The 144,179-nt window shown below is 39.8% G+C and overlaps 1 protein-coding gene and 1 long non-coding RNA gene across 4 annotated transcripts; one reads left to right on the forward strand and one right to left on the reverse strand.

The window, feature by feature from the left end:
• Positions 1 to 33,305: 33,305 nt before the first annotated feature.
• LOC129561585 (uncharacterized) lies at positions 33,306 to 45,855 on the reverse strand. Of its 3 annotated transcripts, XR_008687041.2 has the most exons (5): positions 45,601 to 45,855; positions 43,924 to 43,982; positions 38,721 to 38,911; positions 35,644 to 36,743; positions 33,306 to 34,360 (listed from the first exon to the last, which is right to left on the reverse strand). It is a non-coding gene; the product is annotated as an uncharacterized LOC129561585 (long non-coding RNA). The 3 variants fall into 3 exon arrangements; XR_008687042.2 differs by lacking the exon at positions 43,924 to 43,982; XR_008687043.2 differs by lacking the exons at positions 38,721 to 38,911; positions 43,924 to 43,982.
• Positions 45,856 to 51,889: 6,034 nt separating this feature from the next.
• TNIP3 (TNFAIP3 interacting protein 3) lies at positions 51,890 to 99,261 on the forward strand. Its single transcript, XM_055434280.2, has 12 exons — positions 51,890 to 51,908; positions 63,394 to 63,480; positions 67,213 to 67,290; positions 68,974 to 69,039; positions 70,788 to 70,919; positions 74,689 to 74,817; positions 79,537 to 79,653; positions 82,598 to 82,723; positions 93,172 to 93,222; positions 94,098 to 94,196; positions 97,489 to 97,549; positions 98,143 to 99,261. Exons 2-12 carry the CDS (start codon positions 63,445 to 63,447, stop codon positions 98,310 to 98,312), a joined length of 1,065 nt encoding a protein of 354 aa, XP_055290255.2. The 5' UTR covers positions 51,890 to 51,908; positions 63,394 to 63,444; the 3' UTR covers positions 98,313 to 99,261.
• The last annotated feature ends 44,918 nt before the right edge of the window (positions 99,262 to 144,179 follow it).

Consider the following 144,179-nt stretch of genomic DNA (forward strand, 5'->3'; position numbering starts at 1 on the left):
TATGGTATTAATGTATTATTCTTCATGAGTCTCAGTTTTAACCAAGTTTTTGATCCACTGAGTACCTATAAGTCTCTTATGTGATGATGAGAAAGCAGTTATGTATATTAGACTAAAATATATCATTTCTTTTAAAATCAATATAACTGATTTAATATATGTAAGGATGAGTGCATATGTGTATATGTATGCTTTTCAGCATATATTTATCACATATAGATATAAAGATAATAATTTTCATGATGGTTTAGTACGTGCCTAGGACATTTCATCCTAAATGTATTGAACCTGGTTAACATTTCATTTAGAATTTAGTTAAGGTGGCCTCTGGAATGAAACAGATTTTCTGGGAAAGTATTATGAGTTCTAAATTGTATACCCCAGAGGGCAGAGCATTTTATGTTGATAAAAATCATTTGTCAGCTTCAGATTCTGTTTTAAGTAAAACTTTCATGCCTTTAATTGCACATTTATTTTGACACATTTCAATGCTATAGCATAGTCTTGATCAACAAAACAAACTTATACAATGGTAGAATTCTTTGACAATTTTTTAATGTGATATTTTCAAGGTCTGTAAAACCTGTTTCTGCATTTTGACTGTGACTAGTAATCCTCACATCCTAGTCCTTGATCCTGACTTTGAAAAAGCCAAGTGTATTAAAAGCTATCACCACAAATGGCAAAACATTCATAAAACTTGGCTTATTTCCAAAAGTAAGTTTATCCTCTAAAGTTGGGTTATTTTGGAACTGTGAATTCTGTAAACTTCTGCTTAAACAATCAAACAGTTTATGATCTTCACTGAGGTACTGAAATCCATCCAAGAATCCAAGACACCTTTTGGTTTAGTTAAACAGAAAGCAACAGCTGTTTCTTGGGCAGTAAGAAACTCCTTGAAAAGAGGAAAAACTGGTAGAGGAAGAGAAGAGGAAGAAAAAAATTAACCAAATGATGTAAACAAATGTTTTTGGTTTTAGCCAAGAGGATGCTGTCGACCAGTTAGGTACTCTAACTTCCATGGTCTTTAATTTTAAATCTTTTGGTTTCCAGAAATTACACGTGCCTTATACTAATTTTCCCCTAGGAAAACAAAAGTATAAAACAAAAGTATAAAACAACTTTAAGTAAAAATTTTGTTTTCAAATTTCTTTCATGCAAATGGTAAAAATAAATACAAATAATCCACCAAAAATATCTGAGCAACTGCTGTTGGCCACAGTAAAACCTATTATCCTCAAACTTTTACTTGTCAATATCAGTTATTTTTTATTTTTACATCTCTCTCACATTTTCACATTTCATACATCTTTTATACAATTAGGTATCCTTCTTAATTCTACTGCTAAAATATTTGATCCTAACTGTGAGTACCAGGTAGGATCCTGGGCATATGAAAATAAGAAACACCTAGATTTGGGCCTCTAAGATTTAGCATCGTATTTCCTCAACAGGATGATGAATTCTTTGAAAGCAAACACCTATTTACTTGGAATCTTAGAAGAGAAAATCTTAGAGTCAAAATGAACCTTAGAAGATATCATCTATACCAATCCCCATACCCCAAGCTCTCCCAATATGAAATCCTTCCAGCCACCATGAGTCAAGGTGGTAAAATGATCACAATTATTTGCCTCCTTCCTTCTGAGACTCCATTACAATGGCACCCATAAACAAGTATAGTGTGCTAGCTACACACCAGGCACTGCTGTATAAATATTATATGTATCAACATAGTTCAGCCTCATTACAGCCCTAATGAGGCAGATACTATTATTATCCCCGCCTTACCTAAGAGGAAACAGAGACATACAAAGGTTGTAACATCTCGGTCAACTAGTCATCAGAGGGGAAAGGATTGCATTTGGGCAGTCTTGTTTCCGAGTCTGCTCTTAATCATTATGCTATACTCTGCTCCTGTAGATGCCAAAAAAAAAAAAAAATTGTAAAATTTTAAAAAAAAAGTTTACAAACTATTATTTTTTACCCTATATATTTAAACCACTGATATTACTTAGCTTTACTGTCTTCACCTTATTTACCAAACTTTAAAAGGCCAAAATAATTTAGACCTTTTCCAAAAATTTCCAAAAGAATGTGCCATGTATTCTAGAAGTAATTTCAGAAGAGAGGTCTTAGTATTTAATGCATAGCAGCTTTGTTGGCAAGGAGCAGTCATATTATGGTTACACTTCTCATCAAAAATGATAGTAAGGTTCTGTGTCCCACGGAACACATACGTCAACATATCTGGGAGAAACCATGGCTTCACAGATGTCCCTGCAGAGTAGAGACAAATGTCACAGTATGAAAGAAAGGAAAGATCTGTTAATTTCTACCTGAAAATTAACAGAAATGAGAGTATAGCAAGCAGGTATCAAAATCAGCAGTGTAAACTTGACTGGCTTTTATTTTAAGTACTTCAGGACAAGCTATCTGAGAAATTCACCTTGAATGGGCCAAGACCAAGGTTAAGAGGCATCCTATCTTTTCTTTATCTTTTCAGTTTGATAGGTACAATTCTCTTTAATAAAACTCACCAGGCTCTATGTCTGATTTAGTTATCCCAGTGAGGATCTGCCTCAAATATTGAACATGTTTAGCAAAGCAAAAAGTTTGAGTTACACATTTTACAGGGAATGAATGAACCTCAGTTGAGCTGCAGGAGGATAAGGTGTGCTGGTCTCGAACAGGGAATTCTGAAGACAGTGTCTCCTCGTTCCATGTAACAGATACCTTGTTCCTGCCGGTTCTCATGTCTCCACATTAGCCAGTTCAAATCCAGGAAGTCCGTGCCCTTCCTTCCAGGCTGATTTTGTGAAAAATTAAAGGAGCAAGAACTTCAGTAGCACTCCTTATCTTATGGTTTAACGCCACTGTAACTTGTAATTAGTAAAGTGCAGAGAGGCACACACATGTTTGCTAAGTCTTCTGAGACTTCTCAAGTGGTTCATTTTCTCTACAACTGAAAAAATGTGAGGCACAGATAGAGAAAGACCCTGTGTCTTCAGGGTTGACTTGGCTAATTTGTTTCCACTTGAAAGAGAATCCATTCAATTGCTGAGTTTCTTTCTCTGATTGTCCGTTTTTGTTCCAATGGAAAAATACCCTCCATGGGAGAAATGGATAAATGATTGGAAATTATGATTATTCCCATAATATTGACTTTTCTGATTATCACTCTTTGATATTTGGTTTCCTGGGTAGAAGCATAAGAAGTGTAAAATTCCAGCCTATGAAAAGACTCTTTAGAAGAAAATAGTGTTCAGTAAATTACACATTTGAGACTATTTCATCTGTTCTAGTGCCTTGGAGGTATCATCTGTGAGTTTTAAACTATAACATTTTTAAGTCTGGAAATTGCCTTTCCACAGGCTGTTTTGGGGTTTTCTTTTTTTACTGCCAGAGTTCAAATAATGCAATGTCCTTGCCTAAGAAATGTTTTTTTTTAACGAAGTTTCATTTAAATATTACTTTTTAAATATTTTAACATTAACACTATATCTCACCTATTTCAAACTTAAATTACATGTGGCTTATACCTGTATAGTGTTCAGTTGTGGGACAACAATAGAAATTCAGGGACTAGCGGTTGAATGGTTTAACATCTAATCCTAGGTCAGTCATTAATTAGCCAAATCATTTGTCCTCTTTGAGCTTCTGTTTCCTCTGTAAAAATGATAGTGTCATAATTCTCAGTATTCGCCAATGTCTCAAATTCTATGATTCTCTAAAACTCGGACTCCATGTGCCATTTCAGGTCTGCTGGGAAATTAACATTTTTTAAAAAGTAATTTTAGGAATAATGAAACCATTGAGGATATTTTTTAAAAACTTTAGTTCATTGTAATTTATTAACGAATTAACTTTTAAAAACCTCATCTTCCGGAAATTACAGAGTTCACCCTTATTGCAAGTCATGCTTTGTCAGATAGCATATCACTTGCATGCCTTTTCAAGCATTTGCAGAATTGTATGGTATTTCCAGAATGCCACATGAAGAAACGGAGCAATTTCGCAATTTTATATAGATAAAAGATAGCTGTACTAGTTGGTGGCCTGATTCCTGCAGCAGTCCTGAAAGGCATTTGCTTTCATCTAGTAATGTTCTTGCCTGGAGAATCCCAGGGACGGGGGAGCCTGGTGGGCTGCCGTCAATGGGGTCACACAGAGTCGGACACGACTGAAGTGACTTAGCAGTAACTGACTACCATGGTGGTAATGAATGACTTTTAAACAGCTGTCACAAGCTGAAAACAAAACAAAATTCAAAGCCACCCTCCCACGCTACGTAAAGACAGCTTGCCAATACCTAAAACAAATCCTTCTTGGAGCATTTTAACAGACAAACTTTTTTTTGGTTGTTGTTACACTTAAATAGAAACTCATAAAACTCAAACAAAGGGGCTTCATATTTCCCACAGACCTGAACTGCGTAACTTTTCTAGTGGGATCACAACAATTAGTGGTTTCCAGATGCATTTCAAATGTGTTAAGAGCCTGCAGGAATTGGCTTTTAAAACATACACAAATCTTCCAGTGCTTCAGTCTCAAGAATCTACTTTAAACCCCACAAGGGACTATGATGTCTGTATAATGTTTGGCCACAGTTTGGTGCTTAAGTTATAATTAATATTAAATAAGAAAAAAAGTGGAAAATGGAAAAAACTTTGTCTTTCATACATCTCTAAATTTCCTACTTCTTTTTTAATAATCACATTACTAGTTCTTTGTACCCTGAAAATCATGGAAATAATCACTAACTCCTATGGGAGAAAACATTGGAATGAATGTGGTTCTGAGAAGAAGGCTCTTGGTGTCATTGGGTCATTAGGCTCTCCTGGAAAACTCATTCATAGACTGTGGCTAATTGAACTACAAACATGTCAGTCTGACAACATTAACAGTTTATGACTTGTGCATTGGAATGTCCAGCTTTCACTTGTTCCTGGACAATTTCTCCCTGTCATGAGATTCTTCCTTAACTGGAAGACTGGTTCCTTATGTTTACATCTAGTATTTTACCTCTGATGGAAACTAGACAGAAGGCAAGTTCACAGTCTGTCTTCTCATAACTGGCAGTGCTGAAAACAAGACTTGAGAATAAAAACATGGCTTTTGGGAAATATGTGTTTAATAGGTGGTTTCTCCTCCACTGACAGATATATTTATCTTCCCTTGAGATATGGCCGAGTCTCAAGTCCTTCACTTTTTTTTCTTTTAGATTCCATGTGGACCACTCTTAAATAAAAACAAGAAACACAAAGAAAAACTGGTCATGTTCACCAATCAGTCAGACGATTCTGAAAGGTAATTGCAGATACTTTATTTAGAGAATGTATGCCTCTAATAGAAATATTCTAATTGGAGCACTTCAGCTTTCAAACAAAAGGTTTGAGTCTATTAAGAGTAGATGAGAACTTATCTGGTGTTAGTCACTCAGTCATGTCCAACTCTTTGCGACCCCCATGGACTTTAGACTGCCAGGCTCCTCTGTCTGTGGACTTTCCCAGGCAAGAACACTGGAGTGGGTTTGCCATTCCCTTCTCCAGGGGATTTTCCCAACCAAGGTATCGAACTGGGGTCTCTTGCATTGCAGGCAGATTCTTTACCATCTGAGCCACCAAGGAAGCCTTGGAACTTATCTGGATACAGATATCCAGATACAGGTCTCAACTCTTTAGCTGATAAGAAAGCTGAAACTGTGGATAACAGCATGGAGCATTTGAACAGATTTGATATTTTTTTAACATGTTTGGTAAATTTCCCTTGACAAGTTTGGATCTTAAGATAATTTCTCTTGAAGAGCACACATTTTCTCCTAGGAAGCAACCTATTTCATCAATAAGATGAAGAGTAGCTATATCTTCTCTCCTGAGTTATTAAATCCTTAGCTCAGGTATAGGGTGAGAAATTTACAAAGCCCCTTATCAAACAAACTCCTTTTTCAGTCACTTGCTATGTTCTATGGTCGTTTCTGGCTTTTCTCAAGCTTCACTCTGTTCATTGACTCATATAGTTATTTCTTCGACTTCTTATTTGGCACAAGATGTTGTGCCAGCCGCTTCTAGATGGTGAATCGGATTCAGTCCTTTTCCTCTAGCTGTTTGCAGTTTAGAAGTAAAAAACCACACGTACGCACACACCCCTAAGTATAATGTATGTCGAATGTTTTGTCTCATAGAAGAGGCACAGATAATCTGCCCTGAGATATGAGAGGAAGGTAAGAATCCTATTAATGAGCATTAAGATATGTGTGAAGGATTTATTTGCCCTAATTTCTGACAAAAACAAATAGGGGGATAGATGGAAAAAGAGAAAAATGAAAGAATATTCCAGGCTGAAGGCAGAAAGTATACAAAAAAGTCGTGTAGGTAAATTGAGGACTTGTATTGGACCAGTGAGTAGTTCAATTTGACTTCCACATCCAGTATGGAATACAAACTACGTCTTGAGTGAGAGACTAAATAGCTGAGGGTTAATTATACAGGCCAATGTTTTTCTGTCTATGAAGACAACTTCTTTCAAGTGAAGGGTAATTTAAAGAAATAATTACCCTCAGGTTCTCAACTCAGGGGCACTCAAACTTGGATTCTCATAACCTGTGGATCTGGAGACATAGTCTCAGGATTCTTAGATTATGAAATTTTTTCATTAAAAGAAGCTCATGTGTACTTCCACTATGAAAATCACAACTGTGAACAAGGGAAGCCATTAAGATTTCTGAACAAGTGTTCACGATCAGCTAATCTGGTCACAGTGTCTGAAATTGGCGGGGGGATGACCAGAAGTTTGAATATATGTAGAAATGCTGATTTCTCCCATTTCTCTCTACCAGTTGTATTCAGTATCAATAGCAATCATTTTAGCCTTTAATTATATAAAAAACATTTTACTATGTGCTAGTCTTTATTATTCTATAATTTGTGCTGTATGTATAAGTCTTGTCTTCTTAATAAGATGTTATCTATCTCAAGGAAAAGAAATTGGCATACAACAATCTAACCCACTTTAGCAGTAGGTCTACAATAAGCATTGATCAATTTCATATAAATCGTTATAAAATGTGTAAGTAAAATAGGAATTCACTTCACAGGAGTAGTTTGAAGATTAACTGATTTTATTGACAACCTCTAAGATACTGTTGGAGAAGACTCTTGAGAGTCCCTTGGACTGCAAGGAGATCCAACCAGTCCATTCTAGAGGAGATCAATCCTGGGTGTTCATTGCAAGGACTGATGCTAAAGCTGAAACTCCAATACTTTGGCCACCTCATGCGAAGAGTTGACTCACTGGAAAAGACTCTGATGCTGGGAGGGATTGGGGGCAGGAGAAGAAGGGGACGACAGAGAATGAGATGGCTGGATGGCATCACTGACTTGATGGACATGAATTTGAGTGAACTCCGGGAGCTGGTGATGGACAGGGAGGCCTGGCATGCTGTGATTCATGGGTCACAGAGTTGGACACGACTGAGTGACTGAACTGAACTGAACTGAAGATACTGTAGATATTACAGAAGCGTAAAAGGCAAAATATGACATTGAATGATTTCTAGGAAAGATGATACCCCATTCTCCTTTGGTAGCAAAGGTCAATATTTGGCAAATTTTACCAGTTTAAAATGAAATGAGTGAAAGAAAGGAGAGGAAAAAAGGAAGGAAGGCAGACAAATCTATTGTTTCTGTGTTTCGAAGATACATATACCCTACGTATCTTTATATAACCTACGAAGCTTTTCCTTCTGTGTAACCATGATGCAAAAAGGTAGGGATCTCCTTTTTGGGGATCCCCTCTCCCTCTCTCCCCCCCACACACCATTTTCTTCCATGTGGAGAATTTTAAAGACTGTAAGCTCCTGAGTCCCATTCTATTGCCTCCTCTCCTCAGCAACCCAAATTAATGTTTAGATTCTCTCCATTTACCTATGATGAAAATTACTCAGAATTTAGTAGTTAGCATAGTTTTTTCTACAGTAGTAAAATTTTTGTTTTTCTAAGAGAATGAGAGAGATAGGTCCTTTGACAGTGATTTAAAATGCTCAGGAGATGGTTTCCAGGTTAATGATTTTAGTGTATATGACTTGGGGTCCAGAAGAAGAATAGGTGAATGAAGGCTGCAGCCCACGCCTTCATCTCAGGGGAGGTGAGAAAGACAGAAGAAAGGAGGGCTATGAGAGACCACAGGGTGAAAACTGAATAGTGAGTACTGGTCATCTTCCCCTACTTCTCTCCTAAACCAACTCCTTTCTACTTGAACCATTTTAGGTTCTGCAAGGATAAAATTTGCCACCTCGTGAAGGTAATACACTAGTATCATGGTTGTCATACCAAACTTCATTTTAAAGTAAAGGAGTGGAGGAAACAACTTTGATCCCAGTGAGACACTATCACAGTAAATTAATATTTTATGGTTTTTATATTTCCTGTTAACAGAACCTCAAGTCACATTATTTAAAAAGCAACCCGGGGGGGCTTCCCTGGTGGTCCGGTAGTTAAGACTTCATCTTCCAATTTAAGGAGTACAGGTTTGATCCCTGGTCAGAGAACTAAGGTCCCACATGCCTCAAGGAGGAAAAACTACAACATAAATCAGAAACAGTACTGTACCAAATTCAGTAAAAACTTGGAAAGAAGTGGTCCATATCAAAAAAAAGGAAAAAAAAATGCCACTCAATGTATGATGATCCTGGGGTCGTCCTGGCTTTGATGTTCTCTTACAAGACCAGCTCCTGTTTGAATTTTTCTAAAGCAGATTTTTTTCCCTTGTTCTAATGTTCAAGAAGTGTAAGTTTTTTTTAAAATAATGTATTCAGAAAATCATAATTATTACCTAGCAAGGAAAACTATTATGATTCATTATAGACTCAAGTAGAGGTAATCTCAGTAGAGTAAAATGAATGTTAAACTCCCATGACGTACGCCCTTTAACTGGCATCAAACCCATTCACGTTAGCATTTGTTCATCCTATGTATTGAACATGGTCGACTACAATCTCTGTTATTCATTGTCTTCTGGGAACAATATGCTGGTTTTGAACAATATACTGGTTAAGGACCTCCTGTGTCTTTCCCCATGTTCGAAGCATTTAAATGTCTTTATGTAAAACACTGGTGGGCTTAAAGAAAACTAAACAACAATAGGCTTTTTTGCCACATGAATAGTATATTCCCCTCCAGATGTAGTATTTGGCAGCCAAACAGCTGCTGACTATTAAAGGTCCCTAAAAAGCTTCATTTTTTGCTTATAAAGGGAAGAGCAGTATAGGGACGTTTATGGGGTGACAGGCAGATGTTTTGGTTAGAGCAAGACTATGTGGTAAGCAAGAGCTAACACGATCATTTTTATGATATTATCAGCATTTTTACAATTCTTTTGGCCTCTGCTTTTAACCTACTTCTTACCTGACTAAATTAAACTGTTTGGAAGGGCAGAATAAAAGCCCAGTTATACAGTTACTATCCACATGGTGAAGAGAGAAGTTAATGGTACTTGCTCAGACAGACATATTTTCTATCCATTCAATTGGTTCGTCAGATAAAAGAGAAATTGATTTTGAAGTGCTGAATAAGTATTTTAAAGACTCACTGAACCTCACAGATCACCATCTATTTTTTTCTCATAAATTTTGCTAACTCTTAGTCATGCTTTAAATAGTTTCAGTATTAAAATTCATGAGACAAATCTGTCGGTTTTTCAGAAATTATAATTCTTCAGACTAATAAACATCAAAGTTACATTGGACTTCTAGACAACAGTCTAATTAAATCTCTTCTCTTTCCAAAATAAGAAAGTAGCATCTTGAGCATGTGTTTATGTGTACTATATTGCATAAAATTAACTTTTATTGGATGGATACATTCAGGGAGACTTAAGACAGGGAGTATTTAGAAAACTTTTGTTCTCAGCCAGACTCCATAAAGCACATTCCGGAAAAGTTTTTTTTTTTTCCATGCAAACAGCACCCATGGGATGAACTAGACTTTCCATTTACTGAGGCCTAGCTTAAACAAAGCCACTCCAGTGCTCTTGCCTGGAGAATCCCATGGATGGAGGAGCCTGGTGGGCTGCAGTTTGTGGGGTCGCTAAGGGTCGGACACGACTGAGCAACTTCACTTTCACTTTTCACTTTCACACATTGGAGAAGGAAATGGCAACCCACTCCAGTGTTCTTGCCTGGAGAATCCCAGGGACGGGGGAGCCTGGTGGGCTTCCGTCTGTGGGGTCACACAGAGTTGGACACGACTGAAGTGACTTAGCAGCAGCAGCAGCTTAAATAAAATGCCCAAGAAGATATCCACTGTATATCTTTTGTTCTGAATGTTTTTAAATACTTTATGCCTATATAACTTTTTGTTTGATTCAATACAGCAATCATTCCTAAAGTTTCTGCTATAGGCTAGGAGGTGTTTGAGGAAATACTGTTGGAAAAAATACCAAGTTAGAATTCTCCAAAGGAGCTACTTGTCAGTTATCTAGGAAGAACTGATACTACCTCTCAGCATGAAATTTTTTCTCTGGAGATTGAATCTGCCAGAATTTACCTCAGTGGAAACATTTTTGGTATTAATTGTGGAGTCTGTACTTTATGTGTGTGGCAGCTCTTAAGAGTTGCCCTTTTTTTGCAGAAGCCTTCAAATTTTAAGCTAATGGCTTGTCCTCCGATGTGGTTATTAAATACCTGGACCCTTCTAAGGCAGTACATTTATTTTTCATGGCTTGAATATGACACAGTTCAAAGGCAAGCAACAGGATGGAAGATATGCATTAGCAAAATTCCAGTTTTCAGGGCAATTTAGAAGTAATGAATTGACAACTCTCTTTATGCTGCCTTGACAGGAAGTTGTATCAAAACACTGTGAGGAAAGAACACAGAAAAATGAAGAGACTTGAGTTTGGAAAGTCCGATTTGGTTTTGGTTTGGGTCTTTCTCTTTAATTCCTTCATATAAATGAAAATTTAAGTTTAATGAAATGAAAGTCGCTCAGTCATGTCCGACTCTCTGCAATCCCAGGGACTGGAACCCACCAGGTTCCTCTGTCCATTAAGTTTAATACCCTTGGTGAATTGGGTTTTTTCATTGCTGGTAGGCCTCTATTAATATTTCAAATACTACATACATCTCTGTTCCAACCGAGGTTTACTTTAGAAAGTAGGGAAGTTATGTTCAGAATGTTTGAAATAAAATTTTTTTCCCTGCTCTTAGGCATTTATGTCATTTGCTAATTTTTATATTGAAATGCTGTGCTCACTTTATATTCTGAATATATTGCTTTGTTAAGGAAGGATTGTAATTACTAAAGTTGCATCACCTCACTTGCCAAGGCAACTGCAGTATAGAATCAGTTTTCCGTTTTACATCTAGGATATATTTCTAAGTTGGAGGTATCTGCTTTCCAAACCCAATTACTTATATTGTTCTAACCATGTAAGTTCCATTGTTTTCCTTAGATTACCAGCTCAGTGTTTTCAATTATTGCAGAAAATATTATAGTGAAATAAAATTTAAGACTCCAATCGCTTGGATGATTTGTCTTTTAAAAATTTTATATTTTACTCTGTACACTTTATTTTGGAATATAAACAGGAAAGGAAATGTAAATAATAGCAACAAAACTTAGATGAATTTCCCACTCTACACTGTCCTTGTTATCAATATTTGAATGTGACACTCTTGGGGTGCCCTTGTTCATAATCAGATTTATACTACTTAGTATTTTATGCAGCTTGGATAGTCCTTTCACTCTTATATCTAAATTTAAAGTAGATTACAAGCTACACAGAAATATTAACATCAGCATGATTCTTGGTTATTTCCAATAGCTTCTGTCTTACCTCCCTAAAGGTTAGTTGCTTTTTATAGGAAAAGATCTGATCACAGTGAGTAAATGTGGTAAATGCCCTGAAATATTTATTGAATGACTGAGTGAGTAGAGACTAATTTAGCCTGAAAGATTACTCCTCTGCTAAGCAGAAAATTTCTCTGATCATTAGAAATTAACCTGCTGCCATGCCATCTTCTTATTCTTCTTGTTTCTCTTTCTTTTTCAAAATAGTTTCTATTTTCTAATTATAACATTAAAACATGAGTTATAAATCAGTTCTTTCTGTGTGTGTCAACTTTAAAATTTGCTGCAATTATGCAGACGGCTTTAGTGTTTGCAAATACAGATGAAAAGAAAGAAAAGAAAACTCAAGCTTAGTACTAATTCTCGAAATGTCTACTAATTGAAGTTTTCAGATCTCTCTCTACTTCTTTTTTTATCCTTTTTCCATAAAAATGAGACTATAGAGAAAAAGTTGCTTATGAAAAATTTTAAGTAGGTATATCTTCCTGAGTAAATATTCATCTCTACAGTATCCAGTTATTAAGCCACATGACTACCGATTTAACTGATTTCCTATTTGAGACATTCCGGTTGTATTTAAATTTTTACTATTAGGAACAGCGCTGCAACAGACAGGCTTATACTTAAATCTTTGTACACATTCACTTCTATATTCTTAGGGTAAATAGCTAAAAGTGGAATATTGAGTGAAAGTACAGAAAACTTTTGATATGCACTCAAGCAAAATAACACTTTCCCTCCAGAAATAGAGTAATTTTTCTACATTGTTATTATTGCTCCAGATATTATTCACTGTTGAACCAAGTAATTCACTCCAGTCAAAATGTCTTTCCTAAGAATACTGTCCCTTACTGGAGTTAAAGTTGCTCTGCCACTTCAGTCGACCGTCTTTCTAGAAGCCCTTCTCACGAACTGAGAAAATCTACCCATAGAAGGCTTTCTGCTCTACAGTCAACGCCATCAGTTACTTTTCACCTAACGTCCTCACTTCTTGAGTTCTCTGTCCTTCTCTCCAATCTGGATTGTTACTCTTTGGCCAACCATACAGTCTTTTTCCTAGAACCTTCTTTACTACCTCAGAACTTCTAATCATTTGGTCTTTTCTGGCTGTTCAGTTTTTCTAGTAAGTGTTTTTCCAACTAGCAGTCTTGAGATGAACGAATGGTTGTACTATTAAGAGCAAAAGGAAGGCAACAGCTCTCAGACTATTTACAGTTTATTTACTATGTAGATTTTCAGACCCTTTGCCCCCACCCCAGACTTCTCTGCCTCTTGTCCCTGAATCCAGAGACTTTGGGTTTCATCTTCCCAAAAGAAGCAGCCTCTGGCCACGCTTGGGTATTAAGATAGTTGCCTGGCTGCCCAGATTCTCCTGAAAACAGACCTCAGGGATTCAAATGCTCCAAAACCAGAGAGCAAATCAGTTCCCTTGTTTCAACACTTTTTTCACTCCTTTCAAATGCTCAGCCTCTCAGAGATTCTATGGCAGCAAATTGGTCTCACTTCTTGGCAGCGTCTCTGTCTAAAGATGTGGGTTTTAACTTCCCCTGCTCCAGTTGTTCAGTTACAACTTGCTTTTCTTTTTCCAAAAACTGATGGAAAAAACTTTATCTAAGTTGTCTTCTCTCTCAATTCTCTGTGTTCTTGTGGATTAATGATGGTTTAAAGAGTTTGTTTCTTGGTATTTTAACAGGGATTTAAGGAAAGAAAGTGAAATTCATATGTGCTATATACCTGATGGAATATCTGCCCATTACTGAAACAGAGTAAGTCAAGATCAATTTTGAGAATAATTCCATAAGTGAGACTTGGTGTTTAGATACTGAGGCTTAACGTTTTCTGACATTTTCAGTTCAATACCCACAGACTTGGTATTTCTATCCAGTTAACTTCACAAAGTATTAGCTTGTCTCCTTTAATGATTGGCACCCGAATTCTACCTTGCTGAAATCAACCCCAGCAATCCTACTGGTGTTTTCATTTGTCTCTTAGCCCAAACCCTTACTGTGACCCTGTCAGGATCATTTGGTTTTGGAGTGTCTTTTCTACTCAGCACAGAGATGGGTTTTGCTTTGTAAGCCATGATCAAAATCTTGTTCGTGAAACAGCCGAGTTAAACCCATTTACATTGGTCGATATGATCAGTATGTCTGTTCTCAGTTCTGTTTTATTACTTAATATTAACTTTAGATTTACTGTGTTTCTTTCCCCACTTGATTTGTCTTCTTTGCTTATTTTTAGTACTACTTTTGCATTTAGAAAAGCTTGTATTTTTATTCTAGTAGGTGCCTAACTCTTTGCTAATAACTCTTAAAATTCCCTTGATCTCTTTTCCCCCTTAGTTAGGTTTCTCCTCCCTGGTTTGTTAGATTTAAATGATACTCTTTGACTCCTATCTATAGTCTATGCAGCAATGAACTTATTCTAATTCATACCTTTTTCCTTCTCCTATAACTTTTAAAATTACTTTTATTTTGTCAGAACCCATGTTTAGATAATACTTTCCCACACTTGTTCTCACTTTTGTTTTAGTCTTGAGTATATTCTTAGATATATTATTTTAATATTCATCAGCAGTCCTTTTACCAAATTTTCCTTTAGTTTTGATACATGTAAAACACCTTAGTTGGATATAAGATTCTTTACTCATATTTTCCTTATTGTTTTTTAAATGCTGTGTCATTTTTGTCTTGATTCTTGTGTTTCAGTCAAGAAACTAGTTTCTTGGTATTTCCTTTTTCCCCCAGAGGACTGATTCTTAAAAACTGAATAGTCTTACTACTCTATCTTGTAATCTCAAAGGTACATGGTGGCAGGAGGAACCTTTCAACAATAAGATTGAGACTTCATTTTTTTACTTTGATTATAGTTTTAATGCTAGTTATATTTCATTGTTTTATTTTCTTGTTCAGAAAAATCAAATATGTACTGAATTTTTCACTGTTCTATATCGAGTACTTTCTTTTGGATACTAATTCAGTTCAGCTCAGTTCAGTCGCTCAGTCGTGTCCGACTCTTTGTGACCCCATGAATCACAGCACGCCAGGCCTCCCTGTCCATCACCAACTCCCAGAGTTCACTCAAACTCATGTCCATCGAGCTGGTGATGCCATCCAGCCATCTCATTCTCTGTCATCCCTTTCTCCTCCTGCCCCCAATCCCTCCCAGCATCAGAATCTTTCCCAGTGAGTCAACTCTTCGCATGAGGTGGCCAGATTATTGGAGTTTCAGCTTTAGCATCAGTCCTTCCAATGAACACCCAGGATTGATCTCCTCTAGAATGAACTGGTTGGATCTCCTTGCAGTACAAGGGACTCTCAAGAGTCTTCTCCAACACCACAGTTCAAAAGCATCAATTCTTCGACAATCAGCTTTCTTCACAGTCCAACTCTCACATCCATACATGACTACTGGAAAAACCATAGCCTTGACTAGATGGACCTTTGTTGGCAAAGTAATGTCTCTGCTTTTTAATATGCTGTCTAGGTTGGTCATTGCTTTTCTCCCAAAGAGCAAACATCTTTTAATTTCATGGCTGCAGTTACCATCTGCAGTGATTTTGGAGACAGAAGATAAAGTCTGCCACTGTTTCCACTGTTTCCCCATCTATTTGCCATGAGGTGATGGGACCAGATGCCATGACTTAGTTTTCTGAATGCTGAGTTTTAATACAACTTCTCCACTCTCCTCTTTCACTTTCATCAAGAGGCTTTTTAGTTCCTCTTCACTTTCTGCCATAAGGGTGGTATCATCTGCATCTCTGAGGTTATTGATATTTCTCCCAGCAATCTTGAGTCCAGCTTGTGCTTCATCCAGCCCAGTATTTCTCATAATGTACTCTGCATGTAAGTTAAATAAGCAGGGTGACAATATACAGCCTTGACATACTCCTTTCCAAATTTAGAACCATTCTGTTGTTCCATTTCCAGTTCTAACTGTTGTTTTTTGACCTGCATACAGATTTCTCAGGAGGCAGGTCAGGTGGTCTGGTATTCCCATGTCTTTAAGAATTTTCCACAGTTTGTTGTGATCCACACAGTCAAAGGCTTTGGCATAGTCAATAAAGCAAAAATAGATGTTTTTCTGGAACTCTCTTGCTTTTTCCATGATCCAACGGATGTTGGCAACTTGACCTCTGGTTCCTTTGCCTTTTCTAAATCCAGCTTGAACATCTGGAAGTTCACGGTTTACGTACTGTTGAAGCCTGGCTTGGACAATTTTGAGCATTACTTTGCTAGCGTGTGAGATGAGTGCAATTGTGCAGTAGTTTGAGCATTCCTTGGCATTGCCTTTCTTTGGGATTGGAATGAAAACTGACCTTTTCTAGTCTTGTGGCCACTGCTGAGTTTTCCAAATTTTCTGACATATTGAGTGTAGCACTTTCACAGCATCATCTTTCAGGATTTGAAATAGTTCAACTGGAATTCCATCACCTCCACTAGCTTTGTTTGTAGTGATCCTTCCTAAGGTCCACTTGAATTCACATTCCAGAATGTCTGGCTCTAAGTAAGTGATCACACCATAGTGGTTATCTGGGTCATTGAGATCTTTTTTGTACAGTTTTCCTGTGTATTCTTGCCACCTCTTCTTAATATCTTCCGCTTCTGTTAGGTCCATACCATTTCTGTCCTTTATTGAGCCCATCTTTGCATGAAATGTTCCCTTGGTATCTCTAATTTTCTTGAAGAGATCTCTAGTCTTTCCCATTCTGTTGTTTTCCTCTATTTCTTTGCATTGATCGCTGAGGAAGGCTTTCTTATCGCTCCTTGCTATTCTTTGGAATTCTGCATTCAAATGGGTATTTAACAATATTAACAACTCCTTAACATCACAAAATATCCAATGGTAAGATTTTTCCCAATTAACTTGTTTCTCCTTACAGTTTATTGAACTAGGATCAAATATTTGATTTTATAGCTCTTATTTATCTTTTGGTCTATAGCTTCCTCTATCTTGCTCTTCTTTAATTTTTCTTGCAGTTTTGTTGTTTAGTTTTACTGTTGTTGACTCTTGAAGGAGCTGGGTAATTTGTACAGTTTGCCAGTAGCAATCATGTTGATGGTATAATAGATGTTCCTCTGTCCACTGTATTTACTATAAATTGTTCCCTAGATCTAAAGGCTTAGTCAGAATCAGATTTATTTATTCATTTGACTTGGGTTCAGTCCCTGAGTTGGGAAGATCCCCTGGAGTAGGGAATGGCAGCCCACTCCAATATTCTTGCCTGAAAAATCCCATTGACAGAGGGGCCTCGTGGGTTACAGTCCATGAGGTTGCAAAGAGTCAGACATGAGTGAGCAACTAACAATTCCATTTCACAAGATTTCTTGTGACATCACACACTTCTACCAGAAAAGATGCTTGCTCATCTCTTGTTTGGATTACTGTCAACCTCTGATACTTGTCTAGATCCATTCATTTATCATTATGATTTTAAAATAGCCATAGAACATTCTACTGTTTCTTCTTTATTTTGTAGAATAATTCTATTTAAAAGTTTCCCCCAAAACTGCATGACTATTCTGAGATACAGATCATATAGGAGAGGCAATATAAACCAGTTGATTCTGTCATGTACTTGCTTTTTAAATAATGAGGACTTTCTTCCTTGGGAAGATTTTATTGACATTCATCACCACTAGACCCCAGTGCTCCTCTTTTCAGCGCATCCTTCACCAGATCCCGTTCTGGCATGGTTCCCAAACCTAGCTCTGTTTGTTTGAGGTTAAAATTTGTAGTGTTCTCTGACCCCTATTGCTGTGAACTGAACTGTGTTTTCCCCAAGTTCCTATGTTGAATCCCTAAACCAGTGTGACTGTATTTGGAGATAGGGCCCTTAGGGAATAATTAAGCTTAAATAAAGTCATAAGGGGCTTCCCAGGTGCCTGCCGAAGCAGGAGATGTAAAAGATGCAGGTTGGATCCCGGGTTGGGAAGACCCCCTGGAGGAGGGCATGGCAACCCACTCCAGTATTCTTGCCTAGAGAATTCCATGGACAGAGGAGCCTGGTGGGCTATAGTCCATAGGGACGCAAAGAGTCAGACACAGCCAAAGTGACTTAGCACACAGCACACACAAAGTCATAAGGGTGGAGCACTAGTGCAATAGGATTAGTGTCCTTATGGGAAGAGACATCAGAGAGATGGCTTGAGCTCTGTCTCTCTCCACACACACACACACAAAGGAGAGACCGAGTGAGCGAGCACCCAGCAATATGACACAATCTGCAAGTCAAGAGAAGAGGCCTCAGAATTAAACTTACTTCACTGGCACCTTGAGTTTGAACTTTCCAAACTCCAGAACTGTGAGAAATACATTTCTGTTGTTGAAGCCACCTCATCTGTGGCATTTTGTTAGTAAAGTTCGAGCGGGCTGAGACACTTATTTATGCTACAGATACCAATTACGGGTTTTATTTGCTGTTCTTGTTGATCAGTGAGAACTTTGGAGGATGCATGAAAGAATTTGGATTGGGCAACTGCTAAAATATAACAGGAAGCTAGAATTACAGGCAATGTATTAACAAATATTGCCCTAAAGAAACACATGGACTTTTATCATCAAAAATATAATTACCAAACCTCGTTCAATTTAAGACTATTAGAAATATTCTAGAGTACAAGGATTTAGTTACTCTCTATATAGTGGCGATCTTTTTAAATTAATGTTTTAATTGGAGGATAATTGCTTGACAGTGTTGTTTAGTTTCTGCTGCACAGCAACATGAATAAGACATAAGGATACATATATCCCCTGTCTCTTGAGCCTCCCTCTCACCGCCCCCCGCCCCACATCTCACCTCTCTAGGCCATCACAGAGCACTCAATTGAGCTCCCTGTGCTATACCGCAGATCCCCATAAGCCATCTGTTTCACGCATGGTACTGCCAATGTGTAAATACCACTGTCTCAGCTTGCCCCACACTCTGCATGCAGTAGTGATCCTTCTTTATCGTATGGTGTAATTTATTAGAGGATGATGAGACACCTCATCGATGGCTCAGGGAAACTCCTACCTATCCTTTTGAGCTCAGCTGGTAGAAATTCTTATTTATTGACAAGTAAAGAGGATCCACTATCTCACCAACACCTTTTAAAGGCAGGTTTGTGGTTAAGAGTGTGGTTTCTTGAGTTACACTGCTTGAGTTCAAATCACATTTCTTAGGTAAGTTACTTATCTCTCTAAAAATCTTCATTTTCTCATCTTTCTGATCAGTTTAATAACTGTTGTGAGGATTAAATAATACATATAGAGCTTCTGACACGTTGTAAGCATTCAGTTATCCTTCAGATGTATTTAAACAACCAACTGAGGTATGTTACATAAAATGTTTTGCTTTAAAAATATTTTAAATGTCAATAGTTTTCTCTATTCTTAGAAGCAGTCATGTAAAATTAGGTATAAGTCTATCTAATACTCCCAAACGTGTCACTGACTTTTTTCTTACAATAAGAAATATAAGAAGCATTGAGGACAGTACTTGGCCTATCATAAGTTTCAATAAGTATTTGTTGAGTGAGTGAATTAAAATCACATAATAAATTATGTAAGTGATCTTTATCTCACCCCATTTGGGATCAAAGTACAGAGGACCTTGATTCTCCTGCAACTATTTTATAGAGCTTCAGAGCCACATATGAGTACAGGTGAGACTTTCCATGCTTTCCTTTCCCCAGTGACTCACTGGGGAAAGAATCTGCCTGCAGTACAGGAGACGAAGGAGACACGAGTTCGAACGCTGGGTCAGGAGGATCCCCTGGAGGAGGAAATGGGAACCCACTCCTGTATTCTTTCCTGAAAAATCTCAGGGACAGAGGAGCTTGGCGGGCTGCAGTCCAAAGGGTCACAGAGTCAAACACGACTGAACATGAGCACGCTCCATAACTTTCCTGATCTGAACTCACAAGGTTAATTTGAAGCTTTGCTATTTTCTCTGGGTTTCCGTATTCCTTCTGTGTGTGACACTGCTTGTGTTCATACTAAGCATCACTTATGCCCATGTAGTAACACTTTCTTCTGACACCAAATGAGTGACTTTTTCCATAACCAAATCTCCAACACCAACTGAGTGTTCAGCAATTCAAATCAATCTGACCCTAGATACCTGGAGTTGGAATTGACCTCATAGGTTAAGGGCTCTGTCTCAAAAGGCTGGTCTCACTTTGAATTCCAGTCACAAGGGCCAGCTGTACTCCTGACTGACTGGTTTTCAATTTGGGTGGGGAGGGGGTGTCCGATAACCCTCTCCTTCGGTTCTGTAATTTGCTAGAATATTGAAATTTTAACTCAGTGTTAGAGCAGTTAAATAGAACATTTAAAAATAACTAGACTTTTGAAGTAGGGTAGAGAGATTTAAAGAAATATAGCATCTACATAGAATTAGTTGCTTAATTAATTGAGATTTAATAAATCATGTACAGAGGTCTCCAACTTATGATGATTTAATTTCTAATTTACTTAATTTATGATGATGCAAGAGCAATGTTCACTCAGTAGAAACTGTACATTGAATTTTGAGTTTTGATCTTTTTCTTGGCTAACAATATGTGGTGGAGAAGGCAATGGCACCCCACTCCAGTACCCTTGCCTGGAAAATCCCATGGACGGAGGAGCCTGGTAGGCTGTAGTCCATGGGGTCCCTACAAGTTGGACACGACTGAGTGACTTTACTTTCACTTTTCACTCTCATGCATTGGAGAAGGAAATGGCAACCCACTCCAGTGTTCTTGCCTGGAGAATCCCAGGGACAGGGGAGCCTGGTGGGCTGCCATCTATGGCGTCGCACAGAGTCGGACACGACTGAAGTGACTTAGCAGCAGCAGCAGCAACAATATGTGGTACCACACCGTCTTGTGAGACTGGGTAGTGGCATTAAGTGGCAGCTCCCAGTCAGCAATGAGATCATGAGGATAAACAACCAATACACCTATAACCATTCCATCCCCATACAATCATGATGTGTTTCACTTTAAGTACTCACTAAAATAAGCTTTGTGTTAGATATTTGATGATTTGATTTAACTCTAGTGTAATACATGTGTTCTGAGCACCTTTAAGGTAGGCAGTTTGGTATTTTCAACACTTTTTTATGAAGGGTTTATTGACATGCAGTCCCACTGTAAATCAAGGCAGGTCTGTATTAGTATACACTAATTGGTTTCTACAAACTTGAATAGATTTAATGTTAACAAAATATTTTATTTTCCTGAGACTTGTAAATTAATTTGCTTTGTGATTTAGAAGTTCCTGCTGTCAGAGCTGAATGTCTCCTTTATGTTCTCAGTCATATACCACTGATTTTTTTTTTTTTTTTTTTTACTAATCTTAAGGATGTTTTACTCTGTTCTTATGAATAATTCTGAGATTCCATGATCTCTCCATCTTTTCAGTTGTGGGTATTTAATAACACCAACAAACAAACAGCAAAAAAACTAAAACAAAACAAAACTCCAGTCTCACTAATGTGGCTCTCCAGTTTTCCAGTGAGAAGATTTTCCTCTACCTAACCATCTTTTTCTGCTCTTCGCTCTTTGCCCTTTGGAGTCAATGCTTAAATTCATTTCTATTTTGAAATAAAATGTTAAGAAGCAACCCTCATATATATGAAATTGTTAGCTCTGTACCCTAAGGGGCTTCAGTTCAGTTCAGTCTCTCAGTCATGTCCGACTCTTTGCGACCGCATGGACTGCAGCATGCCAGACTTCCCTGTCCATCATCAGCTCCCAGAGTTTACTCAAACTCATGTCCATTGAGTCGGTGATGCCATCCAACCACCTTATCCTCTATCGTCCCCTTCTCCTCCTCCCGTCTTCAATCTTTCCCAGCATCAGGGTCCTTTCTAGTGAGTCAGTTCTTTGCATCAGGTGGCCGAAGTATTGGAGCTTCAGCTTCAGCATTAGTCCTTCCAATGAATATTCAGGACTGATTTCCTTTAGGATAGACTGGTTGGATCTCCTTGCAGTCCAAGGGACTCTCAAGAGTCTTCTCCAACACCAGAGTTCAAAAGCATAAATTCTTCGGTGCTCAGCTTTCTTTATAGTCCAATTCAGGGGCTTAGTGCAAGAAAAAAATCCAGATCATATCCAAGTCTAACATTTCAACACCTTTAAGTAAATTTGTATTTATACACTCAGAACTCTAAGTCATGTGAGTATGATATAGTGCCTCTGACAATAATGAATAATTTGTAGACTTCTCATTTCTCAGACTACCCATATTTGCTCCTCTGTCAGTCTTCTGTCTCGGTAAAGAGGAACTGTTAATACTGTCTCTGCTAGATTGCTGACTAGCTTTCTTAGTCTCCATGCATTTATCCTTGCCTCTCTGCTGCTGCTGCTGCTGCTAAGTCGTGTCAGTCGTGTCTGACTCTGTGCGACGACCGCATAGACGGCCACCTACCAGGCTCCCCCTTCCCTGGGATTCTCCAGGCAAGAACACTGGAGTGGGTTGCCATTTCCTTCTCCAATGCATGAAAGTGAAAGTGAAGTCACTCAGTCGTGTCAGACTCTCAGCAACCCCATGGACTGCAGCCTACCAGGCTCCTCCATCCATGGGAATTTCCAGGCAAGAATACTGGAGTGGGTTGCCAGTGCCTTCTGCAGGCAACTCTAAGCCCAGCAACCAGTGATCTTTCCAAAATATAAGTCACATCCTATTACTCCTTTGCTCAAAGTCCTCATATCCTTGGAGTAAAAGTCAAGGTTTTGTTCATACCCAAAGACCTCCATGAGCTGGGTCTCTTTTACCACTAGTATTATTGACTGCCACCCTCTCTTCAAGCTCCCTCTACTCTAGGCATGCCTTCCTCCTTGGTGTTCATTGTACACCCAGGCAAGCTCTGACTTCAGAGTTTTGGCACTAGTTACCTCAATAGAGAATGAAATATTGTTTCCCAAGTAAACCACATCATGTCTCACTCTTATACTTCCTGCAAGGCTTGCTCAAATGTCACCTTCTCAATAAATCCTGCCTTTGATCACTCTATATAAAGTTGCAATTCCTACATCCCCAGGCCAACACTCCATAGTTCTGACCCCACTTACCTTGATTTGTATTATTTTCTATAACACCTCTTGCTGTTAGATACTAGACAAATACTTCAAGTGAGAAAGTGAAAAGATACCCACAAAGAAAAGTCAGTCAAGTACCAAGACTAACAATTAAGAAGAGAACAAGCAAATAAAAACAAATATATTGAAATATGATCAACATCATTGGTAATTAGGAAAATACAAATTAAAATAACAATGGAACACTCATTGTTGGCAAAGATATTAATATTTCTAGAGCCAATGTCAGTAGTAGGAAAATAAGAATTCTTATATATAGCTGATAGAAATGAAAATTGCTGTAACCAATTTGGAAAGTAATCTAGAAGCATTATTAGAAGTTTAAACTTTTATACCCTTTGACTCAACAACCTAACTTTGATAAGTCTATTCTGTGTAAATAAAGTACCAGTGTATAAGAATATATCTAGACAAGTATTTCTTTTACTGCACTGATTATTGTGACACTTAAAAGAGAAAACCATTAGAAACAACTTGATATTCCATCATAGAGAAATAAATAAATTTGGCCAATTTATAATTTTTAATATTATTTGGCTATAAAATATGTATGAACCTGGAGAAATGTTCAGAAAAATATAAAATAACCAAATAATTGACAGAGTAGTAATATCTGATTATGTTTTTATTTTTTTAAAAAAGTGAAAGAAATATCATTATCATTATGTATAATTATAATTAGTAAATAATTAAATTAATCAAATATAATTAAATATATTAGCAGCATACACATATTTACATGTACACAGAGAAAAATGTGAAATATTGGTGCTAATACTAATTATCACAGTAAAGTAGAACTAAGGGAAGAGTAAGATTATTATTTTTTGATCTTCTCTGTTGTTGGCTTGTTAAAGTGAATAAACTTTTACAGTGTGAAAATATCCAATAAAGAAAAAATAAAATAGGTTATTATTTGAAAATACATAAGCTAATACTTTGATAAATGCAGAATAAGTGTATGTACCATAACAGAGGACCTAGATTTTTATCACAGTTCTCCCAAAAAGGTGACATTTAAAATTAACTATATGATCCCAATGCTGAATTGATCTAGGGTAATTCCTTTAATTTACATATGAAGAAAATGAGATTATCATGCACAAGGTAGGGTCACAGTATAAGACCACCGAATAAATGAGTGGATGCGTTAATCACTAGACAAAGCACGAGCTAAGTACTGGCCTGAATCGCAGCTAGTTAGTGGCAGAGGTACATCTAGACTACAGATCTCCAGATTCCAGTTGCAGGGCTCTTTCCCTTGGGACATAGACTTGGGAAAGCAACTCGGAGAAAGATGTGTGTGTATTGCCTAAGGCAGTGATAAACTGGCTCTAAATTTGCCTTAGGCAAAAATCACGATGCACACAGTAGGTCCATGACTATCTTTTCCTCTTAGAAAGCTTATTACTCTTTGTTTCGGGCTTTTTGTTTCTACTTTTGTGTTTTGCTCTTTGAAGCATATGAACAATGCTTTAGAAACTCATTTTAAACACAGGAGACACAAAACAACGCCTGACAGCCAGCTGTCGTGCTCTGGGGCCTGCCGCTCTGTGAGAAGCAGGCCAGCAGAAAGGCCTCACGGTTTCTGTGTTGAGTCCTCCTCTGATCCCTCCAAGCACTAAATAAAGCATCAGTGCAGCTACCCAGTTGTTCCCTTTTGTGGAATATTTAATAGCGTGTTTTCTGGACTTTCCTCACACCCCAAAACTTCCTCTCTTGCCCTCTATTCATTCAAGCTCGTCGGAAGTGTCCACTGACGTAGCTTAGAGTCCATTCATAAATCTACCCTAGTTATTGCAGCCACCAAATTTCCCCCTTGACCTTCAACTCCTACTCTTTTCCCCAACACATAGTTCTGCTTTTACTAACATTCAGAGCCTCTTACCAAAAAGTGACCTTTACTTTCACTCTCACCTAGCAGATCCAAAGAACTAGTTTCACTTTGTATTACTTCCCTCTGGGTTTGGTTCCACCTAAAGGTATGTTATCTTCCAGTACAGTTTTGTTCTGTTTTGTTTTATTTCTCTAAATGGAGTCTAAGCAGAGGTCTTAAAATGGCCAACTGGGCAGGGGGTTCCAGAAATCTGCTGGCTGAAAAGGAAGAAAAGGCTCTCCGAGGGAATGAAAACAAAAACAAACAAATACAAATCTGTTGAGAGAAAAAAAGAGAGACAACCGGCTCATTCACTGGCAGTAATTCCCTGATCATTAAATCAACCACACTGTCAGTGTCAGCCACAGCTGTCTTTGAACTGGATTGTTCAGTCATAGGAAAAGGATGTTTTTTAATCAGCAGTTGATGGTGGTTACTACAGCACCACAGGAGCTGGGAGCCTGCTGGTCAGGGCATGTGTGTTCAGGGATCCCCTTTGGCATCCAGAGACTGCTGGTGATCCAATAGCTGCCAACTGCCAGAACTTTATGTAAAGATGAAAAACATTGCTCAGAAGTCTGGAAACCCCCCTGAGCCTAGCAGTTCTAACTAGGTACAGTTTTGAGATATTGGGTCTAAATAAAGACAGTTGAGGCCCCTAAGTGAGGTTTTTGAGAAATCTTGGACTCTAAAGGGTCCTCTTCTTAATTTGAGTTTATGCAAAGGGAATTCATAATTTGTATAGTGTCCCCTTCATCAAAACCCTTTTCTGCAGTTGTCCCAGTAAACCAATTGTTTAATACTCTCAGGTGTGGTTCTTATTGCTGTCGTTGTTCAGTGGCTCAGCTGTGTTCAATTCTTTGCCAGCCCGTGGACTGCAGCACGCCAGGCTTCCCTGTCCTTCACTATCTCCTGGAGTTTGCGCAAACTCATGTCCATTGAGTCGGTGATGCCATCCAACCATCTCATCCTCTGTCATCCTCTCCTCCTGCCCTCAATCTTTCCCAGCATCACAGCCTTTTCCAGTGAGTCAGTTCTTCACATCAGGTGGCCAAAGGACTGGAGCTTCAGCTTCAGCATCAGTGCTTCCGATGAAGATTCGGGGTTGATTTCCTTTAGGATGGGCTGATGTGATCTCCTTGCTGTCCAAGGTGTCACCTATTTGGGTGAGAACAAGGGCAAGAGTGTGCCTGTCCATTTGGGGGCAGTAAAGGAACCAAGTGGTTGCCATGTCTCAGCACACAGACAGAAGAAATGCCAAACGCCACCCCAACTGCCAGGTTAAGGGCTTGGCCTGTGACGATGGTTTAAGAGAAGACAGGCTTAGCAGGGCACCGCTAGCCTGGAGACTGCCTCTGTGTGACTGAGAAACAGGGGCTCGCTCTTCTGGGCGTGTGCAGCCCCACACAGGGGTGCCCAGCTTGGCAGGAGGAGGATGGGTCCTCACCCCAGCCCGCTCAGCGCCTGCCAGCTGCCCCGACCCAGCCGCCCAGCTGCCCTGCAAGGTACCTGCTCTATCACCTCAAAAGAGTGAAGCAAGCTTCCTGTCTTATCTGAGGGTGCAGAAGGATGTTTCCACTCCAGACACTGTGACTTGGGGTTGACATGATCCGTTCCTCTACCCCAGCCACTGCAGCTTGGTACACACAAGGAGTTCCCGTTCAGCGCAGGGGAATTTGGTAGATAAAAATCAGTTCAGTTATTAGTTCAGTCTCACATCTCTCAGCTTGTCATGGTTGAGATCTTCAATCAGTGGTTCCCAGTTGCCACTTCCTTTTCTAATCCACTGACCTTGACTTGTGGCCAGGGCACCTGGAGTCCTTGTTTTCTTTGACCGCTTACTTCTACCAGGCAGGGGTATTTCCAAGCTACACAGATAGCACGACTCCTTTCTTGTAGGCCCTAGCCTGACTTACTTTACTTTTCATTGAAAACTGCTGTCAAAGTAACAGTGAGCTTCATCTATGTATCTTTGAGCTCAGTATCCTACCGGCGTTACAAATATTTTACTAAACTTTTCCTGGCTTTTGTGTTCATCACTTACTGGGTCCTTAAGTTTGTGCCAATGTCCATCTCCCTGATTGCGCCTCGGGTTTCCTTTTCTCTGGATTGCCTCTAGATTTTCTTCTCCTTTTTGTTGTTTTGAGTTTGAACTATCTCCCCTTCCTGGTCCTTGCACAGTACTCTCAACTGGGCCTGTGTGTGGCGTCTGGGTTCCCTCAAGATTTTTATTTGTTTTCCAGTTTCACTGAACTTTCTAATTTTTTTCCAACTTTGTATCTCTAGCCATCATAGAAGATCTATACCCTTTTCAAAAGACCTCTTTAAAAATATTACATGGTAAAGATAATCTCTTTCTTAGTATACTCCATAATTCTTTTTTTTTTTTTAATTTCAATACCTCAGATCTGTATGAGTTCTTTTATGAGGAAAAAACTCTAGGATCACAGAGCTAATATCACTTCTGAGAGGATGGGTTCTTCTTATAATATAGTCCATGATTTTGTTAACACTCTCTCTGGACCTAATCATATTTTTTAAGCAGATATGGTGGTTTAGTAGTGGTTTAGTCACTAAGTCGTGTCTGACTCTTGCGAGCCCATGGACTGTAGCCCACCAGACTCCTTTGTCCGTGGGATTTTCTAGGCAAGAATACTGGAGTGGGTTGCCATTTCCTTCTCCAAGGGATCCTCCCAATCCAGAGATCTAACCTCAGTCTCCTTCATGCAGGCAGATTCTTTACCAACTGAGGTACCAGGGAGGTCCTAAAAACTCATGTTTTTTAAGAAGGTATACTGAACTCTTGATAATCTTAAGGCAATTAATCTTCCTGACCAGCATATTTAGCCCTCACTGGGTCTTCTAAGCCATGTTTATTAATGAACTTGACAATTCTCTACAGTTTGTTTGGAGGCAGGAAAAGTTGCTATTTTAAAGAAATCCTAGAATGTAAGCTCCACAAGTGTGGGAATTTTTTTTTCTCTTCTCTCCTTTATATCCTGTGCCAACCACTAGAAAGACTGTCTGGCCAATAACAGATGTTCAATAGTTATTTGCTGAATGGATAAATGATAAAATCAGGTCATTTTTTATTTCACTTTTTTACCTCTGTAGCACTGTGAGGATGATTTCATAGGCAAAAATTCTTCAATGCTTTTGATGCCATGTAAACCTCTTTGTAACTAAAAATTTAGGCCGCAGATATAAAATTCTCAAGGCTCCCCTGGTGGCTCAGATGGTAAGGACTCTTTCTGCAATGCAGGAGACCCGGGTTCTGTCCCTGGGTTGGGAAGATACCCTGGAGAAGGGAATGGTTACCCACTCTAATATTCTTGCCTGGAAAATCCCATGGACAGTGGAGCCTGGCGGGCTACAGTCCATTGGGTCACAAAGAGTCGAACACGACTGAGTGACTAACACACATACACATCAAATTCCTATGTTTTGGGTTACAGTTTCTCTGACTGTGATTCTCTGCAGTGAAGGTGATGTACTACTTTTCAGCCTATTCCCTTAAATTTATGTATCTTTTCCCATAGTCCATTCCTTTTGTTTTAGCATTTTGGTTTGAAAAGGTTCCTGTACTGTCATTGTTATTATTTATCTTTTCTTTCCTGTAGTTTACAAGAAAACCAAAATGAAATCTTTCCTAGCCCAGATACTAAGAGAAACCAGATCCCTATGCTCACCCAGAATGTCTATAATCTTACATCCTTTAGTTCTTTTCTATAATCTATTTTTTAAAACATGACAAAACATTTTTACATGTACTCAATTTTTAAAATTGCCTTTGCATGTAATCTTAGTGAAGAGATTTTATGTGTGTATTTAACCAATCAAGCAAGATCTGTCCTTACAGAAACTTTTCTTTCCACAGCTTGTTACTTTCATGTTATTAAAACTATATTAGAAATTATACTACTCACTGACAAGGACTTTGAAATTCTTATATGGCTATTCTTATTAATTAAAATAGTATTAGCAATCCTTGTGTCTCTGGTGGCTAACATATATTGAGGGAAAATCCTAAATTTGTCCCATATTCCTTCAGAATTCTTGGGTGAGTCCCACTATCATAGCTAAGCTTAAAATAGATCCTATGTGTACTTAAACTTGGACCTAGATGTTAAGGAAGACTCAAAACCTTTAACAGTTAAGTCAAAATTCTTAACTCTGAACAGCCAACTGCTTGATGAGTACAACTTTCACTCTCATCATACATCAGTACAATGTCCTGATAGCCCCACTGCTTTCTGTTTTATTCCAGTCTTTGATGTCCTTAAATGCATTGTATTTTATTAAAGCTTATTAAACCTAATACTTTGAGCCAAGTTTGTTCATGTTTGTTCTTGAATGTTTTACACTGAATTTCTATTCTACCCATGGATCTCTTACTAAAGGAAAGGGCTTTAATATTCTGACTAGAAAAAATAAAATTCTTTATATATTCCTAGTCCCAATTTACAAAAATATATATGTGCATATAAAGGAAAAGGGTAAATTTACTGAGATTTTATCCTAAATTTTCTATATTAAAGCTGTATTAGTATTATAATAATTATAAAAATACTTATTGCAGAAAATTTTCCTAGATATGCATACTTATATTTGATATCAATGAATATTTAAGCAATTATTAATTACTAATTTTAATACTATTAATTATTAATTTTTCCATTTTCAGAACTAAATACTGGCTATTTATAATTCCATTTTTAAAAAATACGTTTTTCAAATTTCACTGGCATTCTGAATTTAATTGTGTTATGATCTCCATTACACTGTCAAGCACACACAATTACTTCCTGAACTAGTTCCTAATTTTTGGCTTTTAAAAACTGAACATTGTTCATGGCCCTTTATCTCTCACTTTTTTTAAAAAGTCCTTATTAAAGAAAAAAAGAACTACTTATTAAAAAGATCTGTCTCTTCCAGTATTAGAACAGTTGATATGTTCTGATTCTTTACTTTTGGCAATCTACACAAAAGCTCTGCTCAAAGAAATTCAATGAGAAGAACTTGCCTTGAGCAAGTTACCTCATCTCTGTGAACCTCAGTTTTCTCACTGGAAAGACAGCAGAAGCAGTTCCTAACTCAAGGAAGCTTTCTATGAGGTGAATGGAATCAAGCATCTGCTGTGCTTGGTGCAGTGCTGGGCTCAGTAGATACTGCCATCATTCAGGGGACTGCGTGCTTGTACAGATTTCAACAAGTCAGCTGAGCAAGGGTGAATGTCATTTTATAGTAGCATGCCCCTGTTTCCATCTATTCTGTCATCACTCCTAAGAACAATGTCACCTCACCCACCTGCTGGTCTTGTTTTCACTACACAATGCTACCTGGCCTTTAGAGATTTTTTTTTTTTTTTTGTCACTTGATCTTGGAAATGCCAGTTAAATGTGAGATTTGCTTCTTCTATCAGATATTCCAACTTACCCAGTTTTAGGAATTCCTCCTCTAGTCTTTGTATAGTTGCATTTATACAAGAACCTGAGTTATTGTTATGTCAATCCTGTAAAGACTTTTGAAGAACAAAAAACAATTTTATACCAAATAACTGTTTCACTTTCCTGGTTTCTCACATTATCATGACCCTTCATAATTTCCACTGAATACAATGGTTTGATGTTTTGTAACAAAGAGAAGCCAGTGTTTCTTTTTCCATTTCACTCAAGGATAAATGATCCATTCTCTATGATCAGAAATAGACAAGGTCAACAGTAGTTTTATTTTATAGCTTTTTTTTATAGCTTTTGTATCTAAAAATAATGCTGTGATAAAAATCCATTTTAAATCCCTGTGACATTCTTCAATGCTCAAAGTCATATCATTGTGTTTTAAAAAGGTAATTAATAAAAGAATAAAAATCTTTTATGCACATTTCTTTCTTTTGGAATCTCATTCAAAATCATGAGGACACAGGCTTTTGAAAGTTAATGGTCATCATTACATAAAGAAATTTTAAAGACATATTTGTTGGCTTAAATGAGAAAAAAGCCTTTCTGAGTTTGGGCTTTTGTTCTATTGTACATAGTGTGTGTGCATGTTCAGTCGTGTCCAACTCTTTGCAGCCCTATGGACTGTAGCCCACCAGACTCCTCTGTCCATGGGATTTCCCAGGCAAGAATACTGGAGCAGGTTGGCATTTCCTCCTCTAGGGGATCACCCCGACCCAGGGACTGAACTGCATCTCCTGCATTGGCAGGTGGATTCTTTATCACTGAACCACCTGGTAGTCAATTTTAGCACTAACCTACGTCTCCAAAAGCAGTCTTCTACAATCTGAGTATTTGAACAATTTTCGAAAAGTTTACTATGAGAAGTTCACAGGGATATGAAATGTCAGATATTACAGAGTAAAGATGAAGACATTCAAGATTTGGGAGTTCTGTTAGTTTATGTTGTGTATTTTCCTATCTGGGCTTTAAATATTATGGTGAAAACAGCTCATTTAATTTTTGGAATCCTTGGATTCACACAAACGCTCTTCCACATTATTTTAGAAAAGCAAAGCAAAACACGAAATCATCTTTGCTCTGTTCTGGTTCACACTAATTTAGCAAATCTCAGAGAAGACTTATTGGCCTGTGTCTTAGTTTCTGTACCATAATGAAATGCTAATTTCATTTTCATAAGATGATTTCTGTATCAAATATAAGATAATTTGTGTCAAATCAGATTTTTAGGTTTAATATTTATGTATTTTTACTTTATTTTTTTTTCAATTTATTTTATTGGAGGCAAATTACCTTACATTAATATATTGGTTGGTTTTGCCATACATTGACATGAATCCACCCCGGGTGTACATGTGTTCTCTTTCTTGAACCCCCCTCCCACCTCCCTCTTCCCCATATCCTCCCTCCATGTCATCCCCGTGCACCAGCCCCAAGCATCCTGTATCATGCGTCGAACCTGGACTGGTCACTTATGATAATATACATGCTACAATGCCATTCTCCCCAATCATCCCACCTTCACCCTCTCCCACAGAGTCCCAAAGACTGTTCTATATGCCTATGTCTCTTTTGCAGTCTTGTATACAGGGTTCAGGTTACCATCTTTCTAAATTCCATATATATGCGTTAGTATACTGTATTGATGTTTTTCTTTCTGGCTGACTTCACTCTGTATAATTGGCTCCAATTTCATCCACCTCATTAAAACTGATTCAAATGCATTCTTTTTGATGGCTGAAAAATACTCCATTGTGTATATGTACCAAAGCTTTCTTATCCATTCATCTGCAGATGGACATCTAAGTTGCTTCCATGTCCTGGCTATTATAAACAGTGCTGCAGTGAACATTGGAGTACATGTGTCTCTTTCAATTCTGGTTTCCTCAGTGTGTATGCCCAGGAGTGCGATTGCTGGATCGTATGGCAGTTCTATTTCCAGTTTTTTGAGGAATCTCCACACTGTTCTCCATAGTGGTTGTACTAGTTTGCATTCCCACCAACAGTGTAAGAGGGTTTCCTTTTCTCCACACCCTCTCCAGCATTTATTGCATGTAGACTTTTGGATGGCAGCCATTCTGACTGGTGTGAAGTGGTATCTCATTGTGGTTTTGATTTGCATTTCTCTGATTATGAGGGATGTTGAACATTTTTTCATGTGTTTATTAGCCATCTTTATGTCTTCTTTGGAGAAATGTCTGTTCTTTGGCCCATTTTTTGATTGGGTCACTTAGTTTTCTGGAATTGAGCTGCAGGAGCTGCTTGTTTATTTTGGAGATTAATCCTTTATCAGTTGCTTCATTTGCTATTATTTTCTCCCATTCTGAAGGCTGTCTTTTCACCTTGCTTAGAGTTTCCTTTGCTGTGCAGAAGCTTTTGATTTTAATTAGGTCCCATTTGTTTATTCAAAAATATTTATTTCCAATATTCTGGGAGGTGGGTCATGGAGGATCCTGCTGTGATTTATGTCGGAGAGTGTTTTGCCTACGTTCTCCTCTAGGAATTTTATAGTATCTGGTCTTACATTTAGCTCTCTAATCCATTTTGAGTTTATTTTGGTGTATGGTGTTAGGAAGTGTTCTAGTTTCATTCTTTTACAAGTGGCTGACCAGTTTTCCCAGCACCACTTGTTAAAGAGACTGTCTTTTGTCCATTTTATATTCTTGCCTCCTTTGTCGAAGATAAGGTGTCCATAGGTGCGTGGGTTTATCTCTGGGCTTTCTATTTTGTTCCATTGATCTATATTTCTGTCTTTATGCCAGTACCATACTGTCTTGATGACTGTGGCTTTGTAGTAGAGCCTGAAGTCTATGTATTTTTACTTTAAAGTAATTTCAAACTCTCAAGAATTTCTAAGTATAACAACATTTTATATTTTTACTGAATTACTTAGAAATAAACTACTACTAGATTGTTTAGTGTGCATCTCCTACAACCAAGGATATTCTCCCATGTAAGCACAAGAAAGAAAAAACTGTCTTTACCCTCTCAAGTTCGGTGTCAGGGGGCCTGCTAATTTAGCTGACAAAGACTGATTAACAGAAGAAAAGGAATACACACTTATTAATATTTTTATTTGCATGGGAGTTCACAGAAAAGAAATTCAAAGAAACAAACTCAGGAAGTCCTGTACCTTTCTTAGTAAATAACATAAGGTTTGGCTTCAGGGGGCAATAAGTTGTAAGGCAGTAATTAGGAGATGGATGGAGTATTTTATACAAGGTTTATTTTTGCAGACTCATTGTGCCTGCTGGTGCTTCATCTCCAGAGACGAGTTGTTCTTCTCATCCTGGTTCAGAAAAAGGACCAAATTTATGCTACCTTCACAAAAGGAAATTGATTGCTTTCAGGAGATCATAACAATCCTCGTATCAAAGTAGCATATTTTTAGAGTGGTGTATTCTGATCCCCTTCACATCAAAATAAAAAAAATGAACACTGCTAAAATACTACCATCTAATACTTGGTCATTCAATTTTTTGCCAATTGTTCTGTTCGTCTCCTTCCTAGAAAAAAGAAGGATCCAACCCAGGATCAGAGACTGCATGTAGTCTTTCATGATTTTTAGCCTCTTTCAATCTGGAATAGCTCCCCAGTCTTTGCCTAATTTTCTTGACCTGACAGTTTACACATTTTCAGCAGGAATGCCACAGATGTGAAGCTGTGTTGTTGAAGGCATCTTATCAGATGTCTGGATTTTTCTCACTACAGGTGATTTTAATCTTGATCATTTCATTAAGGTGGAATTCTCCAAGATTCTCCAAAGTAAAGTTATTCTTCAGTATTTCTTTTAGTATTCACTAAATACTGGGGGGGAGAAGGCAATGGCACCCCACTCCAGTCCTCTTGCCTGGAAAATCCCATGGACAGAGGAGCCTGGTGGGCTGCAGTCCATGGGGTCACTGAGGGTCGGACACGACTAAGCGACTTCATTTTCACTTTTCACTTTCACGCATTGGAGAAGGAAATGGCAACCCACTCCAGTGTTCTTGCCTGGAGAATCCCAGGGATGGAGGAGCCTGGTGGGCTGCCGTCTATGGGGTCGCACAGAGTCGGACACAACTGAAGCGACTTAGCAGCAGCAGCAGCAAGTACTGGGGGAGGGAGATCCTGTGAAATTAAGTAAAGATCCCATTACTCATCAAAATTTCAGGCACGAGTTTTAGCATCAATTGAGATTTCTATTTAAATTATTACTGTTCTGGCTGCCAAATAGTGATTTTCTAATACCATAATTTCTTCTACATTTATTAGTCACTATTCTAATGTAAAGAAAAGATTTCTTCTGTCCCTGTTTATATTTCTAAATTTTTATCAGTATACATTAACCAATCCTATTTTATTTAATGAGTTACATTTTATTATTACTTACTTTGATGCTGAAATTGTCCCATATCTAACCAGTTCTTTGAGTATTTCCTAATTCTGGCACAAAAAGAAATTCTAGGCTCATCATTTTCACCTGCATATGAACATTGTGAAAGAAAGAAAGAAATACAGGAAGGAAGGAACAATGGCCATTGCAATCTTTAACAAAATTTATGTACCACTATAGGAGGAAAGCTATTTGGTGTAAGTCTATTATATAAATGTTAAACAATGACTGCAAAGTTTAAAAACATATTAAAAATAATTTAAAATTATTTTTAAATTTTAAATTCAGTAAAAAAAAAGGAAGCGAACTACAATTAGTACAAATGTGCACACTCTCTCCTGAACTCAAAATTCAAAGTCAATATCAACAGAAAATGTGAGCAACATCAGAAAACTCTAGTTTCTACCTGAACTGAATGCAGACTGCCCTCTAGAGGCACCATTTAATCAATGCAAGCCAATGTTCCCAGCTGCTAGTGATCCTATTTGTATCTCCGTGTAAAGTTTTCAGAAGCAGTTCTCTTTAAATATGTACAGGCTTTACTCTACACACGACCTTCCCTGGTGGCTCAGTGGTAAAGAACTCACCTGCCAATGCAGGAGATGTGGGTTCAATCTGTGGGTCGGGAAGATCCCCTGGAGAAGGAAATGGCAACCCCCTCCAGTAATCTTGCCTGGGAAATCTCATGGACAGAGGACCCTGGCAGACTGGAGTTCAGAGTCGCAAAGGAATCAGACACAACTTAGCCACTAAACAACTGTACACATACTAATAACTCATCATGATTTCCATGTATTGTGTGCCACCTCTAACAATACTAATGCAAGTGATCCAACAAAAAAAGTGGCTTCCATTTTATCAGCTAGACAAAAGAATTGAGACATGTGATCACAAGATAAGACATCAAAGTGTCATATGTTACTTTGTGACTTTTGGTAAAGCTGTTAGCAAATTCAAAATCTCCCCAAAATTTCATGCAGAAGAAATGTCTCCATAATTCATTCCATTATTTGCTCACCATCTATAGATGAGTCCAGTGTGGATTCAGTTTGGAAACTGCCTCACTGGGCGGTCTTCACTAGGCTCTGAACCTTCATATGTGCTGCTGCAAACTTCAAAACTGCTGGTGAATTAAAATCAAGAACTGTAGTCACGTCTTGAAACTCCAACACAGGTGTAAAAAATCCACATTTAAACTGATAAGAGTTTAAATAAATATTACTTAATGAACAATTAAACAGAAAGGTAAACTATTTCTCCTATCATAAAAATTTTATATAGCTCTCAAGAATATGGCGTCTAAATTTTTCAGTACTTCAGATACAGTTATTAGAAGTATCACTTTCTCACCTCCTTTGCAATAATTTAAAATAATTTGAATAAAATTATTTTGCCAATGGCTGTTCCTTAAGAAAAAAGTCCTTTCAAATATTTGTCCCAGTGAAGTTCAACTTTAACAATATAGATTTAAGAGAATAATTTTAAGATCATATTGTTTTATTTGATGATATTTTTACCTAAATCCACACAGTCAATATTAAATAGCAATGAGATACTGGGGAAAATATTATATAATTATTGGACATGACTTAAAATTTAGTCTTCCAATCTTCCTAGAGAATGTCATAACTTGGTATTATGTAGAGATCTCAGCAATACATTTTGATAAATTAAAGGAAAACTATAGTTGACACCAAAATGCGGTTATATTCATATGAATATAACCTGATCTAATTTTCTACTTTGCTTTTTTGATATAGACACAATTATAAAATATATAATGTTCCTGTTGAAATGCTTATTTCCAAGAACAGTGTAGAGGAGGAAAATTTTTGTCTGGGCTCTGTAACAAAAAACAACTTAATAAGAGACAAGCTCACAAATTTTTTGTGACAAGGGAGAAGTGGCAAAACCTAATTACTTTTGTACTAAACTGATCAGAGAAAGACAATTGTGGAAAAATAACTGTAACAAATGATGAGGCTAAAGGAAGATAAGAATTATTTTAACAAAGTCTGTTCATATGGATTCCTCTTCTTAATTTCCCATCCTTGATAATAAAAATGCTTCTTTCTTCCTAGTATAAGGAGGGCATCTTTCACAAGCGAATTGTATCTCCTGTTTGCAGGAAGAAAGAGGGGAGATCAGAATGATTTTTTGTATCTGCTGTTTTTCAAGTATCTTTTGTTCAAAATAATCCTTATGCTGAAGTGACATATTTTGGGGTGGCATACTTTGCCATTGTTCCACATTCACAATAAAATTTATAATTTTGCACTTCATGTTCAATTTTGTTTTCAGTAAATCAATATGAGCATATTTCCTCTGCAGACAGTGTGCAAAAGCATTAACCACATGATACAAATGTTAGGGTAAGTGCAAAGGTTTTCTTCACATAAAAACAGAGATTTAACTTATTTATAATGCTGGTTGAGAACTATGTTTCCTATCACCTGAATCTTTAAGAGTATTCACTTTTCATACTCTCTGCTTCTTCAAAAGAATGAAATTTTATGTAAATAAAAAACAACCTTGATGGTAGTATGCCATATTAAAACAATGATAATAACAAAAACACCAAGGAATCTACTCCTATTGACCCATAAAATTCTCCAGCTATGTCCTTCCTGTAGCCCTGTTAGAGGGTATTATTTTGTGTATTTTCAACCCTGTAATAAATGGTAGTGTAGCAATGTTTGGATGACTTCTTTGCTCTTCTGCTGTCCCTATAGAGAAACTCACATCGTAACAAACCCTGGTATTCCAATTCAGCCTATCCAGCAGGTCTAAGATCTAAAAACAGGGTCATTTTTCTGTTAAAAACTCAGAGCTTGTTAGGAGAGGAGAGAATCATGCTTACTACTTGCTCTTGGGCAAGACTTTATCCTTATTTATACTTGTCAAGCATCTACCTGACTACAGGTTTGATTCCAGGGATTGGGAAGGACCCCTCAACTCTGAAATCCCTCCAGGAGCCTGCTTGCTGGGGGCTTCCCAGGTGGCACTGTGTGTGCATTAGTCACTCAGTCATGCCCCACGCTGTGCAACCCCACAGACTGTAGCCCTCCAGGCTCCTCTGTCTATGGGATTCTCCAGACAAGAATACTGGAGTGGGTTGTCATTCCCTTCTTCAGGGGATGTTCTCAACCCAGGGATCAAAGCAGAGTCTCCCTCTTTGCAAGTGACTTTACCATCTGAGCCACCAGGGGAGCCAAAAAGAACCCTCCTGCTGGTGCAAGAGACGTAAGACATGGGTTTGATCCCTGGGTTGGAAAGATCCCCTGGAGGAGGGCATGGCAACCCACTCCAGTATTCTTGCCTGGAGAATCCCATGGACAGAGGAGCCTGGCGGGCTACAGTCCATGGGGTGGCAAAGAGCTGAACATGACTGAAGCATGTTAGCATGCATGCACCCTGCTTGCGGATGCCTCGAGCTCTATGGCTTGCAGCAGAAAGGTCTCTTACAGTCTTCATAGCCGTTAGGACGTCCTCAGCTCCTTCTCCCACAGGTAGAGGTACTGAGATGAGGAGGGAAGAAGTCCCACGGACTCCGTGGAGAGAGGCATCTGGAGAGAACTGATGAGCGGCCTGCCCTGACGCTGCACTCCAAGCGTCCCCACCTTCAGGACTCCCTGGCGTCCTTGTTGACCTCCGTCCTAGTTGTTCCTGACTACTTGTTCTCTTGTCAAACATTTAATGATCATTGTGAGGCTCAGCAAGCTGCCTTCAGGGGATTCTAGTCTAAAAGAGCAAACTCGCAATTATAATCAAGTGTAATTAGCAGCCCAATATAGCAAATGCAGGTTGCTATGGAAATACATAGTTGGAACATTTTATGTCACCCTCCCATACTTAAGGTGAGAACTGCACGACGGCTAACATTTAGTCAGAAAAAAAAAGGCCAAGGTTTGCATGTATCACAGTGTCTCTTATGGAAAGAGTATATTCATTGACACTGTATGCTGTCTCAACCTGTCACTCTGCCCTTGTGAACAAGAATGTTTCACTAGCTCAGAGCAGTCCCAGTAAGGAGGCCAAACCTCATCGCTGCAGGATAGTTGTAAGAGGATGTGGTTTCTACAGAACTGTGCTCACCTGTAATGTTTCGCAGTCTGAACAGCACCTGCAGCCGCACTTTATCTCTGGTCCAATCTGGCTCCCCTGCCCACATGTTTCCCCGAGCACTGCCACAAGAGTTTTGGCAGAGGGCTGTGGCATCAGTTCAGCGACTTGGCACATCACAAAAACAGTGGTGCAATAGACAGGTATCCAGCCAAGAATGCAGACTGAGGGCAGTCACAGAGTTCATGAGTATAAGCAATATCGCCATTCTCTAGGCTCTCTTTTCAGACATGCAAAGACCACATTTAGACACTTTTTAAAATTATTAAGCCACATAGTCTTGGGTTAAACTCTTGAAATATTCATTCTTGCCCAAGGCCAATGCTACCTTGAAAATTTTCTCTTCTATTACCTCCTTAAGCCACAACTGTTAGAGCTCCCAAATACTAAAATAACTCATGCCTCATGGATCTAAAACACATTTACACAGAGTAATTTCTTTATTGAGTAATTTGTTTCTCCCACAAATAGCCAGGAGCACACTCAGGCTACTAATCACAGAAACAAAAAGAAGAACCTAAAAGTCACTGCCTGATTGCAGTATTTCAGACAACGTTGCTCCTTCTGTGTCTCCAGAGGTTGCAGTCCTGGTCTTTGAACATCTGGAAACTTTTCCATTATAGAAGAACATGTTATTGATTTATCCTTGTCTTATATTTGAAAATATGCTTTGTTCTCCAGAATCTTCCCTAAAAAGACTTGACTTATGATTTAAGATCAAAGCATAACATGCAAGCTTGGTGGCAAGCTGGGAGGAAATGTGGACATTTGAGGAAGGAAGAACACTAGTGTCCTTAATTCTTGCCTTGGCATTGCTATCTGCCAGTGAACCCCTCTGAGTCTCATTTCTCTGTCTTCCAAATGCAAAAAGAAATTAAATGATCTTCAGGTTATTCCCAAGATTGTGGCTTCTGTTTTCTCTGTTGAGTGTAATTGTTTTCCTTAGGAGTTTATACTTCTCGTGAGCACTAATGAGGCAACTATAGCATGTAACCATAAAAGCCAAGTCTGGGGCTTTGGGTTTGTGTGCTCACCAGAAGTCACTTTCGGTGACTGGAAATCCCATGGTTTAAAATATAGATATCCAGCGCTGCTAATGTACAAGGCACAAAGAGTTAAAAGCACGACTGTTCTACAAATATAAAATGAACATATGTCCACAGTTTTAATTCTACTCATTAATGAGGTTTCCATTCAAAGAACACTTGAAGAGTTGGATATTTACAGACAATTTAATAAAAGAATGTTAGAGTAAGATGCTAGACTAGATACAAAAATGCTAATACCCTAAGAGCAGTAAGCCATAAACTTTGAGATTCTTTTCTACCAGAGAGGATTCTACAAATTAACAATGTCTTGGCTGTAATCAAATAGTAGAATTTAGATAATTAAATAATCCTTGAATGAGCCTGTTAAACAATGGCATAAAAAGACTTCATTTTATCGGGCAATTATTTTTGGAGGCGTTTGCACTGAAGACCCTTGAATGTGTAAAAAAGTCTGAGGGCTCCAAATATACTTTCTCTGATCCACCTCTTTCTCTGATCCCTCCAATTGCTGGGTTACTGGGCAGATTGTTACCTCTCAATGGTAGTCTAGGGGAAAAAAAGTTCAGATATCACACATAATTTAGGGAAAACTATTTGTAAAATAAGCTTCATAGTCACATTGGCCTAACCTACTATCCTATTGGTAAAATATAATTCATATTAATATCATTTCTATTAACTTTCTAGGCTGATTTATTCTTTGAGTGAAGGGTAGGAAGGAGCAACAGTAACACAGGAAGTATATATCCATGTAAGTTTAAAGCAAGCAATGAGTAATCCAAGGATCTAACAGGGATTTACTAGACTTCTTTGTCACCATCAACTTGGAAAACTCTTAGCCCAAGAATACTGCCTCTATAATTCTCTGTTCACTTGAAATGTCACAAGGAGGCCACCTCAAATAAAGATTTACTTAATAGTATTTAATTCAAGGAGTCATCTTTTTAAATTTTCATAGTTTTTCCATGGTAAAAATAATACATTTTTTAAATCAAAGTGTACTCTTAGACAAAGAAAACCACAGTAAGATTTGAATTTAAAGTGGCCGCTCATGGCGATAACTTAAAATGGGTCAGTGATTATTACCTTTTTCAGTTCAGTTCAGTTTAGTCACTCAGTTGTGTCTGACTCTGCGACCCCATGAACCGCAGCATGCCAGGCCTCCCTGTCCATCATCAACTCCCGGAGTTTACTCAAACTCATGTCCATTGAGTCGGTGATGCCATACAACCATCTCACCCTCTGTCGTCCCCTTCTCCCCCTGCCCTCAATCTTTCCCAGCATTAGGGTCTTTTCAAATGAGTCAGCTCTTCACATCAGGTGGCCAAAGTATTGGAGTTTCAGCTTCAACATCAGTCCTTCCAATGAACACCCAGGACTAATCTCCTTTAGGATGGATTGGTTGGATCTTCTTGTAGTCCAACGAACTCTCAAGAGTCTTCTCCAACACCACAGTTCAAAAGCATCAATTCTTTGGTGCTAAGCTTTCTTTGTAGTCCAGCTCTCACATCCATACATGACTACTGGAAAAACCATAGCCTTGACTAGATGGACCTTTGTTGACAAAGTGATGTCTCTGCTTTTTAATATGCTGTCTAGGTTGGTCATAGCTGTTCCTCCAAGGAGCAAGAGTCTTTTAATTTCACAGCTGCAGTCACCATCTGCAGTGATTTTGAAGCCCCCAAAACTAAAGTCTGCCACTGTTTCCACTGTTTCCCCATCTATTTGCCATGACGTGATGGGACTAGATGCCATGATCTTAGTTTTCTGAATGTTGAGTTTTAAGACAACTTTTTCATTCTCCTCTTTCATGTTCATCAAGAGGTTCTTTAGTTCTTCTTCATTTTCTGCCATAAGGGTGGTGTCATCTGCATATCTGAGGTTATTGATATTTCTCCCAGCAATCTTGATTCCAGCTTGTGCTTCTTCCAGTCAAGCGTTTCTCATGATGTACTCTGCATATAAGTTAAATAAGCAGGGTGACAATATACAGCCTTGACATACTCCTTTCCCAATTTGGATCCAGTCTGTTGTTCCATGTCAAGTTCTAACTGTTGCTTTTGACCTACATACAGATTTCTCAGGAATCAAGTCAGGTGGTTTGGTATCCCCGTTTCTTGAAGAATTTTCCACAATTTGTTGTGATCTCACAGTCAAAGGATTTGGCTTAGTCAATAAACCAGAAATAGATGTTTATCTGGAGTTCTCTTGCTTTGTCTATGATCCAACGGATGCTGGCAATTTGATCTCTGGTTCCTCTGCCTTTTCAAAATCCAGCTTGAACATCTGGAAGTTCACTGTTCACGTATTGCTGAAGCCTGGCTTGGAGAATTTTAAGCATGACTTTACTAGCGTGTGAGATGAGTGCAATTGTGCAGTAGTTTGAGCATTCTTTGACCTTTTTAGGAAGGTCAAAAAGATTTTGACCCTTTCTTCAGAAAGAGACATTGAACATATAACAGATGTAATATAGTTTTGTACTTAATTTGACTTGGGGTGACTCATGGACCCCCTGCATCTCGTCCTGGATCCTGATCTATAATTCCCAACTGAGAAAAACAAGAAGCCACCTAAAAGGCCATCGGTGAAATACATAGTCCTCATAGCTTGTCTCCCAAGCCTCTCCTGATATCCGACTCTATATGTCAGCTAACTTTCAGTGCAGGCAATGATAGGTTGTTTTCTTTGGAACTGAAGCAGAAATGCCCCTCACGGTGGAAAATCTGAGCCCAATTATTTGGGAATAACACAGTCCTCTATGGTCTGCTGTAGTGACAATTCACTAGCAACTCAAAGGTAGATTAAAAAGTCACGGATTTCAGAACACATTCTTATCCTGCCCCTTATAAGTCAAGTGACCTTAAGAAAAGGTATTTAACTTCACTAAGGCTCAAGTTTAATTGAAAAATCAGGATGATTTAGGGGTAGGGCCCTGAGCAAAGACATTTGGAGCCATACCCCTGACCTAATCAGCTAAGTATTACAGAATCAGTGAACAGATCCCGGGTGAGGATAATACATACCCAGTAAAACAAATGCAAGGTATTGAAGGCTTTGTTCTGTTTGTGTTTAAAAGCGGGGTAGAGCATTTTTCTTCTTTTTACTCTACTCCATACCTTGAGTCATAATGTCATATTAAGACTATAACTTTGTTGCATGCAATTATTTAGTGATCTATAGAGGAATGCACAGTTTTAAAGCTGCTACTAATGCTCCTTTTGTGTCCCAACTTTATCAGTTCTTTGAGTTTGAGGTTATTTGCATACATTTTAAATAAGCATCTAATTTACCATTAGATTTGAGTTAATGTTTTGAATTAAACTTCATCACACAGTCATATTTATTCAACAACTATTTATGGAGGGAGATCATACTATGTGCCAAGAAACAGGGCAGCAAATAAAAGCAGAAAAATGCCCTTCTTTCATGGGACATATATTAAGCCTGTATGGGGGCTGGGGAGAACAGTAAACAAATAATAAATCAAGACCATAAAAAATTCTAAGGAGAAAATTATAATTAAAAGCCAGTAGTGATGGGTATGAGAAAGCCTTTTTAAATAAGTTCATCAGCAGAGGTTTTCTTAATAAAGTAGCATTTGAGACAGACTCTGAAGGGCATGGGGGAAGCAAGACGTGTGGAAGAAGGTGTAGACACCAAGCTCCTGTGTAGGAAGCACACTGGCGTGTTCTGTGATGGGCTGTGTGCCTGAAAGGCAAGGAGGAGGGGAGTGGATGACACGAGCCCAGGAGCAGAGCACAGGAGCCGGGTCATTCGGGGTCTTGGAGGTAGCAGAGGGTCATATCAAAATGATCCCCTCTGGGGTTTGGGCTCAATAACATTCTTGTCACAAAGGAATGTAACACCAGAAAGTATTGTGACCTCTTGGCAGGCAAGTCTGGTTCAAAATAGGTCAGGAAAGCTGCCTCAGAGGCTTAACATTCAGTCTAGTCCAATTCCATTGGACTAATTAATTAATTGGTAATCTCATTAACCTGAAGGATTTGGGGCACTTATTAAAGGAATTTTGAGACTCTTCTCAGAGGATTGCAGGAAACCTTGGGGATCGGCTAACAAACTTGATACTACACATGTATAAGCTTTGGGCCACGAAGGGCTTACTTTACCCCAGTATTTGCATATGGTGATGTCACACGTGGGCCATGAGGCACAGATATTCCACAGCCTAAGGAAAGTATAAATAGAAATATGAGGGTTGAGGTGTATTATTCAGAGATTTTTTCCACTACAAATAACAGACACCAAAAAGCTAGCTTAAGAAAAGACAGAGATAATTCATTATAAAATATATGGGGTAATTAGCAGAATACAAAGGTAGGAAGGCAGTCATGCCTTAGGGTCGATTCAAGACTGGAAAACTGCGAAGACTCTCCATCTCACAGCTCTGCATTTCCCTACCCAGCTGCTTCATTCTTAGCTCCCTCTGCACACAGAAGAGAATCTCACTGGCCAAGCTGGGATCAGTTGTTTACTCTTGGTCCAATTAGCTATAACCAGGGAAATGAGGTCAAGGAGAAGGCAATGGCACCCCACTCCAGTACTCTTGCCTGGAAAATCCCATGGACAAAGGAGCCTGGTAGGCTGCAGTCCATGGGATCGCGAAGAGTTGGACACGACTGAGCAACTTCACTTTCACTTTTCACTTTCATGCATCGGAGAAGGAAATGGCAACCCACTCCAGTGTTCTTGCCTGGAGAATCCCAGGGACGGGGGAGCCTGGTGGGCTGCTGTCTATGGGGTCGCACAGAGTCAGACACGGCTGAAGTGACTTAGCAGCAGCAGTAGCAGCAGTATCAACAAGCATGGCTGTCAGAGCCTCTGCTTGGGACCCACTCTCAAAGAAGGTAGAGGGTTGGACAGACAGCCCAAGTAACCTCTGCCACATCATGTGATTAGATCATCCACCTATTTATTTTACTTGGAGACAACTTTGAGAAGTATTCCTGAAAAAAATTCCTACTCCATTCATGGGGTTGTTTTCAGGGGATGAAAAATGATGAGGAAGACAAAACAAATGTAAAGAAAAATAACAGAATGAATACATTTTTCTCTTGAATTATGTTTTTAATGAGAAAATTTCTCCATTATATCAGCATGATACAACTGAAAGAAAAATGGACTAGAGTCAGAAATCTGATTTAAATTTTTACATTATCAGTTAATAGTCATGGGAATGTAAGCAATTCATTTTGGTTCTCAGATAAATGATGCAGGTTGGACTAGCTTCTTTTTAAGGTAACTTCCAGATACCCTTTGACTGTGATATGATATTTCTATTTGGTGGCAAATAATCCGAGGGATTTGTTGTCAGTTCACTGAAGACATAGAGCAAAAATGGCCAAGAGACGGGCTATAGAATCCTACACATCTGAGTGAGTGTGATCTTGGCCTTGCCACTGTTTTGGAGTTTGACTTCACATAAATCAGTAAGTTAGTTACTAAATCCAAGTTTGCTCATCAGTAAAATGCAGGTAAATGTTGCCTACTGTAATGAAGTGTACCCACTGAATAAGAAAATGAATGTAAAACTCCTGGCTTACAGGGAGTCTTTAGTTCTGGTCATTGTTATCAGCCTGCGAAAAATCCCTCAACTTGTTTGTATCTTACTAGATTACTTAGAACAAATGTGCAGGTAAGTGAAAATTAAACTCCAGTACTCTTTAAAGTTCTCTAAGGCAGCAACTAATGAATATGAGATTAGAGACCTGGAAATTCTAGGGGTGGGGGTATCATACATAAATAACACCTCCATGTCATTCACGAACATAATAATTTTTAATTACCTTTGTAAAATGTGGCTTTCCCATGTCCCCGGGGGGCAGGTGTGAAAGCATGGAGCTGGATAATAAAATCCTCGGTCTGATTGAGAGGAATACTTCCGATCCCAGAGGAGTCAGCCTGGGGGCCACGTCGAGTCACAGAAGTCCCTGTTCCGTGAAGGTAAGGAAAACCTGCTTTTTCTCAACACACCCTTCAGCAGCATGGTCACTGAGAAGAACGCACGGGGCGAGTCCCCGAATCGTTTCCAGTAAGGCACTTCCTTGACGGCCGAGGGAACAAAGTGAACCCGTGCAAACTTCTCTTACACAGTCACTTCCTGTTACTAAAAAAACCCTCCACAGAAGCTTCTTCCAGTTTAAAGTGTGATATCAGGGGACCGTCATTACAGGAAAGGGAGGTGGAGCTCAAGCCATTAGAAAGAGCGCTTAAGGCAGCAACAACTCTTTTATTGGGAGGCGCTAACTGAGTCGGACACAACTGAGCGACTGAACTGAACCTAAGGCAATGGCAGCCCACTCCAGTACTCCCGCCTGGAAAATCCCATGGGCGGAGGAGCCTGGTGGGCTGCAGTCCATGGGGTTCCTACGGGTGGGACACGAATGAGCGACTTCACTTTCACTTTTCACTTTCATGCATTGGAGAAGGAAATGGCAACCCACTCCAGTGTTCTTATCTGGAGAATCCCAGGGACATCGGAGCCTGGTGGGCTGCCGTCTATGGGGTCGCACAGAGTCAGACACGGCTGGAGCGACTTAGCAGCAGCAGCAGCAACCTAATGTATGTAAACTCACTTACATTGGGTTACTAAAATCCACACAATTCATGCCCATTTTTTAAAGGAAAAAACAAGATTTTCCTGATTAGATAAGTTCTTTGAATTTTCTGTTTCAGGATATTTATCTATGGTGCTTTATGTAACAAATATAATTCAAGGGTAAGCTCAAGCTAGGAATTTTGCAGATACCTTTCTAGAAATACATTATAAATGACATCACAAGCTCTTAAGCTCTGCAGTCCTTCTAATTAGAAACCATCTCTAATGATCATTTCAAAATAAATCTAATTAAGTAAATTAGAGAATGTGGCTGACCTTAAAAATATTTACATAACTTCTGCTTTGGCTTCTTAGTTCTAAAATGATCCAGGCTCATTGTGGAAAAGCTACACTAAGCATAGAGAAAACTATAGAAATCATGTATAGAGAGATTTATTGTGGAGCTAATGGAGTTTGGAGTCCCCTAAACAAGTATTTTCTTTCATAACTAATTCGTGAGGTTCTGGAATTGTATAAGCCTCTGCTGCTGTTGCTGCTGCTGCTAAGTCGCTTCAGTCGTGTCTGACTCTGTGCGACCCCACAGGCCTCACCAAATATGGATCAGCCGCTGAAACCCACTCCATGCCTACTGCTCCTAGAGAGTCTTGCTTAGCATTGAGATCTGTGTGTCTCTTTCTGGCCCTCTCTCTCTCTCTGACACACACACACACACTCACATTCATACTCTCTCTGACACACATACACACATACACTCACACATTCACACTGACACACATACTCTCTCACACACACTCACATTCACACTCTCTCTGACACACATACTCATACACACCGTTCTGTCAATTTTTTCACTTAGTAATTTGTTGTGGATCTTCCTGTACCTCTTTCATTCACTTAATGAACAAATAGTATGGTATACGTTCTTTCCACTTCTCCATGAAAAAGAAGCATTTGTTTTCAAAATGAGAAATGCCTCTCTGCTAATGATGAGGGGCCAAAAAGACTTTTCTCTCCACTTCCTTCCTTCATTTTTCATCCCCACCCCCACACTCATACACATACCTCTAACTCCCAGTTAAGACTTGCTTCCTTCATGAAAATGTGTGCTTTCTTGTAGTGGCCATCTAGTTTAATCCCAAAAGGAAATTTAATGATGAGAATTTGAATCCCCTCCAGTAGTAGCCTGATCCTCGTATTCTCGGCTTATCAACCCCCTAAGACCCATTTGCTCATGACTGACTTCCCTGCCCATTCTGCTATCTTGTTTTCTGAATCCCTCTTTATATGGTGAAAACCTCACAGCCCTATTGACACCCTCTTGGTAACTAGTTCCCTCTCTTCTGGGTACTTAACTGGAACTTCTCTGTCTCTTTAAGATATTGTTTCCCCTATCTCTTCCTTGATGAAATTTGCTCATCTTCCTATACATTTCCAGGCAAAGGAGAGCAGGCCTCTGGCTGATTTTTGCTTTGTTTTGTTTGCTTTGTGAAATGTAAGGTAAAGACATCTACAGACAATGAGAGAGTAAAGTGAAGTCCAGTGTTTAAAATAGGGGAAGATACCCAGGTGGCTCTAGTAGTAGAGAATCTGCCTGCAATTCAGGAGACCTGGGTTCGATCCCTTGGGTGGGAAGATCCATTGGCGAAGGAAATGGCAACCCACTCCAGTATTCTTGCCTGGAAAAGTTCTGTGAGCAGAGGAGCCTGGCAGGCTACAGTCCATGGGGTCACAGAGAGTCAGACACAACTGCGTGACTGAGCACACACACAGGAAATGGCCGCTGAGAGACAGAGTTGGGAGAGAGGGGCAAAACTAAAGAGAGTTGCTGGGGAGCAGTGAGGACCCCTTTATAAGACCAGTCACTAACAAGTGTGTGGGCTCCTAAATCTTCAGTCTCTCCATCACTTCTTACCAGCTTAATTCTCCTCAACTTTTAAATATTGAGACTTCATACTATTTTATGGGCAATGTTCTTTGTTCACCATTAAGTATGATTTTATTTTATTTATTAACTTTTATTGGAGTGTACTTGATTTACAATGTTGTGTTAGTTTCAGGTGTACAGCAACATTACATGTCTATATTCTTTTCAGGTCTTTTTCCATTATAAGTTATTACAAAATATTGAATAGAGTTCCCTGTGCTATACTGTAGGTACTTATTTATCTATTTTATATATAGCATTGTGTATCTATTAATCCCGAACTCCTAATTAACCCCTCCCTCCCTCCCCTGACATTATGAGCAATGTTCTAATTCACTCTTTCACATCCTAGCCGATGTTGATCATGACCCCAAGTTTTTCCAACCACTTGTCATACCACTCACAAGCTCTACCTTGATAAATCCATGGCCATTTTGCGTTTGATTTTTCACTTGTCATTTCATTTGCATTTGATACTACTCACTAACTTTCTTAAAATGTCTTACTCCACTGACATCTATGAAAGTGTCCTTTAGCACCCTCCTTTTCCCTCTGCTCTTTTCGTTTCACTCGCCATCACCGGCCTCTCCTGTATCACCTGTCTGTGTTACACTAGTGTCACCCAGGGATCTGTACATCATGGTTGGCTCACTAAACTTCAAAACATGTGCTGATGACTTCCGACACATACACTTACTAAACATGTAGTTCTTCTCTAGATTCATATCGACTTCACTCAGCATTTTCAAAGATGCTCTCAGTATCTTTCCTGTTAAAACTGTTTGTTGTTTCTCCACTCTCCATTTCCCACTTCCCAAAATGCACCCATGTCCCACCACCCCACCATCCTTTACCAGACCATGCAGTTTCATGTGCTATGCTTTTTCACGTGCTGTTTATTCTTCATGGAAACCCTTGCCTCCTTGCCCATTGGATGAACTGTGTTTCCAACTGTGTTTTCATGTGAATTACTGTGAAATCATAGTAACTCCCTCTTTAGTCTCACATTCTTTGGTCCCCTTTTGCTCTGTCCTAAATAAATACCTTCTTTAAACCTCATTCATAGGCTTTATCACCTTGGTTTGGTAATCATTTATGTATAGATGTGTCTTCCCTTCTAGTCACAGACTTCCTGAGGATGGAGTGTAAAGCATCATATGAATGTGTCTAAAGTCTCATAACATAGGTTTCTCTAGAAGGTACCCATGTTATGCAACATGTTTGGTTTCATGAACTATGAGAAAAGTAGACTTATAATCACCTTCTCTCTAAGAAGCCTTAACAAATAATCTCAAAGTTTACAGGAGGGATAATGAATATACACTTAAAACCTCAGCTTCTCACCCTAAAGCTTTTGACTGGCAGTGATTGTCAGATGCCCACCTATCACTGCTGCTTCGAGATATTAGCTAGACCACTCCCAGGGCACTCTGTGGTGCCACTCATGGTGACAAGTAAGCCCCATATGTGGATGTGCTCTCCAGAGCCCAAATGGAGCAAAACACTATGGTCTCTCCATTTCAATGGAGAGACCTTGCTTTCCTAACTTTAGCTACACAGGCCCCCAGTACTACTTTACACATTCAGTGTTTGCCAGAAATAGGTGTGACCATCTTTTTGATTTTCATCATCCTTCTGCAAATGGGGAAACCGAGGGTCAGTGAAGCTAAGAACATTTCTTGTGGTTTCTACTATAGCTAGTAGGAATTGCATTCTGGACCTAACCCCAAATCTATCTGGGTTGCTCTATACATCCTGCTTTTAATTACCTCTTCCTCAAACAAGAATCATTTGAAGTGACTGGGCCTGAGCTCAAGCTGTTACCAGGAACGATGCTGTTGTCAGAGCAACCCCTCCTCTCCTGTGTGAGGCGTCACCCTTGCATCAAGCTGCAGTGCCTTTACTCTCTCTGAGGATAGGGTCTCCCAGGAACAATCCCCAGAAGTGTCTCTTCATCTCCCAGACTCTGTCATCTCCTTCTCAATTGTCATCTGAAGCATCTTCAAATATTTGATTCCTTAAGTAAACCCACTTAATTTCCAGCTGAAATCTCTGCTGAATTACTATTTACAATAGCACTCCACGGAAGGAAATCCTACATTCAAAACAAACAAAAATTTTTCCATTCTCACTGATATATTGATGGAACTGAAAAAAAGTATAAGAAAAATTCTTTTGGAGTAAGACAGGGTGAGTCAATGACAAACTGTGGAAGGCATCTCTCATTTTCCCACTGGATGGAGCAAGCATAAGAACAGTAAGGGAGACTCCCTTTCCAGGAAGAAATGTATTTTATTACGACTTTATGAGAGGGGTAAAATGCTTCAAATGGTTCAGAGAGTATAATCTTTTAAAAGATTAAGTAAATTTCTGATCATAAAGAAATATGATTTAATGAGAAGTCCTGAGACATATGTCATGTTCCCTTTATGGTCTACCTTTGCCAAAAATAAGAGGGAGAATTACTATAGAGAAAATGAGAAGACTAACTCATTGCTTTCAGGAAACAGAAAAACATTATGGATGAATATGAGGAACTCTATTAATATGAAAGCAGGTTTTAATATCCTAAGAGAGATGAAAGTAGAAAGTTGGTGAACAGAAGGCATTGAAAGTCTTGTAGGCAAAGAACAAATCATTTTCTAAGTTCTTGAATAAGTATTGAATAATACTCAATTCCAAAGTAGACATTAAATGAAACTTACACTAAACTAAGACGTGGTCTTAATACAGTGACAAAATTAATATATGAACATTGATTTATTACCCTGTAATTCTGTGTCTTCAAATACTAAAGGAAATGATATTAGACTTGAGATGTTTTCTTGGACAAACAAATATACTCCAGTAATGATTGGAAACAAGGGTTCAACCTGGGACAGGAAGGGAAAGTGATCAAATTTTAAGATCTACCAAAACTGAATTTGCTTAAGAGTGTTGTCACGTGTTTAGATTCTATTTTGCTTTTCTTATTTTAACTAAGACACAGCACTAAAAATTGGCTTTTAATAACTTTGGTGGCAGTTGATGAGCGATTTCCCAGTAATTGGAGACAAATTCTAGCTCTGGACATTCTTCCTAAGGCCAAAAGTCTTGGTAAAATGCTATGAATGGCTCAGAGAGTATAATCTTTTAAAGTGTCCCAATATGAGCTTATGACACTTTAAAACATTATGACAGAAAAACTTCTTGAAAATTACAGTAAGTTGACAAACGTTTTCTGTAACCACATTTGTTAGGGAAAAAACATTAATTTCCCTTTCCTTGTTTCCCTTTTTCAAAAGTTAAGCTATTTCATTATCAAAATCTTGTTTTCTCATCTCTAAACTGGGATGTGATAAGAATAAAGTGAGTGAAAATGTGAAAGCATTTTGTAAATGTAGAGGGCTAAATTGCTTGCATACATGCATGCTTAGTCATGTCCAGCTCTTTGTGACATCAAGGACTATGGTCCACCAAGCTCCTCTGTCCATGGAATTTTATAGGCAAGAATATTGGAGTGGGTTGCCATTTCCGCCTCCAGGGCATCTTCCTAACCCAGGGATCAAACTCACATCTCCTGCATCTCCTGTATTTGCAGGCAGATTATTTACCACTGGGAAGCCCAAAGGGTAAGTAAAACACAATTCTTATGATGATGATAGTGAGATTAGCTTGAGCCTCAAAATCTTATTTTTTCTCATACAATTACTAGCTTCCTCTTTGAATTCCATTATTTAATTTTGAGTCATGGTAACTGTGGAATGTTTTGATCTTTTTTTTTCTGTTAGGAAAAATAAGTTGCATTGTTGTATGAGCAGCTGTTTACTATTCCCTGGGAAATGTCTGAATGGCTGGCTAGGAAAACAGCAGGTTCTTAGGCAACAAGAAGGCCTGTTTCAACTCAGCTGCTGCACTTTGTGGTGTTTGAAGCTCATAGTAGGCAACCTGGGTGAAGTCATTTAAATGACATATGTACCTTTCTCTTATCTCTAAGTTCAGCTAGTAGTTTTTAGCTTTATAATTCTAAAAGTATAATCAAATCTCAAAACTAAATAGGTTGGTGGACAAAGAGAGCAAGCTGTGTTTTCCAAGCTATCACCATGCCTAATATATGACATATGACTCGTTCCATTCATTTTGAAGATTTTAAAAGCTTCCACTACACATAAATATCAGGTATATGTCCAGATAAGAAGATCTTGCTGTGTATGTTCACCTTGAACTCTGTTTTTTTTAATAAGGTATAACACCAGACCCTGCAGGAAAACAGAGACACAAGTCTGTAAGCTAAAATCAAGCTCTAAGACACAAGAATTAAAACTCTTATAAAATAAGAGGGACAAAGCTCTCCACCTATTTGAGAGGCATCCATTTGTTGGACAGATGGCTTTCTATAGGATAGGAGAAATGCGGCAGTAAACTCAGGCTCCTCTTGTTTGATAAGTAAGAGACACTTTTGAGTAGGACACTCTCTTACTCAAAAGTTTTCTCTTCCATCGCTGGGAGGATTTGTCCAAGATTCCACAGGAGATGGGGTTAGATGCAGGGTGTCCTTTGGAAGATGTGAGTGATAGGTGCAAAAGGATTCCTTCTGCCTCCGTGAAAATAATAATCCTAGAAGCTCTAGTCCAGGCCACTTTGGCGGCCCGAGGAGGAGTGCGGCAACCCTGGGGGTGTTGGTAAAGGAGGGCACCAAGCCTGGAAGGGAAGGGCGACATCTGGGTGGAAATTAGAATAGACTTTATCACTTTAACATTAAAAAAATATAAGGCATCCAGGAGCATGCAAAGAGAAGAAAAAGAATTCAGAGTCTCAGGGTTTCCACTGAACAGACTTTCGGAGCTAAAGGTATTATCTTCACCTTGGGAATCATTGTCTTCTCCTAGATTTAAATAACTTCATCAATCACATTTGGAAAAAAAAAGATTTCTTTCTTGTTACGCAAAAGGAATAACATCAGCCTCTTGATTCAGAAATTTGTATATTTGTGACACTACTAAAGGAAGCAAAATTCTTGGCTTGGAAGATTACCATGAATAAACACATTTGTTTAAGAGTTATTTAGCAGATTATGTGTTCTTTATGTTCCAGATCTGTTCATTGGGTGGCCAAAAAGGTTGTGCAGGATTTTTTTTACAAGATCTTATGGAAACTAACATTTTGTCCAACCCAACAGCTTTCTGACAGAATTTGGATCTCTCATAGGGATTTCCAAACCTAAGCTGGGTTTGGGGATACAATGCCTCAAAAGTCCTTTTTTTTTTTTTCCCCCTCAAGCAAGCCTTCATGTTTCTAGTTTGATTACAAACAATTTCTTTAATGGATGTGGGGAAAGTACCAGCAAAATGGGCATTTTCAGCTCTCACTGGAAAAGGCTCATAGCATTCTAATATCTACCTTCTAGGTGAAATGAATCTTGTAAGACTCTTTTCACCATTTTTGTACTTGTGAGGAGAATGAGACTTGACCCACAGTGTATAAATATCTTGGGATTCTGGGATAAGCAGCAAAAAGTAGAATCATGTATTCCTTTTTTCCCCCTCCAGTGAGGAAGATTTACTTTTTACAGTAAATTTTCCTTAAATCACTAAAGATCAGTTAGCAAATATCTGCAATTTTTTTCAGGCTATCATATTGAAAGACTGTCTTTGAGTCAGGCTCATTTTCAGACAAAACAGTACTGATATACACTATTTGATCACTTATGTTTCCAGAAGTCATCACCATAATCTCCCATTATTCCTATATCATCTTCTTATGTACATCCCCTTTCTTAATTATTATATGTAACTATGGTTTTTGCTATTTAAAAGTAGTATCTACTGCTGCTGCTGCTAAGTCACCTCAGTTGTGTCCGATCCTGTGTGACCCCATAGACGGAAGCCCACCAGGCTCCCCCGTCCCTGGGATTCTCCAGGCAAGAACACTGGAGTGGGTTGCCATTTCCTTCTCCAATGTGTGAAAGTGAAAAGTGAAAGTGAAGTCGCTCAGTCGTGTCCGACCCTCAGCGACCCCACAGACTGCAGCCCACCAGGCTCCTCCGCCCATGGGATTTTCTAGGCAAGAGTACTGAAGTGGCTTGCCATTGCCTTCTCCGAGTATCTACATCTTTGACTTATTGAAATGTATTGTCTCAGCAAGAAAGTAATATATTTCACCTGAGGTTTCCAGGCTAATCACTTGGTGATTATGAAGTGATGCAGAAAGGATTTCACCATCAATGGAGTGGTCCCTCTAATCTTCAGATTTTATGTTCAAAAACCAGAAAATACATGAAAGATAAGTCTGTTTTGATTATCTAATACTTAACACATACCCAGTTCACAGTCTATAATCTGTAAATATTTAAGAATGAGTACATGAATGAAGGTGAAGTCAACACATGCATGTTAAGTACAAGAAAAAAGTGATTTGCAAATATGCTGAGTGATCATGGAGTAAAGTCCTTGCAGAACAGAGAACATTTTATAAAAATTCAATTGCAGGCTTACAATATTCTAAGGCTAAATTTCTCTTTTCTGACTACCATTCATTGGCAATAGACATTACTTTCTAAGCAAGTAGTGGTACAAAGTAGTAAGACTTTGTTTGGATATGATCTTAAAGGTCAATCTGGTTTATAAATACCCCGCAAGAAAGCTCAATTCCCTCAAAAGTTTTCTGAATTATATTTCTTAATGACTCAGGCTCCTGCATCAAATAAAGTAAATTATGTTTTGTCCAGTGATTTTTTTTAGCCATGTTATTCATGTCTCCTCACATAGGTAAAATGCTTTTTGTTGGGAATAAGCCAGCAGGGCAAAGTTCTGGTATGGGTTCAGCCACCCTCTCATCATATCTCTGAACTTCAATTTAATCCTTCTTAACACAAAAGACGGAGAAGGAAATGGCAAGCCACTCCAGTACTATTGCCTAAAAAATCCCATGGATGGAGGAGCCTGGAAGGCTGCAGTACGTGGGGTCGCTAAGGGTCGGACATGACTGAGCGACTTCACTTTCACTTTTTGCTTTCACACATTGGAGAAGGAAATGGCAACCCACTCCAGTGTTCTTGCCTGGAGAATCCCAGGGACGGGGGAGCCTGGTGGGCTTCTGTCTATGGGGTCACACAGAGTCGGACACGACTGAAGTGACTTAGCAGCAGCAGCAGCAACAACACAAAAAAAGCTCAGGCTTCCCTGGTGACTCAGATGGTAAAGAATCTTCCTGCAGTGCAGGAGACCCAAGTTCGATCCCTGGATTGGGAAGATCCCCTGGAGAAGGGAAGGGCAACCCACTCAAGTATTCTTGCCTGGAGAATTCCATGGAAGTGGAGCTTGACGAGCTTTAGTCCATGGTGTCGCAAAGAGTCAGACATGACCGAGCAACTAATACTTCACTTCACAAACATCAAAGATGCCTCTTCTGACAGCCTTATAGGACTATTATGAAGTCCAAATTGAAGCAGATAAAATATTTCAATCCACAGAACTCACATGTGCCAAATTGTAATTTTCTTTATTTTTTAAACTGTTTTGTTTCAATCTGGGACCCCCATCCCACCTCTGGGAGAATAATTTAATCCAGTTGACTGCAGGAAATCTCAGTCACTTTGGGGTTTGCTCAGGCAGCTTCTATTTTCATTGCAGTCCTACGCAGGAATTCTCTCCTCTGTCTTCTTGCCATAGCAAATCTTACACTCTGTGAAGCAGATTTGTGCAGAAATCCAGCTGGAGTAGAGTTGCCAGATGTGGTAAATAAAAATATAGAATGTCTGCGTGCGTGCTAAGTCGTTTCAGTCGTGTCCAACTCTCTGCGACCCCATGGGCTGTAGCCCACCTGGGATTCTCCTCTGTCCCTGGGATTCTCTAGACAAGAACACTGGAGAGGGCTGCCATGCCCTCCTCCAGGGATCATCAAACCCAGGTCTCTTACATCTCCTTCATTGACAGTTGGGTTCTTTACCACTGGCGCCACCTGGGAAGCCCATAGGATGTCTAGTTAAGTTTAAATTTCATAAAAACAACAAAATATCTCATGGGAAATACTTTTTTAAAAACTACTCTGCATCTAAAACTCAAATTTATCTGGATGTCTTATGCTGTTTTGGCAACTTTAGGAGGAAAGCATCAAGTTGCAATAATCCATCATCTTACACTGCCATTAGCACCAGCATAATCTAATCCTTATGGTCTTTTCATTGGCTTACATCTTCACTGGCAATCACTGAAGCTGCTAGGTCCCTCTTCTCATCTCTTGTCCCCAGATTCGTGTGATAAATACTGCGTTTTCCTCAATCTGACAGCAAAGCATTCTTAAATCCACAGAACCCTAGTTAACCATTTTTATATCATTCTCAGGAATGCAGGAAATTTCTGACTGAGCTTTCACAACACTCTGGGGTTGCGGTGTCTGTCTAAGGACCCCCCTACCTAGACAAAGTCCCAACTGTGTGCCTTGAGGCAAGGCAGAAATTCTCTTCAAGACTTGCCCCTTCCCCAGGTTTAACTCAGGGGGTAAAGCCTCTCTGCCCTTTGATGTTCAGTCTGGGCAGTTCGATAGATGACAGGTGAGTTCCTAGAAGAGTTGGGCTCAGTTTCCCCAAGAGGAGGCACAACATTCAGGTTTTTCCCTGGTCCCTTCCCCATTCTTCCTCAGGGCCTTTATCTACTATGATCTACCTTTATATACCATTCCCTGGGTGGGGGTAGGGGTGAGGAGTGTGGAAGAGGTAAAGGAATAGGTTATACCATCTTTTCATTTTCCCTCTTTATCACTTATGGAATAAGACTTTATGCCTTGAGTCTGTTTTTTTCCCAAACATTTTGTTATGAAAACTTCAAATATATAGCCAAGTTGAGAAGATTCTATGGTATTCACCCATAGCTTCCACCATTAAAAATTTCCCTCTTCTTGCTCATCATGTATCATCTACCTACTGCTCATTTCACCCACCAATCCATGTTGCTTTTTGAGACATTTCAAAATAAATTACACAAAAGGAATTAATCTTAAATTTTTTAAATATATTGCTAGAAATACTAGCCTTGCAATTCAAAGCTTCAGTTTTCAGGATGGCCTCTATTGAAGAGTCTGTTTTGAAATCCAAAGGCTGAATAGGGACTGTTTTTCCTTTTGCATTCAATGACAAACTTGTTCAGCCCTGAGACAAAAGGTATTTCTCACTGAACAAAAAAGGATTAGTTACATGAAACAAAGAACTGTGTGTGTTTGGGGGAATCACCAGTTAATATTTCAGGACATTAACTTATAAGATATAATAAAGCACTCTACAAATGTAGGAAATATTATTGAAAACCACACATATCTTTTAAAAAATCCCTCATAGCATGTATAATCATTGATATTATATATCTATTAAATATTAACTATGATTAGGAGAAAAAAATTTAAGGGGTTTGTATGGAGAGAAGTTAATATTGAGCATTTAAACAAAATAAAGGTGAAATATTTACCTATAAAATGAATAAAAAAAAATTACGTTCAAACAGAACAGCTTTTTAAAAATGGGTAGGTACTCCTACTTGATTCTTTCTTATTTGGAGACAAAATATATATCTTTGTTTATCCCTGTGGTCTTTCTCCTCTGGACTGTGTTCTAAGAAGTAGCAGTGTACTATGATTTCCTACTAAATAAAGATTTATACATAAATAGATTTTTTTTAAATGTGTATATCACCAGCCTGTGCTCTAAAGATACCATGTTAGTTCCCAAGGCTAAAATGATATTGACTCTACCTTCAAGAAGCTTACAGCCTTGAGAGAGAAAAGTACATAAAATGACGGTTTTATGATAAGTGCAAAAATTGATGCCTCACACAGCAACCTGGGATCACAAAGGAGGAGGTAACTAACTCCTCTGGCAAACCAGAGAAGCCTTCAAAGGGGCTGGTGGTCAGACTGGATCAGATGGGTTACTGCTTTGGCAGTGTTGAGAAACCTTTAGACTGGAAGTTTCATAAAGTCTGCAGTTTCATAAAGACTAGAGAATAGTCGGCAAAGTCCAATTTGCCCTATGATATAACTGAGATGCACTAAAGCTAGAAGTGTGCAGTGGAAATAGACATATATGTACTGCTTGGGAGAAGGGCTTTAAACTCTAAGCGGAAGGGAAACAAGCCTGTATCCCTCAAGAGGACGTGGAATTTGGGACATGCCTCTCAGGGGACTCATCTAGTCCAAACCCAGGTCTGGGGGATGAAACGGAGGTCATTTACTAGTTTGGATGCTAAGAAGTTGACGTTCCTGATCTGAGATCTTTTTTAAACTCTTGAGTAGGTACCCACTTCATCAACATTGCAGATTTAGTTTGGGATGGGTAGAAGGCTTTACATGTATCTGAGCACTGCTTGGACTTGCACAGGTACTAAAATAGTTGGCACTATTTTAGGTTTCAGAAATATGGAATAAACACAGCAGACAATAAAAACATATAGGGTATGACATACAGTGCTATGGAAAAAATATAGCAGGAAAGGGCTGACATGGAGAGCAGTGTTAAATCGGAGGCCAGGTAAGATCTCAATAGACAGACGGCATTGAAGTAATTACCCACTGAAGGGGAGGGGATGAGCCATGCGGTTATCTAAGAGAAAGACAGTTCTGAGCAGACAGAACAGGGTGAGTACATGACAGGTTCACGGACCAGCAGTGTGGCCAGGACAGGGTGGAGGAAACAAACAGGAGGACACTGAGAAAGAGGTCAAGGGAGCACAGGCAAGAGCAGGGAGGACCTTGCGGGCCACTGTAACTATAAAGTGTTCTGCTCTCACTGAGGGAAACAGGAAGCCACTGATCCTGAGGTTCTCAGAATTCTCAGAAAGGTTCAGAGCAGAGGAGTGACATGAAATGACATACTCTAAAAACTTGCAGTGGCTACTGGACTGGGGAAAGATGGGAAAGGAGCAAGAGTGGAAGCAAGGAAGCTGTTAGGTTATTGCAGCAATGCAGGTGGGAGATGATGGTGGCTTGGTCAGTGCTAAGATGCTAAGCATCCTGCCAAGGTCAGGTAACTAGTACAGGGTGGACTGGGATTTCATGCAGGGACAGATATCGGTCACTACTCGATGCTCTTTTAAGAATTTTCATGTGAACAAAGTCAGGAAGCAATTATTGACATTTCCATTTTGAAAATTTATAAAAAGGCATGTCTATTTCATTCTTTCCTTAAACTGGGAAAACTCTTGGCTTTTGTGGCAACATGCTGCTTTCCTTTTTGGATGTATTTTCAGAGACCCTAAACAATATCCAGATGAATTGGGTAAAGCTGTGAGGGAAAAGATAAGTCAAGGACGACTCCAAGATTCTTAGTCAAGGGCATGAAAGTTGTCACTGATTGTGATGGGGAAGACACGTTTTGTGGGAGAAGATCAGGAAATAACTTTCATACAAGTGGTGAATGAGGTACCGATTAAGCATCCAAACAGGAATGATGAGCAGGCAATTAATACAGGTGTTGGAGTTCAGAGTTGTGGTTCATTCTACATGCCCCAGGTGAACTGATTATTCAGTAGTTTGATTACCATGAGTTGTTAAATATTTTGGATAATATCTATTAAGTGGTATTAGAGTCATCAATCTAACTCATTTAATACATAATGTGCATATCCAGGTTTATTTCTACCAAAAAGCCACTTTGATTATGTAATTCCTTTGCTCAGAGGTCTTCAGTAGTGCCCCATGGCCTATGTAATAAAGTTAAAATTTCTTAGTCTGAAATTAAACGCTTTTCCCAATTTGATCCAAATCAACTTTAGGCAGAGCACATGAACCCCTCTCTGGGCTTGTAAGAATCCTTCATACTTAGGCTTGTCCATCTCTGTTTCCTTTAAGTTGCTCCCCTTAACGGTAATATATCTCAGCTCTCACAATCTATGAACATCCAATCCATCTTTCAAGGCCCGGCAAAACTTCCAACTCCTGCAATAACTATGAAAGCTCAGAATGAACTCTCTCTGAGTTCATACAAGCATGCTCATATATATATGTGTGTCTCATTGAAAGTAGGAACTTCTATTTTCCTTTGGAACCCACTTAGTGCCATGTGCATAGTAAGTGATATGTAAATGACCTATCTTAAGGCCATATTATTATTAATATCTAAGCTCTTATATGTGTTATTATGAACCCCAACCCTAGGAAGAGGACACCTCTACTATCCCTGGTTTACTATGTGGGATTTGAGACTTAAGGGCCTTAAGCATCATTTCCAAATTTATAAGCAGTGAATGAAAGAGCTCAAATATGAATCCAGATGACTGCTTTCTAAGGGCGGATGTCTTAGTCACCACCAGATACTCCGTCTCCTAGTTAGATAGCTTAGAATAGGTAAGTATTGCTGCTTAGAGTGGGTGGCCTGTCCCTTCTCCAGTGGATTATCCCAACCCAGGAATAGAACTGGGGTCTCTTGCATTGCAGGTGGATTCTTTACCAACTGTGCTATCCGGGAAGCCCACTTGGATAGCACATTCACTTAAAATCCATGCAAATAGATCCAGAAAGCAAAGGAAGTTTTTCAATCCCCATTTTAAAAGGATATTGAAGAAAAACCCATGTTTATTTCACCCACCAAAGAATCTCTCCAAGCATTTATAGAAATGTGATGATTTCTCTTGGACTGATTTTGAGGGCGTTATCATCAACAGGAATGACAGTTCCTGACCACTGACTGGTAGCTCCTTGGTCCTTTACTTCACCATATTTTCCTATGTTTGTTACTTTCCTCTAGATATTAATATTATTTTGGTCACTTGAGAAATGAGAACTCCTCAAATTTGCTTTAGAAACATGGAGTGACATGTCCATTTCTCTGAAAGTTATTGCAGCTACTAAGGCTTCTCAGGGAACAAAGTTTGACTAAAAGTCAGACGCTGAAAGTATACAGCATACGTGAGGCAGTGGAGGTGAGGCGAAGAGCGCTCATATGACAGAAAACACCCAGCGTATTCCTAGGACTGCACTAAGGCACATCCCTTTTTTCCCACTAAACTTGGGGCACTCCAGAAGTTATTACTTATTCATAAATCACCACATGGCTCTCTGGATCTAATAGAAAATCCATTTGTTGTTAAATTGCCATGGCATGAGAGGCAAAAAATAATATAATGAAAAATGCAAAAATACAGGATTTCCATTCAGTAGAATCACTGACACCCTGATGGGCTACAACAACGGATATCCAACAGGATACCCATACAGAGAGGATCCACAGACAGCAATGCCTGGCAAGCACATGTTCTTTCTAACCACTTCTTTAGGTCAGTGCTACCACGGCCACTGGGTTATTCCTACTAAAAGCACAGATAAGGCTGAAGGGAACTTTGACCGTGTATAACTATGCTTTGAGTATGTGTGTATTTGGGAGGAGGAGTTGGGAGAGAAAAGAATACATTTTTATGTTATTGTCTTTTCTTTTCCTGATGAGTGGATTTAACAGTTAATGAAGTGTCAGTCTCCAGGAAACCCCTGCTTGTATTCCCTAAAATCAAATCACACGTAACTCGTTTTACCTTTAGAACTCTGAACAATTTGTTTCCTACTTGTACTTTCGGATATTGCCTTAAGGAAATATCATTCTATTTCACTCAAGTGTACCCCCTAAACAGGCCAAGAAACCAGCAGAAAGTACAGACACACACACATTCCAGATGGAGAGAGCCACAGATATCAGGGGCGTGGCCAGTTCAGGAAGCAGAGGGAGTTCCGTGTGGCAGGAATATAGGAACCAGAGCTGAGAGCTAAAGATGAAAAGCAGGCAATGGCGAGCCACTCCAGTACTCTTGCCTGGAAAATCCCGTGGATGGAGGAGCCTGGTGGGCTGCCGTCCGTGGGGTCGCTAAGGGTCGGACACGACTGAGCGACTTCACTTTCACTTTTCACTTTCACACATTGGAGAAGGCAATGGCAACCCACTCCAGTGTTCTTGCCTGGAGAATCCAGGGACGGGGGAGCCTGGTGGGCTTCCGTCTGTGGGGTCGCACAGAGTCGGACACGCCTGAAGCGACTTAGCAGCAGCAGCAGCAGAGGAGGCAAAGGAGAGTCAAAGCCCCGCTGCCCATGCATTCCCTTTACAGAGTCTGAATTCAGGAGTTTTAGGGTTTATCCTGCATATATTTCGATATCGAATAGAGACGTCTAAAGAAAAATGTAAATTAAGTAACTAATTCTTCTCTCCTTTCAGCCACACATTCTTTCCTTTCGGTATCTTGCCTCTCCATTCGTCCCCTTTCCTCCAAGTCAAGAATGAGGTCTCTGCTCTGTCACGGCCCCTGTGTGTAGCTCAGAGCATCTGCTTTCCGTGCTTTTACCTGCACTACCTATCAAGTGCTCTACTACCTCGGTGCCGGTAAAACTACAAGCCAACTCATTAAAGTGGAATGTTAGTGAAAAAAAGATTTTACTTCCCTGGAGTTATAGAGAAAAGGTGGACCAACTGCAGAAAAAACAGTTTTGAGACTTTACACTTGAGAAGCAAGTTTAAACTTCCTGCCAATACAGAAGATTAATTTTACAAACAATACCCAATACCTTTGTAATGAATTATTTTCTTTTTTAGTTCCATAAGAATTAGTAGCACTTACAGAATTATGTATGACATTAAATTTCACACAGTTAAGCTGATACACGTAAGACATTGCCAGAAAATCTGGTCCTTAGGGAAGTAAGTGCCCCGAGTTGTCAAAAAGTCAACAGTTGCTTAATTGATCTGGGAAATACAGTGAAATTATGGCAGCTCGGCTACTGAGGAAAGACTTGGTGTGCCTAGGCTAGTCTGTGGTAACTTCCTCCTCCAGTGACAGAAACTGCCAGTAAAGGAAGAAAGGCAATTTACATACCATAGCCAGGCGATCTGCCTTGTGTGTTAGTCACAGCCTGACAGCTTGAGACATCCTGGGAAGCCCCTAGCTGGAAGAGAAGAAAAGTTATCGTCACAGTTGCTTTTAGCCTTATTCTGTGTAATTCACATACAGAGTCACTTTTGTACATCTTCAATGAAAAATTGTTACTGTTATTTTCTGTCTGTTAACTATTTTTGCAGTATTTTTAAAATTACATATATTTCGCTCTCACTTTAAAACACAAAATTTTCTTCTTTTTTTCTTTCTGCTCTCCAAGCCTCCAGGAAAAACAACTTCTGTGGCACATTTCTTACAGAGCACAGCTAGAATGAGCGGTGCAGAAAGTTCTACGGATCATGCAGAGGTAAGAACACATTTCTGGGAGATGAATTGACCATACATACCATCAACAGCATTGCTAATGGCTAATTATGCAATGACTAATAAGAATAGAAATGGCTAGTTTGCTTTCTTTAGCTAAGATACGCTCTACATATTTCAACAGTACTATTCAATAAAGAAAAAATATCTAGGTGACTGGTTGCATTTTCTTTGACACCTCTGAGCTACATTTCTTTTTTTTTTACAAAGTGAGAAATAAAAGCCTGTCCTTTCAGGTTTTCAATTCTATGTTTCACATTTTGCTCTTTACTTAAAAAGGAATTTGGTGTAATGTAAAATTTAAGAGAATATTATATTCGTGTGCTTAGAAATGAAATCTATTACAGCAATAGAATACCTGTGGTAAAATATACGTGCAATTAATATCACAGTCTCTTCTCTGTTACTGTTTACTGCAACAGACACTAATTGAAAGTGTTTTCTTAAAGTATTTGTTAATGATAACTAAGATATAATAGGAGACAGACTCTTTTGTCCATTCAGGTATTTAATTTAGCAGTCCCAGAACTTGAATCTCTTAAAAACTGATCTGGGCATTTGGGTGAATGAGAAAGCAAGGTCTGAATACTTTGCACATAGATTACGTTTTATAAAGAGTGATTTTTCTTTAAATGAGCCCTTAGAAGGACCAGTGACCTAAAAATCTTTCTATGCCTTTATTAGCAAATTAGAAGCACAGCAAAAACAAGTGAAAAGTTTCTCCAAAACTTTGTATTTGACTGCTTTGTTTCATTTTAATGCACATCTCTATCATATGAATGGTGCTAAAATGTTCATTAATCTCCACAGAAATTCTTAGTGATATATTTATGACTTATAAGCCATATTTATTGCTGTGCTTTATCTGTCTTGCAGATTTAATATATTTACTAAATCACTTTATAAAGAATTTTATAAATAATTATTTAAAAATAACTTTTAAAAGAAAATCAAGGGTCAAAATACTTTATAATTTTTCAGAGAAAATTGAATATGGAAAAAATGCAAACTACCTGATTACTCTAAATCTAAATTCTCAGAAAGCAGGGTCATACAAATGTCTGTTGGTCACAGAATTTTTTTTGTGTAAATAGAAAATAGACTTTTTGAGGACCCCAAATTCAAGTTCTGAACCACAGTATGGAATGGAGGAACATTGAACTTTAATATGAGTCATGAAAATCAGTGGTATTTATGAAAAATAGAGGCGGGATAAATAGGTGGTGCACAGAGAATTTTAAGACAGTGAAGCCATCCTACAGGATCTTCTAATGACAGACACATGTCATTGCATATTCATCTACAGCCACAGAATATGCACAACCGCAAGAGGGGAGCCTAAGGTAAACTGCGGATTTGGGTGATGATGCTGAGCCAATGCAGGCTCATCTATTAACAAATATACCACTCTGGCAGAGGAGGCTGACAATGGGTAAAACTATCAGACTTTATTTTGGGGGGCTCCAAAATCACTGCAGATGCTGATTGCAGCCATGAAATTAAAAGACGCTTACTCCTTGGAAGGAAAGTTATGACCAACCTTGATAGTATATTAAAAAGCAGAGACATTACTTTGCCAACAAAGGTCCATCTAGCCAAGGCTATGGTTTTTTCCATGGTAATGTACGGATGTGAGAGTTGGACTGTGAAGAAAGCTGATCGCCAAAGAATTGATGCTTTTGAACTGTGGTGTTGGAGAAGACTCCTGAGAGTCCCTTGGACTGCAAGGAGATCCAACCAGTCCATTCTAAAGGAGATCAATCCTGGGTGTTCATTGGAAGGACTGATGCTAAAGCTGAAACTGCAATACTTTGGCCACCTCATGCGACGAGTTGACTCACTGGAAAAGACTCTGATGCTGGGAAAGGTTGGGGGCGGGAGGAGAAGGGGACGACGGAGAATGAGATGGCTGGATGGCATCACCGACTCTGTGGACATGAGTTTGAGTGAACTCCGGGAGTTGGTGATGGACAGGGAGGCCTGGCGTGCTGTGATTCATGGGGTCGCAGAGAGTCAGACACAACTGAGCGACTGAACTGAACTGAACTGAACTGAACCCATGCGTTGGGGCAATAGGTATATGGGAAATCTCTATACTCCCCACTCAATTTTGCAGTGAACCTAAAACTGCTCTAAAAAGTAAAGTCTATTAAAAAGAAGATAGAGTGCTATAGCTCCCTTCCAGAAATTCTGATCGGTGTTCTGGGTGCCCTATGTTTAGCAAGCCCCCAGGTGAACGCACCCTAGTGGTGAGAGAACCGCTAGTCCAGAATCCAGTCTTCCTGCATCTCTGCTTCGCTTAGCCCAGCACACACTAAGTAGGGTTGCTTCACAGCATTTTCCAAATCAACTACAACTAATTTTTAGTCTGTTCTGATCCAGAATAAGTTCTGTCCCTTAGAAGTCTTCCTAAAAAACAGAAATCTCAATTGCAGGACCCAACATACTTGTCACTTGGAAACTGATATCACTTCTGGCACTGGGCTAAACCAGTATGAGGTCAACAAGCAGGTATAATCATCCTGATTTTTGTTGACCTACAGAAGAATGCCTCTTTTTAAATGCAGTCTTAGTTACACATGTGACTGAATAGGAAGTAACTAGGAAAACTGAGAACAGCGTCTATAGAGGTGTAAAACACCGTGGAACCCTAAGACACTGAGACAAAAGTTAGCAAAGATAGAAAAATAGTTTTATAAATCATTTCTAATGAAAAAAGTCCTTGAAATTCCATGAAGATTACAAAGCAACATTTCTTGTAACGTTTCTGGCAAAGGCCAACATGTTTTGAAATTATTTCTTATTGTTCATGAATACCCTTAAGCAATTTCTTGGTCCACAGTAATTATTGAGCCTGAGACTAAATGGCAGATTTCCAGACTACCCTCATCATCCAATTCATTGTGTTAGTTTTTGACTCAGCCATGCAATGATTTTAAGACTATTGAGTTAGAACAAAGAAAACAGTATGTTAGTGAACTTTGCTGGTGATCGCTTTAGACAGATGGTAGGCAGTTTCTAGAATTTCTGTGCTTTCTTTAAATGAATAGTATTTTCTTAAAAATAAAAAAGTGATTAATTTTTCACCAAGCCAATGATTTATTATTAATCTAAATTTGTCACCTAGCGGCTTTATACATAGGGCTGGTTAAAATTACACAACACGAGATAACCTATGCCCACCTCTCTAAGATAATCATATGATGGTCACTGAAGTAGTTAATGTATTATTATTGCTTCAGAATCAGTTTGTCTCCATGTAACATACTGTGTTAGTCTCCTTTTCTTGGTTCTATCATTCCTCTGACTTTTAGGGCCACTCCAAATCATGGGCGTGTCTACATAAATGAATTGTTTTTTTTAATTTTACCAGGTATATAACTAACATGTATCTATGAAACTTACCTGATTTCTATATACATTATATTCTGTACTTTCATTTTTTGGGGAAAATGATTGAAATCCAAATTCATTAAATTCTAATTTCTTGCTTACCTCTTACATAGATACATTTGTAATTTATTCAATAATTGTCTAGGTAGTTAATTCATATAAAGGAGTTTCTAAAATATAAAGCTTTTTCATCAACAGTTCTCTATGAAGGAGATAATATTTTAGCAAAATCTTTATAAATTACAACATGAGAGCTTGTGAAAGGCAACACTTCTCCTGTTTATTTGACAAACTATTCTGCTTTGCTCTTTTTTTTTTTAAGTGTGCTCAGTCGTCAAGAAGAAAGAACATAAATTCTCTTGAACAAAAGATAAGATGTCTGGAAAAGCAGAGAAAAGAGGTAATTTTGCAATATTAGTTGGAGCAACATGGGCCATGGATTAAAGCTGAGAATAAGAGGCAGCTAGCGCCTTTTGTTTTTGTTGTTGGTTGCAGTATGTATCTTCAGGATCCCAGGCTGCACTGTACTGAGAGCAAATGCCTATTTCTTACTCACCTACACGTCTCTTACTTGGTCTGTCAGTGCTTGTGCAAATGAATAAAAATGACAAACCCATAAATTCAATAATTATAATTTAATATTTTTAAATTAGATGTTTCTTCCACATGGGCCAGGTGAGTTTATCATCTGGGCTGTTAATGCTCTGCAACTTGACACACCTTGAAACTCAAACTGTCAAAGGCCTTATTGTATAGTTGACTTGGGTACTATGACATCATGAGTTGGCATCTGACCAACAGGGGTTAAGGAGCATTATCACAAGAGAAATTTGTTTTAAAATTTCATTGGGTATGTAATGGATATTATTTTGAGTTCTCTTTTTCTGAGCTTAATGAATATTAGAACTTCTTTATTCTCCTCAGAGGAAGAGGTACCAAACTAACAATTTTGGCACCAGGTTGTCAGTCTGGTACTTCCTTTTCTAAATCATTTTCTACATTACAGCCTTTCTGTCTTCTTCTTTGGTATCCTCCACTCTGCTTTGATACTGCATAAAATAGTGTGCTCTTCTGGGAAAGTATTGAACTTCAGCAAAGTAATGTTACCAGAGCACAGAAATGTTAGTCCCTAAAATGACAGCAGCTCAGGGATCTTTATAAAATAATATTATATAGTCTTATTCTAAAAAGTCATATCTATTTCTAGCATCAGAGTTACCTAGCTACTGCCATTCTGGATTAGATATTTTGTTTTGTAACTAAGAGAAAGTTTTGTTACATTTTTGGTCATCATATCTATCTTCTCCACGTCTGTCCTATATTTATAGCTGTTGGATTTTCTTTTAATGTGGAAAGCTGTAGACTTCCCTGACTAGAAAACTAAAAAGCAGTCATAGTGTTTTTCCTTTCATCTATTTAGCACATAGTTTTGAAGTTTGAAACAAAGTTTCAAATTGTTTGCAGCTTAAATTGCTTCTAAAATTGTCTTATGACAAAACTATTATTCCTCAAATAATCTAAGCTTTCAAAAAAGTGATATTATCTATTAGTTGAGTATATTATACAAATCATGTACTGATTTTTTTTTTAAAAACACATTATTGCAAGTAAATGATTATCAGTTAATGAGACTTGGAATTTTTAATATAAATTCTACCTTTAAAAGCTGTAAGAAATATTACATTATAATAGTCAAGATAAGCACATAGAAAAATATGGAAAGATTTGAAAAAAGACTTCAAATATGAATATATATTACAGAAAACCATTAATGCAATTTGTATCAGATTCTGGTTGGATTGAACAAAGATGAAAATTCAAATAAGTATGCAAAGTTAGAAGTTTCTAATAAATTGTTTGGCTGATTAGTTAAGATATACCTAAGATGTACTGGTTTTTCATATGTGAGCCAGTTATGAAAGGTTAATGTGTTAACTCATCCCAGATCTACCATAACTTGGTGAAAAGAATACTGTCTTCACCAATGACTTCCAAAATCTTACCTCAAAAAGTGATTTCATTTTGACTAAATTTCCAACTGGGCAGAATCCTTTGTTGATTTACCAAATTCTCATAATTTCAGCTCCTGGAAGTTAACCAGCAATGGGATCAGCAATTTAGAAGCATGAAAGAGTTATATGAAAGAAAGGTAAACACTTCTCTGTTTGATATTTGCTTTAACTCAATAATCTGAGTGAGCCAAGTATGTGAAGATTTTCATTGATTTCAACTACAGGAGATTTGTGAATAGCCAGCCATCTGTTGAAAAATGATAAGGGGGAGGGTGCTGAGTGTATTACTGGCCTCTTGGTACTGAAGATTAATGAAGGAAGCAAAGGTGTCAGTGAATTGTCTTGAGAATGTAAAAATAAAGATACTAAAAATAGCCTCCAGCGATATCTCTAAGTTCTTGCACACATTTATCTTAGTTCACAGAGCATCCTGGCTCTGTTACTAGCAGCCATAAAAGCACAAAATTATATGTGAGGTGAGAGATGGCTTAAAGTTCATGCTGTTTTATACAAGGCTGCTTCTCCAGTTCTTTACAGCATAAGCTGTTTCCAGCAGATAAGGAAAGAATGCTAACGGTGAGTGAGGGGAAATGGAGCAAACCCTCTTCTCTCTAAAGCATGTACTCAGACAAGAAACTTCTGTTCTGGTGAGAAAAAAAAAAATTTTTTTTAATATATATTTAAAGAGGAAAAGTCATTTATTATTTAAAATCATTTCATATTTCAAAAGAGAGAAGAGAAAGTAAACTCCCTAAATAATTCAAAATTAAGAAATTTGACCACAAGTGAGAAATACAACAGAATTGCTCTTTTCTTCCCCATTTTGATACTCAAAGTATTACATTTAGAAAAAGCAGGATAGTTTTCACTACACCAGGCCATGGCCAAGCCACCTTATAATAATATTCAGAGGGGCAGCTTTTGGGGCTCCAAATTTTAAATCACATGATCCCAGAAAAACATTTAGTTACCTTCCCAAAGGGCTTGCAGCTGCGTGAAGACCCAGGGATAAAAATGGCCACATTCCCCATCTTTGATGAAGTACTTGTTCCTAAGGCTTCTCTCGCTGGACCCCTGTCACCCAGACACCTAATTTGGAATTTAATAGCAGGTCAAGAGGCTTGGCCCGCATTGCACAGCAGGTCAAGTGCTGCAGGTTCCATTCCATTCCGTCTCTCAGTCGTGTCCGACTCTTTGCGACCCGGTGGACTGTAGCCTACCAAGCTTCTCCGGTTGCTGAGTAAAGGCCGTATCTGTTTTTGTGCAATATAAGCTTGGCCACCTCATGCGACGAGTTGACTCACTGGAAAAGACTCTGATGCTGGGAAGGATTAGGGGCGGGAGGAGAAGGGGACGACAGAGGATGAGATGGCTGGATGGCATCACCGACTCTGTGGACATGAGTTTGAGTGAACTCCGGGAGTTGGTGATGGACAGGGAGGCCTGGCGTGCTGTGATTCATGGGGTCGCGGAGAGTCGGACACGACTGAGCGACTGAACTGAACTGAACTGAAGCTTGTTCACTGATCTCCATCCTTCGCTGCCCTCTTCAGATCATGCAAGGCACACCTTGCCAGTTGAAAATAGAATGACGAGCCTCGCCGGCTCCCTTAAGGTCGGAGGGTTTATTCCCTCCAAAGGGGTGTGGTCTGGAGAAAGGAGCCTACAAGCTGTTTTGGTGTTTGCTTTTTTCTCTTGTAGAGGAAGCATTTTTTTTAAAAGCAAAAGACCTGATCTTGGTTTGGGACAGTGGGAAGAAGAGCCCCTCCCTAGGCGATGCCCAGGAGTGAGCTAGTTCTGTCCCCGGGTGTTAGGTTGGGGAAAAGACAGGGGTTGGTGGGCTTCGGACTAGGTGTCTGCAGCTGTCTGTGAACCACTCCTGCAGGTCGCAGAGCTGAAATCGAAACTGGATTCCGCAGAAAGATTCCTGGGAACACTGGAGAAGGAGCGGATGCAGAGCCCGAGGGAGAGCTGCCCGCCGCGCTGCTGGACCAGTGAGCCGCTGCGGCGTGCGGAGGTGGGCGGGGCTCGGGAGCGAATCCCCGCCCCCAGGGGGGCGGGGCCCCTGCCACCGATGGGCCAGCGTGTACAGGTTACGCAAGGGCCCCAAACCAGGGGCCACGTCTCTAGAATCAAAAGGCTGGAGGTGCCCTATTCGCTTCCTCCTTTGCCGTTCAGCAGACTCCATCCGCAGGGAGAACAAAGCCACAGGTTTGGGGGTGTTTTTCCAGGGCATTGCAGCCTAGGAAAAAATTCATTTTGCTTTTTTGCTTTTACTCATACTGATTTATTTTTACTGCTATTGTTGATGATATGACAAATCTTTGTACAGCTGCTTTTCAGCTTACAAGAAGCTTTACAAATAAGTATGACTTTTGTCACCCTAAAAAGATAACATTTTTGAAAACTGCCTCATCCTCCTCATCTCATTTAACATTCTCTGCCCATCTGTTAGGAAAATCTTACATTTGTCATTTTAGAGATGAGAAGGCTGAGGTGTAGAGTTGAGATGGCTTGTCAATGTCTAAAAGTATCACAAGGGAAAATGGGACTTGAACCCAGTCTCCAGATTGGAAGGGTCCTTTAATCCTCCTGAGAACTAACAGATGGCATGGAGATGATGTCTTTTCTTAATGTGGACTCCTGGTTTTACTTTTAGTTATGGGACTACGAACAAAGCTAGTGGAGGTGATGGAATTCCAGTTGAGCTATTTCAAATCCTAAAAGATGATGCTGTGAAAGTGCTGCACTCAATATGCCAGCAAATTTGGAAAACTCAGCAGTGGCCACAGGACTGAAAAGGTCAGACTTCATTCCAATCCCAAAGAAAGGCAATACCAAAGAATGCTCAAACTACCGCACAATTGCGCTCATCTCATACACTAGCAAAGTAATGCTCAAAATTCTCCAAGCCAGGCTTCAGCAATAAGTGAAACTTGAACTTCCAGATGTTCAAGCTGGATTTAGAAAAGGCAGAGGAACCAGAGATCAAGTTGCCAGTATCCGTTGGATCATAGACAAAGCAAGAGAGCTCCAGAAAAACATCTCTTTCTGCTTTATTGACTATGCCAAAGCCTTTGACTGTGTGGATCACCATAAACTGTGGAAAATTCTTCAGGAGATGGGAATACCAGATCCAACTGACCTGCCTCCTGAGAAACCTATATGCAGGTCAGGAAGCAATAGTTAGAACTGGACATGGAACAACAGACTGGTTCCAAATCAGGAAAGGAGTACATCAAGGCTGTCAGGCTGCTTATTTAACTTACACACAGAGTACATCATGCAAAATGCCGGGCTGGATGAAGCACAAGCTGGAATCAAGATTGCCAGGAGAAATATCAATAACTTCAGATACACAGATGACACCACCCTTATGGCAGAAAGCAAAGAAGAACTAAAGAGCCTCTTGATGAAAGTGAAAGAGGAGAGTGAAAAATTTGAATTAAAACTCAACATTCAGAAAACAAAGATCATGGCATCCAGTTCCATCACTTCATGGCAAATAGATGGGGAAACAATGGAAACAGTGAGAGACCTTATTTTGGGGGGCTCCAAAATCACTGCAAATGGTGACTGCAGCCATGAGATTAAAAGACGCTTGCTCCCTGGAAGAAAAGGTATGACCAACCTATACAGCATATTAAAGAGAAGCTCTCTCCCCTCTCCCTCCCCATCCCACCCCTCTGATTCATGTTGAGGTTTGACAGAAAACAGAAGAATTATGTAAACTGATTATTCTTCAATAAAAAATAAAATTTTTTAAAAAGCAGACATACTTTGCTGACAAAGATCAGTCTAGATAAAGTTTTTCCAGTAGTGATATATGGTGTGAGAGTTGGACTATAAAGAAAGCTGAGTGCCAAAGAATTGATGTTTTTGAACTGTGGTGTTGGAGAAGACTCTTGAGAGTCCCTTGGACTGCAAGGAAATCAAACCAGCCCATCCTCAAGGAAATCAGTCCTGAATATTCATTGGAGGTACTGATGCTGAAGCTGAAACTCCAATGATTTGGCCACCTGATGAGAAGAACTGACTCATTTGAAAAAACCCTAATGCTGGGAAAGATTGAAGGCAGGAGGAGAAGGGGACGACAGAGGATGAGATGGTTGGATGGCATCACCGACTCAATGGACACGAGTTTGGGCAAGCTCCAGGAGTTGATGATGGACAGGGAAGCCTGGCGTGCTCCGATTCATGGGGTTGCAAAGAGTCGGACACGACTGAGTGACTGAACTGCACTGAACTGATGGGACTTTATGGATATGGTAGGAAAAGGGCAGCGGCCCTTGAGCTTTAATAGCCTCTCATTTTTTCAGACAGGAAAAAGAAGAATAAGGCTAATTTTCTCAGGTGAAGTCTTGTGACTGATACTGTGATGAAGTGGTTGTGTTTTACAACATGTACCAGTGTTAAGGCAGTTTCACAAATTAGTACATGACAACATCTGTTCAGATTTCCCACCTTGCTAAGGACATCTTTGGCAGTGTCCAAGAAAGCAAAGTTTAGCAGTTCCCTTTCTGCCATGTAAAAGTTCCTTTCTGTTCCATCTACATCCAGCACAGGAATCATGGTTATTTTTTTCCCTATGCCATTTGGATCATTTCCTAGTTGAAATAACTCTCTTAAGCTATGCTAAATTAGAAAAAGATTGGTGAATTTTCTGGGTGTACATATAGATCTATTCTGGTTAAACAAAGGCAAATAGAAATGTTTTCACTTTTAAAGAAAACAACTCACCTAAAGTTGATTTCTTAAATCATTGTTTTGGGAAAGAATAGCTATTGAAACAATATACTTTAACATATGGATTCACCTAAACTCCAGAATATTTATTTTACTAGGTTAAAATTTTCATCTTATTAAGAATCCAATTCACTCCACAAAAAGTTTACTGTCCAGAATATAAAATTAAGAGATAGGAGACAGCTGTTGTCTGAATCCATAACCTGTGTCTAAGCCACCAGTCTTGCTTCAGGTACTTAAAACGTTGGATTGCTTGAAGGCGATCTGAAAAGTGGAGGAGTGATGGCAGGTGGACTAGCCCATCTCTACATTTTAAAAGTAATCATCACAAAAATACAGCACTCTGAGTAATTATCTGTGGTGTAGGGTCTTATTGCCTGAGATTTTATCTTTTATCCTCTTCTGTCTCTCTCCAGGCCAGAATGAAGCAGGGCTTTGAGATACTGGTATTTTTTTGTCACTGTGACACTTTTTGCATTTTAGAACTTTCAGTTATTTTTTAGTGAATCAGTCTTCCGTCACCACCTTATAACAGTTCATAGGGAATGGCTTATTCTGCAGACTCATATGATCCTTAAAAGTGAGGAGTGGGGATTTTGATATCTTGTTCTGTGGTCACAAAACTTAGTAGCAGCAAGGATAACAGAAAGATTTCTTCTATCCTAATCCTGACTTCCACCCAGAGTTGTTGTTTAGTTACTAAGTCATATCCAACCCTTTTAAGATCCCACAGACTATAGCCTGCCAGGGTCCTATGTCCATGGGATTTCCCAGGCAAGAATACTGAAGTGGGTTGCCATTTCCTTCTCTAGTGGATCTCCTGATCCAAGGATCAAACCCAATCACCTGCATTCACAGGCAGGTTCTTTACAGATGAACCATGAGGGAAGCCCACCCAGAGACTATTACTCAAGTGGGATGTTAGTGAAAATCTAGTAGGTCTTGGGTATTTTTTTTTTTTAATTTCAGAAGTAGTCCTACAAAATCATCTCATCTGAATTTTATTGATTTGGGATTTGTTTTCTTGCTTTCTATTTCAGAAGGAAAAGGAGAGCCTAAATGGAGAATTACATGAATTGAAAATAGAGAATAACCTTTTGAAGGAAAAAAATGCTCTCATGAACCACAAGAAGCAACATTATGAATGTGAAATAAAACGCCTCAATAAGGTATCAAGCCAGGTGAAGTTGGAGAGGTCAAATGTGAGGTTTCTATATAAAGAGTACATTCTGGGCTGAGACTCACAGCAAAATCCACTCACACTGCAATGCAGCTCACAGTCTTAGGGGACTTGCACAAAAGGCCTCTGTAATTTTATAAATTTCTCCTATATTCCTTGTTCAGCTATACTTGGCTAAGGATTTTTTGGGGAATTCGTGTCCCTGCAAAGATTGTCTTGAAAAAGATAAGGAGATATTATAAAAGAGAGTAAGAATTTCTTTTTTGGTAGTTCAAAGAACCACATAAAGCAAGTGGGTGTTGGCGAACAGTAGTGTATGTCTTGGTCAACCACAAACGTTTCCTGAGGAAACAGACTACACTGTAAAATCATCACTGTGGAGCTGCTGGGTGTGAAGCAGTCTATATGGAAGCAGGCTAAATGCCAAATCCAAGAATGGCGGCCTTTCCGAGAATAAGCCTTTTGGGGGGAGAGTGGGGATAGATCTATTAAGAAAATACTGGTGATTTTAATGCCTTCGCTCCAACTTAACTATTCAAAGGGGCCACCTGTGAATTGCTGCAAAAGAGTGACTCGTGAGTGAGTGTGTCTGTGTGTTGTTTCATGGATTAAACCTTAATTTTCTGTGGGAAGGGATTGCTGACTTGTTCAGGGGAAAAATTAAACCCTTTGCTGTTGACTTTTTCATACATGGACCATAGAAATACCTGTAGGAGTTGAAATATTCATCTCTCAAACTAGGTATTTCTTGGCCAAAGTAACAGAAATTGTCTTCTAAAATGAGTAGTTGATTGGCCTTAAACACATGCTCAGTGCTTGCATTTTGGACTGTGTGCCATCTTGTAGTTAAGCAGTTTTCAGAGGTATAAAGATTCCCAGAGTGTTAACTATATGCCTGTACAGTTGATAGGATGCTTTACAAATGTGATGCTGTATTTTATTTATTTATGAAGCAAGCTATTATTCGGATCAAGTGAGAAACTGGAGGTTGACTTCATGAACAGTGTACTTCTCTATCCTTTAAGAGGGAAAATCAATGTTCAGAGATACAGATTCAGAGCAAATGGATTTTCTCTCTTATTCTCTGCTGGAAATTCTCTGCAAATGAATGAGAGGAACTGATGTTAATTGAGATTATATTTGAAATTTCTCCCACTTTTGGTATGTCATCGCTTATTAGTCCTCTTCTCTGTTTCTCTAAATGTCGACATAAGGATATAAAGCCTGTATGAATTAGAACAGTCAAGACTCTGTTTTTAACTCAAGAAGCTCATATATAACCTTAATTTCTGTGTATCTGCTTTTATAGTTAACAGTAAAAAAAACTTTTAATAAGTAAAAACTTTATAGCTCATGATTATAATCCTGAAATCTCAGTGAGAAAAGTTAATTTAAGTAAGATTCAGAGCTTGATACAAATGTCATCTTCTCCAAGAGGATTTTTCTGGTTATCCTAACTAAAATTACATACTACACCTCTAAAATTTCCTGTTTAAATTTTTCCTTGGAATTCATTGCTATTTAATACGTGCAAAATGTCTCATGTTTATTATCATATTTGCTAGATATCTTCCACTCTTGATTGTAGGCTCCATGTGGGCAGTGTTTTTGCAGGGCTGAATCTCTCCTTTTTTGCAGAGACATCTCTCCTAGGCATGGTAGACCCAGTGTTGAGTACTCACAATACTTTTAGTGGCCCATTGAGATGCTTAATTTCTCTTAAAGTCAGAGGGAGAAAACTAAAAGTTTTAGGTTGAAAAAACATTTCTTATTAATATTAACATATTCATCTTTGTAAGAATGCAATTATATAAATTTACAATCAATACATGTTTGTTTGAAGGAGGAGACACAAGGACAATGGTCACAATGGGGCCCTGAGTTTCTCTCTTTTGTTCACTGCTGTATTCGAGGTGCCTAGAACAGGGCCTTGCTCATAATGTGTTCTTAAATATTTGTTGAGTGGATGAATTAACTAATTAATTTACTGATAACGTAATATGTGCGATAGCCAATTGTGATCTTGACATTTATGCTTTAATAGGCACAGTGCTTTACTCTTACTTATGAGTAGTAAGAAAAAATAAAAATGTACTTCAAATGAGAAGGGATTTCATCCCCCACATCTATACCTTCAACTGTCACTTTTAAAACACAGATAAAAAGTGATGAGCTTTAAAAAGATTGTTTTTCTCTTTTTTTTTCATTTAGTACAAAGAGAGATTTTTTCTCATTTAGGGTCTAATGAAATGTAAGAAATTATTCTGTTTTATACTGTAGATTTTTCTTTTCTCTTTTACCACTGTGATAAATAGAAGTTACTCAAAAATGATGATTTGAGTAGCTAATTGTGCACACCATTCATCACAGGATGGAATTTGGGGCCCACCCTGCTTGCTCAAACTTACTGCCTGCTGACTCAGTCTCTCAGCAGAAATTCATAGCATTTCAGCTTAGCAACTAACAGATGATTTTCAGAAGTTACACAACTACATGTACTCAGCTCTACTTTTTCACTTTAAAGGAGATACCTAAGGGTATTGTTTTCATAAAGTTCTGGACAAGAGAATCCTGATGTTTAATCTAAGAAAAATTACCTGGGGCTAGTCAACCAGTGCCACCCATGGGCAGAAGTGACATGTCTGCCATCTCACCATCAATGTGCTGATGGTAAACTGCTGTTCTAGAATAGGTTACAGGTGTTTGTTCAGGGAAGTTGGAAAACCCTAAGATGAAATAAATATCTACTAAACTTACCTTTCATTTATGATTCATTTGCAAAATTTCTAGAAGTCTGAATAGCATGAGAGGTAGATCAGGAAATTCAAATATTACAAGACCCACAAAATGTCTATTTATAGCTGTAGGATATGGAGTCAACATATTTGATTGCCTTGACTCACTTCACTCACCCCACCTAGATTCTGATACTACTAACAGTTTTTTTAAAAATATAGCTATTATGATAATTCCTAGAACTATATAGATTGGAGAAGGAAATGGCAACCCACTCCAGTGTTCTTGCCTGGAGAATCCCAGGGACGGGGTAGCCTAGTGGGCTGCCGTCTATGGGGTCGCACAGAATCGGACACGACTGAAGCAACTTAGCAGCAGCAGCAGCAGAACTATATAGATTAGCAATAAATTCTAACAAAACATAAATTATTAAACAACTTCTGGTATTTTAAGAATTCCTGGAGGAAGAAAAAAGTTTTGTTTTTCTTACAACCTCCTGAAAAATGATATTTACATCAGGCTAGAGAGTGTCCATAGACTAGATGACGTCCTATTAAGAGGTTTCTAGTCTTAACTATATACACATTTAACACCATAAATTTACTTTGCTTTTCTAACCTTACAACCTTATTACATAGTAATGCAGGGAAGTGAGATACTAGTAGAATCATCAGATGAACATCACTTAAGCAACTAAAGAGATACAGAGGAAGTAAAGTCTTATAGCTTTGGAAGTGAACTTTTCCTGTTTGTATACAGGACTCATTCAATAAGGAGCAAGTAGTCACATTGTGTGTGCGCTTTGATACTAGAACAAGATGAGGTATGTTCTGTCACCATTTTTGGTAGCCACTTTATTGAACTCATTACAAGGCAAAGGTCCTTAAAATAAAGCCAATATCTTTTATATAACCTGACAAAGTGTAGTATATATAAGAGTACCATGGATTGATGAGTAAGGATGATGATCTGGTTGGCAAATCTAAGAGTCTCTTATTTCTTCCACTTCTTCACCCCCTGGTGAAAACACCAAGTTGAGGTGAATGTCAAGAAAGCACAGCACTCTCCCCACCTTGTGGGCTTCCCTGGTGGCTCAGTGGTAAAGAATCCACCTGGCCAATGCAGGAGACATGGGTTTGATCCCCGGGTCAGGAAGATCTTCTGGAGAAGCAAATGGCAACCAACCCCAGTATTCTTGCCCAGGAAATCCCATGGATGAGAAACTGGGCAGGCTACAGTGCATGGAGTCACAAAGAGTCAGACACGTCTTAGCGACTAAACAACAACTCTCTACCCTGTGGTGGGTTAATGGATGTTTTCTTGGAGAATAAATGCAACTGTAGCTAGGCCAGGGCATGGTATGCTGAAGGAGTGCAGAGCAGAACAGTGCCACAGATCTCATGGTAATGAATCTGCATGGATTCCCACCTCTCCTGTAGGGGACATGGTTATAGAGCACAAATATATTACTCAGAATGTCATCCGAAATCATCAGCTGCAGCTTTTGAAGAATGCAGATTTTCAGTTCCTACCCCCATATATACTGATCAAGGATCCTTGGGGACAATGCACAGGGATGGGCATATTTTCTGCCACTCCAGGTGATTTTGATGCTTCCTAAAGTTTGAGCTTTATTGATGGAGCATATATTTGACTGAAGCAGAGACTCTAGAGAAAGACTATATATCTGTGTTCCAACCATGATTAGCCAGGTGGGAGGGAGGGTCTGTAATATCAAAAACCTTCTTAAGTAACAACAAGACTTGAATAACATAAGCACCATCATTGAGAAAATACAGAGATTCTGGGAAAAAAAATGCATATATGCTAGAAAATCAGAATAGTGTTATTTAGTGAGGCCTTTAAAAATGAAATTCTACCTTGTGAGTGCATTTGAAATGATTGTAATAATTGCAGAGAAATACATGTGTGGCAACTGTTAGGACAACAGTGTCCTTATCTTATAACACAGGCTCTGCAGGACGCCTTGAAAGTGGAGTGTTCATCTCCTGAGGACGGTTTGGGGAAGTCTGAAATGGAGTGCAGCCGTGAGGAGATGTGGATGGAAATGGAAGTTCTCAAACAGCAGGTGAGAAGCTGAAAGTGGAGCCATCCTGAGGAGAACGTAGGGCCTGCTGTTCATGTGCTGCTTTAGACATTTCTAGAAGTCCTGCTTTTCATATCGTGTCAAAGGTTTTTGCATGTATTGAACTCCGGGAGTTGGTGATGGACAGGGAGGCTTGGCGTGCTGTTATTCATGGGGTCGCAAAGAGTCGGACACGACTGAGCGACTGAACTGAACTGAATTATAACTACCTAATTTTAAAGCTTTAGGGGAAAATTTAGATCAGCTAGTCCAACTCTAACACTTTATAAAAGAGAAAATTGAATTTCAGATGGGTTGAGTGGCTTGCCCAAGAGCACACAACTTAAAAGAAGGGCATGCTAATTAACCTTTTAGTGAAATTCTATTAGCACTGGTTCCAGAGATTTTCACGCAGGCACAATTTATTTTGAAGACACTATTAACCCAAACTCTGGACCTTTTCAGAAAATGGTCGCAGTTGGGCTGCTCCTACATAGCTGCAGACCTTCCAGGCTTTGCAACAATGAGGGCAGTTTTAAAGAGAATACGCTGATCACAGAGGAGGCACGTCTGTTTATCTACTCCCACATATGGATGGCACTGCCTAGGAATTTACTGATGAGTTATGGCTTCCTCCTTCCCACCCACCCTGCTTCACCCACTGTTGCCAAGTACACAGCAAGAGTCAAGGATGCTCTAACAAGCTCCTTCATGCATCAGCGGCACAGGGCTATGGGACATAGCACTGCCTAAACTTCCGGAGCCTAAAAATTCAGTTCATCTAGCTGGAACCGGCTTAGCCACTGGGCCACTCGAGCATATCACATCTCTTTTCCTATGAGAGGTAAAATGAACTAATATAGGTAAAGGGCTGGAACAGTTCAAGGTGATATTGATAAATACAAGAAATACGGGAATTCCAATCCTCAAAGCACACATTGTTGGTGATATATTAACAATGGCAGGTTGTGGGGCAGGATGTCATAGAACAAAGAGTGGATATGTATGATTTTCTGATGTCCCTGGGAGTAACTTGTTGGCTCCTTTGCTCTGAGCAAGTGCCAATTACAAGGAATCTTGATGCAATACACAGAAGAATTGAGCAACTGTAATATTGTTATTTACGTTACTCTTATTACTTCATAGAATGTAACCTATTTATAAATCTAAAATATCCAGAGCATTTGACGTAAAGTTGGATCTTTTTCTTCTATCAACTCCATTTGAATAATCTGCTTCATTACATTCAGGATCAAATATACAGCTTAAAAATAAACCCATGGAGAGAATAAGGGTATAGTCAGAGTGTTAAAACTCTGCCAGATTCTCAACCCCTGAAGTATCATTGGCACAAGCCAGGATTCCTCTGAAAAAAGGACTGCTTATGTTCAGACACTCGAGTCATCTTCATTGCTCTCACATAATGTAAATTTCACGCAGGAAAGTTGCTCTTACATGCAGTGTTTACAGTAATGGTTTAGTTTGTTAGAGACCGTGGCAAGTATTCTTTTTTTCATAACCCTAATAGTAGACCAAAGTTCATCTCCTTCATTTTTGTATGGCCCTTTTGCTAGCTTTCTGCATTCACATTTCAACTGTGTGCGTTTCTAACTGGGTACCTGCAATCATTGCACCACCAAGTGCTGCCTGAAACTCTAGATGACTTAAATTCATGAAGAAACTGAGCTTGAATTGGCCACCTAAGTGATGACATCGCTATAAGTGTATTCTGTTCTAATCAATGGGCTTCTCCCACTTCAGTTGCCTCTGGTAATTGTTTATTAATTATACATTGATTAAACTGTATCTGTGCCTTTGGATTGCCACTCTCAACCAAAAAAAAAAAAAACCAACACCAGAAAACAAAATGTCAGCTTGGCTGAGTATAGTTCCTTTGCAATACTTCTGATGAAGAAAAGCTTGAAATTAAATATGTATATCTGCATATAGAGCTATATAAAATGTTTCATTTTTTCCTCTCTTGCCTATTACACTTTTTTCTATTATTATTAACTTAAAATTGATAATCCTTTAGTTAAAATTAGTAGCGCTGTTGGTGATGATGGTGCAATGTGGTTTAACATTAATAGACAAACATCTAACTGGTTGGTTCTCATGTAAGTTATAATTTAAATCTAGTTTTAGAGGAATTCCTTTGCTTCATTCCTTAAGCTTCATTTGTTTTCATAACTCCACATTCTAGTCTCCAAGCCACCAATCAACACTATGCCAATTAAAACAAACAATAATTAAATCTGTTCTGGGGCAGGGTTGTTTTGATTACTTTTCTACAATATTTGGAGTACCTCTCAGGAGGCATTCCACTAAAATGTTCCTCTTTTTTATGATATACGCCCATAGTTACTTATAAAGGGCAACTCTGGTGAATGTCCTTTAATAAACATCCCTTGCTTTTCACATATATGAGCCTTTCATTTTTAACTTGTGCTCAGTTTATAATTTCTGTTTGGAAACTCTGACGTGTCAGTACTCAGTGGCTTCACTTAGCTATTGTCAGTAAACTGACTGAAGAACTTCAAGCAATGTTTATATGTCACAGCCTTGTTTTAGAGATGAATGATTGGCTCCAAAACAGTGGAACTTAATATTGATGGAGTCAGGGGGGTCAAGGTTTCCTCACAGTCGTGTAATATGCAATAGAAATATTGGTGAGGGGGATTTTTTAAAAAAATACCCATGAATTTACTTATGAATTACTGATATGTGCTCAATGAGAAGAAAGTTGAGAAAGTGCCATTCTAAGCAAAGTAAAAGACAAAGTCATAGTCACAGGTATCAAGATGGAGTGCCACCATAAAGAAATACTCATGAAAAAAGGACATCCATGTCTCAGGTTGGACATACCCAGACAGCATCTCTTCTGAACTTATTTAAATGGCTTAAGAGAAAAGGAAGCTAGCCGTAACAGCATGTTAATATTTCCTAGGTGCAAATATATGAAGAAGACTTCAAAAAGGAGCGATCAGACCGAGAAAGACTTAATCAAGAAAAAGAAGAGCTACAGCAAATTATTCAGACTTCTCAATCCCAGTTGAACAGGCTGAATTCTCAGGTATAGGTTCAAATAACTTTTGCCAGTACGTATGTATTTTATATTTATTTTCTCATTAAAAAATCAAGATATTTTGGCTTCTGTTAATGGCTGTTTTTTTTTTTTTGAGAGATTAACATCTGGGGTGAAATCATTTGTAAACAATTTTGTAAAGAGATGAAAATGACTGGCGAGTCCTTTTAACTTAAGTATATTAAAGAGTTATTCAAGAAATTGGATTCCAAAGTCTTTTACAAAATCCAATTTTTTGATCTTTTTTCTCATAATATTTATCTTGGTAGAATGAGAGTTGAAACTAAATAGCACTTAAATTCAAAGACGAAACACTCCAATACATTGAAGTTGTTTCTAAATTCTTACCATTTTTTCTTTGAAGGACTACATTGGAATGTTCCTATCTTCCAAAAATATGCATAATGAATGTCATTCATATATCTAGTGAACCAAGAATATTGTTCAGTGGGTTCCCAGATTTAATGTAACTGGAGTGCTCTCAAGGAAGCCAGATAATGTAAGGCACTTTATTAGAACAGAATATTAACTGTAAGCATGCTAAAATTAAGTGCAATAGAATTTATTAAACATAGACTCAAGAAGTTGCCGTAATGGGTACATATTGATGTTAATGAGGGAAATATAGCTAACACAATTTAGGCTTAAGAAAAGAAAAGGAACCATCAAATTTTTAATTTGCAAAATTATGCAATGTGTTTCAATAAATAGGAAATTGTTGTGAGACATGTTGTGACAGCTCCATAAGTTCAAGATTCTTAGTCTCAGAGGAGATTTTAAACTTTTTGCCATACTCTTCTTCCTAATACAAAGTAGATTGTGAATTAAATTCAGTTTCTTCTTTGACATCTTTTTTAAGGATTAACTTTAAATTCCTAATTTCACATGGAAAATTATTTGGAACAACCATTTCCTTTCTAAGAAATTGGAAGGAATAAAATAATGGTAAAAACATAATAAAATGCTTTTTCCAAAAGTAATTCATGTAACCTACTTTTATAACAGTGGGTGAGAAATGTTCTGATTGTTCTTAGAAAATTGCTCTCAATTTTTATGTCTTACATGCAAAACTGTCTTAATTTCTTTGAACTTGTCACTGCACAAATCATTTTACTTCCTGCCATGTTTTAATTTTATTCATTCTATTACATTAAATCAGATTGATGATAAGTATTTACCTAGATTGGCAATGTTCTTCCCATTATAGAAACTCTAGTACAGCTGCTGCTGCTGCTGCTAAGTCGCTTCAGTCGTGTCCGACTCTGTGCGACCCCATAGACGGCAGCCGACCAGGCTCCACAGTCCCTGGGATTCTCCAGGCAAGAACACTGGAGTGGGTTGCCATTTCCTTCTCCAATATGTGAAAGTGAAAAGTGAAAGTGAAGTCGCTTAGTCGTGTCCGACAAGTAGCGACCCCATGGACTGCAGCCCAACAGGCTTCTCTGTCCATGCGATTTTCTAGGCAAGAGTACTGGAGTGGCTTGCCAATGTCTTCTCCACTAGTACAGCTAGAAACACACAATCATCTATTTGTGTTATAGACTATGCTGCTAAGTCACTTCAGTCGTGTCCGACTCTGTGTGACCCCATAGACGGAAGCCCACCAGGCTCCGCCGTCCCTGGGATTCTCCAGGCAAGAACACTGGAGTGGGTTGCCATTTCCTTCTCCAGTTATAGACTATAAGCCACAGTAATTTTCTGTGTCATCTGTAACTTTTATTTGATGTCAACAAAATGAATGTGTTGTTTAATCACAGTGCTGTATAACTGTGCTTATGAACTAAAGGAGGATCTTAGTAATATATTAAAACTATCAAAATTTTCTTTATAATGATAGTGCAAGCATTTATTCTTCAAAAGTCTCGTTTACTCAGGTAAAAGTATGATAGAATTCAAGAAATGCAATAGATGGCACAACAATCTGTGTTAAATGTATTAACAGCAGATTAAATGCCATAATATAATAGAGTACTTATTTGAGTAGTATATTACCTGTGGTCCAAATGGACCACTTGACCTAAGGAATTTTCAGGTCAAATCAATCTGGTACTAGTTACTTACATACCAGAGTGTGTTCCTCCTATCACTGAGGACGGTGATTCCTCCTGTCACCTCCTATCACTGCCTCCTATCATTTAAGGCAATGACTGGTAAAAATAGTCAGTGTGGCAAAGTGAAAGATATTTAGGAGAAATCTAAGGATAAAAAAAGTCTGATGTTCATGCCTGCTTTAATAGTTTGTGAGACCTTGAGTAAATATTAAACTTTTTTCTGTACTTCTTTTTCTTCATCTGTAAAATGAGAAAATTGAATTAGATTATCTCTAAAATATTTCATATAACTCCAAAACTTCTGTCTCTAAAATGAGTTGCTTAACTTCTCTCACCACATGCGTGCTAAGTCGCTCCCTTTGTGTCCAATTCTTTGTGACCGTGTGGACTGTAGCCAGCCAGGCTCCTCTGTCCATGTCTTCTCGAGGCAAGAATACTAGAGTCGGTTGACATGCTTTTCTCCAGGGAATCTTCCCAACCCAAGGATAAAACCCAAGTCTCTTAAGTCTCCTGCATTCGCAGGCGGGTTCTTTACCACCACCATACTCACCTGTAAAATATAATGATACTTGCCTAATGACTTCACAAGGTTATTCTCAGGATTAAGTGAAAAAAAAAATCTATTCAAAAACATCCAGCCCAAGTCATGGCTCACAGGTATTTCATAAATAGTTTATTGGAAGGGAGAATTTATAATAGTTTCATTTAGTTTTATAATTAGCCTGCCACATTCAGTGCCTCATGGTATCTAATTTTGATGCTTTCTTTCTGCAAGGCATTCTGCTATATGCTGTGAAGGAACTAAAAAATAATACATGCTGTGAAAAGGCCCACAGTATAGTGAAGGGAACTTATATAGTCTATCCTCGTCGTTTGCAGGTTCCAATTTTGTGAATTCACCTACTCACTAAAATATATTTGTCACCCCCAAATCAATTCTTGGACCACCTTTAAGTTCATTTGTGAACTTGCACAGAGCAGCAAAATACTTGAGCCTCCTAACACATTTACTCCCAGCAGAAGTCCAAAAGGTGACGCTGCCTCCTTTCAGCTCTCATACTGTAAGAAGTTCTTTCCTTGGTCTCTTTAGTGCCACGGTTTTCACATTTTGGAGCTTTTTGTTGGGGATCTAATTTTTTAATGGCCCTCAAGCTAGTGCTGAGGTGCTATCCAGTGTTCCTAAGTGCAGGAAGGCTGCAAAGTGCACAGTGGGGAAAGGGTGTGTCAGACAGGCTTCATTCAGGGATGAATATAGCGCTACTGTTTACGGATCTATAATACTTACTAAACTTCATGGCAAGTAGATGGGGGAAACAATAGTAACAGTGACAGACTTTATTTTCTTCACCTCCAAAATCACTCTGGATGGTGACTGTAGCCATGAAATTAAAAGACACTTGCTCCTTGGAAGAAAAGCAGTGACAAACCTAGACAGCATATTAAAAAGCAGAGACATTACTTTGCCTACAAAGGTCCATATAGTCAAAGCTATGGTTTTTCCAGTAGTCATGTACAGATGTGAGAGCTGGACAATAAAAAAGTCTGAGCGCCGAAGAATTTATGCCTTTGAACTGTAATGCTGGGAAGACTCTTGAGAATCTCTTGGACAGCAAGTATTGACATGTGAGAGTTGGACTGTGAAGAAAGCTGAGCGCCAAAGAATTGATGCTTTTGAACTGTGGTGTTGGAGAAGACTCTTGAGAGTCCCTTGGACTACAAGGAGATCCAACCAGTCCATTCTAAAGGAGATCAATCCTGGGTGTTCATTGGAAGGACTGATGCTAAAGCTGAAACTCCAATACTTTGGCCACCTCATGTGACAAGTTGACTCACTGGAAAAGACTCTGATGCTGGGAAGGATTGGGGGCGGGAGGAGAAGGGGATGACAGAGAATGAGATGGCTGGATGGCATCACTGACTCGATGGACATGAGTTTGAGTGAACTCCGGGAATTTGTGATGGACAGGGAGGCCTGGCATGCTGTGATTCATGGGGTCGCAAAGAATCGGACACGACTGAGTGACTGAACTGAACTGAATACTGAAGGAAATAAGCCCTGAATATTCACTGGAAGGACTGATGCTGAAGCTGAAGCTCCTATATTTTGGCCACCTGATGTGAAGAGTTGATCCATTTGAAAAAGGCTATGAAGCTGGGAAAGATAGAAGGCAGAAGGAAAAGAGGATTACAGAGAATGACATGGTTGGATGGCGTCACTGACTCAATGGATATGAGTTTGAGCAAACTCCAGGAGATGGTGAAAGACAAGGAAGCCTGGCATGCTGCAGGGTCACAAAGAGGCGGACGTGGGGTTGCAAAGAGTCAGATATGACTAAGTGATTGAACACCAAAAAAGGTATCTTTAACAGAAACACACATAAAACAAGATTATGTATTGATTACAAACAAAGCTAGTGGAGGTGATGGAATTCCAGTTGAGCTATTTCAAATCCTAAAAGATAATGCTGTCAGAGTGCTTCACTCAATATGTCAGCAAATTTGGAAAACTCAACAGTGGCCACAGGACTGGAAAAAGTCAGTTTTCATTCCAATCCCAAAGAAAGGCAATGCCAAAGAATGCTCAAACTACTGCACAATTGCACTCATCTCACATACTAGTAAGGTAATGCTCAAAATTCTCCAAGCCAGGCTTCAACAGTATATGAACCATGAACTTCCAGATGATCAAGTTGGATTTAGAAAAGGCAGAGGCACCAGAGATCAAATTGCCAACATCTGCTGGATCATGGAAAAAGCAAGAGAGTTCCAGAAAAACATCTATTCCTGCTTCATTGACTATGCCAAAGCCTTTGACTGTGTGGATCACAATAAACTGTGGAAAATTCTGAAAGAGATGGGAATACCAGACCAACTGACCTGCCTCTTGAGAAACCTGTATGCAGGTCAGAAAGCAACAGTTAGAACTGGACATGGAACAACAGACTGGTTCCAAATAGGAAAAAGAGTACATCGAGGCTGTATATTGTCACCCTGCTTATTTAACTTATATGCAGAGTACATCATGAGACATGCTGGGCTGGATGAAGCACAAGCTGGAATCAAGATTGCCAGGAGAAATATCAATAACCTCAGATATGCAGATGACACCACTCTTATGGCAGAAAGTGAACATGAACTAAAGAGCCTCTTGACGAAAGTGAAAGAGGAGAGTGAAAATGTTGGCTTAAAGCTCAACATTCAGAAAACTAAGATCATGGCATCCAGTCCCATCACTTTATGGCAAATGGTTGGGGAAACAGTGGAAACAGTGTCAGACTTTATTTGGGGGTGGGGGGGGCTCCAAAATCATGCAGATGCTGATTGCAGCCATGAAATAAAAAGACACTTACTCCTTGGAAGTAAAGTTATGACCAACCTAGACAGCATATTAAGAAGCAAAGACATTACTTTGGCAACAAAGGTATGTCTAGTCAAGGCTATGGTTTTTCCAATGGTCATGTATGGATGTGAGATTTGGACTATAAAGAAAGCTGAGCACAGAAGAATTGACACTTTTGAACTGTGGTGGTGGAGAAGGCTCTTGAGAGTCCCTTGGACTGTAAGGAGATCCAACCAGTCCATCCTAAAGGAGATCAGTCCTGGATATTCATTGGATGAACTGATGTTGAAACTGAAACTCCAGTACTTTGGCCACCTGATGTGAGGAGCTGACTCATTGGAAAAGACCTTGATGCTGGGAAAGATTGAGGGCAGTAGGAGAAGGGGACGACAGAGAATGAGATGGTTGGATGGCATCACCGACTCAATGGACATGGGTTTGGGTGGTCTCTGGGAGTTGGTGATGGACAGGGAGACCTGGCGTGCTGCAGTTCATGGAGTCAGAAGGAGTTGGCCATGACTGAGCGACTGAAGTGAACTGATGTATTGATTGATTAACAAAAATGGCATGACCAGAGGCTGGTAGGAATCTAAGCCTGCATTTCCCTGAGAGTAATGATTCAGTGTTTGCTACTTCAGTGTTCATGGTTACTTTATAGAATACAACTACTGTGAATCATGAGAATTGACTGAACATAGTACACACTGGAGTACAAAAAGTCATGTAATAAATGTAAGACCCTATATGGGAGGACCAAAGGGTAGAATATTTAATTCAATTTTCTGTTGATGGGCTGGGCTGTGGATTAAAGATGTACTGAGCATGCCCGCCACCATCAGAACAAGACCCAGTTTCCCGCTCAGTCTCTCCCATCAGGAAGCTTCCATAAGCTTCTTATCTTTCTCTGTCAGAGGGCAGACAGACTGAAAACCACAATCACAGAAAATTAACCAATCTGATCACATGGACCACAGCTTTGTCTAACTCTATGAAACTAGGAGCCATGCTTTGTAGGGCCACCCAAGACGGACGGGTCATGATGGCGAGTTCTGACAAATGTTGTCCACTGGAGAAGGGAATGACAAACCAGTTCAATATTCTTGCCTTGAGAACCCCATGAACAGTATGAAAAGGCAAAAAGATAGGACACTGAAAGATGAACTCCCCAGGTTGGTAGGTGCCCAATATGCTACTAGGTATGAGTGGAGAAATAACTCCAGAAAGAATGAAGAGATGGAGCCAAAGCAACAACACCACCCAGTTGTGGATGTGACTGGTGATGGAAGTAAAGTCTGATGCTGTAAAGAGCAATATTGCTTAAGAACCTGGAATGTTAGGTCCATGAATCAAGGCAAATTAGAAGTGGTCAAACAGGAGATGGCAAGAGTGAACATCAGCAAACTAAAATGGACTGGAATGGGTGAATTTAACTCAGATGACCATTATATCTAACTCTGTGGGCAAGAGTCCCTTAGAAGAAATGGAATAGCCATCATAGTCAACAAAAGAGTCCAAAATGCAGTACTTGGATGCAATCTCAAAAATGACAAAATGATCTCTGTTTGTTTCCAAGGCAAACCATTCAATATCACAGTAATCCAAGTCTATGCCCCGACCAGTAATGCTGAAGAAGCTGAAGTTGAAGACCTACAAGACCTTCTAGAATTAACACCCCTAAAAAATGTCCTTTCATTACAGGGGACTGGAATGCAAAAGGAGGAAATCAAGAAATACCTGGAGTAACAGGCAAGTTTGGCCTTGGCGTAGAGACTAAATCAGGGCAAAGGCTAATAGAGCTTTGCCAGGAGAATGCACTGCTCATAGCAAACACCCTCTTCCAACAACACAAGAGAAGACTCTACATATGGACATCACCAGATGGTCAATACTGAAATCAGATTGAGCATATTCTTTGCAGCCAAAGATGGAGAAGCTCCATATGGTCAGCAAAAATAAGACTGGGAGCTGACTGTGGTTCTGATTGTGTACTCCTTATTGCCAAATTCGGACTTAAGTTTAAGAAAGTAGGGAAAACCACTAGGCCATTCAGGTATGACCTAAATCAAATCCCTTACGATTATACAGTGGAAGTGAGAAATAAAATCAAGGGACTAGATCTGATGGACAGAGTGCCTGATGAACTATGGACAGAGGTTCGTGACATTGTACAGGAGGCAGGGATCAAGACTGTCCCCAAGAAAAAGAAATGCAAAAAGGCAAAATGGTTGTCTTAGGAGGCCTTACAAATAGCTGAGAAAAGAGAAGCAAAAGGCAAAGGAGAAGAGGAAAGATATACCCGTTTGAATGCAGAGTTCCAAAGAATAATAAGAAGAGTTAAGAAAGGCTTCCTCAGTGATCAATGCAAAGAAATAGAGGAAAACAATAGAATGGGGAAGACTAGAGATCTCTTCAAGAAAATTAGAGATAGAAAGGGAACATTTCATGCAAAATGGGCACAATAAAGGACAGAAATGTTATAGATCTAACAGAAGCAGAATATATTAAGAAGAGGCGGCAAGAATATACAGAAGAACTATACAAAAAAGATCTTCACAACCCAGATAATCATGATGATGTGATCACTCACCTAGAGCCAGACATCCTGGAATGCAAAGTCAAGTGGGCCTTAGGAAGCATCACTATGAACAAAGCAAGTGGACGTGATGGAATTCCAGTTGAACTATTTCAAATCCTAAAAGATGATGCTGTGAAAGTGCTGAACTCAATATACCAGCAAATTTGGACAATGCAGCAATGGCCACAAGACTGGAAAAGGTCAGTTTTCATTCCAATCCCAAAGAAAGGCAATGCCAAAGAATGCTCAAACTACCACACAACTGCACTGATCTCATACGCTAGCAAACTAATATTCAAAATTCTCCAAGCCGGGCTTCAACAGTACATGAACCAAGAACTTCCAGATGTTCAAGCTGGATTTAGAAAAGGCAGAGGAATCAGAGATCAAATTGCCAATATCTGTTGGCTCATAGACAAAGCAAGAGAGTTCCAGAAATTCATTTACTTCAGCTTTATTGACTATGCCAAAGCCTTTGACTGTGTGGATCACAACAAACTGGAAAATTCTTAAAGACATGGGAATATACCAGGCCACCTTACCTGCCTCCTGAGAAATCTGTATGCAGGTCAAGAAGCAACAGTTAGAACTGGACATGAAACAACAGACTGGTTCCAAATAGGAAAAGGAATATGTCAAGGCTGTATATTGTCACCCTGCTTATTTAACTTATATGCAGAGTACATCATGAGAAATGCTGGACTGCATGAAACACAAGCTGGAATGAAGATTGCTGGGAGAAATATCAATAACTTCAGATATGCAGATGACACCACCCTTATGGCAGAAAACAAAGAAGAACTAAGGAGCCTCTTGATGAAAGTGAAAGAGGAGAGTGAAAAAGTTGGCTTAAAGCTCAACATTCAGAAAACTAAGATCATGGCATCTGGTCCCATCACTTCATGGGAAATAGATGGGGAAACAATGGAAACAGTGACAGACTTTATTTTTTTGGCTCCAAAATTACTGCAGGTGGTGACTACAGCCATGAAATTAAAATACATTTGCTCCTTGGAAGAAAAGCTATGACCTACGTAGACAGCATATTCAAAAGCAGAGACGTTACTTTGCTGACAAAGTCCATCTAGTCAAAGCTATGGTTTATCCAGTAGTCATACATGGATGTGAGAGTTGGACTATAAAGAAAAGTGAGCGCCTTAAGAATTGATGCTTTTGAACTGTGGTGTTGGAGAAGACTCTTGAGAGTCCCTTGGACTGCAAGGAGATCCAACCAGTCCATCCTAAAGGAGATCAGTCCTGGGTGTTCCTTGGAAGGACTGAAGCTGAAGCTGAAACTCCAACACTTTGGCCACCTGATATGAAGAACTGACTCATTTGAAAAGCCCCTGATGCTGGGAAAGACTGAAGGCGGGAGGAGACGAGGATGACAGAGAATGAGATGGCTGGATGGCATCACCGACTCAATGGACATGAGTTTGAGTAAGCTCCAGGAGTTGGTGATGGACAGGGAGGCCTGGCGTGCTACAGTCCATGGGGTAGCAAAGAGTCGGACACGATTGAGCGACTGAACTGAACTGAACTGAACTGAAAGGAGAGAATAATTCTGATAAGTGGGACTTGGAAAGGTATCATATGGCTCAGTTGGTAAAGAATCCGCCTGCAATGCAGGAGACCTGGGTTCAGTCCCTGGGTTGGGAAGATCCTCTCAAGAAGGGAATGGCAACCCCTTCCAATATTCTTGCCTGGAAAATTCCAGGGATAAAGGAGCCTGGTGGGCTTTAGTCCATGAAATCGCAAAGAATCAAACATAACTAAGTGGCTAACTCTTTCACTTTAACTTCAGGGATGACAACAGCATGACTAAAGACTGCAAGAAAAACCAGCTTTCCTTAGATGTGTCAGATGTTGGGGGAACTCAGGGGAGGTGACTCTCCCACATGAAGTATAACAGTGTGACTTTGAACAAGTTACTCAGCATCTCAAACGTCAGTGACCTCTTCTGTAAAATAGAAATAATAATTTTAAGTGTCATTTAGGGGCATTGGGAGGCTTGAATGTGAGTTATTAAATATAAAGCACTTAGATCAGTGTCTGACATGTATTAAGTGCATATGCAACTTCTCAAATTTATTGTGGAAGCGTTTGACTGTACAGTTGACTGTGCAATTACATTCAACAAGCAGCAGAAGCTATTTCTATACTCACATCTCTGTCTATATCTGCATTCATACCTAGAGCTAAATACATCAACCTAAAACAGAATTGCCCTGGTCCCAATAATTGAAAATAACAATTTAAAAATATCCAACTTTGCAAACTTCATTTGGAAATTTCATGATAGAACCAATTTATGCCTGGAAAATCCAAAACTCAACTATTTTTATTGGCATTATTGTTATCAGGGCTTCACCCCCTGGATTTCTGAGCAGATCCCTGCCAACTGGGCCAAGAGTTGCTTTAAGACATCTGAGCTCTTTCTGATACACAAATGGTTTTGTCTTGTCCACAGATAAAAGCTTGTCAGATGGAGAAAGAAAAACTAGAGAGGCAATTAAAACAGGTATGTTGATCCTTACTCACAACTTTCTTGTCATGTTAGAAATGCCGACTCTGAGTTTTACTCACATTTATTCCCAAATGCAGCAGTTTCTCGTGGTCCAAATTAAAGGTAAATTCAAGTTCTGCTACAGAGGGCCTAGGACAACTCTTGCTTTTCATTATCAATTAAAATGTCAATGGAGAAATAATACTTAGGTACCAAGGCCTCTCGACCCTTACACTCAAGAAAAGCACATGCTTTAGAGAATATGTTCCAACAGGAGCACACGCCTTAGTGTGTGTTCATGCAAACAGAAATGTCTTCATAGACTACAAACGCCTGAGAAATACCTTTCCTTGATAGTTCATACAGTTGCTTACACCAGCAGTGGGAAACTACACCAAAGACTTCTGCCTTCTTTTGAGCAAGAATATCTTCTTGGGCATTAGAGCATTCTACTCCATTGGTTCTCTAGTAGACTTAGGAATGAAAATTATTTCTCTTGATTCTTCATTTCCTCTCTGGACATTATTAGTGTCATTGGAGTCTCTGGCTTCAGTTTAAGAAATTTATGACTTAAAGATTGGTTCTTCTTAAGTGAGGACTCTGTGAAGATAACTCAGACACATAAAGTTAACTATATACATTTTCAAGTATTTTTTAGTATCTTCAACATGGAAAAATATAGTTTCACTTTGAATAAAATTTGGCCTGTGGCTTCATCTGTCTCAGTGCAGGATCTGCATTGACAGACCTCCTGTCTTGAATTTGGATTATGCCAGATCTAGGCTAAACCTTAAGATTTCAACCAAACCCCGGGCTTGTATAACGCAAGGGTCAGTGTGACTCTGCAGTTGCACCTGCTTTTGGTGAACTATCAGCATTCTTCTCCTCAGGTGTGTTTCCCAACCTGTAACTGTGGCTGGAATTTCCACCCGAGGGATCCATACCTACTGACAGGTTCTGGGGCTGTGCAGGACCTACAGAAGCACCCAGTAAGTAAGAGCTTTCATTCCAGCCATCAAGTGCTTATGTCTCGAGTAAGTGCTAATACTCTCTTTGGGTAGAAATGATGTCTGTCTCTGGAACACTGGCACAGATTATTCTCTACACAAAGAGCCTCTATTTGTCTTAGCCTCTGATTTGCAGTTACAGTGGTCAATGTACACTCTAAGTATCTTTGGAACCCTGCATCTACAGGGCATACAGATATGAATACATTCACTGAACAAGCATACCATTTGATATGGGTCATTTTTAATGACACACCTGGCTCTACCAAAGAAGACATTTCTGTGTATTAAAAAAAGCAAAGTGAATATAACAAAACTGTCTGGGAGATGCTTTTTTCAGTTGTAAACTTATATTCAACTACTGTGAATATGGTTACATCTGTGCAAAATAGTCTTTGACATTCTCCAATTGAAAGGGTATTCTTAAAGGATTCAAGAAAATGTGACCCACTTAAGTTGCTTTCTACGGCTGTGTCTACCCAGGCAAAATAAAGTGAACAGTGAAGCAATTATTTGTGAGTGGAATTGATTTGAACAGTCAACCTGAATAAGTCAGACCCAAAACACCCTCCCTTTACTTCTCAATGGCAGTATTCCACCCACCCTCCCCCATGGTCTGGAAATTTGTCTCTATTCCCTATTTCGCCTACATAGACAGAATCATTATGCAGGAAACAAATCCTGTGTTTTTCTTCATTTTGGATTGGCTCAGACAGTCTCTTTTGCCTTCGTTATTATTAACCATATTTCTGATTATTCAAAGAATCTGAAATTTTAACTAGGATTTTCCTAGGAGAATAGTCAAGGAGTTCAGAGTGGCCTGAAACTTCTCACACTTTTGTATTTGAGTGTGACTCAAAAGCCCTTTTCCAAGAGAGGAGATAATTACTCTTTGGGTGGCTGAAGGATGTCAGAATTTAATGAGCATCTCTTATTTGACCCTGGTGTGACACAGCGCACAGATGAGAATTTGGTTCTTTTTGTGTTGCTGTTGATACCGCTTCTGTCTGCTCTCCCCACTCCATTTTTTTTTCTTTACCTGTTTACTTACTTTTTTCTTTTCATTAGAAACATTTCTGGGAATCTCCAAACACAACTATCATTCTAAAATTTTTTCAGAATATAGAAGGAAATTAATATTGTGGGAACATAAAGAGATAAAAATTTACTAAGGAGTTTAGTTGTCTACAGTTTAGGGAATTAGGGGGAAATGCTCTTGTGGAAGGTTAACTAGAAAACCAATGAGTCATTCAAATTTGCCTGGAAGTAAAAATGACTGTTTACTTAAAATCTTCAAGAAAGCAGAAATTCACGTATTACAAAACCACATGAGTTTTTTTCCATCAATTACAAGCAATAAGGCAGTTCATATCACACAAAACTATCACCAAATAAAGGTCTGTATTTGAAACCAGATTCCAAGTCATGTAATGGCTACATTTTCAAGTAGTATTCTGTTAAACAAAATCTCAATATAAGGATAAAAATTACAGAAACTCCTAGAGTTCATTTTAAAATAATATTTCATGTTTCATACTTATTTCTAACCCTGAATTAAAGCCCATGCAATAGTGTTTGTAAAATTATGATATATTCACCTTCTTTTGGCAGCTATCCTGGAATATAAAACTGAGGCTCACATCACTTATCCAGTGTTATTTGAGACATCTAAAAATAAATGAGGAGATGAAAAACAGAGATGATCTCATATCCTTTTTTAGTTTTTTCATGGACCAAAGGAGCCAAGAACCTAGGTGTCTGAGTGAGGGTAAAGTGGAGTCAGACTACACCAGATCCAGTATTTCTTAGCATCTTGTCAGGAATTGAAATTTTAGGCTACTATCAGTGGTCTGGCAGCCCTGTAAAATGCTCCCTATTGGCTGGTTGTTAGGGAAAATGTTCCTGAGTTATTTTCAGGTGGTAATTGAATAATATAACAAATGCTTTGTATTCACTGTGTCTTGGGGAGAGAGGTAGAGGAGGCATGGACCAGCATCTGGAGCAGGAAGACAGATAACCTCCTGAGTAAAGCTAAGTGGGTAAATACAATATTCTGGCCTTGGACCTATATTTTGAAATTCAGGTCTATAGTTTATATTTTGTTTGTCTGTGTTCAGTCGTGTCTGACCCTTTGTAATCCCATGGGCTGTAGCCACCAGGCTCCTCTGTCCATGGAATTTTCCCAGCAAGAACACTGGAGTGGGTTGTCATTTCCTCCTCCAGGGGATCTTCCAAACTCACAGATCAAACGCACATCTCCTACATCTCCTGAATTGGCAGGCAGGTTCTTTAGTACTTGATCCACCTGGGAAGCCCATCAGTTCAGTTCAGTTCAGTCGCTCAGTCGTGTCCGACTCTTTGCGACCCCATCAGGCCTCCCTGTCCATCACCAACTCCCAGAGTCCACCCAAACCCATGTCCATCAAGTCGGTGATGCAATCCAACCATCTCATCCTCTGTCGTCCCCTTCTCCTCCTGCCCTCCATCTTTCCCAGCATCAGGGTCTTTTCAAGTGAGTCAGCTCTTCACATAATGTGGCCAAAGTATTGGAGTTTCAACTTCAACATCAGTCCTTCCAGTGAACACTCAGGACTGCCCATAGTTTATATTTATTTCAATGCAATTCATTTGACAGGTTTCCTGAGGTTCAATATCTAGCTGTTCTTAATTGGAGTACATCTAGGAGAAATTCCAAGAGAAGAATCCCAGTGTGGCCTGTTTTTTCACTGCCTCTCTAGTCTAAACTATCTAAGCAGTTTAGAACAGTTTCTGCAGAGGAACAGTACAAAAGGAAACTTTTCCCTGCTTTACCATCCTGAGCCTCTACAGGCCTGTCCTCATGGCTGAGATTTCTTCCCTGAGCCACTGGAAACATTCAAGTTGTACATTTTTGTCTTGCTCTTCCTGTTACCTCCTGTGTGAGGGTTTGTAAAAAGAGTATTTGTTGATGATGAATTCTTTTGTTTTATTTATGGGCTATAGTAAGTTTTTACAAATGTGTTTATACTTCTGCACATATTCAAAACACATCTGTTTCAAAAAAATAAAAAGTCAGAATCCAAAATTCTGACCGAACTCTAAGTGGATTTAGGAGGGGGGTGGATAGGGAGATGGTAACAGTGATCAGAGAGATAAGACGGCAACAGGTTTGGCTAGCAACTACTTTTGTGTTGCCTGGGTAACAAAGCCACATAGGACAGCTGTATTTTTAACGTGCCACCGTGTTTGGTTTGCAGCCCATCTTGCTATAATAATGTTTTATTGTTCCACACAGCCAGACTACCAGTGGTATGCTCCTGACCAGTTTCCGCCAGATGTGCAGCACAGGGCAAGTGGTAAGACCACAGCTGGATTAAGCATTCTTTCATGTTTACATTTTAATAGGATCTTTGGGGGGATGTTTACTCAACATGCATTCACTTGGATGTGGGGAGGACCCACTATAAAGTTGTGTTGCATACACAGCTCTAATGTGATGCGCCTGGAGTTAAAGCAAACTCCTTTAGAAGAAGAAAATGCACGAGTGCAGAAATGCATGGATCTCAGTTCTGACTTCTGTTCCTATTCTGTCTCAGAGTCAGTATTCCATCTGGAGTTAGCGATTCCAGCAGAGCTCTATTATACCAACAACAGCATCAGAGTTCTGTGATTCTGCTACAAAGTACAGATGCACGTCACTCTTTCAGGTTGAGGTTGCTGGACAGATGTTTCCAATGTCACTGGCAGACAGACAGACGAAACCAAAAGCTCAGGGCCATGTTTCCTGATGACTAAATGTCAGACTCCAAGTTTAGGCCAGACTTGCCCTCAGCACCCACTCTTAAGTGTGCTGGAAAACAGTAAAAAGTCACTTACAAAGTACTCACAAATAAGAATACTCTTTTGTCTTATTTTTTCTCTGGTTTATCACTTTCCTTTTCCTTTTCAGAACCTGCTAGACATTCTGCTGCTTGCTTCTCTGCTCTCATGAGGCCACCCAGAAGTGGGCTGAATAAACTGGGCTATAATCATAATCCCACTTCTGTTCTCATCACATGCAATCAAAAGTCAGCAATGTCTGCTACATGTTTAAAAATCGCACGTGACACACACCTGTAACTCTTTAAGTTGTTAGTATCCAGATATTGGAATCTATCTAGAAAAGCTGAAAATGAGCCATATTCCAGTTTCAGGCCATGCTTGAAATGTTTTCTCCTTTAGTTCATATCTGAAGTCACAGAATTCTAGTTTCTAGTACCAGGAGTCCAGTATGGAGTGTACATAGAGGGTCAGGGATACCATATGTAGTTTCTCCGGTTGGCAACTTCACAAGTCCAGGGGCTTTTCATGGTAGTCTGCATAAACGGAGCTTCCTACAGTTGTGCAGTACACAACCTTGACAGCTGTACACAGAAGCAGTGGGGGTGGCAAAGGCCACAACCAACAGTAGCATTTTGGAGAGGAAAGACAAAGAGTGAGAACTCTATAATAAAATGTCTATATATTTATCAGAAAACTGTAGTACTTTCTTTTTTACTACTAATATAGCCACTAACTTTAATAAAGTTCTCGGGTTCAAGTCTTAATGGAGAGCTTTTAATTGAAAGGTATGCTATTAACCATAATAGTTGTTGCATAATGTCTATGTTTTTGAAATCAATTATTATACAATAGCTGAGTTGCCACCCAATTATAATTTCCCATTTTATATTATATTGATCTGGAATGAATATTAAAGATATTTTCTCCTGAGTTGGAGTTTAATCACTAGACAAAAAAATTATACAGTTGAAAATTCAATAATATCATAAAGCCATTTATGCATCACTATTGTATTCATCTTGGACCAATAACATAGAACCTAATAACTATGTAAAACAATGAATTGTGATGACCTTCAGAAACTAAATAATATGCAAATTTGTAATTTTATAGTCAGTGTGTGAGACCTACTGATTTTTGTCTATTTGGTAAGAAATATAGACCTTTGTGAGGGAAAACATGTGTGACATGGTCTACAGGTGTAAAATTACAATAAAAAATTATCTAGATCCAACCAGTCCATTCTAAAGGAGATCAGTCCTGGGTGTTCATTGGAAGGACTGATGCTAAAGTTGAAACTCCAATACTTTGGCCACCTCATGCGACAAGTTGACTCACTGGAAAAGACTCTGATGCTGGGAGGGATTGGGGGCAGGAGGAGAAGGGGACCACAGAGAGTGAGATGGCTGGATGGCATCACCGACTCAATGGACATGAGTTTGAGTGAACTCCGGAGTTGGTGATGGACAGGGACGCCTGGTGTGCTGTGATTCATGGGGTCGCGGAGAGTCAGACACAACTGAGCGACTGAACTGAACTGAACTGATGTAGCAACCTGAGTACTTTTAAAACATTGTTTTAATCTTCACAGTAATGCTACAAAGTGACCATTTTACAGAGGAGGAAACTGACTAGGAAGATTTAGCCCTGGAATTAGATTTCAGGTATATTAAGACTTCAAAACCTGTGCTTTGAATTACATCCTATGGTGCCCTTGAAAACCTACCTCTCTACTATATTAAACATTTTCTAAAATGATAGATATAAAAATGACAGTTGGGGTCTTCTCTTGGACAGCTGTGGAACTAACCTAACCCTCAATAATCTCCTCTTCCTAGGAAGTCATAGCGTGTGTTATCTGTGCTTCGCATTCAACACTTAGACTCTCACAGGTGAAAGACATAGTACCATGTAAGAGTGTGCTTAGTCGCTCAGTCGTGTCCAACTCTTTGCAACCCCATGGACTTTAGCCCACCAGGCTCCTCTGTCCATGGGATTCTCCAGGCAAGAATTCTGGAGCGGGTTGCCATGCCCTCCTCCAGGGCATCTTCGCAACCCAGGGATCGAACCCAGGTCTCTCACATTGTAGGCGGATTCTTCCCCGACTGAGCCACCAGGGGAGCCCACGTAAGAATAAGTGCGTAATTAATGTGTCATGAGATAAATCTTGCTTGAGCGGTCCTGGTGGAAGCTGAAGGGATATTACCATTTGAAAGCTGACCTCCATACCAACACAGCTCTGCAGCTAACTATGGCTTGTCTATAGCAGGGGAAAGAATTGATCATGACTAGAGGACCATCTTAGAGAGCAACTCCTTACTTAAAAATCTCCCTGCTTCTCTTCTAGTTTCCAAAGATGATGCTATTTCCAAGGTCAAGCCAGGTCTTGAGACTTGACAGAAGCTCTGAAATCACCCTGTCACAGACATTGCATGTACCATTAATTAATTTCAGTAGTGATTCTTGTTAGTTTTTGTTTCATTTAATTGGAAAGCTCATTTTGCTTTGTAGATCCAATGCAATTGCTCAGAATTCTTAAAAATAATTTTGTGGTATTGTTTAAAAAATATAGGTTTAAAAATCTTTTTATTATAAAGATATTTCTATTGTCTCATTATATGACTAATATAGTTATTCTCCACTATTCAAGAATATAGTGTTAGTCAATATGGCCTATGTTTGGGGCCAGAAATACCAAAATTCAAGCAGTGGAAAGAAAATTGAGTAGAAAAATGAGACTTTTTGATAATCTATAAACAGAAACTATTTCTGAAAATTTCTCTAAGTTTTACTCATATAATAAATACTTTAAATATTTTGTTTAAATAAAATAGATCCTTTTTAAAATATGGATATTCAAATTAATGTTAATTAGTACATGTGCTTTATAGATTGTCCTAGTTCTCGGTTTTTACTAATTTAATATGACTCATGACAGATCTATTTTTCTGACCCCAATATATGTAGGATATTTTTATCTTAGCATCTTCCTTTGTGATTCCTCTTATAATTTAACCTTAAATAATGACTCTGATTTTTACACATAGAGCAGTAGCCTTCTGATTTTTCAAAGGTATAGTGGGTGCAAAAGAAAGTGAAAGTGCAGTCACTCAGTCATGTCCAACTCTTTGTGACCCATGGACTATAGTCGGCCAGGCTCCTCCACCCATGGGATTCTCCAGGCTAGAATACTGGAGTCGATTGCCATGTCTTCCTCCAGGGGATCTTCCTGAGCCAGGGATTGAACCCAGGTCACCCACATTACAGGCATACTCTACCATCTGAACCACCAGAGAATCCCAAAATATGTCGCTCTTCCTATTGATAAATTAAGCTGGAAGGCCAGTGTCAACTTTACAGCCCTTGGATTTCAACCAGCTCCGTGCCAGAGCACAGTGGCCTGGAGCGATCTGGGCAGCGCTCCCAGCCATGCCCTCTCACCCTCCCCCTGTGAGGGGTCTAGAGTGTAGATTTGAGAACAGCCCAGCGGGCATATCCCAACTTCATCCATATACCTTTCACTCTACAGAAGAGGACCACATGGGGGCCGGAAGCAGATCCAGGGTCACCTGGCAGAGAACCTGTGGGTCTGCTTGCAGGTGCTGGGGCTTGTTCTAAAGGGAGGCAGGCTCACTTAGTGTAGGGGAGTCTGGCTGGAGGAGGGCCAGAGCTGGGTCCTCTGAAGATGGGAAGAGACACCGGCAAGGGCTCCCTAGTCGAGCAGTAAGGTCAGCGGGTAGTTAGTACACACGGGACAGTCGTCGGCTCAGCTGACCCCCAGCCTTGCTCTCAGTTATAGCCGTGGTTATTTCAGAATGCTTTGGGGACACACTGAAAAGCAAATCTTTTAGAACTAAAGATTTAAATAAAGGTTTTCAAATCTTTGAGACTTTCCTGACTTTCACTCTGCATGGCATTAAGTAATGGCATTTTTCTACTTTGAAGTCCACAGATGTTAATGGGTTACAGTTTCTGTTTAAATGTGTGATTTTTACAAAGAATATTTCAATCTCATTTTATCCATTATCAGAATAGGATGCAAAATTATTTCCATGTTTCCAGAACAATTATGGCACAGTAGAGTTAGTATAACCTTGAAAACACATTGTTGCCTCCTTTCCGAAATGTTGCAAAGCTATGATTTTTTACTGTATTGTATGCCAATCACTTCTGTACCTTCCAAAATTCTCATATAGTGTGGAGTTAAACTTTGTCTAATAAGCTGGAGTTCAGTTCTTACATAGTTCAGTTCAGTTCAGTCGCTCAGTCGTGTCCGACTCTTTGCGACCCCATGAATCACAGCACGCCTCCCTGTCCATCACCATCACGCCTCCCTGTCCATCACCAACTCCCGGAGTTCACTCAAACTCATGTCCATCAAGTCTGTGATCCCATCCAGCCATCTCATCCTCTGTCGTCCCCTTCTCCTCCTGCCCCCAATCCCTCCCAGCATCAGAGTCTTTTCCAGTGAGTCAACTCTTCGCATGAGGTGGCCAAAGTATTGGAGTTTCAACTTTAGCATCAGTCCTTCCAATGAACAACCAGTACTGCTCTCCTTTAGGATGGACTGGTTGGATCTCCTTGCAGTCCAAGGGACTCTCAAGAGTCTTCTCCAGCACCACAGTTCAAAAGCATCAATTCTTTGACGATCAGCTTTCTTCACAGTCCAACTCTCACATCCATACATGACCACTGGAAAAACCATAGCCTTGGCTAGATGGACCTTTGTTGGCAAAGTAATGTCTCTGCTTTTTAATATGCTTTCTAGGTTGGTCATCACTTTCCTTCCAAGGAGTAAGCATCTTTTAATTTCATGGCTGCAATCAGCATCTGCAGTGATTTTGGAGCCCAAAAAAACAAAGTCTGACACTGTTTCCACTGTTTACCCATCTATTGCCCATGAAGTGATGGGACCTGATGCCATGACCTTGGTTTTCTGGATGTTGAGCTTCAAGCCAACTTTTTCACTCTCCTCTTTCACTTCCATCAAGAAGCTTTTGAGTTCCTCTTCACTTTCTGCCATAAGGGTGGTGTCATCTGCATATCTGAGGTTATTGATATTTCATATTTGGAACCACATAAATGTAGGCATGCAAGATTGTGTTGTAAGCAAACATCATTATTTCTTTACAATAGAGAAGATCAAAGCCCAACCATTCTAACTGGCCTTTTCCAATGTCAAGTAATAAGTAATTAATAGAATAATGGCTGAATTTGTTTCCTAGGGCAACCATAACAAAATACCATAAACTAGGTGTCTTATTGCATCAAAAATTTATGCTCTCACATAATTTATTCTCAGAAGTAGAAGTCTGAAATCTAGGTGTTGAGAGGGTCAAGCTCCCTTCAGAGCCTGCAGGGAGGGGAGGGTCCTTCCTTGCCTCTTTCAGCTTTTAGGCGTCCCAGATGTTCCCTGGTTGGGGCAGCATAACCTGAACCTGTGTCTCTCTTCATGTGGTTATCTTTCTTTGTGTCTGTGTCTCAGTTTTCCCCTCCTTATATATATAAGGACACCAGTCATACTGGATTAGGCTAATCCAGTATAGCCTTATGTTAATCTGCAAAGCCCCTATTCCCAAACAAGGACATGTTTACAGGGCAAGGACCTAAACATATCTTTTAAAGAGGGCACAGTTCACCCTGTAACACTGACTACATGCCAGAAACTATTTTAGATGCTGTATGTTTATTATCTCATCAAAACCTTATAGCATCTGTGTGAAATGAGGACTGCCATTGTCCTGTTTTGCAATGTGGAGACTGAGGAGCAGAGAGATAATGTAACTTGTCAAACCCCACGTGGCTGGGACACAGACACGCCCGCACAGTCGAGCTCCAAAGCCCACATTATAACCACTAAACCATATTAAGTAAAATGTAGTAGTATCGTACTTTGCACTTATTGTATTTAAATAAATTCTAATGGTCTGTCCTGAAAGTCAGAATCTATGTTTCTCAGTTTGTATCTTTTTATAACTGTCCTTATATTTAAACATTACAGGTGATTTTACAGTGGTAAATGGCTTGGATTAGTTGGACTTTTTACAGTTCCCAGTTGTATAAAGAGATAACAGAATCAGTGTAAGCAGTAAAAGCTACTCAAGAAATGTAAGAAACAGCAGAAACTTAGAGACTATGCATTGTACAATTTTCAATACCAATGGACAAAATAATATTTTTCTTTTATAAAATATTTTACTTTCTTAGTGAATAGAGAAGAATTCATTGAAATTCAGAGGCAGATAATTTTATGCCTGTTTCTAGAGTGACAGAAAAGAGTTATAGGAGAAATGCCACCTCACCTTTAATACTCCAAAGGTCAACCTATCAGTAAACTAAGTGATTTTGCTACAAGAATACTAAATAGAATTCAAAAGTACATTTACATGTACAAGAACATATGAAAGTGCAAGTAGTAAATACATTCCTAGACAAACACTGATCTTAGAAGCAATGGACTTTGGGATACATATATCACTTTGAATTAGTGCTTTTGTTTTCTTTGGTTATATACCCAGGAGTAGAATTGTTGGATCATATGGTAGTTTGATTTTTAATTTTTTTGAGGAACTTCTATGCTGTTTTCCACGGTGGCTATACCAACTAACATTCCCACCAACAGTGTCCAGGGTTTACCATTTCTCCACTTCCCTGCCAACATTGGTTATCTGTGGTCTTTTTGATGACAGTCATTTGGGCAGGTGTGAGCTGATTTCTCATTGTGGTTTTGATTTTAATTTCTTTGATGATTAATGATGTGAGTATCTTTTCATGTGCTTATTGGTCAAATGTCTGTCTTCTTTTGAAAAATGTCTATTCAGGTCTTGTGTCCATTTTCAATTGTTTTTTGTTAATGTTGAGTTATATGCACTATTTATATATGTTAGCTTTAACCCCATGTTATTCAAATCATTTGCAAGTATTTTCCTCCCATTCAACAGCTTGTCTTTTCATTTTGTTGATGGTTTCCTTTGCTGCACAAATGCTTTTCAGTTTAGTTAAGTCCCATTTGTTTATTTTTGCTTTTGTTCCTTTGCCTTAGACATATCAAAAAAATATTGCTATGATTTATGTCAAAGAAGTTCTGCCTGTTTTCTTCTATAAGATTTGTGTTTTCCAGTGGATATTTTTTTATGTCATGACCACAGTTCTCAGAAGAATATTTCTTAAACATGGAAAAAGGAACTTCTTATCTTCCTGTTACTAAAATGTTAGTTTAGCATATATTTGAAATGCTAAATGCAGGCAACAGATATAAAAGATTTAGCATACTAAATCATTATCATCAATCAGGAAAACTCCATTTCTTGGCATTCATATGATTTTTCAATTCTGTTGCCGTGAGTAAACTTCTTTTATTTTGTCTTCCCTACGGCACTCCTTTGTTTCCTGCTCCTACTAAAATTCCAAATTTTTCATATTGGTTTTCATGATACGCATTCACGTCTTACCAACTCTGATCTTTTCTATGGCTTTGGCAATAATGCACCCAGTATCATATTTTTAGAGTAGTGTATCTGGCAGTTATCTCTCTGTGGGTTGAATACTGAACCTAATAGTAACATGTATAACTCACCTTCATAAGCGAATGCCAGAGCCACCAAAATGCCAGCGAGAATGAGGAGGACGGAGCATTCCTCCTCGGGCACAATCAGAACCAGGCCACAAGAGACTTCAGGAAATAGCACGCACACGTCAATGCTGAAAATAATAACACTCCATTTGCCACCTCTTGATTTCGCAACGTAAACTTGTGGGGGCTCATGAATAAAGTGTTTCTTTTCTTGCCAGCCTCAAAGTTTATGTTAGCCCTAAGCCAGAAGAAAAGAAATGAATCTTTAATTTTCAATCTGAAGCATCTTCCCGTTGGTTTTCATAGGTCTCCCCTCAGAAAAGAAAGCCAGTCAGTAGACGCACACAGCGGCGGAGAAGGACACGGGCCGGGGGAGTTTGGTGGAGGGTCCTAGGCCCCCTGCTTGCTGGGGCTCGTGACTGCCACCGCTGCACGCCCCTGCCTTCACCACGGGTGCCCAGGAACGGCTCCCCTTGGCAGGAATGGAGGACGAGGCTGAGACAGCCGAGACCCTGATCGAGTCCAAGGAGCCTCAGTTTACAACCTATCACAACTTCCAGTTTCCTCCAAATGAGATTTGGCTGATCAATTATGGGTGATGCCTCGAAACTCTTCAGCATATTGCTGTTGGACTTTCAGAAATGAGTTCATGGTTTCAGCAGCTCCATTTGTGATGCAGTGATATTGGATGTTGATTTAAATGTGTTCCTTGGGGGAAGTTTCTGCAGTTATAAAATTTTAACATTGCTCCCATTATTTTTATAGGGGCTTAGGTGTTTAGCCAGTTTATCTAGATGCTATGTTCATGATTGTTCACCTCAGTGAACCTAGAAACAGAATTGAAAAGCTGTGTATACTTTCTTAAATGGATTCAACCTAAAGGAAATATTAAACTTGAAACTATAAACAAATCATTTCTTTAAGACGAGGAATTGTGAGCCTACCTCATTTTTAGGTAGACTAGATTATGAAAGATAAAATCCTAATGTGATGGTGATGGCTTTGCTGTGTACATATACATGAATTTGCAGTTAAATCTGTTTTCCTTCTTGTGTATTTACATAATTACTAACAAAAAGCATAACTCTGTCTTCTCAAACCAATTAAAATGGAAAACGGATGTATCCAAATTTTATTGCAGTTAAATTATACAGTTACATGACAGATGTCTAAAGATTGTGCTGAGTTGCTTCAGTTGTGTCTGATTCTTTGTGACCCTATGGACTGTAGCCCACCAGGCTCCTCTGTCCATGGGATTCTCCAGGCAAGAATCCTGGAGTGGGTTGCCATTTCCGTCTCCAGGGGATCTTTCCAACCCAGGGATCGAACTCATATCTCTTACGTTTCCTGCATTGGCAGACAGGTTCCTTACCTCTAACGCCACCTGGGAAGCCCCGAATTCAATCCTTTGAGAACTTTTCAGCAAAAACAGATCAACAATATTTACAGATATGCTGTGCTATGTTGTGCTTAGTGATTCAGTCATGTCCGACTCTTTGCGACCCCAAGGACTGGAGCCCACCAGACTTCTCTCTCCATGGAGATTCTCCAACAAGAAAACTGGAGTGGGCTGCTATGCCCTCCTCCAGGGGATCTTCCCAACCTGGGGATTGAAACCAAGTCTTCTGCATTGCAAGAGGATTCTTTACCGTCTGAACCACCAGGGAAGTCTGCCTAAAGATTAAGCAGATTTAAAAAATACTAAGTTCATCCATTGAATAATGATTCTTCTAGGATCAACTGGAGATCCTCTTTGTGAGGAGTTATAAAGCAAGAGTGTGAGATTCATGAATATCTGTATTACTCTAAATATCAAAAGAAAACCAGGAGCATCTGTTGAAGCTGCAGTCAAATAAATAATCCAGAGATACACCTGGGAGTATCTAGCTCCAACTTCCAGATGTTATTCTGCTTAATTCCAGCTCAATGTTTTCTACTTCAACTTCTGAAAATACTTGAAGCTTTGTGTAATAGGAAGATTAAAGGGTCTTATGAAGTAAAATGCTTTCAACCTCAGTCTTTCTTTGTTTAATTCTTAATGATTCTTGAGAAAGAATTATCCTTTCCTTACTAAAGCTTTGTTTTTTCTACTACTTGTTAAAGAGACAAATTATTCCTGGCCAATACTTGAGTGTAAGTGAATCAGAAAAACAACAGTTGCTTCCTAACATTTTGCTATATTTTTGTAAATTCCCATTTCCTTGAATTAGTAAAAAAGTCATTGTAATCCAGCTTCTAGTACTGGATTATGTTTGCTAAGTGAGGTGTTCCCAACAGAATAATAATTGAACATATATACAAGTACTCCTTGATTGGCTTATTATAGGTCAATTCAGCAGCAATAATGCATGATTTAATTTAGTGAAGACATCCTATTACTAATTAGCAAGTTGCTAAACATTGGCAAGATTGTACAAATGCTAATGTATTGGGAGAAAATCCAGGTTAGGTGAGACCTAACTTCTTTTGAACTCCCAGTGGGTGACTGAAAAAGTACAAAGAGGACCCTTGCTCAGAGCACTACCGCAAATCTGAGACCAACTTCCACACCCTTCATCTACAAGTCAGCCAGCCCCTCCTGTCCTTCTCCCTGAATCATTAGGGACTTCTCTGCCTCAGCTCCTTGTGAGGGTCATACCCACAGGCCGTGGCACTTACTTCTTTATCACACACAGCGTGTAGAAACTGGGAGGAATAGCCTTGTCCCTTTGAAAGGAGAGGAGGTCTCAGCTCACAGTCTCAGTCTTACTTTGGAAAAGTAAGACCAGGCGTATTTTAGATGTTCAGTGATCACAGAGAATTTGATCTTTGACTTGAAGGCATCACATTAAAAGAAAAGTGTATTCACTTTGTCATGGTTGTGGGGTGACGTCAGAAAACCTTCCTTGGAGCCTCGCTAGGTCTGGGAGTGGAGCCAGCTTCTAATGCTAACTCACGAGCACAGAGTTTTTTAACTTCATTTTCCTTATCAGCAGAAAAGAATATTTCAGACTAAATTTCTAATATTATTAAGCATGGGCTAGCTTCCAGGTGATTTTCCTTAGTTTATTTATTGAGCTCCATCACCAAGCAAAAGAGGTATAATTATCCTCTTGCTACAGGTGATTAATCAAAATCTTGTGGCAAGAAAATGACAGCCAGGATTCAAATCTTCTCCAGGGCTGCCCGGTTCTGTGCATGCTATAATCCAGCTTCTAAATTATTCCAGCAAGTTCCACTTTTTTACAGTTCTTTGGGTCTTCATCAAGTTGCAGTACAAGAGCACACTTCTTAGGAGAAAATATTTTTATAAAAATACTATATATTGTATAGAATTTATGCTACCCCCCTGAGTAAAGAGAATTATCTCACTTAAGCTCCTACTTAGAAAAAGAAAACTAAACATTTAATGTTAAAATGCATTAAAGGTACAAGTATGGGACTTGTAGGTTGCTTTCACATATTGACACTTTTTCAGGTACCTCAGTCACTGGTAGAATTGAATCTAAAAGACACGTATCTCCCAATTCCACCATTCAATTTAACAATTATTCTTTAAATACCCACTTGTTTTTAAAAAAATGTCCAGGCAGCTCAAAATATCTCACACCTCTTTCTCTCTGCACTAATTTTGATTGAGTCCATATCTGAAGGGGAGGACAGAGTCATTTAGCAGCCGTTATTCTCCCCAATGTAAGATCTCTTTGCCTTATCTCATTTCTCTCGTTTTTCTCCTAATCTTCCTGGTCACCTGCATGATATTACATCCTAGGAAGATATAAAATCAGTTGCATTGCTTCTGCAACTCTACTGTGACTTGGCTTAAGCTTCAAGTACAAGCTCAAAAGAAAAGAAAAATATTTGCTATAATCCTTACTTTTACTTTTCAATAATTTTAGAAATGATTTCTCTTGCCTACTTTCTTTTTTGTGTATATACCTCATTTTCATCGGTCTCCTCTCCAAGGGAGAATGGTATTATGAGGAAACAGTTACACCTCCAGCCTTTGTGATTCCATAAAAAAGGAAAGTTCTGCTAATACACACATGCCATACACACACCCACATACACTACAGGCATGTTCGCGTGTGTGCGCGCGCGCGTGCACACACACGCACACACACACACACACACACACACACACACACACCCTGCCTCTGCCTCCCCATCCTCCCAGGCAACACTGTGGGCCTCCAGTTTCTCCAAGTGTGGTTGCGTAGATATATTCAAATGGAAATTTTCCATAATAAAGCTATTTATTTCCATTTTGCCTCAAATGCTTGCATGTGTATAATACATTGCCAAGAATATTGACAAACTATCTTACGCTTCCTACAGGAAGTGATAACATTGAGATCTAAAACCAATTAACTTGCCAGTAATTGCAAGTTATATGAGGGGAATTTAATGTTTGTGAAAAGATGTGAGTCTCACTAATTTGTGTCCTGCTCTCAGAAGTTCAAATAATTTCTTTCTGCTCTTCTTCCACTTTATTCCATTCCAATATCCAAAAGAAGAGCTCAATTTATGAGGTTCATGAAGTAACGACTTGGGTAAACTAAACCCAACCCATAGGGCTTCCCAATGCCCTTAATTTATTACTGAGAATTAATTTGCTGGGAGAATCACTCCTGCGAACCGTCTCTCTGGAGTCTGCCCTTGACGGGGGTGGAGCGCGCTGGGGCGGCCTGGTGAGCCCGTCTGCGCATCTGCAGGGAAGCCTCTCAGCTCCCTTCTTGCTCCTGTGCAGCCCTCGGATGACAGCCCACGTCGGCCAACACAGACACTCGGGCAGCTGGCAAGCATGAGGCCCCCTCCGCTGAGGCCCCCCTGCAGGCAGGAGGGCGGGATTCGCGCTGGTGAAGCTGCTCAGCGGGTCCCTTCCCGTGCCTTGCCAGGCTCAGCCGTTATGGTCCACCCGCCCTGGAAGGGGCGCTGAGAACACGTGTGCGAGGTCTCAGGGTCCGCGGAGGCTGCGACTGCACTTCTCACGAGGGGATACCGCCCTAAACAGAATCTGGCGTGTAAAGGATGAGACTTACTTCTCTCCTCCTCTGATTCTTTTTAACTTGCAGAGGTTCTTTCTCTGTGTCCTGGGTGGAGGCCCTCACGTCTTCCTGTTTCCTGACTGCTTCTCAATGACTTAAATAGAAAACACGTCTTTCCCTTCAGTGTCCTCTATTTCTTTCTTCATACTCATCTCACATTCCTTTGAGGTAACTGAAGTTTCAGAGAGGCAAGATGGATGCTAGCAGGCATGTGAACAGTGTGATCTCAAGTTCCCTCTCACACGGGGGCCTCTGGATTCCTGTTTCTCAATCCAGATCCCTCTCCTGGTTCCTAGTTAAGAGCCTAACACATCCCAAACTGTGAGGAATGACATCTTCCCTTACAAACCCACTCTGTCTTCTGTACCTGATTTTCGTCTACAGAACTGCCATTCATCTGGTCCCACAAACCAGAGGCCTGTGAAACAGCAGAGCCTCTCCCCTCTGCCTCCTCTAACTGCCCATTTCACCGCCCATGTCACTCAAATCTCTCTGCTCCCCTCCAGATCCTTCCCGCTCAACATCTGCTCATACTTGCATCAGCTCTCACCTACACTACACCTGTAGTTCAAATGTCAGACAGAGACCTTACCCTGCGTCCCTCCTAACCTCTCCAGGAGTAGTTTCCATTTTTCTCAGCAACACTGGGCCCTGAGCTTCTGCTTCTGATAAATGATATCAGTTTTGTGGATCATCCCAACCCTGCTGCAAACTGAGCTACCCTCCCCATCCAGCCGGGGTACCTGACTTCTTTTCTCTAGCATCCCTCACATGCCCATGGGGGCACAATAAGAGACTTGGGGAGATCAGTGAAGACACTATTAGATAAGGGGATCTTCTAGACCTAGGGATCGAACCTGCAGCTCTTACATCTCCTACAGTGGCACAAGGGTTCTTTACCACTAACACCTCCGGGGAAGCCCATTATATTATATACTACAGATTATTTTTTATCACCATTTTCTGCAATTGCTTAGGGAATATAATTCATGTTGGTGAAAAAATAAATCTGTATACAGTTCACATAGACTCACAGAGTACACAAGGGGAGGGGGAAAAGTGGAAATAATAGATTTTAAATAATGAATCAGATAGTCTATATTTCATGCTTTGGCAGCCCAGTAAAAGTGGCAGAGGCTCTGGTATTTTGAAATTGTGGTCATGAAGTCCCCTGGTGCAATCCTAAGAGCCACCACTAATAGCAATAGAGAGACTAGTAAGAGCTCAGGGCCAGGGACCCTCTCCCTGATCCAGAGAGAAGTTCCATGGCCTTCTGATAGATATGGAAATAGAGCCTTCTTTAGGAGCTCTGCTGGTGTTCAGTCACTCAGTCGTGTCCGACTCGACTCTTTGTGACCCCATGGCCTGCAGCACACCAGGCTTCCCTGTCCTTCACCATCTCCTGGAGCTTGCTCAAACTCATGTCCATTGAGTCAGTGATGCCATCCAACCACCTCATCCTCTGGCGTCCCCTTCTCCTCCTGTCTTCAATCTTTCCCAGCAACAGGGTCTTTTTCAATGAGTCAGTTCTTCACATCAAGTGGCCAAAGTATCAGAGTTTCAGCTTCAACATCAGTCCTTCCAATGAATATTCAGGACTGAATTCCTTTAGGATTAACTGGTTTGATCTCCTTGCAGTTCAAGGGACTCTCAAGAGTCTTCTCCAACACCACAGTTCAAGAGCATCAATTCTTCGGTGCTTGGCCTTCTTTATAGTCCAACTCTCACATCCATATATGGCTACTGGAAAAGCCATAGCTTTGGCCACAGGGACCTTTGTTGGCAAAGTATTGTCTCTACTTTTTAACACTCTATCCAGGTTTTTCTTAGCTTTTCTTCCAAGGAGCAAGCATTTTTTAATGCTTGCTCTATCTTTTAATTAAGCTTCCCTAGTAGCTGAGATGGTAAAGCATCTGCCTGCAATGCAGGAGACCCAGGTTTGATCCCTGGGTCGAGAAGATCTCCTGGAGAAGGAAATGGCAATGCATTCCAGTATTCTTGCCTGGAGAATCCCATGGACAGAGGAGCCTGGCAGGCTACAGTCCATGGGGTCTCAAACAGTCAGACATGTCTAACCGACTCACACACACACATCTTTTAATTAAGAGCTCTAACTTTTGTTATTTGACAAAAGGTGTGCACTGTTTGCTGTGAAAGTGCTGCACTCAATGTACCAGCATATTTAGAAAACTCAGCAGTGGCCACAGGACTGGAAAAGGTCAGTTTTCATTCTAATCCCGAAGAAAGGCAATGCCAAAAAATGCTCAAACTACCACACTGCTACTGCTGCTGCTGCTGCTAAGTCACTTCAGTCGTGTCTGATTCTGTGCGACCCCATGGACAGCATCCCACCAGGCTCCTCTGTCCACAGGATTCTCTAGGCAAGAATACTGGAGTGGGTTGCCAATTCTTTCTCCAACACAATTGCACTCATTTCGCACTCTAGAAAAGTAATGCTTAAAATTCTCCAAGCCAGGCTTCAGCAATACAGGAACCATGAACTTCCACATGTTCAAGCTGGTTTTAGAAAAGGCAGAGGAAGCAGAGGTCAAATTGCCAGCATCTGCTAGATCATCGAAAAAGCAAGAGAATTCCAGAAAAACATCTATTTCTTCTTTATTGACTATGCCAGAGCTTTTGACTGTATGGATCACAATTTACTGTGGAAAATTCTGAAAGAGAAGGAAATACCAGACCACCTCGCCTGCCTCTTGAGAAATCTGAATGCAGGTCAGGAAGCAGGACCATGTTCAGTTCAGTTAGAATCGAACATGGAACAGCATGGAATGAAAACTGACCTTTTCCAGTCCTGTGGCCACAGCTAAGTTTTCCAAATAGGAAAAGGAGTACGTCAAGGTTGGATATTGTCACCCCGCTTATTTAACTTATACGCAAAGTACATCATGAGAAATGCTGGGCTGGAGGAAGCACAAGCTGGAATTAAGATTACCGGGGGAAATATCAGTAACCTCAGATATGCAGATGACACCACCTTTATGGCAGAGAGTGAAGAAGAACTAAAAAGCCTCTTGATGAAAGTGAAAGAGGAGAGTGAAAAACTTGGCTTAAAGCTCAACATTCAGAAAACTAAGATCACGGCATCCGGTCCCATCACTTCATGGCAAATAGATGGGAAACAGTGGCAGACTTTATTTTGGGGGGCTCCAAAATCACTGCAGATGGTGATTGCAGCCATGAAATTAAAAGAGACTTGCTCCTTGGAGGGAAAGTTATGACCAACCTAGACAGCATATTAAGAAGCAGAGACATTACTTTGCTAACAAAGGTCCATCTAGTCAAGGCTATGGTTTTCCCAGTAGTCATGTATGGATGTGACAGTTGGACTATGAGGAAAGCTGAGTGCCAAAGAATTGATGCTTTTGAACTGTGATGTTGGAGAAGACTCTTGAGAGTCCCTTGGACTGCAAGGAGATCCAACCAGTCCATCCTAAAGGAGATCGGTCCTGGGTGTTCATTGGAAGGACGATGTTGAAACTGATACTCCAGTATGTTGGCCACCTGATGCAGAGAGCTGACTCACTTGAAAAGACCCTGATGCTGGGGAAGATTGGAGGTGGGAGAAGGGGACAACAGAGGATGAGATGGTTGGATGGCATCACCGACTCAATGGACATGAGTTTGAGCAAGCTCCAGGAGTTGGTGATGAACTGGGAGGCCTGGTGTGATGTGGTCCATGGGGTTGCAAAGACTTGGACACAGCTGAGCTACCAAACTGAACTGATTTTAAAATACTTAAAAAAAAAAAAATGCCTGTAGTATAACGCAGAGATCCTCATGATGGCTTCCAAGACAGTTCACACCCAAACAATTCTTCTTGGAGCATCCTTCCACTGCCAATAATCAGTGGCCTCCTTCCCAGCCTCAAAGAGAGCTTCCCTCACAGGAGTCTGCCACTGGTCTTGCTCATTTCCTCTTCTATGATCCCAACCACACCTGCTTCATATATTAGACTAGTAGCATTGTTTTATAAATGATTGGCTTATGTGCCTGTTTCCTTCCTTGTCTATTTGCTCCTAGAGAGAGGTATCATAGTTATTTTTAAACCTCTGACGCACAGCATAGTAACTCTGTGAGTCTGACCAAAGCACTCAGCTTCTATGAACTTCATAACCCTCTGTGATGACTTGCTATCTCTATTTTGCCATCTCTGTTTTATCGGCTCACAGTGACCTCCAAGCCTCATGTCACTCTGTATGTAAGCCTGGATATGAAATTTAGAACCTCTCAGAGGGTCCACAAGTGATCTGATCCCTGCCATGAGTCTCTCATGGCTTGCACAGTCTGTCCTGAACATTTGCCAGGTCACAGGGGTTGGGTTCATAGCATCCCACTACAGTTTCCTATCTGGTATTTTAGGTACCCTGCCTTGCCCTCTGCTATAGCTTTTTGCCTTCTTATTTTTATTTTTACTTTCTCTTATGCCTTTTCCACGTAGTATTCAGTCTCTGTCCTTGATTTCCAAACATTTATTCAATTTTGTTTTTGGAATACTGCATTAATATCATTTAGGAAAATTATTTTTTTCTCCACTGGACCCAGTTTGATCTAAAGTGTCCTGTCTTCCCCTAAGCAAGGAACAACCGTGTGATCCAGACTAGGCCAGGTGCACTCTCCTTTGCTGGAATTTGATCTTCAAGCCACCAAAGTGCCTTGAGGAGATGGTAGCTGCTATATCGGCCCCTTAACATTGACCATGCTCTACAACTTCCCAGTTATTCGTGTGAGCAACCCGTATCTCTCCAATCAGTTCTTTAAGTCAGCCAGAGTTAGTTTCTCCAGTTTGAAACAAAAGAATCTTAACCACAGATGTGGAAGATAAAGCTCAGAGTTTAAGTCAATGGTCTTGTGAAGAATATATGTACATATCCAAAATAAATGTTTTTTCTTTATTATATTTTAGAAAATCATAAGTAGCTTTGGTGGTAGCCTTAAAATGAGTTAATTCAAATGTTATGCTTCCAAATCTGACAAAATATTACCTAGGACCATTGCACAGTACATTTTAATATATTTTAAAGCAGAAAACACTGTAATACAAATAAAATACAATTATTCATTTGAATTTCCTCCAAAATCTGACAAAGTCCCTTAAGAAAATATGTTAATGAAGCAACTTTGGGAAAAGTTCCAATGAAAGAAAACCACCAAAGCCCACGTCTAATTTCCTTATTTCTTTTGATGAAGTACCTGCTTGCATATAACTGATAATTTACATTTTAATAGGTTGTTAATAAATAAATTATAAGAAATAGTATTCCTTTGTGAAAGCACTATACCGAATGGGCTCTGCTCTAAAAATCAGTGAGATTTCCAGCAAAGCTGAAAAAAACTCTAGTATTGTAAGCTTTGAGTTATTCTGTAGCAAAATGTTAATTCAAACATAGTGCAGCTCCTCAGTGAGAAGGTAAGGTAAAATTCCCGATGGCCCAAAAGTTTCTGTCAGTCAATACATTTTTGGACATTTGGCCAGTTCTACACATTCGGCGATCAGCTTTCTTCACAGTCCAACTCTCACATCCATACATGACCACTGGAAAAACCATAGCCTTGACTAGATGGACCTTTGTTGGCAAAGTAATGTCTCTGCTTTTTAATATACCATCTAAGTTGGTCATAACTTTCCTTCCAAGGAGTAAGCGTCTTTTAATTTCATGGCAGCAATCAGCATCTGCAGTGATTTTGGAGCCCCCAAAAATAAAGTCTGACACTGTTTCCACTGTTTCCCCATCTATTTCCCATGAAGTAATGGGACCAGATGCCATGATCTTCGTTTTCTGAATGTTGAGCTTCAAGCCAACCTTTTCACTCACTTCTTTCACTTTCATCAAGAGGCTTGAGTTCCTCTTTACTTTCTGCCCTAAGGGTGGTGTCATCTGCATATCTGAGGTTATTGATATTTCTCCCAGCAATCTGGATTCCAGCTTGTGCTTCTTCCAGCCCAGCGTTCCTCATGATGTACTCTGCATATAAGTTCAATAAGCAGGGTGACAATATACAAGCTTGACGTACTCCTTTTCCAATTTGGAACCAGTCTGTTGTTCCACGTCCAGTTCTAACTGTTGCTTTCTGACCTGCATACAGGTTTCTCAAGAGGCAGGTCAGGTGGTCTGGTATTCCCATCTCTTTCAGAAATTTTCCACAGTTTGTTGTGATCCACACAGTCAAAGGCTTTGGCATAGTCAATGAAGCAGAGGGACTGGGGGCAGGAGGAGAAGGGGACAACAGAGAATGAGATGGCTGGATGGCATCACCGACTAGATGGACATGAGTTTGAGTGAACTCCGGGAGTTGGTGATGGACAGGGAGGCCTGGTGTGCTGTGATTCATGGGGTTGCAAAGAGTCGGACACGACTGAGCGACTGAACTGAACTGAACTGAACACATATACTAACTTTCACCTTGATCAATTACGTATTTTGGATGCTATTATTTATCAGTGTCATTTATCAGTATTATTTATTATTATTTTACTGAGAATTTCCTGTTTGCATAAAACTGCACTGTGTGTGACATGATGGGAGGGAGCTATCAACCCGAGGCAGCTCCTGATGTTTCTGAGGTCCAAGGGAAAATATCCTAGCAGCTGAGGGGAGAATACATTGAAGCCAGGGGAGACTAAATCTCCTTTTAATTTCCAACCTATTCCTTGGCCCTTCAATGTCTCTAGAAGTATAAATATTATCTTCTTTCCATAAATCACGGGAGACAGTCAAAATTTGGCAATTTAAATTGAGAAAACGATAATGATGTTCAAATATGCCAGGAAAATTTTGTAAGATTTTTATCAAAATATATTGTTTCAATAATTAGCAAATGTAGACCTGTCTTCCCCAAAAGGATAACTAGGCTTTAATTTACTTTTATAGTATTCTTAGTTTAATAAGGTTCTAACAAACAGTATGGCATAAGTATATCTTTCTCATAAAACATTAAAGTTAACCCCAGGATATGGATTAATCACTAAGATAATCTACAAAGTTAAAATGAATTTTTAACTGTAAGGAAGTGATAGGCCAATGTTTCTGATATAAATTTTATTTATATTCATAAATTTAATTTTTACAGATTTATCATATTTTTTTCAAAAGAAATTACCATTAACAATATTTAGCAAATTTTTAATTTACCTTTGGACACTAATTCTTGCTTTGTTACCAAATAATTTAGCATCTGTTTCCTTTAACCTCCACTGATTGCTTTCCAGTAAAATGAAAAAGAACCATCAGGTAAAAATAAGTTTTCTTCCCAATAGGAATAGTTGAGATAGTTTAAGAGCTTCTATCTGAGGTATTGTCAGAGATTCACTTTTATCAAATAAGAATGTTAATGAGTGAGCAAATTTTGTAGAAAGAGCACTGAACTTGGCAGGTTTTTTTTTCTCCTGATAGCTTTCTGAAAGTTCTTTTGCATCAATAAACATGCCATCTGAGTGCATGGCAAATTCTTTACAAGCAATGTCCAAAGTGATTGTAAGGCAGCTTGTAAAAGTTAGCGACAGTCTTGCCTGTGTGGCGTTTACACATCCTGGGATTGAGAATTGCTAGAATAAGAAGCAGAACTCAGAGTGTGGTAAGTTTAAAAACACTATTCTCACATTCTTATCTAAATTGACCTCTTCACAGTCTTTTGATTTTACTAGGCTTTGACCAGGGGAAGGAGGCAGTTAGCAGAAAGAGGGTTTATTAGTGAAATGGAGAAAGGGTGACCTCAAAGAACGTCCATCCTCTGACACTCCAGGAGCAACTCCAACCACCTTCCCTTCACTGGGAACAGCAGGAGCATTACAGCCATAAGTTCCTTATCCTCAAGTGTCAATGTCTGAAGCATTCAGGTCCTCTTTGGTGAATTAGCAGTCCATACATAACTATGTCATAATCATCAACCAAGCCAGTAGGGAACACTTTTCTGAGAAAGGCCATCTGTTATGGCTCTTTATGGGATAAGAGTCATCAGGTACTTTTCTGAAGTTTCTGTCTCAGCACACATTCGCGGCCTAGGATGCTTCTCTGTGTTCCTTACGAGCTTTATGTTAGCTCTGAAAGTCCACACAGAAAGGGGCTCCCTCTGCTCCGATTCTTCACTTGAAATCACTGGGCTTTCTTTTTCCACTCTTTACAAGCTTTCTTAAGAAAAAAGCTTCTCTTCTTTCTTCACTTTTTCATCCACTTGAAATTACCATCTTTGGTTTTTTGAAGATAATTCTTGACTAATACCTGCCTCATACTGACCCAGCTACCACAGTGTTGGACCACGTGGTCCTCCCTGACAGGGTCAGGCCTCTAATCCTAAACCTTCCACATGGCTAAGAGCAGCTCTCTGAGCCAGACTGGCTCCCGACAGGCAAAAAGGATCCTCACGCTGTGAAGAGACAACGGTGAGAACCAATGTACTTGCGGAAATCTTATACCATGCGCAGATGCTCATGTGTGTATAGCTACAGTATCCATATATCTATAATATCTATACAGCTACAGTGTATCTTTAAAACCTGTTTTGCAAGTTACATTGTAGCTGAAGAATCAGTTCAGTTCAGTTCAGTTCAGTCGCTCAGTCGTGTCCGACTCTCCGCGACCCCATGAATCACAGCACGCCAGGCCTCCCTGTCCATCACCAACTCCCGGAGTACACTCAAACTCATGTCCACAGAGTCGGTGATGCCATCCAGCCATCTCATTCTCCGTCGTCCCCTTCTCCTCCCGCCCCCAACCCTTCCCAGCATCAGAGTCTTTTCCAGTGAGTCAACTCGTCTCATGAGGTGGCCAAAGTATTGGAGTTTCAGCTTTAGCATCAGTCCCTCCAATGAACATCCAGGATTGATCTCCTTTAGAATGGACTGGTTGGATCTCCTTGCAGTATAAGGGACTCTCAAGAGTCCTCTCCAACACCACAGTTCAAAAGCATCGATTCTTCGGCCATCAGCTTTCTTCACAGTCCAACTCTCACATCCATACATGACCACGGGAAAAACCATAGCCTTGACTAGACGGACCTTGGTCGGCAAAGTAATGTCTCTGCTTTTTACTATACTATCAAGGTTGGTCATAACTTTCCTTCCAAGGAGCAAGCGTCTTTTAATTTCATGGCTGCAATCAGCATCTGCAGTGATTTTGGAGCCCAAAAAAACAAAGTCTGACACTGTTTCCACTGTTTTTCCATCTATTTCCCATGAAGTGATGGGACCAGATGCCATGATCTTTGTTTTCTGAATGTTGAGCTTCAAGCCAACCTTTTCACTCTCCTCTTTCACTTTCATCAAGAGGCTTTTGAGTTCCTCTTCACTTTCTGCCATAAGGGTAGTGTCATCTGCATATCTGAGGTTATTGATATTTCTCCCAGCAATCTTGATTCCAGCTTGTGCTTCTTCCAGCCCAGCGTTCCTCATGATGTACTCTGCATATAAGTTAAATAAGCAAGGTGACAATATACAACCTTGACGTACACCTTTTCCTATTTGGAATACATTCTAGATAAATTGAGAGGTAAAAACCTTAAAAGTGATATTTAACATAATAGAAGAAAGGAACAACTAAAAACATCCATAGATTTGGTCTACAAATGCAATCATAATTATTTAGACACCACATCATATGTGGTATTTACGTGTAATATATTTAAATATTTTTAAATAACATAAATATGTAAAGTTAAACTAGGAAAATACATATACATCAAATATGGTGAACAGTTGGCTCATATGCTTAATATTTGTTTAATAAATTTTTAATTTGTGAGTTATTTTGTCACTATCAAAAAGGTTTACAAAACTTTAACATGATAAGAAAATATAATAATAATATATCTTTTTAATTTTTTATAATGTAACATAAGTAAAGGAAAAACGTGCCTTTTCAGCAATATGGTAGCAGCTAAAATGCACATTTCTGAGCCTGGCTTGGCTATTTGTTATCGTAATGATCCTTACATATTTTCAGTTCTTATTTTTGCCAACCTCAGTCTATGATCTCATTTTGAAGGATCGTTTGGAAATTTTGAAGTGATCTATTGTTAGGTCATATCTAAGTTCTTTTGCTTTCTGATAAAGCAAAGTAGAACACATCTATGATCCCCCAAATCTGGATATCTAGCTGCAAATCAAACAATATAGATTCATTGGTAGTCTTATTTTAAAACTATTCTTTGAACTTAAAATTTTGGCCTAAATTTGAGTGTCCTTCATTTGATAGATTAGATGTGTTTCATAATGCAAACTGTGCTATAGTGTTAATGCTGGTGATTTATTAGCTGTCTTACATAATAAAATTAAAGATATATTCATAACCAAAAATTCCTCCAGGAAGAATTGAAGTTTAAATCTTCCAGCAAAAAGAAGACATGCTTGCTGTTGGAATCACTAGATGTCACTCACAGCCCTTTAAGGACTTGCAGAATTTCTCCCATGAGAGATTTTTATTCTAGCACTGCTACCAATTTTCAGTGACTCTAAGGTTATAGAAATTCTCATATTTCCCAAATTCTTTTGACCCAAAATCACAAGTTTGTGATTTCCCAAATTGAATTTTTTTTCTATTTTGATTGGGTATATGAAATGCAAATGGGGATCCTGTGGTAAATTCATATGGAAAGAATGAAAAATAAGAGTCTGGAGCTCTCTCTTTCATGACCTTGTCTAGACCCAGAGCTGGAACATGATTTTCTCAAGTTTCATACAAAGGGAATGAGCTAGATCCGATATTTCTAAAAGATTTCCACTGAAGAACCTCTAATGGCAAGATGAGAATGAACCTGTTTGAAACAGAGACACTTTTAGAAATTTTCCATCATAGATTTAAAAAAAAAATAGGCTGTGCATCCTATGTCACAATATGTATTTATTTTCATATAAAAATGTTGAATAAAATTGAGATGTCAGAAAGCTGTCCCATGCATATTATGTAACTACTTATACTCCCGACATATTATATTTCTCCAGGAAAATGCATTCTGTAATCTAAAGAACCTGACAAAACAGTTTCTTCCTGTACTAGTCTTCATAATTTCTGATGCCAAACTGCAATATCGTATATCGTCAGTAGGTGCCGCCACTTCCCATAATTTACTAGAAGGCGAAAATACCTTCGTTCACTGTCCATCAGCTAATTAGCACATTTTAAAATTAGTGCCATTAATATAGAAGATGCAGAAAGTAGCTTTGCTTAAAATCGGGATATTTTCCACTAGGAAAAAATTTTGTAGCTGAATGCTGTGCACAGTCAATGGAGGAGAATGGCTGCGTCCTTCGGAAAGGCGTCCATTATTTTCCTGGAGTTTGGGGTACCAAACATACTTTTATGATAGGTTATGTTCCTTTTCTGAGTTGCAAAACTTTAAAATAAAAAAATTGTTTTCAAATATATTAAAATAATTTTCCTTCCTTTTAAAGAAAAACTCCAAAATAATAACACAGTGTCGTGGAAACTCATGGAATTTGGAGTCAGACGGATCTCACTTTGAGCTCATCTCTTCTGCTTACTACTTGGACAGTTGGAAGGAATGAACTTGGGCTTTTTTTGTTTTCGGTTTTTGTTTTTTTTTTTTCCAGTCCCTATTTCTTAATTCCATGGTTTACACATTTGATAGAGCTTTTAGATGATTAATAATGTATGTAAATCCCCTGGCATGTAGTAGGCATTAAAAAAAGCAGCAGTTATTAGCGGTAGTCATGTTTCAGCAAAGCCTCAGAAACTGTATTAAACCCGTGGCATTAAACGTGGTAATACTGACCATTAGTATTAATAGTAGTAACGTTAAAGTTAACTGTAATTTGTTCTAATGCACTATAATCACTCATGTTCTTGCCTGGGAAATCCCACGGACAGAGAAGCCTGGTGGGATATGGTCCACAGGGTTGCAAGACAGTTGGACACAACTTAGCGACTAAACAACGAACAAAACAGATTACAAAGCTAACATTTAAGAAGTAAATATATTTCCTTACCAAATCAGATTCCATTTAAACTTGAATCTGATCTGAAATCCGGTCTCTGAGTTGAACTCATTTACAATAAGCACAGTCTGAAGGCCACGCAGTAGGGAACACACTGTAAGGACCAGCTCATTCTCCATGTGGGGGAAGCCCAAATACTCACAAGCACTGAGGACATAAGCGTGCTGCTGCTGCTGCTAAGTCGCTTCAGTCGTGCCCGACTCTGTGTGACCCCACAGACGGAAGCCCACCAGGCTCCCCTGTCCCTGGGATTCTCCAGGCAAGAACACTGGAGTGGGTTGCCATTTCCTTCTCCAATGTGTGAAAGTGAAAATTGAAAGTGAAGTCACTCAGTCCTATCTGACTCGTAGCGACCCCATGGACTACAGCCCACCAGGCTCCTCCGTCCATGGGATGCTAAGCACATCATAAGTGCTTTAAAGAACAGGATATGCTTGACTGAACTGGGTTAGAGTGAATTTTTGCTGATCAGCCCATCTGGGATTTATGGTTACCTAGTGGCAGGAGAAGGAAATGGCAACCCACTTCAGTGTTCTTGCCTGGAGAATCCCAGGGATTGGGGAGCCTCGTGGGCTGCCATCTATGGGGTCACACAGCGTCAGACATGACTGAAGCGACTTAGCAGCAGCAGCAGTGGCAGGAGAAGTAGGAGGCAACAGAGGACGACATGGTTGGACTGCATCATCAACCCAGTAGACATGAATTTGAGCAAATTCTGGGAGACAGTGAAGGACAGGGAAGCCTGGCGTGCTGCTGTCCATGGGGTCACAAAGAGTTGGACACGACTAAATGCTCTACCCCATGGGCAGAGTAGAGAATGACAAAAACCAGAATGCTTAAGTCATGGGGAGAGGTCTAAGTGAGGAGCCTCTGTGTGTGCAAGTTAAGACAACACTCTTTATTGGTCTTGACATTTTGCATTTACAGGGGCACGTTCAAGACACTCACACCACACAAGCAAAGCGTGTAACTAGGGGGGGAACGCATGTTTTCCCGGAATAACAGAGCCATAACTAAAGGCGCTGCGAAGGCTCTGTCACACTGATCTCAGCCAGTCTTTATTTCACCATCTGGCTCCCCTTCCAGGGCTCCCTCAAAGGGATGTCCTTAACAAACCCATCAGGGCCTCCTCTCCTATACATCAGTCCACGTAGAAGCAACAAAGGAAGCCGATTGTGATGATTTTCTCTGTAAGGCCTCACACCAGGCTTGTTAGCAGAAGCCTCCTCCTTCACCCAGTCTGGCCGGCCTCCCCTTCACAGTCAGGAGTCTTCATTCAAGTCTCCTTTAATGAGAGAAGCTGCAAGCGAACTCAACAGTCCCAACCTTCCTCTTAAAGGAAGGGAACTCCACCCTCCCATCACAGCTACTTCCAACAGCATTCCTAATAAGGCTTGGGCGTGTTTTCCTGCAATCGTTATTCAGCGCCCACACAGTTTTATTTTGGTGTCAACATTGCTGTTGGTTCACCAGTTTGAGCTTATTCCATCATAGTTCTGAACTAATTATCATTATCTTGGGTGGAATCTGTTTACTGAAGAGATGAGTCCTGAATCAAATAAAGAAGGACAGTGTGCAAAAGCTCTTCCTGCTTCCAATTATTTCAGTGATTCATTTGGGGACAAATAAACCAGTTAATCTAGGCCTGCTTAAATAATGCACAGGTGAGCTATAACCCATCTCAGCGGTGACTCTTTTGATTTCCAGGTTCCCAGACCTTCTTGTGGACATCCACAGTCCATTGCAGCGCACAGAGTCAGACATGACTAAAGCGACTTAACATGGCACAATATTGTTTTTGTTTTATGTCCTGGTTTTTTTAGCTGCAAGGCATGTGGAATCTTGGCTCCCCAACTGGGGATCAAACCCACACACTCCCTGCACTGGAAGTCAAAGTCAACCGCTGGACTGCCAGAGAAGTTCCCTAGGATTCTGTCTTAAATCAATGACTTTACCAGGATGCTTTATGGACTGTCCAACAGCTGGGACTTCAGGCATTTAGACATTGATTTCTTGCTTGTAAGAAGTGATATTATTCAGTTCAGTTCAGTTCAGTTCAGTCGCTCAGTCGTGTCCGACTCTCCGCGACCCCATGAATCACAGCACGCCAGGCCTCCCTGTCCATCACCAACTCCCGGAGTACACTCAAACTCATGTCCACAGAGTCGGTGATGCCATCCAGCCATCTCATTCTCCGTCGTCCCCTTCTCCTCCCGCCCTCAACCTTCCCCAGCATCAGAGTCTTTTCCAGTGAGTCAACTCGTCTCATGAGGTGGCCAAAGTATTGGAGTTTCAGCTTTAGCATCAGTCCCTCCAATGAACATCCAGGATTGATCTCCTTTAGAATGGACTGGTTGGATCTCCTTGCAGTATAAGGGACTCTCAAGAGTCTTCTCCAACACCACAGTTCAAAAGCATCGATTCTTCGGCGATCAGCTTTCTTCACAGTCCAACTCTCACATCCATACATGACCACGGGAAAAACCATTGCCTTGACTAGACGGACCTTGGTCGGCAAAGTAATGTCTCTGCTTTTTAATATACTATCAAGGTTGGTCATAACTTTCCTTCCAAGGAGCAAGCGTCTTTTAATTTCATGGCTGCAATCAGCATCTGCAGTGATTTTGGAGCCCAAAAAAACAAAGTCTGATACTGTTTCCACTGTTTTTCCATCTATTTCCCATGAAGTGATGGGACCAGATGCCATGATCTTTGTTTTCTGAATGTTGAGCTTCAAGCCAACCTTTTCACTCTCCTCTTTCACTTTCATCAAGAGGCTTTTGAGTTCCTCTTCACTTTCTGCCATAAGGGTAGTGTCATCTGCATATCTGAGGTTATTGATATTTCTCCCAGCAATCTTGATTCCAGCTTGTGCTTCTTCCAGCCCAGCGTTCCTCATGATGTACTCTGCATATAAGTTAAATAAGCAAGGTGACAATATACAACCTTGACGCACTCCTTTTCCTATTTGGAACCAGTCTGTTGTTCCATGACCGGTTCTAACTGTTGCTTCCTGACCTGCATACAGGTTTCTCAAGAGGCAGGTCAGGTGGTCTGGGATTCCCATCTCTTTAAGAATGTTCCACAGTTTATTGTGATCCACACAGTCAAAGGCTTTGGCATAGTCAATGAAGCAGAAATAGATGTTTTTCTGAAACTCTCTTGCTTTCTCCATGATCCAGCGGATGTTGGCAATTTGATCTCTGGTGCCTCTGCCCTTTCTAAAACCTGCTTGAACATCTGGGAGTTCACGGTTTACATACTGCTGAAGCCTGGCTTGGAGAATTTTGAGCATGACTTTACTAGCGTGTGAGATGAGTGCAATTGTGCGGTAGTTTGAGCATTCTTTGGCATTGCCTTTCTTTGGGATTGGAATGAAGACTGACCTCTTCCAGTCCTGTGGCCACTGCTGAGTTTTCCAAATCCGCTGGCATATTGAGTGCAGCACTTTCACAGCATCATCTTTCAAGACTTGAAATAGCTCAACTGGAATTCCATCACCACCACTAGCTTTGTTCGTAGTGATGCTTTCTAAGGCCCACTTGACTTCACATTCCAAGATGTCTGGCTCTAGGTCAGTGATCACATTATCGTGACTATCTTGGTCGTGAAGATCTTTTTTGTACAGTTCTTCTGTGTATTCCTGCCACCTCTTCTTAATATCTTCTGCTTCTGTTAGGTCCATACCATTTCTGTCCTTTATCGAGCCCATCTTTGCATGAAAAGTTCCCTTGGAATCTCTAATTTTCTTGAAGAGGTCTCTTGTTTTCCCTATTCTGTTGTTTTCCTCTATTTCTTTGCATTGATCACTGAGGAAGGCTTTCTTATCTCTCCTTGCTATTCTTTGGAACTCTGCATTCAGATGCTTATATCTTTCCTTTTCTCCTTTGCTTTTCGCCTCTCTTCTTTTTACAGCTATTTGTAAGGCCTCCTCAGACAGCCATTTCGCTCTTTTGCATTTCTTTTCCATGGGGATGGTCTTGGTCCCTGTCTCCTGTACAATGTCACGAACCTCCGTCCAGAGTTCATCAGGCACTCTATCAATCAGATCTAGTCCCTTAAATCTATTTCTCACTTCCACTGCATAATCATAAGGGATTTGATTGAGGTCATATCTGAATGGTCTAGTGGTTCTCCCTACTTTCTTCAATTTAAGTCTGAACTTCGCAATACTGTGTTACAAACAGTGGCTCAAAGTGTGGCCCCAGACTAGCTGCATCAGCATCAACTGGGACCTTGTTAGAAATGCAAGCTTTCAGGTCATATCCAGGAAGGTAAATCAGACCCTCCGGAGGGTGTTGGAACAATCGTCCCAGGGCCTTGATGCCTGCTGAGCTTTCACGTGTGCGATGCTGGACAGACAGCAGATTCTACCTTCACGGTAACTAGATAACACAGAGCAGTCTCTCTCGTGCTGAGGGAAGTCTGAACAAAGCAGGCTGTGGAGGACCTTAAATACATCTTTCTGAAGCCTTTTGCTGCTACTACAGAAAGGTTGACCTTTCAATATTTTCCTGTTCTCATTGCAATCTATTGTATCACATGAATCTTATTCCCTGAAACCAAGTCCTGTTGAAAAGAAGCAGGTGAATAATTCCAGGCAGTGGAAGCACTCTAGATACATGAGTGTGGTTCCCACACAGTAACCAGCAGGCTGTGCTTCTTTTAAATATTTAAAAAATCCTCATCTGTAGGTTTTTGGGGCTTTTTGGTGGCTGTTCTCTCTCTTCCTTACTAAGCTAGATCTCTTCTTTCCGTTCTGTCGCTCAATCGTGTCCGACTCTTTGCGACCCCATGGACTGTAGCCTACCAGGCTTCTCCATCCATGGGATTCTCCAGGCAAGAATACTGGAGTGGGTTACCGTTTCCTTCTCCAGGGGATCTTTCCGACCCAGGGATTGAACCCGGGTCTCCCGCATTGGAGGCAGACGCTTTAACCTCTGAGCCACCAGGGAAGCCCAGATCTCTTCTTTAAGATGTTGTTTTGTCCAAGGGCTCCAGCCTTGTCTTAATAGGCTTTCTTCCCAGGCAGCATTTTGCTAATCCTCTCAGGTCAGTTCCAAATGCAGCCACTCTGATCATCTTTTCTCTTGCTGTTTCTCGACTTGACATGTGAGTAATCTTTCCTCTTTTCTCATTAACCACCAGGCTCATACCTTAAGCCCTGATGTTCTCGGTAATCTTCAGGCTTCTTGTTCCTGTGCGGCCCATCCGTTCACCCTCTTCAACCCAAACCATTATTTATTAGTTTCCTTTGATCGGTCCTTTGAGTCCCTCATCTCTGCTTTCTCTGGCATCTATTTAGTATCTGAAAGCGTCACCTGGCCTAAACGTAGGTAAGCTGAGGAGCTGTCCTCTGCGGCAAGATGAACCCAAGAAAGGCTGTGAGGCAGACAGTGTCCTCGTGGGAATGGAGAATAGCCGAACCCAGAATCCATCTGTGTGTGGAAAAGGATGGAGACTTTTGCATGAAATAGACCACAGAGGGAAGTCAGGAACCATGGCCACTCACTGTTCCATACTGGGCATGCTGAGCCACATCCACTTCCCTCTCACATGCCCTGCTTTGCATGTTGCTTCCAGCCTTTGATTTACCCATGCCTTTGTGCAAGTTACAAAAAAAGTGGTCCCTCTGAGCAGACACACCCACAGGGCAGATGTTTAACAAAGGGGTTGTTCTGGGAGGACAAAATACAGACAGGTGGCCCTCCCCTTCTGTTTGCATGGCCCTAGGGGCTTAACAAGTGCACCTGGGGCTGGATTTCAAGCTCACTGCCACCCCACCCACCACCCACGCTGGTGCCTTTGTTTCATGCTAACATTGCAAAACCCGACAGTTGGCAGTGCTTATCTTTTCCCCATTTCTTACTGCTCTGCCTAAATCAGTGGTTCTCAAAGTACAATTCTTGGATCAATAGCACCATCACCTAGAAATGTATTAGAAACACGGTCTCAAACCCTGCTGCAGACCTCCTGCCTTCGCAAGCAGCAATCTGCATTGAACCAAGCCCTCCGGATGATTCTAATGTATGCTAAAATTTGGAAACACTACAAAAATACCTGACACATAACAGGTACTTAGTAAATGTTTGTTGGCCGAAGGAGTGAAAGAATGCCCCCCTCAAAATCAAGCTCAAGCATCACCCTCCTGAGCCTCGCTGAGCCTCCATCTCCTCTGGTTATACCCGCTCTCTGTTCCCACCCGAGTCTGCATCCCTAAACCACAGGGAGATTAAACACACTGCAGGAAACCACCGGACAGCTCGGCTTATCACATGACTCAACTCCTTCAAAAGGAGGATTGGGTAGGAACTGTGTTTACTGAATTTCATTTTTGTACCAAATCAACATACTGGTTTGTCTGCAGTCTCATTTCACATGGAACGAAGCAAAGGAGGAAGATTCAAACAAACCAACAGGCAGAAAATAGTCACCAGGCTAGGAACTGGCAATTCCCCAAAGGACCAGGGGCTAGAAGCTTTCTTTCTATGAAATTCCAGTCATGATTTCCCTGGTGGTCCAGGGTCTAAAACGTCCACTTCCAATGCAGGGGGTACAGGTTCGATCCCTAGTCGGGGAGCCAAGATCCCACATGCCTTAGACCATAAACATAAAAGACAAAAGGAATATTGTAACAAATTCAATAAAGACTTTAAAGCGGTGCACATCAAAAAAATCTTTTAAAAAATTCCAGTCAATTAAAAACTCGTTCAAAAAGATTTTTGAATCTTTGAAAAACTAATGTGCTGTTCAGTTGTTTTGCGTACTTTCAGTTTAATGATAAAATTGATTTTGTCAGGTATTTTAGCCGCTTCTGTCTAGGGCAGCGTTTGTTTCTGTTTCTAGCCCTGCATGGGACGAGTGTCAGAGAATGAAGAGGGCTGGGCCCTGACGATGCTCACCCCATCAGCCGCAGGAGTACAGGACCCTGGGAGCTGGCCTCACAGGGTGGGTCTCCGGCTGAGAGAATGTGTGAGCACTGTAGAAGATGTGCCCCACAACTTCCTGTATAGACATCTGCTCCTAAGGTCACCCCAAAGGAAGTTTATCAGGGTTGTTCCCCTTCACGTCCCCTGTAGTCTTCTTCAGCACAGCCTGTGAAGGGTTAGGGGCTTCCCACGCAGCGCTAGTGGTAAAGAACCCACCTGCCAATACATGAGACATGAGAGATGCAGGTTTGATCCCTGGGTCAGGAAGATCCGCTGGAGAAGGAGATGGCAACCCACTCCAGTATTCTTACCTGGAGAATCCCATGGACAGAGGAGACTGGTGGCTTTCAGTCCAGACGGCCACAAAGGGTCAGACATGACTGAAGCAACTTAGCACACATGCGTGAAAAATTAGTCCCTATAAAACTATTCTACCATAGAACAAGAATACCTCAAGAAACACATTTTGCACTTGTTTTAGTTTGCTGGGGCTGCCATAGCAAAACACCGCAGACTAGGGGGCTTAAACATCAGAGAGCTGCTTTCTCACAGTTCCGAAGGCTGGAAGCCCAGGATAACGTGTCAGCAAACTTGATTTCTTGGCTTGCAGATGGCAAGCTGTCCTCACGTGGTCTTTCCTCTAAAGGTGAGCGTCCTGGAGTCTCTTGTGTGTCCAACTGTCCTCTTCTTAGAAAGACACCAGTAAGATTAGATTAGAGCCCACTAGAATGGCCTCATTAGTTTAATAAGCTCTTTAAAGGTCTTAACTTTAAATATAGACACAGTCTAAGGTACTGGGCATTACTGACTTAATATACAATTTGCGGGGAGGATATAATTGAGCCTATAACATATGGGAAAGCAAAACATGTCTCCTGTTCCTGGCTCAATTTAAGAGCAAGTCCAGCCTTCACCAGGATCTTGGGCAAATAAATGGACTTTCTCAGGTAGGTTATGTGCTGTTTGTCTGTCCTCTTTCCCTTGATGATCTGTGCCCAGACTGGGCTGAACCCCTGAATCCCAAATGTGTCCCAGAAATGTTCAGGATCTGTGCTCTGACTTTTATGGATGTACCAGCTAGCATTTTAACCATTTTTAAGTGTTCAGCTCAGTACCATTAAATGCATTCATTGTGTTGTATAACCACCATCACTATCTATTTCCAGAATGTTTCCTCAGCCCACGCTGTACGCACTGAACAGTCAACCATTTGGGTCTTTTGAAATAAGAAATCCACTCGACACAGAGCAATCTGTAGGCTAGGTTTCAAGTTCTTGAGAACAGGATAACAGTAAAAAGAACTGTGACTTCAGACCTCCTTTATTCCAAGTGGTTAGAGGTATACCCTGTAGGCCTCCAATCTGCTTTTAGACATACTGTGATTAGAAATAAGACTCTACCAAATCAGTTAAAAAAAAAGAAAAAATCCAGCCACATTAATGTCTTGGAATCATCCAGATGATTAATATTTAAATGAAATATCACAATAAACTGGAAAATTCTGAAGAGATGGGAATACCAGACCACCTGACCTGCCTCTTGAGAAACCTGTATGCAGGTCAGGAAGAAACAGTCAGAACTGTACATGGAACAACAGACTGGTTCCAAATAGGAAAAGGAGTACGTCAAGGCTGTGTATTGTCACCTTGCTTATTTAACTTATATGCAGAGTACATCATGAGGAACGCTGGGCTGGAAGAAGCACAAACTAGAATCAAGATTGCCAGGAGAAATATCAATAACCTCAGATATGCAGATGACACCACCCTTATGGCAGAAAGTGAAGAGGAACTCAAAAGCCTCTTGAGGAAAGTGAAAGAGGAGAGTGAAAAGGTTGGCTTGAAGCTCAACATTCAGAAAACAAAGATCATGGCATCTGGTCCCATCACTTCATGGGAAATAGATGGACAGACAGTGGAAACAGTGTCAGACTTTATTTTTTTGGGCTCCAAAATCACTGCAGATGCTGATTGCAGCCATGAAATTAAAAGACGCTTACTCCTTGGAAGGAAAGTTATGACCAACCTTGATAGTATATTAAAAAGCAGAGACATTACTTTGCCAACCAAGGTCCATCTAGTCAAGGCTATAGTTTTTCCCGTGGTCATGTATGGATGTGAGAGTTGGACTGTGAAGAAAGCTGATCGCTGAAGAATCGATGCTTAAAGAACTGTGATGTTGGAGAAGACTCTTGAGAGTCCCTTGGACTGCAAGGAGATCCAACCAGTCCATTCTAAAGGAGATCAATCCTGGGTGTTCATTGGAAGGACTGATACTAAAGCTGAAACTGCAATACTTTGGCCACCTCATGCGAAGTGTTGACTCACTGGAAAAGACTCTGATGCTGGGAAAGGTTGGGGGCAGGAGGAGAAGGGGACGGCCGAGAATGAGATGGCTGGATGGCATCACTGACTCTGTGGACATGAGTTTGAGTGAACTCCAGGAATTGGTAATGGACAGGGAGGCTTGGCATGCTGTGGTTCATGGGGTCGCAGAGAGAAGGACACGACTGAGTGACTGAACTGATGGCCATCTTGCTACTGTATTGCAAATGAGAGCCTTTGTCAGAGGTTACCTTTGCACATTGCCAATAGACACTTCATGTCAATGTATGGCAAAACCAACCAATATAATATTGTAAAGTAAAAAAAAAATGATTACAATTATATGAAAAAAAAAATAGATCACTTCAGATGGGCTCTGATATTGATAGGAAGCCACTCCTGTGCTATAGGACAAAATAAATTGTGTATCAGAAATGCTAGGGACTAAACAGCAAACATTTGACCTTGAAGGTCAATAAATATTGTTGTTGACATGAATGTGTGCTTGCTAAGTCGCTTCAGTCATGTCCAACTTTGTGGGACACCATGGCCAGGCTCCTCTGTCCAGGAGATTCTCCAGGCAAGAACACTGGAGTGGGTTGCCATGCCCTCCTCCAGGGGATCTTCCCAACCCAGGGAATGAACCGGAATCTCTTACCTCTCTTGCATTGGAAGGCAGATTCTTTACCACTAGCCACCTGGAAAACCACTTTGAAAATGAATAAATGAATGATTTCTATTACTCTGTATTTTTGGAAACATGTGCCAGATTTTTAAAAATTCAGGTTTGTAGTTTGTTTCTTATCATAGTCATTACAGTGTTACCTAGTTTGGCTCTCTGCACTGATTAAATTATCTTTTTTTTTTTTTTTACCGAATTTCTAGTGTGTTAAGCATAGGAAAAGTGTTTTATTTAAAAGCAGATATTTTTGTTTTCTAACTTAATTATTTGGTTTCTACTTTGTTACTTTTGAATTTAGTACTTTAAATGAATTATTTCTGCTATTATCCTTGTTATTTTCCTTTAATGCTGATTTCATTCAAGAAAAAAACTAATTTTTGGAATTGAAGCTTTGTTTCTAAGTTAATGTCCACTAGATGGAACTATTGCTTCAAAAGAAGAGGCCGATGCCCTGGAAAGGATCCACTTCTAGAGCTTTCCCACTGAACTTCACCTCCTAAAAACTGAGATGATAGACAATGCCATTTCTTTCTTTCTTTTTTTAACTAACTCTTCTTTTTTAATAAGTGACATCATCATTTAAAGCACATGCCACTTGAAAACATATTTTGAAGATTTGCATCTCTAAGACTTTATTTAGTTAAGCTGTCTCAATGCAGAGTTCTCTTTTTAAAACTTTTTTTTTATATATACTTCACCAAGTTTAATGCAACAAATAAAAATACCTTAGCTGTCAATGTGCCTTAAAAACAGAGGGAACTTGCTTAATGAGTCAAAAATTTAAAAATACAATTCATAAAGGTGTAAATAAAAATTGTGAGATTACAGTGCTTAACAAAAAGATAATAAAGCCTCAAGTGTGAAAACATATATGAAAAGATTAAATGTTGAGTGATTATTATATGTTTCTCAAGTTTCCGAAAAAAGATATGACTGTGTATTCACACACTCTTGACTAATTTACACAATTGTATTTAAACTGCATATTTTAATATTTGCTAATGCAAATAGCATAGTAAAATTGTAGATTACTTCCCATTCCTTTTTGCATTTGCTGACATGAATATAAAAATTCTCTTTGTAAACTGCAAGCCACTCCAGTACTCTTGCCTGGAAAATCCCATGGATGGAGGAGCCTGGTGGGCTGCAGTCCGTGGGGTCGCTGGGGGTCGGACTCGACTGAGCGACTTCACTTTCACTTTTCACTTTCACACATTGGAGGAGGAAATGGCAACCCACTCCAGTGTTCTTGCCTGGAGAATCCCAGGGACGGGGGAGCCTGGTGGGCTTCCGTCTGTGGGGTCACACAGAGTCGGACACGACTGAAGTGACTTAGCAGCAGCAGCAACATTTAGTTTAGCTTAAGCTTATAAAGCAGTTTATTCATTTTCCTACTATAATGTTTATCAGTAATATTGTTAAAGTATTTAATGTTTTATGGCGTATTATGTTTTATAATTAAACATGGCTTTGGAGTTAACTATTAGCTTATTGCTTGTAGGAGTTAGGGTTCTAAGAAAGGGAAGTTCTGACGCAATGTAAAAGCATTTTAGTCCAAACCTTCAACATGGTGATAAGTTTCCTCTCATGTTACGCCACAACTGATAAAGAGAACTCTATCAGCTCCTTGGCAAACTCTTTGAGGAAGTGATCGGAGACATCACAGTGCATATTTCACAAAGCAAATCTGAGTCACCATGATGTCACTGAAAATACCATGATTCCTTTTTTTCTCTATTACAACTGAAGGGGAATTTTTATCATTATTATGTAAGTTTCAGGTGTACAGCATCACAATTCAACATCTGCATATGCTACAAAGGGATCGTTACCATAAGTCCAGTTACCATTCATCCCCATACAGGTGATCCTAAGGGGACTTTTTAAAATTGAAATAGTTATGCTTTATTATTTCTTCAAATCTCTCACAACTAAAATATACTTTTAATGTTTTGAGAGTAAATGTTCTCCCTTACATAACTTACTTATCAAATCCGTTCCGTTCCGTCGTTCAGTCGCGTCCGACTCTTTCCGACCCCGTGGACTGTAGCCTACCAGGCTCCTCTGTCCATGGAATTCTCTAGGCAAGGATACAGGAGCGAGCTGCCATTTCCTTCTCCAGGGGATCTTCCCAACCCAGGGATGGAACCCACGTCTCCTGTGACTCCGCCATTGGCAGGCGGATTCTCTACCACAGAGTCAACCTGGGAAGTGGTTTTACAGTTTTCTCCTTAATCATTTGTCAAAATAAAATTTTAAATATTAGAGTTTTTCCAGTTTATAGAGAGATAATTGACATAGATCACTGCATAAGTTTAAGGCATACAGCGTAATGGCTTAATTCACATATAGTGTGAAATGATGACCACTGTATATTCAGCTAACGTCCATTTTCTCATATAGATATGATAAACAGAAAAGAAGAACTGAAAAAAAATTCTCCTTGTGATGAAAACTCTTAAGATTTACTCTCTAAACAGCTTCCCTATACATCACACATCAGATTTAGCTATGGTTATCATACAGTACAGTGCATCCTTAGTATTTATGTCTCTAATAGCTGGAGGTTTGTATCTTTTGGTTTCCTTCCTCCAACTCCCCCTCACCCTGTGCTCCCACCTCTGGGTAATCACAAGTCAGATCTCTTTTTCTATGATTTTTTAAAAATATATTCCACAGATAAGTAAAATCATATAGTATTTGTCTTTGTTGATTTATTTCACTTAGCCTAATGCCTGCAAAGTCAATCCATGTTGTTAGACATGGTAGGATTTCTCTGTATTTTACAGCTGAATAATATTCCATTATATATATATATATAAATATTCCATTATATATATGTGTATATATATATAGGTATATAATATAACTTCTTTGTCCACTCTTCCATCAGTGAACACTTAGGGTGTGGGTCGTTTCCATGTCATGGCGCTTGTAAATAACATGGCTGTGAACACTGGAGTGCAGGTATCTTTTCAAGTCTGTTTTGTTCCTTTGGATATATTCTCTGAAATGGAATTGTTGGATTATATGGTGGCTCTGCTTTTCCTTTTTCAGGGAACCTCCATGCTGTTCTCTGTAATAACTGTACCAATCTGCACTCCCAGCAACAGTGCCCAAGGGTTCCTTTTTCTCCACATCCACACCAGCATTTATTATCTCTTATCTTTTTGATAATGACATTCTAATAGGTAATATCTCACTGTGGTTTTAATTTGCATTTCTTTAATGATTAGTGATATTGAACATCTTTCCAGGTTCTGTTGGCCTTTCATATATACTCTGAAGAAATGTCTATTCAGCCCTTTGCCCATTTTTTTAATTGTGTTGTTTTTTTGCTATTGAGTTCTTTACATATTTTGAATAATAATCCCTTGTCAGACATGGTTTGCAATTTACATGGTTTGCAAATATTTCTTCTCATTCTTAATGTTGTGTTTTCACTTTGCTGATGGTTTCTTTTTCTCTGCAGAAGCTTTTTAGTTTGATATAATCCCACTTGTTTATTTTTTTACGTTTTATTACCGGTGCTTTAGGTGTTATATCCAGCAAACCATTAGCAAGAGCCATGTTAGGGAGCTTTATGTCTTTATCTTCCGAGAGTTTTATGGTTTCAAGTCTTAGATGTAAGTCAACACATTTTAAGTTTTTTGAGTATAAGATATGGGTCTAGTTTCATTCTCTTTCATGTGAATATACAGTTATCCCACCACTACTTATTATATTCTTGGCTCCCTTGTCAACTATTGCCCATCTATGTGTGGATTTATTCCTGGGCTTTTGATTTTGTTCCATTAAAATATTTGAGTGTTTTTACTCCAATGATATTGTTTTCATGACTATAGCTTTATATCATGAATAGTGTTGAATTTTGTCTAAAAGCTTTTTCTATGTCTATTGAGGTGATTGTATGATTCTTATCTTTCATTCTATTAATGTGCTATATTGATTTGTATATATTGAACCATCCTCATAGCCCAGGGATATCATACATTAGGTTTTGATTTAATCTTATATATACAAATACAAAAGCAGCTCACACACTATGTACTTCACTTATAAAATAGAAACTCATTTTCCAGTTCTAAAACTAGACTAAAATTAATCAATCTAAATTAAATTAAACTAAATTAATCTACTGTAAGATGGTGGGCCAGTGTGTTATATATTGATAAGTGACGACACTGTTGATGTTTGGCATAAATGGCAGAGGTCAAACCGAAGTCAGCCCCTACACATAACTTCACTGGGAAATTCAAGACAGTGTGAGCCCTTGACTCCAATGTTAGAATGGTTACATGGTCTTTATTTGTTCAGCCATCCAATTATCCCTTTATTCGTTCATCAATATTTATCAAATTCCTAACATACCTTTTTTAGTACCTGATGTTTCCCAAGTCTTTATTTTAGTCCTTTGAACTGCAAGGAGATCCAACCAGTCCATTCTAAAGGAGATCAATATCCAGGGTGTTCATTGGAAGGACTGATGCTAAAGCTGAAACTCCAATATTTTGGCCACCTCATGTGATGAGTTGACTCACTGGAAAAGACTCTGATGCTGGGAAGGATTGGGGGCAGGAGGAGAAGGGGACGACAGAGAATGAGATGGCTGGATGGCATCACCGACTCCATGGATATGAGTTTGAGTGAACTCCGGGAGTTGGTGATGGACAGGGAGGCCTGACGTGCTGTGATTCATGGGATCGCAAAGAGTCGGACACGACTGACTGACTGAACTGAACTGAACTGATGCCTTTCTAATTTGATTCCTAAATGTTCTACTTTTTAAACAGAAAAAATTTCTATAATTTCCCACTACCTGCAGACAACAAACTCCAAACTCCTTGGTCTGACATCATAGCTTTCCTCAATGCAGCTCCACCTTTTGAGGTTTATCACTTATCATTCACCTATTTGACATTTCACTCGGATCCTATGTGGTCTCCATTCCCTAAGTATCACCTTCACTTCCCTTGCTTAAACTACTCACCTGTAATGTAATGGCCTATGCCTCTGAGTTCCCACATACTTCCAGGTCTATCTCAGATTTTACCTCCTTTACGAGAGTCCACTCCATCCCAAGTCAGAAACAACCTTTCCATTCAGTAAGCTACCATTGTTTGCCTTTTATTTCTAGCTCTCTCGTGTCATCTATCACTTTCTACTTAATAGCAGAATTATTAGCATATGTTTTACCCCCTCTTTCAAACCGAGGGAGGTCTGGGGTCCTGATTCGTTCATCTTGGCATCTTGAAGTCTCCTAACAAACTACCTCTCATTACCCAACCTGAGACGGGCTGGACCAGCGTCACTGCATCCCCCTGATCTTCAGAGGGCCTGCCTCTTCCTGGTAAAGGCCAATGCTTCCACCAGCATCTCACACCCTCCTTCCTACCTCCTTAAGGATCTCCTGCCACTCGCTAGTCTCTTTTCCTTCTTTACTGAACTCTTCCCATCTGCATATAGACATGCTTAAGTCTCTTCTCAAACCTGTTCAACCCCATTCAGTTTCAGCCAGCACACTATTTCTCTCTCGCTTACCAGTCACACTTCTTGAAAGTGTTTTCTCACATGCTGTCACCACGTCCACAGCTCCCACTCATTTCTGAGCCCGATGTGATCTGACTTTCACCCCCTTCACTCAAGTGAAACTGTAATCACAAGGACACTGATGACCTTCTGGTTGCTCAATCCAATGGGTACATCTCAAAACTTCTGGGAGGGGAGTGTTCTCTACATCACCTAGTACCATAGACCATTCAGCACTCTTTCGAGTGCCTCTTCCCTTGAGTTTCTGTGACCCGGGTTTCTTCCTGAGTTTCAACCGTCTCTCAATATGTGGACTTTGATCCATGCTCTAGCCTTGGCCTTCCTCTCAGATTCTAAGTCTACACACTTCTCTGAATGGCCATCTAATCCACAGTTTCAGATGCCTTTAGACTAGTGACTTTCGTATTTCTCTTTTATCTCCAGCCTAGATTTCTCTTCTAAACTACCTACATAAAGACTTCTAGACTTTTCTACTTGGCAGCAGGAGTTCTGGGTTCTGCCATTCTCCTTGGACTTGGAGAGAGTTGGTTGATGTCGCAAAGCATTACTTTAGCATTCTGTGTGTTTCAGTAGTGTTTAAGTTTTTAACCACAATCAAGCATTGAATAATTACTACAATAAGATAGTATTGTAATTCGGAGCTCATCCAAAATGATAGAAAATTGAGAGTAACAGGTTCTCATGCTTTCTTGCCCTGTCATAGTACATGCATTCATTCAACAATTTAAAAATTGTTTATTTATTTTGGGTGCTATTTTCCCTGGAGGGGCTTTGGTCACCAGCATCTCAGTTAGCGATCCTGCAACTTACAGACCTATCCTAGCAGAGCCAACAGACAGATTTGCTATTAATATAATTTATGTTACAAACACCTTACAACATTCGCACATCCCATCTGCCTTTTTTTGCTTTCTTCCCATTCATAAGTCCTAGCCTACTCTGTATTTCAGCTCCTAGTAATTGCTCAATGTTTATTTCACCCTTGCTCTCTCATGAATGAAGACATGTCCAACTCACCTGAAGATGAAGTTTGTTTGTTCCTTTAAACCCTTATGGCTTGGCTCATGCCTCTTTTATAATGCTTAGATCCATCAGTTTTGGGCTTGTCACAGTACTGGTCTCCTCTCTGCCCCGACATCCTCTCCTCTCCACACCCCACAACTCAACTTCTGTTTCTGAGACACCAGCTTTTGTACTTACCTATGTGTCCATCGGACTAACTAGCCCAATGCCTTTAAAAATTGAATGGACTTTGGGAAAGATAAACTGAAGGCAAATCCTTGCCTTATAATTTTTAAAATTAATGTGTTGGTAAGGTAACTTTTATGAATCTCAATTTCCCCATCTGCAAAATGGGGAGAATACCTATTTATAATCTTTTGGTTAAGACTGCATATAATACTGGAGAAGGAAATGGCAACCCACTCCAGTATTCTTGCTTAGAGAATCCTGTGAACAGAGGAATCTGGTGGGCTGCCTAGTGGGTCGCACAGAGTCAGACACAACTGAAGCCACTTAGCAGCAGCAGCAGCATATAATACATATTGGGTCCTCAGCCCTGGGCTAGCCGAAGAATACGTGAATTAATTCATATGGCATGGAGCTTTGGTCCACAGGTCGCTGAGGCTTCAATGAAAGTCTTTCTGTCAGGTGTACAAACCTTACAGGTTTGGCCTGTAAACTCTGTCTTGTTAAGGCCCATTGTCTTTCTGCCTAATGTGTTTTTTAGTCCTGAGCACACATAAAGCAAGAATACTGGAGTGGGTAGCCATTCCCTTCTCCACAAGATCTCTCCAACTCAGGGATCAAATCTGGGTCTCCAGCATTGCAGGCAAATTATCTTCTGAGCCACCAGCCACATATAAGGCAGTGCAATATAATGGGAAAAACTACTCGGAGCAAGAAAACCTTGTTTTTAGCCTAAGCTTTAATTGTTTGTATGATACTGAGGAAGTCAGACAATTATACCCTCAGGTTTTCGGGCATGAAATGAGAAGAATCCTGCCATTTCGCCTCACAGGCTTTCAGTGAGAAGTGTAGAGGATTTCACAAGTGAGAGCTATTTGGAAACTGTGAAGGGAAATACAAATATGAATTAAACATTTAATTGGCTTCTTAAAACTTTTGAATAGTTATTATGTAAACTTTGTACACAGTTTTAAAAATACAAATGGGTAGACAGTGAAAGGCAAGTCTCTCTCCCGCTCCTGTCCCCCGCCATGCAGCTATCCACAGTGGGAGAACAGATGTTACCAATTTTGTCTATCTTTCCAATGTAGTCATATGCAATATACTGTGTAACTTGCTATCAAACTCTCTAACAGTCCTCGTACTTTCTTCCAGCTTAAGGTTCCACTTCACACTTTTAAAGCCCGCAGTGCCCAGAGTTGACACTTACGGCTGACCAACTTGCACAGCTGACTATATTCACTATTAAGAGGTGCCCAGTCACCGAGTATGAGTCTAAGCCTGAAAAAGCCATCGTTCTCAGCACACAATCCCCTGCAGGGAGCAGAGGGCACAGTGAAGTCCAAAGTTGCCCCATCTTCTGCTCAGAACCGTAACTAAAGGGTCGCTCTTTTCGCACATTCCATTTGAAGCCCCAAGCCATTGAGAATCAATTGCTTTTCTTTTTTCTCCTACATGCCTGTGCTCAACGTGGATATATATGAAATGACTTATTTGGATTTCCCCCTATATTTGCCTGAAATAGTTGTTTGTATACTTGAAACAATCTTTATCTTTGACTGACTTTTACGCAGTATTTACATCCTATCCTATCTACAAGATTACTGTGCAGATAAACTAAAAGTGTCATTATTATCAAACTCTTCCGCATTTTTAGGTGAAAAATCTGCTTATGTTGTGGATATTAAACTACTGCAAATGAGGGTTGTAAACCCTGAAACTTAAACATTGTATTGTTTAAAGTCTTCTGGTAGGTACATCCTGAATTTTGAAGATTACACTTAAAATTATCAAGATTAATGTTTTAACTGATCATTTGTGTTACTTTTGGGTCACTTATTCAGTCAGGGTCCAATCAGAAGACAGAAATTCTGTCTGTTCTTTAAATCGAGAGGACTTAATATAACCATGAATCAGAGAACTGAAAGTTAGGAGCAAAAAGGGAACTGGGAGGTCTCCCAGAGGTAGCAACTGAGAAAGCAGAGGTTTCTGCTGAGCAGAGAGAGGTGGAGCTGTTAAAACCTGCGAGCCTGGAGTCGGAAGCATACAGGAGCCCAGTGCAGCTGGAACTCAGATCCCTGCGGACGAGACCCACGCTCGCGCTGCTGTGTTAGACCCATGACCGTGACCTGGACCTGTGTATCCCTGACAGGCGTGTTGAGGCTGACTCTACAGGCTGGGAAACCGCGCAGGGGCATCAGTTGCTGCCACTGCAAAATGCCACCACGGGCAAGTGGAGAAGCCCGGCTCCTGAAGCCGAAGCCCAGCGGGAGTGACAGGAAGCGCTCAGGAAGGCGGTGCTCCTCCTCCCTCCTCCAGCCCTGCTCTCTCACCATCACCCGTGCAGAGCCAAGCCCGAAGCTGACAGCAAACCCAACCTCGACACCACAAAGTGGGGAAGAAGAAGAAGGTGGGGAATGGGACGGAGTGAAAAGAGCTTAGTATCAGGCATGCTGTGCTGTGCTTAGTCGCTCTGTCGTGTCCGACACTTCGCGACCCCGTGGACTGGAGCCCACCAGGCTCCTCCGTCCGTGAGATTCTGCAGACACGAGTACCGGAGCGGGTTCCCATGCTCTCCTCCAGGGGATGCTCCCGACCCAGGGTTGAACGTGAGTCTCTTAGGTCTCCTGCATTGGCAGGCTTGTTCTTTACCACTAGTGCCACCTGCAAAACCCAGTATCAGGCACGAGATGTTATCTATTCAAAGGGGAACCTCATACAAGATAAGACTTCGAAAAGAGAATCATTCCCAAACCCTAGAAATGAGGTGAAGAATGAAAAGTCCCTCATCATTTTAGGAAGAACTGTGAACTTTCTACGGCTTCTCAAACATTGGTTAGTAGAATTTATAAATTATTCTCTTCTATGTTTTTGAGATAACAAAAATCTATTAAAAGGGTCTGATAAAACACCATGATATTACTCTTCAGTTCAGTTCAGTTCAGTCGCAAAGTCGTGTCCGACTCTTTGCGACCCCGTGAATCACAGCACGCCAGGCCACCCTGTTAAGTATTAATTAGGTGGAATATAAATCCTCTCTCCATCTCCATTCTGAAGCAGACTATTCCTCTACCCTAAATGAGTATCTGTCTCTTGAGATACCCAAATTAGGTGTTTCCATTGACAGACACCATATAAAAATAAGTCATTTTGTGTTTACTTTTGCTTAAATGAATTAAGTTGGCCTTTAATTTCATTCTTCCCATTCATATTATAAAACTGATTTTCTAGTTCACTTGAACAAAGATAGTGCAAGAAACCAGTAGTAGACCTGGAGGTGTGTGTGTATTTCTGTGTGTGTGTATGATCTACAAGAATGGGCATCCCAAAATAAAAGTGAGAGTTGATTAAAACTGTGGCTATATTCTTCTCCTACCTGAACTAATCTGGTAAAACTTAGCCCCAAATATTTTATAGCTTCAAAAAAACACAAAAACAACATTCCAAATTAATATCACTCTTTTGAATTATGTTGATGATTCTCTGTTGAGTTTTTGAGCCTGTGATTATATGAGTTGAGGTAGATTAAAAATGGCCACAAATTCTTTACAGACTCTTCCATCAAGAAGTGGAGTCTCCTTATTTGCCTCTTGACTCTGGGCTAGCTTGTGAGTGGCTTTGATCAAAAGAATGGGGCCGAAGCAACACTGTGTGAGCTCCATCACAGATCTCAAGGGGCTATTTCCTCCTCTCTGCCCCTTTCTTTCAGGCCTTGGGGGCTCACTGCCCAGTGCTCTCCTATATTTCCTGCCTTGTTAGGGTCTTTCAAGGAGATCCAACCTGTCAATCCTAAAGGAAATCAGTCCTGAATATTCACTGGAAGGACTGATGCTGAAGCTGAATCTCCATTATTTTGGCCACCTGATGTGAAGAACTGACTCATTTGAAAAGACCCTGATTCTGGGAAAGATTGAAGGCGGGAGGAGGAGAAGGGGATGACAATAGAGGATGAGATGGTTGGATGGCATCACCGACTTGATGGATGTGAATTTGAACAAGCTCTGGGAGTTGGTGATGGACAGGGAAGCCTGGTGTGCTGCAGTCCATGGGGTCGCAAAGAGTCAGACATGACTGAGGGACTGAACTGAACTGAATTAGGGTCTTTCAGGAGCTTCCCACTGCTGTAGATCAGACAAGAGTCCCTCCTGCTTTCCCCCTGGACTTGGGAAATTCTGGTTTAAGGCATATTGGCTCAAATTCCACTTGGTGTAAACAAACAATCCAATTTACTTTCTCTCCTTCAACCAAGACGGCCCCTTTAATTTCAAAGTCTTCCTCACTTCAGGTTTCTATCATCCTTCCTTTCACTCAAATTGTCCATGAACGTCAAGCAACTCTTAGAAGCTTTTCTCACTGGTAGTGAGATGGAAATTCTTGAAAGGTGTTACCCTGTCTCCCAGGAAATGTTGTTATACCTTGTTATTTTCTCATTACATGAATACTGACTTTGTGATGTTACCTTTGGACCTGGGGCTAACCATATACCATCCGTTATCTTTTGGGCTCCTCAGGTCCTCTGACACACTTGCTCCTCTGTATTTCCTGCCTCATTCTTGTCTCAAATCCTCTGTCTGCACACCCGCTACTGACTATCCTTAACCCTAATGATCTTACTACCTGTCTATTTTCCCATTGACCTTTAATTTCTTAACTACTATCTCTTCTTCTCTTCACTCTTTTCTCTCCTGTTTATCCCTATCTCCCATTGCCTTTACTCCTCATTGTTTTCTTTCCCTGACATGTGTTTTGCTAGACTTGCCTTGAAACACAGAGGAAGAAAAAGTGGGGAGTTTGGAAATATGTAAAGATGAAACTGATGCTGAGGCTGAAACTGCAATACTTTGGCCACCTCATGCGACGAGTTGACTCACTGGAAAAGACTCTGATGCTGGGAAGGATTGGGGGCGGGAGGAGAAGGGGACGACC

This window comes from Moschus berezovskii, chromosome 5 (assembly GCF_049115385.1).
Source record: "Moschus berezovskii isolate FMDL1 chromosome 5, NW_MosBer_1.0, whole genome shotgun sequence".
Lineage (NCBI taxonomy): Eukaryota > Metazoa > Chordata > Mammalia > Artiodactyla > Moschidae > Moschus > Moschus berezovskii.

What these genes read in the sequence shown, in the direction of transcription:
- TNIP3 (XM_055434280.2), top strand. Translation starts at nt 63,445, where the DNA reads ATGAGCGGTGCAGAAAGTTCTACGGATCATGCAGAG. An exon ending in TGGAAAAGCAGAGAAAAGAG is followed by an intron (nt 67,291 to 68,973) that starts GTAATTTTGCAA and finishes TCATAATTTCAG; the next exon opens with CTCCTGGAAGTTAACCAGCA. An exon ending in TGAACAGGCTGAATTCTCAG is followed by an intron (nt 82,724 to 93,171) that starts GTATAGGTTCAA and finishes TCTTGTCCACAG; the next exon opens with ATAAAAGCTTGTCAGATGGA.